The 143,364-nt window shown below is 40.2% G+C and overlaps 3 protein-coding genes and 1 long non-coding RNA gene across 4 annotated transcripts; 2 read left to right on the forward strand and 2 right to left on the reverse strand.

Annotated features, from left to right (window-relative positions):
- Window positions 1-10,554: 10,554 nt before the first annotated feature.
- On the reverse strand, window positions 10,555-13,353 carry LOC306891145. The gene is made up of 3 exons (XR_013786325.1): window positions 12,738-13,353; window positions 11,632-11,758; window positions 10,555-11,516 (listed from the first exon to the last, which is right to left on the reverse strand). It is a non-coding gene; the product is annotated as an uncharacterized lncRNA (long non-coding RNA).
- A 23,413-nt stretch (window positions 13,354-36,766) lies between these two features.
- Window positions 36,767-44,332, reverse strand: isca1 (iron-sulfur cluster assembly 1). Its single transcript, XM_079487348.1, has 4 exons — window positions 44,158-44,332; window positions 38,161-38,214; window positions 37,960-38,065; window positions 36,767-37,838 (listed from the first exon to the last, which is right to left on the reverse strand). Exons 1-4 carry the CDS (start codon window positions 44,236-44,238, stop codon window positions 37,690-37,692), a joined length of 390 nt encoding a protein of 129 aa, XP_079343474.1. The 5' UTR covers window positions 44,239-44,332; the 3' UTR covers window positions 36,767-37,689.
- A 5,115-nt stretch (window positions 44,333-49,447) lies between these two features.
- Window positions 49,448-97,706, forward strand: snapc4 (small nuclear RNA activating complex, polypeptide 4). Its single transcript, XM_079478862.1, has 25 exons — window positions 49,448-49,877; window positions 50,238-50,375; window positions 50,561-50,601; window positions 54,582-54,684; window positions 64,252-64,274; window positions 64,407-64,550; window positions 67,297-67,422; window positions 67,589-67,667; window positions 67,766-67,847; window positions 68,035-68,136; window positions 68,239-68,311; window positions 68,431-68,595; window positions 70,063-70,213; window positions 71,223-71,329; window positions 71,413-71,507; window positions 74,587-74,681; window positions 85,988-86,070; window positions 86,149-86,619; window positions 86,707-86,793; window positions 89,248-89,395; window positions 90,551-90,621; window positions 90,736-90,801; window positions 90,927-90,957; window positions 91,082-92,730; window positions 97,347-97,706. The coding sequence occupies exons 2-25, from the start codon at window positions 50,255-50,257 to the stop codon at window positions 97,431-97,433; spliced, it is 4,200 nt and encodes a 1,399-aa protein (XP_079334988.1). The 5' UTR covers window positions 49,448-49,877; window positions 50,238-50,254; the 3' UTR covers window positions 97,434-97,706.
- Window positions 97,707-98,136: 430 nt separating this feature from the next.
- On the forward strand, window positions 98,137-116,037 carry card9 (caspase recruitment domain family, member 9). Its single transcript, XM_079478872.1, has 12 exons — window positions 98,137-98,438; window positions 98,674-98,811; window positions 98,921-99,246; window positions 105,873-106,052; window positions 106,139-106,282; window positions 106,391-106,516; window positions 107,165-107,353; window positions 107,466-107,501; window positions 107,618-107,699; window positions 114,294-114,334; window positions 114,446-114,534; window positions 114,714-116,037. The coding sequence occupies exons 1-12, from the start codon at window positions 98,237-98,239 to the stop codon at window positions 114,805-114,807; spliced, it is 1,647 nt and encodes a 548-aa protein (XP_079334998.1). The 5' UTR covers window positions 98,137-98,236; the 3' UTR covers window positions 114,808-116,037.
- Window positions 116,038-143,364: the final 27,327 nt, after the last annotated feature.

Here is a 143,364-nt window from a genome sequence, read left to right on the forward strand (position 1 = left end):
CACAAGATCAGCCCTTGTGATCCCAAAGAGTCAGCCCAAAGAGTCATCTTTTATAACATATGGTCATGCAATTGAAAGAAACTCAACACCTGAGTGTGCTTCCTAGATGGGAATCAGCTGTGATTTATATATTTGCATAACTTCAATAAGCTTTTTCTCATTAGCAATGGAATAAAATACAGGGAATATATTTGTGTTTCAATTCACAATATGAACAGCTGTTCACTTTGACTTTAGCCTATATAAGTTATGTTTAGAACATGATGTTATCTGTTCTGACATACAGTGTGAAAGCATTTGTAAATTTGGCTGTAAAATTACATTGTTTTGTTATTGGTTGAGCTTGTGTGTAAAAGAAGTTCAAGCATTTTAAATTTGTGTTAACTGTATGCATTTTGTGTCATGGCAACAAGAAATGTGTTAAATCTATAGCCTACAAAGACGGATGTTGTGCTAACCGTGTTAAGAGTTTAGGAAACTTGTTAAATGTAATGAAAAAACTGTCATAGCGATTGTAAAAAACTGTAAAAGTAAATCGCTAGTTAATACCACAAGGCTCAAAATAGCCTCACACTACCACGGTAGCATAATGAGGGTCCTTACATGCAAACCGAAGCATTAAGAGCTTTGTAAGTGAACAACAGTTTAATAAGAAGATACTTTATAAAGACAGTACATTACACGTATACAGACAGCAGACATCTTGAAAACTCGACAAGTCGAGACTAATTTTTACAATAATCGTCTGACAAGATTAACGTTATATAAAACTTAAGACAATTGTTTTCAACAGAGATGCCATTTGCTAATAACAGATGGTGGTGCAAGTCTGTCAACTAAATTAATAGGTTCATTTATTACAGTTTTTTCCAATTGCTAACACACTAAAATGACATGCACAGCACAATTATTTAAACTGACACACAGAGAGCAAAAATTCTTCTCAAGTCTCCAAAACACATTTTCTGCTTTACACACATATTGCATTTCAAAAAGGCACTATTTCAATGCACTGAACACAGTTCTCTGCATAACACACAACAATCTGACATAAAGTCACATGTTTGCCATTTCAAAACACTGCCATTCAAAATTACACTACATAAGCTAATTGGCCAATTACATGTGCCACCTGGCCAAACACCTCAATGGTTAATTGTTAACACTTCAATCAGGATGTAAGCACTATTAAAAGACCACAGATGAGAACCTTTTTTTACAACAACAATGGAAGACATTGCATAGAGATGAAGAGGGAGGTTGAGAATAAGAGGGGGAGGAAGAGTGAGAGGTAGGGGTAGAGCAGATAGAGGAGTTCATGGCCAAAGAAGACAAACACTTTCAAAATAAATCAGAGAAACCTTAGTAGATCATGTCATCAACCATGGGCTGACAATGCGTGAGGCTGGACAGAGAGTGCAGCCAAACTTGAGCCGTTCTACTGTCGCCTCTGTCATCCGGACCTTTAGACTGGAGAACAGGTATGTCACCAAAATTGTATGTAGTACACATGTAGTATACCCCATGTCATAGTGTTTATCAGTTGGGGGACACTTGTTTACTTGGTGTATGACATCAGCCATTCATGAACTGTACAAGTTTCCTGTACAATGTACTCTACTGTGGGGGAAAAAAATTAGGCTGCATTGTCCAAGCCCTATATATATTTTATTTTATATTTTCTGAAGGACTGAGAGATGACACCATGGTGGAGGAAGGGGCCAAATGTTCACCGGGGTACAGGAAGCTGCCATTGTAAACTTGGTTTTGGAAAATAATGAAATCAGATTACGAGAAATGCAAAGCCACATCATCCAAGACAACACCTTATTTAACAATATTCAACGAGTCAGGCAGCCCTTTGTGCGCATGCCTCTTGTGCAGGCCATGGCAGAGGCATGTGATGAGATTGATGTGGGTGCAATTCATGGATAGATAAGGCACTCAAGACGCTTCTTCCCTCGATGTCTGGCAAGGGAAGATATTGCCTGTGATGTTGACGAGGCGTTGTGGCCAGACCCGGCTGTGCGGCAAGATGCTGCCTAATTACAGTTTTTTTGAGTCACTAACAAGCGTTTGTCTAACCAGTTGTCACATTTTCAAAACTCTAAACACAATTAGCACAGCATCGGTCTTTTGTGGCCATACCACTCACACATTTCATGTCGTTTTCACACAATATGCAGTCAGTGAACAAACTTTCACAATGCTTACATTTTCTTAACAGACAAGTTATACCTCCCAACAAAATTATGGATTGTTTTTTAGTATTTACGAATGCTAACACACAACATCCCACAATAGCAAAAAAAAATTTCCAAACCTTAGAAACAAGATAAAAACCGTCTCGGTTACGTCTGTAACCTCGGTTCCCTGATGGAGGGAACGAGACGTTGTGAGAGACTGACTGGGGTTTGATCTTGAGAACCTACCTTCTCCGAGATAATTAATTAATAAAACGCCAATGGGCTTGGCGAATGGCACGCGCACGCCAGTCTCCGCCCCGTGCATACGGGTATAAAGGAAGATGGCGGCGGTCATTCACTCACCCTTTGTACTGAGGAACCTGAGAGGGCACTCCCGTTCACTGCAGTGATTCGGTGCAGCGTTGTGGCATGAAGTCACAACGTCTCGTTCCCTCCATCAGGGAACCGAGGTTACAGACGTAACCGAGACGTTCCCCTTCAGTCGGTCTCTCGACGTTGTGAGAGACTGACTGGGGATCAATCTTAAACGCCACAGCGCTTGCACCGATATCACGACCTCTAGCGGAGCGACCCTGACTGGGCTAGCGAGTCCCAGAGTGCTACCGCGAGACGTAATCTTCCAGTCATATAGTATTGGTCATACCGAGAAGCCTCTACTGACGGCCTCACGGACAGTGGCGTACGCCTCTAGTAGCGAGGAGCTGTCCGGAGCCGAACACTGGGGAAACACTGCTCTCCTCTTAGAAGAGTGTGCTACGGAGGCCACATCCTACCCGGAGGGGAGGTACATGTGGAGACATGACATGGTCTCCCCGGCGGGGAGAACAACATGCGGAACGGTGTTAGCCCAAATAGGGGGACAATCCAGGTGGGATTACCACCGGCGGGGAGGTCACAGATTCACCAATCGGGAAATCCTGAGTGAGGAATTCAACACACGGGACGACCCAAAGGGGAGTCACTACGTATGGGGCACTAGTCCTAATACAGGGGTCTGCCTGAGCAGGGATGACTCTACCTGTAACGGACCTGGTTCTAACAGACGGCTCCGCCCAGTCTGTTACCAAGTGCAATGCTTAGTGATGGATGGAATGCCTATACTTCGCCCGAGAGGGGAAAGTAGGTAGGCTACAATAGCGCACTAGTCTCACCTGGTGAGGGGAGAAGGCGCTTTCGCAGGCGTACGCCCAAACCAGGAGCCCACCCTAAACGTTGGCGGCGTTTAAGGGATGTGCTGCAACTGGTTCCACGTGGAGATTGTAAAATCTCGTGAAGGTACTGGGCGTAGCCCAACCCGCAGTTCTACAAATGTCTGCCAGAGAGGCGCCCTGTGCCAGTGCCCACGAGTGGAGTGGGCTCTCACTGCCAGCGGGCACGGCGATCCTGGGATTGGTACCCAGTGCGCCACTTCTGTTTGGAGACAGCCCCCCCCGGGTGCCGTCTCCCAGAACAGACAAAGAGCTGCTCAGAGCTTCTGAGGCTCTGTGTGCGGTCCAGACCGAGGCGCAGCGCGCGTACTGGACACAACACATAGAAAGGTTGGGTCTTCCTCTCCGGAGGGGAGCGCCTGCAGGTTCACCACCTGGTCCCGGAAGGGAGTAGTGGGAAGCTTGGGCACGTCGTCGGGATAGGATCTCAGGACCACGTGAGAATTACCGATCCCGAGTTCCAGGCACCTTTGGGACACAGAGAATGCCTGTAGGTCCCCCACCCTCTTGATGGAGGTGAGCGCCACAAAGAGTGCATCTTTCATCCGACTGAGGAAGATTGGCAATACTTAGGGGCTCACCAGGGCCGTACCAAGGCCCTGTAGGACCACATTAGGGTCCCAAGAGGGTACGGAGCACGGCCAGGGTGGACACACCCCTCTCGCGCTCCTGAGGAACCTGGTGACCAGGTTGTGCTGACGGGGATACTTACCTGCGGGTCAGCACTGATCCGATCAGGCAACTCCGCGGGTTCTCCTCCCGGGGAGAACACCAGGACAATTGGCGCCACTTATAAGCGTATGACCGCCTAGAGGCGGGGCTCTAGCCTGTAAGACAGTCTCCCGGACCGCTAACGGGCAAGCCCTCGTCCCGTCCAGGGGCCAGGCATGGAGGTTCCAGAGGCCTGCGTTGGGGTGCCACAACGTGCCCTTCCCCTGCAACGGAAGGTCCTTCGTCAGGGGAATGGGCCAGGGGGGGCTGTCGTCAGATCTACCAGATCCGAGAGCCAGGTCTGGTTGGGCCAGTATGGCACCACTCACCAGAACCTGATGCCCCTTTCTCTGACCTTGCACAGGACCTGTGCAAGGAGGCTCACTGGGGGGAAGGCGTACTTCCGCTTGTCCCGCGGCCAGCTGTGTGCTAGGGCATCCGTGCCGAGGGGACCCTCGGTCTGGGAATACCATAGCGGGTAATGGGTGGAGTCCGGGGAGGCAACAGGTCCACCTGTGCCTGCCGAACCGCTTCCCACATGAGCCGGGCTGCACGGGGATGGAGTCGCCACTCTCCGTGGGGAGTACACTGTCGAGAGAGCGCATCGGCTGTCTGGTTCAGGTTGCCCAGAAGAAACGTGGCCCGCAGGGATTCACCTGCTGACTCCCAAGGAGGAGGCGTCGGGCAAGTTGTGATAACTGCGGTGAGCGTATGCCGCCTTGCGATTGATGTACGCTACGGCAGTCGTGCTGTCCAACCGGACTAGCACGTGTTTGTCCTGCACGAGGGGCTGGAGCCTCCTCAGTGCCAGAAGGACTGCCAACAACTCTAGGCAGTTGATATGCCAACGCAGTCGGGGACCTGTCCACCGACCCGATACTGCGTGCCCACTTGCACACCGCACCCCACCCTTGCAGGGAGGCGTCTGTCGTTCCCACGACACGCCTCGAAACCTGTCCGAGCGGGACCCCCGCTCGGAGAAAGGTCAAGTCTGACCAGGGTAAGACAGTGCGAAGGCACTGAGGCGTTACCGTAATCCGCCTGGTGCCGGCGTGCCACGCCGTCCAGGGAACCCGACTCTGTAGCCAGTGCTGAAGCGGCCGCATGTGCATCAACCCGAGAGGGTTTACCCCCGTCGAGGACGGCATGTGCCCCAGGAGCCTCTGAAAATTCTTCAGCGGCGTCGAGGGATTCTGACTGATCAACCTCAGACAACGCAGCACTGACTGTGCACGCTCGTTGGTGAGACGTGCTGACATACGGACAGAGTCTAGTTCCATACCGAGGTAAGAGGTGCTCTGCGCGGGGGAGAGCTTGCTCTTCTCCTGGTTGACCCGGAGGCCTAGACGGTCTAGGTGCCGAAGCACAAGGTCCCTGTGCGTGCACAACACATCTCGCGAGTGTGCCAAGATAAGCCAGTCGTCAAGATAGTTTAGCACTCGCACGCCTTGCTCCCTGACAGGAGCTAAGGCAGCCTCCACTTGTTTGAAAAAACACGTGGAGACAGGGCCAGACCGAATGGCAGGACCCTGTACTGATACGCCCTTCCCTCGAACGCGAACCGTAGAAACGGCCGGTGTCGGGGGAGAATAGAGACGTGAAAGTACCCGTCCTTCAGGTCGATCGCCACGAACCAATCCTGGTGACGTACCGAGACCAGGATGCGCCTCTGCGTCAGCACTCTGAACGGCAGCTTGTGCAGGTGCTTGTTCAGGTGCCGCAGATCCAAAAATGGGCCGCAGCCCCCCGCCCTTTTTTGGGCACGATGAAGTATGTAAAACTCGTACGACATCTCGGTTATAGGGACGGGTTCGACCGCACCCTTCGCCAGAAGGGCGGCGACCTCCTGCCGAAGTACGGAAGCATTCTCTCCTCGCCCCGAGGTGTACAGAATGCCACGAAACTTGGGGGGGGCGCCTGGCGAATTGGATCGAGTAACCGAGACGGACCGTCCTCTCTATCCAGTGTGACGGGCTGGTGCGCTACCAAGCGCCCAAGAACCGTGACAACGGGACCAGAAGGACAATCTGCCTCACCGTGCCGGGGGAGGCTGGTTCGGTGGCTGACAGTACGGTCACCTCGCACAGGGGGGACCCCCAGGGAGGTTGACGGCTCTGTATGTTTACCTGCTTCAGGCGGCCCAACGCAATGTCCGGAGGAGATTGCGGTCGGCGGCCCGATCCATCCCATACACCGTCTGGACGAGAGTGTTGTGGAGGAAAACCCAGGGGAGATTTGTCTCTTTGAGAGTATGTGGGCGCCGGACCCTGAAAAGGGCCCAGACTCGATGGAACGCGGCAGGCAGCGTCCTTTTCCGATCCGGCATTGGAAAGGCCGGGATTGGGGCCCAGTAAAATCTCCCCCTGGTTCGTCCCGTCAGGGCCGCTTAAAGAACCTCTTGGCGGGCTGCTGACGGGGAACAGATGCCCTCTTCCGCGGGGGTCCACCTCTGGTGGGTCGTCCTCTGGGAGGTTCCTTAACCGGAGGGCCGCCGCGGGAGGGCAGGGCTGCTGGGAACCAGACTGTGCCCGAGACCATGCCGACCTGTTGGCGGGCACGTTGGCGCGTGGCAGGATCTGTTCGATCGCCTCAGTCTGCCAGACCGCGGAGAACTGCCGTCCTCCACGGTATCACCAAGCAGCCCTGCTTGCGAGATGGGCGCATCCAGAACCGACGTTCTGGGCGCCGCTCACCTGCGCAAGACTAAGCCACAGATGCCTCTCTTGGACCACCATTGTGGACATCGACCGACCCAGTGCACGTGCCGTGGCCTTCGTCGCTCGTAGCGCGCGGTCTGTGGCAGTACGTAGCTCTCATACGAGTTGGGTCGAACTTCCCGCCGTCCAAATCCTTCAGGACTTACCTGAAAAACCCGGAGGACCGCCATGGCGTGGAGAGCGGAGGCGGTTCGTCCAGCAGCACTGCAAGTCCTCGACGAGTGTCGAAGAGCTTACGTGCTCTGGACGGGAGTCTAGGTCGAGCCCCCCCAAGTGGCAGCTGTCTGCGGGCACAAGTGGCCCGCGACTGCACGCTCCACGCGGGGAACGTCAACATAGACTCTAGCCGCCCCACCAACCAGGGAAGTCACAGCCACAGAGCCCTCCGGCCTGAAACGCGCCAAAAGGAGCGCATTCCAGGACTTGGCGAGCTCGTCATGCAACTCCGGGAAAAATGGTAACGGAGCGGGGCGTGGCTTTTGACCATGCCCCCGAAACCGCGCATCTAGCCGCGAGCGTTCCGGCGAGGATGTTGTTACACCCTGCAACCCGATGCACGCGGCTGCCCGGGAAAGCATGGCCGACATCTTAGCCTGAGTCTCCTCCGGAGCTCTCTTCCGCATCCGATGCCAGCAGGCAGCTGTCCGACGCAGCGACAGAGATAGCGTCATCATCCGTGTGCGAAGTCTTACCACTATGAGACGGCCGTCTGCCGCTCGTAGGGGACGAACCAGGTGAGCGTGAAGGGGTATAGATGGTCCGCGAGCGTGAAGCTGACGGAGCGACATCTATCGCGTCCCTAAATCACCCCCGCCGCTCGCCAAAGCGGTCAACCTCGCCGAAACGGCAGCTGAACACGCCTGGGAAACAGACGGGGTGGTGGCAGCGCTCGAAAGAACGTAGCCAACCGTGACCGCAACACCCTGATTGCTATGTCCGCACACACGGGACATTGCATCAGTGAAAACCTGCCTCAGCATGCTTGAGCCCCAAGCAAGTGACACAGGAATCATGGCCGTCAGACTCCGGGATGAGTCTGTCGCACCCAAGGATACAGCTACGAAACATGCTCGTAGCCGGAGGGACTTACCTCTTAAGGTCTGTAGCCTTCTGCCGAAACGCCCAGGGGAAGTCCACCGAAAGGAGAAGTCCGCTGCTCCGCGTCATAAATCCAGCAGGTTTTTCTCGAAGTCGAGTATCGCGTGTAGCATCAGCAAACACACAGGTTCCGAAGAACAAAGGATGAGTGAATGACCGCCGCCATCTTCCTTTATACCCGTATGCACGGGGCGGAGACTGGCGTGCGCGTGCCATTCGCCAAGCCCATTGGCGTTTTATTAATTAATTATCTCGGAGAAGGTAGGTTCTCAAGATCAAACCCCAGTCAGTCTCTCACAACGTCGAGAGACCGACTGAAGGGGAACTCTGCTTCTGCAATGATATCAGTTCAAAAACAATCTATCTCAGCTGATAATAAACAAACAATCGAATAATTGACACACAGGTGATTTTTGTTGGGTCGATAGCATCAGCCTCACAACCATTACGCGGACATTGTCCAAACACAGAGTGCGGATGAAGCAGCTCTACGCTGTTCCCTTTGAGAGGAACCGTGTGAGAGTCAAGGAGCTACGTTGACAATATGTCCAGGTATAGTGTATAATCAATTCAACATCCATTTCTATAAGCTTTTCACTTTGCAAGTAGGTAACCTACACAGTAATAGTTACAGAACAGTATGGTTTACAATAATGACTTGATTTACATAAACTTTGTTTCAGAGAGTTATGGAATTGGAGGCCAACCAGGCCCCTCATGAATTCGTATACATAGATGAGGCAGGATTCAATCTGGCCAAAAGGCGTCGAAGTGGACGAAATGTAATTGGAAAAAGGGCCACAGTTGTTGTGCCAGGACAGAGAGGGGCAAACATTACCATGTGTGCAGCAATTGCAAATGCAGGATTACTCCTTCACAGATGTCAGGTTGGACCCTATAATACCGAGCGCCTCCTTGCCTTTCTCAATGATCTCCACCAGCGCCTGGTTCCACAGCAGGATCAGGAGGGTGAAAACATGAGGACATTTGTAATTACCTGGGACAATGTGGCTTTCCATCATTCGCAAGCGATAACAACATGGTTTGAAGTCCACCCAAGACTGGTAAGTGTCTTCCTTCCACCCTATTCACCGTTCCTCAACCCCATAGAGGAGTTCTTTTCTGCATGGAGGTGGAAGGTTTATGACCATCAGCCACATGACCAGATGTCCCTCCTTGAAACCATGGATGCTGGCTGCAGGGACATCACAATTCATGATTGCCAAGGGTGGATCCGAAATACCAAGCGGTTTTATCCCAGATGCATTGCCTTGGATAATATAAGATGTGATGTTGATGAAAACATGTGGCCTAACCCTGAAGATCGCAGAGATTAGATACAGTAATTTTTTGTTTTTTTTACTTCCCGCCCATTTATCTGGGCTTTTTGCTGTTGTTTTTTTGTTCAGAATGTTCTTGTGTGTTTCATGAATATTTTGTTCTGTAAGCAATACTGTAAAACTTTTTCTTTTCTATCATACCATGTTTCTACTGTACCTCCTGTAGTAAACAGTAAATGAAAAAAACATGACTTTCTTTTTACTGGAATGCTTTTGAATGTGAACATTACTGTACATGTGGACCAACAGTTCCCAACCAAGAAATTGGTGGATTGCATGGTTTGCATGCAAATACCTGTAAAACTGAAACATTAAAGTCTATGCAGTTTATGTAATGTCAACAATAGCCAGTATTTTGAAACCTGGTTTACTTTGATTGACTCCATGTACCTTGTGAAGTGAAAACAAGTGTTATTCTTTGACAGAATAATTTCATCTTGAGTCAGATTTCAAGTGTTTTGGTAAAGTTCGTGTGTGCAGAGAAATATGTGCTCCATTTTGAAATGAAGAGTTAGTATATATTTAACCAAATGTGTTTTTGAGAAAAAAATTATCCATTTGGCCAATTGTGTTTTGTAGGTGTGAGTCTGTGTTAAGAGTTTAGAAAAAGTATCTGAAGTATGGGTAAGTGCTTGTTAGCGATTGAAAAAAACTGTAAATTTATTGCCTCTTTTTTTACTGTAATATATTTTTTCTGAAATTCTTTTTCAGTTTACTGTTTTTTTGTAAGAATATTTTGTTCAGTCCCATGTAAATATATCTGCTGTGCATATGTTGCACTGACTTGTTTACTGTAGTGGAAAAAATAAAAAATAAAATGTTGCAATAGCATGTGTGTGTATCTGCAAATATTTCTGAGCATGTGAACAATCTGATACATATTTTAGTATTATGGCAAAGCATACTAAAGATGGGGGTGCTTTTTATTATGCCCAACAGTGTGTAGTTGGTTAGGCAAAAATCTGGTAATATGAATGAAGTGTGTGCCATTTCATGCAAAAGTTTGATTTTGATAATGCTATGTGTAGTTTCGGTTGCAGTGCTTCATTTTGCAGGATATATGAGGTATTTTGCAGATTAGGTGTGTGGTTTCGTGAATTGTGTTAAGTATTTTGATAAAACCAAATGAAGCACCGAATGGGTGGAGTTTGTTATTTTGGACTATTATAATTTCAACACCGACTACGCCACCCTGGGAATTTCACCCAGGGAAATAATGGTCCAATAAGTACACAGGTTCGTTCCCACAAAGATACGACAGAGACGAGAATATAGAGAAATATAACAATAATTCTTTTATTATTATAAATAGAATAAAAACACACACAATTCAGGAGACAAGGGATTCATGTAGATTCGAGACTAAACAAATGCAAACAAAAACAATCAGACAATTGGAGGGGACATGTCAGTTGACAGGGAGAAATGGCAACCTACCTAATTCTACTTCACTACAACTTTAACCGTACACTCATGTACGCACCTCACCACGAGCACGCGTGCATTCAGATGACAGAACTTAAGCAGAATCAAATCACTCAGTGAACCAGGGTACCCAGTAATGTGGACCTAGAGGAGTCAGCAATACCTCATAGTTAGTCCGACAAAGTCCCAGTCGTTACTCAATTGTCACGTATCAAAATCAATAAACCAAATAGAAAAAGAATATAAAGTTAAATAAAAAATAAAGCAACAACAGAATAACATACAATCACATTACACAGTTCAACAACACAATACCACAAGATTCACTCCATAAGATCAAACTCACATCAACGCTTATTGCTCTCATGGACACACACGCGCTCTCACACACACACACACACACACACACACCTTTAACAGCAACCAAACACACCCAGACACACACATCCACTTAGAAATTCATTCACTCGCGATAATACCATACGAATCCCACAAACACAGTCTTCCAGTTGAAACGGTGCGGAGGTGACCAAACGCCACACGGATTTATGCTCTGGTGTCACAATCTCCCGATGTATGCGGGCTGGTCCAAACGGCCCGACAACATTAATACTCGGATCTCACAATCGCCCGAGGTCAAGTGCACGTAATACAGACTGGTCCAGAAACGCAGAATGAAGAATGAGGTGAGGCGAGGCAGGGCGGGACGCCGCGGCAACGCACAACCAGGTGTCCAAGGCGACAAAGGGACCAAAAGGGAAAATAGCGCAAGAGGAAGAGGAAGCCCAGGTCCCGGTCTCAATCAGTTCACTGTAAGCACACGAACATATTAACAGCTCGCGATCACTTCGGCTATAACAGAGGGGAACATGATATAAACAACAAGTCCTTTTACGGATACTCATTAAATCAATTGTACACCCACCTGATCATTAATGAATCAGCTTTTCAACATCAAATCACGATGGGTGAATTAGCTTTCCAAACATCGAACCACGATGGGTAAACAGCCCGGGAAGTGCACCAAATGCTGTGCAGCTCCGCTCACAGATCTGTGCGGTTTAGATAAAAAAAAAACCCATACGGGAGCAACTTCAGAGAACAGCCTCCAAGTTTGCAACAATCAACGCGCTTCTCAATGAACGCAGGAACATTCCTTATACGCACTCACGCACCCATAGCGCACCTGGATCTAATTAGGTGATCACCATTCAGTGCATACTCAGGTTGTCACTACAATTAACTAGGCAGCTATGCCGGCTACACAGACTAGTAAAATTGTGTGTTAACAATTGGAAAAAAACTGTAAAGATTCAACTCATGTTATTCATGTGTTTAACAAAACAAAACTAAGATTATGTTTTAACTGTCAGGACTCTGGTCTAATCCTTGCTCGGTCTTTCGTTTTACTCTCTTCTACGTGCGCTCACGCACAGCTGCTACCACTCTATCATTTCGCTCTCTTGCACACCTGTTCTCTCTTTGCTTGCTAATTTCTGACTGTTATAGTTGCTTCCGTCTTTCTGTTCCTTGCCAGTGTGTTTTGCAATTGTAGCGCCTCTCTAGCGTATTTCACTATAATGAGAGGTAGCTATCCTGTGTTCTTTAAACTTATTTTTACACAAATATGTGAGTTTCACTAATAAATTATCTGTATTCAACCTGTGTGTGTGTGTACTTACTAACTCTTAGAATGAAATACTTTCCCCCTCTTAATCACTATTTAAACAGTATTATTTACCTCATCAACGAAATGTCAATGTCTTTCAAATACTTAAAATATAAAACACTTTCAAAGTTAACCTAAGAAATTACACTTTTCTCTTAATCAATTTAAAATAATCTACAGAGACAGTAACCACAACAGTTTTATAAAAAATATACCAGATTTAGTAGAAAAAGTGTGTCAAAAGTAAACAGGTATTGAAAAACTCACTTTTCATATAACACAGGCATTTAACTTCACATACAAAACAATAGGGCCCAAGAAAATAAAATAGCCGGCAAAACTCTATTTTAAATTAGAAATACCCTTCAAATGTTCCAATGCTGCAGGCCTGAATGTAGCTTGTGAACGTTGTAGCCTTAAACCAAATGGCTGCTTCACCACACGGGCCAAACTAAAAATGGTACCTTATTTACTGATGTAGATGCAACCTCACGCGGACAGGATTCAAAGCATCCGCCAGAGGAAAACCGGACGAAACGAATTCACAGGAAGATGGTTGACGAGGGAAGTCACATGGTCGACGATGCGGGCAAAGTCCACCACTCCGTAACACTATCCGGCTGCGTCCGGGTCTTTGCTCGTCGTCCCTCAGTTGCTCGTTACACACAGGCTTAACCCACAAGATCGCTGGCCGCTAGCTTGTTAGCAATGTCCGTGTAAACGCTTAGCACTTATTTTAGTCTTTATGTGCGGGGTATGCCACTCGCACCGACAGAAATAACACCACTCAAGCGAATATAAGAGTCCTTGTCGAACACTCTCACTACAAAAAGCACATTTTCTCTATTAAACTTTACCACGTATTTCTTATCAGACCAAAACCCTCGCGTCTCTCGATCCTCCTCCCCCTCTCCTTTGACCTCCACCGTGATTGGCTCATTACAAAACTTTCAGAAAATAAAATAAATTCACAAAACACTTCTGTACCTCTCTTCCTATTCTTACAGGCATTAAATAAGCATCTTCACACATATTAACCAAAACATATTTAACCTTTTAAATGCAAAACATGAACATAAATTAATATTGTGCTTTCTTATACATCAAAAGCATAACTTGTAAATGATTATTAACTTTTCTTTTTAACCTTAAACTATTTATTAAACCATGAAATTAGTTATTCAAACTGGTATAACCTACTAATGATTAACATTCAACCGGGTTACACAATTTATGCTGATCGCCTTGCCTTTGTACCGTGGTACGTCTTGTCATTTTGAATCTATTGTGTACTAACCTTGTCTTCTGTCCAGTGTGTGCTCATCCGAGTTGGTGATCGCTGGTTAGATCTTCTTGGACTGTCCCCTCGTATTTACGAGTTGCTTCACCCCTCGGCTGACGATTGCCTGTCCCTCTTCTGAACTGTCATTGCCCCACTGGACTCTGTTCGCGGATCGACCGACCCCAGCCTTCTTGACTACCTCCGTATTTATTATTTCCGAGCTCGGCTCGAGTGTGACTCATTTGACTTTGTCCTTAATAAACTTATGTTCCACCTGCATTTGGATCTCTCTCAGATCGTGACATTAACGTTATCCAAAAAGCTGTCAACATTGTTAACATGAACACTGCTAGCATCCGTAACTCAATAAAAAAAGAAAAGGTAACTTGGGCACAAACCACTGGGACTGCAGATAGCTTACAGTTTCTCAATTGCTAAAACACAATTTCTGAAACCTTGCTCCATTTTCTGAAAACTTTGAACACAAAACCTCATCTTCAAGCACTATTTACAAAACCTCTGACTCTTGCAAATTGAAACTTTCGACTAAACTGTTTTACCTGTGTTCAAAATCAAACACTGCTCTCAAATCATAAACAAAGTGATCAAAATGAAATACACTATCAAGCAGTCAGTAAACAATACACCATTATATAGAAAATACATTGTACTTCTGTTATGGTTGTGGACAGAACCCAAGCGCAGGCAGACATGTGTCGAACAACAAGACTTTATTTCAAAACAAAGACCCTCGATGGGGAAAACATGAACACAAACAAGACTGAAAACTAAAACTTCCCACAAGGGGGACAAAACAAGGTCTTAAGAATAACAAACTAAGTCCACAAACTTGAGTCCAGGGAACAGGAACACGGGTAATCCAGACATACGAAGGGTAAATGTGCAAAGTGTGCAAAATGCACCGACAAGAGACAGAGGGAAACTGGGGCTTGATAAAGGGAAATACTAACAAGGACTGATGACACAGGGAGAGTGGCGGCAGGTGACATGGATGAAACACTAAGGGAAAGCTAACAGGAGGATTGCACGAGGCAGGTGAGGGGACTGAAACACTAAGGGAAAGATGGATCAGGGCTGGAGACAAGACTAACACTAATGGACTGCTAACCGGGGAAACAAGGGGGCGGGACTAAAGGACGCGACACTGGAGAGAGAGCATGGCTTCTTAAACCAAAGCAATGCTCTTTCTCCACACAAAACACATGGGACTGACCTGGGACCCGTTTCAATAAGGAGGTTCAAGCAACCCTGAGTTAAAATATGAACTCTGAGTTGATTTACTCAGATAATCGCTACTCTGAGTTTTCTGTTTCAGAACAGCTGGTTTCAATCAGTTCAATCCACTCTGAGTAAGTTTACTCGAGGTTACGCGTGTTCACCGCGGCTTTATAAAGCCATCATCAATTGAGCGAAGATAACATGATTCACCATGGCAACGCCACGTGACAAAAAGCGTTCCGTTTACTTCTTGCAGACGAATTGGAGGCACTATATAAAAATGTGTCTATATATACACATTTACATGTAAGATATACATACATATATATATATATATATATATATATATATATATATATATATATATATATATATATATATATATATATAAACACATATATAGCTTCGGTTTTTGTCATGTAGGTGCAATCCTTCTGCAATAAAAAGAACATGGCAGCAGCTGAAAATAAAATATAAAAACATCATTCAGTCCGGTGAGTTTAAATGCTCTTGCTTGTAGGATGCCTGACTGGGAAATGCTTGATATATTTAATAAACTGGCTTTGAAAGTTATGAGGATATGAGAACCGAGCACTGTGGCTATAGAAGACAAAAAACTGGCCATGCTCGCCCCTGCTCCAGCTATGTGTAACGGAGTGAAGAGCTGTGCAGTGTGTAAGCGGCACTCCCAGACCAACAGAGACGCTCTACGGCTCATCGTTAGAGCGCCCGTCTCCCATTCGGGCCAACGTCGGTACGAAGACCGCGCGAGTGGGACCGGCTACATGTGCACCCAATCACAATGGGAAATCCTTAAGGGTATTTGAATTATCAGCTACTTCCAGAGGTGGCAGCAAGACCACATTTATTTGATCAGCTTATTCAGAAAGGCGTTCACCATTCACCTGCAATCATATGAAACTCCTCTTTGATGGCTCTCACAGGAAGCTTAACACAAATGTATAAAAAGTGCTTGAGAGCGATTCACACTTTTCTTACTGCTCTGCCTACAGTTGCCTTGCTAACGTGTTCTGCATCGGTGTTATAAAGAAAGCTTCCGTTAGCAAAGAAACGTGACCATAAAAATAATCTGCTCAGATGTAAGAGCGAATTCACGAGAGAGGTTTGTGATGTAAGGATGAAGCAGATTGTGAATATATTTAATGGACTGTAAAGAAAAACTGTATCGCTCAAATAAAAAATCCTCCGGATATGATAAAACATCCAAACGGGGCTTCACCATATATTCTCTACCGACGTAAATTTAACTCTCTCTGAATGAATGCAGCTTCCTCATCTACGGGTACTGAATAAACGGACATGCCATTTTAATGTCTGTGTTATAAACTTGTGCGCGATTAAGGAAAACGATTGAAAAAACAAACGGCGTAGGCAAGTTCAACACCGCTCGCGCTTCTAAAAGGGGCGGAGATTGAAACAAACCTCGGGTTAGTGGAATAAAACCTGCTCCAGACCAGGTTAGGTTCACAGAGTAGGTTACTATGGTTACTCACTCTAAGTATAATATACCTTGATTTCTGAAACAGGCTTGACTTACCCCGCGGTCACGGGTTTGATATACCTCGCGTTCTGAAACTGAAAACTCAGAGTATCCCGTTTTCTGGGGTTAACTTACTCTGAGTTTGCACTTACCCTGCTTTCTGAAACGGGTCCCAGAGCACTTCATGGACGTCACAAGAAATATTGTCCTTTCTGAGGCAATGGTGGAAGAAGCCTCTTGTGTGCCGTATCCAGTCCTGACATGATTCCTCACCTATATCACCACAGGCTAAATCCATGGCTTGCAGCAGATTTACTCTTGTTTAGGGTTGTCTATCATAAACTTTCCATCTTCAAGAGGAGAAAAACACCAGAAAGGCGAGTATGGAGGGAGGTACAGGTTCGTAAACTTCCCATTGATGTTACTGTAAACCATTCCCTTACCTGAGCAGCTCGGTGAAAACTGACATTGTCCCACACTATCACATAGGTGGGTATGGGATTCTCAATTAGCTCTTGACCCTGCTGCCCCTGAACCTGCTGCTCAAAGAAAATATCTCTTCGAATTGCAATAAATCTTAGAAGAATCTTGTATCGGTTGTGTCACATCATTTGAAACAGGTTAAATCAATTTTGAGTGGTTGTGTTCAATCAATGAGAACAGTGGCGGTTCTACATTGAATTGCACCCTGGGCGAGACCACCTTTGAGCGCCCCCCCCCCCGAAAAATTTATAAATAAAAATAAAACACACACACAAAAAGATGACAAACCTTCATATTTTTTATAACAACATAAGTGAAGGAGAAAATTATATTTCTCAATTGCACAATTCAGTTTTTTTGTGCACCTGGGACCCGTTTCAGAAAGCAGGGTAAGTGCAAACTCAGAGTAAGTTAACTCCAGAAAACGGGATACTCTGGGTTTTCAATTTCAGAACGCGAGTTTTATATCAAACCCGTGACCGCGGGGTAAGTCAAGCCTGTTTCAGAAATCAAGGTATATTATACTTAGAGTGAGTAACCATAGTAACCTACTCTGTGAACCTAACCTGGTCAGGAGCAGGTTTTATTCCACTAACCCGAGGTTTGTTTCAATCTCCGCCCCCTTTTAGAAGCGCGAGTGGTGTTGAAATTGCCTTCGCCGTTTGTTTTTTCATTCGTTTTCCTTAATCGCGCACAAGTTCGTAACACAGACATTAAATGTCCGTTTATTCAGTACCCGTAGATGAGGAAGCTGCATTCATTCAGAGAGAGTTACATTTACGTCGGGAGAGTATATATGGTGAAGCCACGTTTGGATGTTTTATCATATCCGGAGGATTCTTTATTTGAGCGGCACAGTTTTTCTTTACAGTCCATTAAATATATTCATAATCTGCTTCATCCTTACATCACAAACCTCACTCGTCGTGGCTGCGCTCTTACATCTGAGCAGATTCTCTGTATGGCTTTACGTTTCTTTACTAATGGAAGCTTTCTTTATAACACCGGGGATGCAGAACACGTTAGCAAGGCAACTGTATGCAGAGCAGTAAGAAAAGTGTGAATCGCTCTCAAGCACTTTATATACATGTGTGTTAAGTTTCCTGTGAGAACCATCAAAGAGGAGTTTCATAAGATTGCAGGTGAATGGTGAACGTCTTTCTGAATAAGCTGATCAAATAAATGTGCTCTTGCTGCCAACTCTAATAATTCAAATACCCTTTAGGATTTCCCAATGTGATTGGGTGCACATTTAAAAGGTCCCACTCGCCCCGTTCTGTTCTGGCTTCGAACTGCCGTCGGTCAGAACGAGAGACGGGCGCTCTAACCACGAGCCTAACGACCGCAGTCCCTCTTGCGTCTGTCGCTAGAGGATCTCTGGCTGGCCTCCATTAGACATAGCTGGAGCAGGGGCAAGCATGGCCAGTTTTTTGTCTTCTACAGCCACAGTGCTCGGTTCTCATATACTCAAAACTTTCAAGGCCAGTTTATTAAATATATCAAACATTTCCCAATCAGGCATCCTACTACCAAGAGCATTTAAACTCATCGGACTGAATGATGTTTTTATATTTTATTCTCAGCTGCTGCCATGTTCTTTTTATTGCAGAAGGATTGCACCTACATGACAAAAAATCGTAGGTATATATGTTTATATATATACATATATATATACAGTGCCTCCAATTCGACTGGCGAGAAATAAACGGAGCGCTTTTTGTCACGTGGCGTTGCCATGGTGAATCGTGTTATCTTCGCTCAATTGATGATGGCTTTTTAAAGCCGCGGTGAACACGAGTAACCTCGAGTAAACTTACTCAGAGTGGATTGAACTGATTGAAACCAGCTGTTCTGAAACAGAAAACTCAGAGTAGCGATTATCTGAGTAAATCAACTCAGAGTTCATATTTTAACTCAGTGTTGCTTGAACCTCCTTATTGAAACGGGTCCCTGATGTCTTTGACCTTTTCCTGTCCATCTCTGTTTATTTGGCACTCGACAATCAACAGATTTCCCCCCCGCCCCCAAACACTATTACTCAGGAAACCAGTCACGCCCATAATCGTTTTGTATTATTTTTATTAGCCATTTCACACAATTCAGAAAAACAAAAATGTGCAGGGACTATAGGCCTGTATTCATTGCATTATGGATACAATGTGTGTTATTTGGAAGAAAGTCGAGGTGGTGCGTGACTGACTTTGGCCCACAATTTGAATTCGCGTCATGGGAATAATAATTTCTTCCAAATAACGCACATTTCGGCGAATACCTGACAAAAACGTAAAAAACTTACACTAACACTCTTCTCTCAACAGGTAGTGGTCTAGCTTTTGTTGAAACTAACTTTTTATAAGCATCTATTGTACTATTGCTCTTTGTATGACATAGGCTATCGCTTATTGCTCCTCGAACTCTATAAATCGCTTTGGATAAAAGCGCGTCTGCTAAATGACTAAATGTAAATGTAAATAATCACAGCTCTACTAGAGAAAGCTCCTGATTGGCAGCGCGAATTTGTGCCAAAGTTTAGATTTTTCAACTCGAACGCTCAATCGCCTCATTCGCGCGAATCGCAAGTAGGTCATCGCATCTTTGCATTGACTTAACATGTAAATCACTGGCGCTTAAGAGGTGAACTATCCCCTGCGTGCCCCTTTCCCCTTCACACACACGGGACCTTCTCAGCATGCAGGGGCGCCAATTTGCCGATTCCCCACACAATTACAGTTTTTCTCAATTGTTTACACACAAATATTGGTACTTGAGACACAATGACCACAACATGTAACTCATTCACCAACCCCCGGAACCAATTCTGCTAAACTACAAGCACAATTCCTGCTTTACACTCACATTGCAGTTCTAAAACACACTTTTTTCATAACACTACACACAATTCTCTGCATTTGGCACAATTTTCAGGCAGAAAATCTCTTGTTTTCACAAGGAACACACTGCCATTCAAATATGCACACTGATCAGATGTCACTCTGATGGGCTGCAATTAAGTGTTTACATGAACTCGTCCTAGCATCCTTAAAATTTGACTCCAATAAAGGTTTTTTACAAAGGGCTAAATAAATATAAGAAATTATCTTGGAATAACATGAGAGAGAGTAAATAATTTACACTGCATCTAGGCAGACTCGAACATAGATGCTTAATGACAAAATTATCAGTTAGATGAACTAACCCCTTTAATCCCAATTACTGCTGACATAGTTTCTAAATTGGAAAGTAAATGAAGAGCCTGCTTTTCTCGGCTGGCGAACTGTAAGATCTTATCCTTGACGACAGGCACCCAGTTCTTGTGAGTTTTGAAGCAGAGTCAGGATTCAGAATTCAGTAAGAAATCCTGGGATATCTACATTACAAGAAAAAGACACAGTACTGACGGACTTTTCACTTCAGTCCTGCATGTTCAAAATTTGAGGAAAGTCGAAGAGACAGTTTTTCCCAAAAAGTTTAAGTCAAATTTATTATCAGATGTAAAAGCTTCTTTCCAGCTGGGGTTGCTTCTCACATACATGAGTAAGAAAAAACAACCCCAGCCTCGTGTGTAACAGACATTTAAAACATATGTGACGTCGTTTCTCTCTTCAGGCTCCTCTGAAACCAATCACCTCGGGACACGTTAATCTGACTCCATTTCCCAGCAAACTGTTGGTTTTCTGCAAAACATGATTTAAAAACAGCCGGGCCTTGCCGGAGAATGTGATTTACGACAGGAACATTCTTTCGAACACACACTCACCTGCATTCCTCAAAGCTCTTGTTCCACACTCCTGCAAACTAGTTTTCAAGTTTAAAACACCCGCACAGCATAAACATACTCATATCATTATATTTGACAGTAAAACAACAGTAAATATAAACTTATAATGCATAGAACATCGTAAACCCATCAATCCCTCTGTTGACCTCGATAGAGGTCACAATTCTTGGTCCTCCATGTCGTTATTATAGCTAGATAACAATGGCATATTAAATGGTTGAGGGCTTTCCGGTTTCTCTATGGCCGCAATTACTAGGCGATTACAAAGAGATCTAAGGCAAGGAATGCAACAACAACCACACGTAATCAAAATTGCTACAAGTACCCCTATGGACATCACATACTATTGCTTTACTTTTTCCCAATGTTTTGTCTAGCCAATCTCCAATAGGATTATTTACTCCTGAATGTTACTTCATTTCGATATGGTGTTGTTGCTTTCCTGACCCTCAGTTTGTCATGATTCTCGAGTGGTGAGACACGGAGAGAGGACCCAGGTGCAAACAGCGGGTAAGGGGTTAACATATATTTAATAAATAATAAAACAAAGACCCACGTGGGGGTAACATAACAAAACATGGATACATGACAGGACTAAGACTAACTACACTGAACCAAAACTTAAATTAACTCTTTGACATAACTACACATGACTAAACTAACATAACACAGGAACTCACCACACAAACCACAATGAACCAGCACAAGACAGAAGACACAAGGGCATTAAATAAGGGAGCAAATCAAGAGGGAAACAGGTGTAGGCAATAATCAATAACGAGGTAACAAGAGGATGGGAACAATGACGAGACCGGAGAGAGTATGGAAGGCCATAAGAACAATAATTGTCTCTCTCCACATTTAACATGAGGTTCTGTCATGATCCTGCCACTAAACCAAGAGAAACATGACATGATGCAGCAGAATCATGACACAGTTAGGCTAAAAATGATTCCTACTATAACTCCTGAAATTATTAATAGGATCCCCAACAGCTTACAGTTTTCCCACAGCTTCATCTCGTTACCCTCTCTAGTACTTTGAAGGAACAATAAACACACTCTTGAAAATTAAAACGGTTAAACACACAGTATACTTTATGAGAATATGCGATTGAGGAAAAATATATGGTTAAAATCACACAAAATGTACTTAATTGTAAGGAATAAATGGTTATACGTTAATGAATATGACAATATAAAAATCACAAAAACAATAATGAATATGAAAAATATGAATAATGTGAATATAAAAATATGAAAAATAGTCAATATGAAGAATATGAAAAAATATGAAAAATAATAAATATGAAAAATGTGAATATTTAAAATATGAAAAATCACAATAACAACAATATATATATTGATTATAAAGAATAAATGGTAAAACGTATTTCCACATGTGGAAAATGATTCTACAGTCCTTCTCTTTGGTCACAGCACATTCACCTGGTTGTCTGTTCTGTGCAATCACCTTTTCAGTACCGTATCTTTCTTTGAACTGTTTTGCTATACCTGCACCGTATGCACAGTTGGGACTTATACAGTGGGCCAATGTTTCTGTATATGGACTTGTGAACACGTCACCCGTTTTTTTTTATTATTTTTTTTTAGCTGTTGGAGTGTTGGGTGCTGTTCTTGTTCTCAATATGGTTCGGTACCTGCTGTCTCAAAAGCTTCAGCACCTTCCCTCTCTTGGACCTGACTCCTCAGGTCCACCCGTGTTTCATCAAGATTCCTACAAGGGGGTGCACAAGTCACACAAGAGGTTAACTGAAACCAGATGCCTCCTTTTCCCTTGAGTTGAACACAATGTGAGTTACGTGCTGTCACTCGGTAGGGTTGTGACCAGAGTGGTTCATTCCATTTCCTTCGGAATGTTCTAATCCTCACCTAGTCTGCTGTGACTAGGGTGAACGGTTCAGCTTTAACATGATTGACCTGTTGGCAAAAGGTTTTAATCAGAACAGTTAGTTTGTACATTGTGAGATAATGGACGTACAGGTTCCTTCGTCAGCGCTGTCATAGGTGCTGGAAACTGACAACCCGTAAGCAATTCAAAATGAGTGAAACCTGTTATTCTATTTACAGATGAGCTGATAAACATCAGTGCGAAAGTGAGAGCTGATAGCCAATTAAGTTTTGTCTGTGCACAGATTTTAGCCAATTTTAGTTTTAAATTAAGGTTTATCTGCTTTCGCTGCCAGATCTTCAGCATCGTTACCTTCAGTCAAATGACCTTCCGTCTCAGAGTGGCCAGTGCATTTAATTACTGCCACCTCCCTAGGGATCATCAGGGCTTCTAAAAGTCTCTGGCCGCATGCGCATGCGTAATTGGTCGACCACATGATGTGATAAAGCCACATCGTTGCCATAAGGGCATTTCAACATTTACAGCTGTAACAACATAATCAGAATCAGTATAGATGTTTACACGGTGTCCACCAGCATGTCGCAAGGCTTTGATCACTGCTACCATTTCTGCCCTCTGTGCTGACTGCTTCCCATCTAACCTTGCTGCATCCCTCGTAATCATCTCATGTCCTACCTGCTCTACCACTGCATAAGCCGCTTTCAAACTTCCGTCTTAAGCCCTGAAACAGCACCCGTCAGTGAACAAAGTCATGACTGGCTCAAGGCCAGTCAATGGTTTTGCAAACAAACCTGGTCTGACCACTGACGCCCTCTCTGTGATCGGTGCACAGTCGTGTGGTTCTCCCTCCTCCACCATATCTGCCACTTTAATGCCCTCATGTGTGTATATGATATGGTCGGCGAGCAAAATTGCTGCAATGCGTCGCTGTCGCAAAGGGGAAAATGTGAATGATTCAGAATTAACAAAAGATGCGATTGAATGCGTGGTTATAACAATTAGGTGGTGGCCCATGACAATGTGAGACGTTTTCTTCACTATCTTTGCCAGTCCTGCGACAAATCTGCTGCATGGTGGCTGTCTTTGTTCTACACTGTCCAACAACATGCTAACATACATCAACACTTTTCTGCCCCCCTGGTCTTTTTGATAAAGTACCCCATGTGCACTTGACCCTGTCTCAGAAAGGTCCAAGTGAAATTGTGATCTGTAATCGGCACTGCTGAGATTAGCTGCATGTGCCATTTGTTGTTTCAGGTTAATGAATGTCCGTTCAGCTTCCTCTGTCCACTCAATATCTGCTCTCAAATTCTTCATACCCTGTTGCTTTACAAGATCTCTCAAAGGGGCTGTTAATGAAACATACAATGGAATCATCTCCTTAACAACATATCCTTAACCGCGTTTGGCTTTGGATGACTCAGAATTCCTCGTCTATGGGCTACAGTTAGCGTGGAGCCTTCTGGGGAGATCATGCGACCTAGAAATGTAACACAAGGTCTGCAAAATTGCAGCTTTTCCTTGCTTACCTTGAAGCCACTTTTGTGTAATTGTCTTAACACAGCTTCGCTCCCCTCCAGGCATCCTTGCTCTGTTTTGGCTACCAAAAGTAGGTCATCAACATACATGATCAGCACACAGTCTCCAGGCAAACTACAGTCCTTTAATTGTTGTTTTAATGCATGGTTAAAAATTCCTGGTGACAAAACAAACCCCTGGGGTAATCTGTTGTAAGAATATTGACAACCTCTGTACGTGAAAGCCACACACGCCTTGCATTCCTCTGCTAAAGAAAAATGCGTTAGCCAAATCAATACATGTAAACCAATTATGCTCAGGTGTTATCACAGAGAGTGCAGTATACGGATTAGGCACTGTTAACGATGGTGTAGCCACAACAGCATTGATTGGTCTCAAATCATGTACCAACCTGTACTTATTCGTGCCTGGTTTCGGCACCGGAAAAATAGGTGTGTTCCACCTAGATTTGTATGGTGTAATAACACCCCTCTCTAGGAGTCCTTTTACTGTTACGGCCACACCCTCGTCCGCCTCAGGTTTGTTACGGTATTGTGGAATCCAGATGGGGTCGGGTGTGTTTAACTGAAAGTAAACTAGAGACATGTTACAAAAACCTACATCTGTTGGGCCCTGAGACCAAAGATCCTCAGGTTTTTTATGACATCTGGTGCTCCCACACTATCTGACAGCTCCCTGCCATGGAATCTAGAAACCTGCACATGCTCAAGAGCTCCAGTGTCTCGTGTGGCACCTTCTATCCAATAGGCTTTGTGTTTAGGTGAATATTTAACAACCCAATCCTGGGTGGCCAACAGTGTTTTTGTAATCTTACCTAGCTCCCTGGCTTCATGGCTTGGGTGTAAGGCTAACGATATGTGAGGTGCTGCTGTGTCTGCCATCTCATACCACTTCAACTGCTCTTCTGTCAGCTTCACTTGAGCCATCACTCCTTTTTTTACTTACAAAAATTCCGGCTCCCTCCAACACCCATCTGTCCCCCTCCACTTCCTGAAACATTTCTTCATAAGTGGTTATGTCATTCCTGTCATAAAACAATGTACAATGCAATGGGTCTATGGGGGGTAAATAGATATCTAAATTTGAAATCCATGAACCGTATTTATTATGCAGTTCCACTGCTGTGCCCCACTGTGTGTCATCATCTAATTTTACCCAGTAAAGATCAGCTGCCTCCTCCTCACCACACGAGGTCAGCATCCACTGGCTGTCTGTCGTATTACCTGATAGGGAACAGTTAATGGTTGTACCATCTGGAAATGTAACTATAACCCCTTCTGCTGAGCACAGAATGCTAGCCCCTAATTTTATTAATAAATCTCTCCCCAAAAGAGGAATGGGAGCATTGCTGGAGAAAAGGAACGAGTGTGATAAGCATTGATTTGCCACTTCTACTTTAAATGGTTTTGTCTTAGGCGAGCTTTCTACCTCCCCAGAGAATCCGACGACACCCACCATTTTGTCACTCAAATCAGATTGTTTTATGCCGCCTGTGACAGTGGAATAGGTGGCTCCGGTGTCCACCAGAGCTTTAACTGGTTTATTGTTTACCAGTAATGTCAAGAGAGGTTCAGCCCTTTCCCCCATGTCAGTTCTCTGTAGGCCCCTTCAACAATTTTGTATCTGATTATAAATTATTTTATATCCATTTTATTTATATAGCGCTTTTCACAATTTGCATTGTTCCAAAGCAGCTTTACAGGGGAGAATTAGGTATTATCAAAAGTCCTGAGTTTTGAGATCTTAGAGAGCGTGATGGGTTGTAGTGTGATTGAAGCTCTGTTAGGTAGGTAGGGGCTAAACCCTTTAAGGCTTTATAAGTGATTGAAAGAACTTTAAAGTCAATACTATAAACTATTCATAAAATGTATATTAATGCCAATAATATTATATTTATTTTATATTTCTTATATTTACAATGCATTTAACTAAACTCAGAGCATTTCCGAAGATGATCTAGAACATCTGCAGTGCTCACTTATAAGAAATACAAACGAATTTCAGACAAAACTCACTTGTGTCACGTGTGTGTTGTGAAAAGCTTTTTGTGAAAAAGGACGACCCTTTTCAGAATGATAAAACTGGCTGCTTGAGAATCAGCCAATCAGGAGCGTCAATGTGCCCAGCACCAGCGTGCGGAAGGAGACAGTTAAGTTTCGGTTTTCGGGAAAGTTTGAAAGAGAGCGTTGGTGTTGAGAGACTGTGAAGTTTATATTTGTTCTAATACTGACGAAACACACACACCTTCATAGACAAATCTTTATTCCAATAAACAGCTCAACGAACATCTTATCTGCATTCTAATCGATGCTCCCTGGCGGCCATAAACTTTAAAGACCATTCAAATTATACAGTCCTTTCCAACAACAAAACATTTGGTCCTTCGAGCCGGATACAGCGTGGCCACCGTGGGATTGTTTAGAGATGTTTTTGGATCAGAATACACGTCCAGGAGATGCCCGACCCCGCAGAGATCCGACGACCAGCCTGGATGGAAGACTATAACATCTCCCTCCAAACATTGCCGCCGCCCTCTCGTTTGCCTCATCAACCGATTACCCTGTTAGAGCAACAGCGGCCCTACAACAGCATGGTGAGATTCCCAGAGAGACACGCCAGGATGACACCTCTAACACCACCACTGCTGCATGCGGCCAGGAGTGTTATGCGGGGAGCAGATGCTGCCTATCCACGGCAGTTTGAGTATACAGAACCCCTTTTTCAGAGTACGACAGCCTCTGCCCAATCAAGACCTGCCCCAGAAACAGCGCCGGAGGTCCTTGAAGTTCTTTATAAGCTGAGGGAAGATAATCAAAGGCTGCAGCAACAGGTAATGGACATGCACAGGTGACTTGACGGTCGTACGCCCCTTCCAGACCTATCAGCACGCCGACAGCCAGCCCCCTCTTCTTTCCCCACATCTGCCTACCACCAGCATGATATAGAGCAGGATGGCGGAGCATACCAAGCCATGTCAATTCCGCCACCATTGCACATTGGTGCAGACACCAGAGTACTGTGTACCCTACACCCCACGAAGATGTGAGTCGCTGCCCGAAGAGCTGCGACCCTCACACCACCATGAGACAGCGTACCTAAACCCACAATCCCTGCATTCACTAAAGGGGATCCGAGACCTGCTGCCTGTGCACACTACAGAGCGCTTTAAATACCAGATCTTGGTGGACCACCTGGTGTATGAAGAGGCTCTTCTAATAGCGGACTCAGACACTAACTCACTACAGCCCTATACTGACACTATGAAAAGTCTAATAGAGCATTATGGACAGCCTCACCAGCTAGCTCTCAGCAAAATAGCTGATCTAATGGAGGCCCCTAATCTTGCACGTGGTGACTCCAGTGGGTTTAAGCGATTCTCCTTGACAGTAAGAGCACTCGTGGCAATGTTAGACCAGCTTGGGGAAAATGGAAAGACTGAGCTTCACTGTGGTTCACATGTGACACGGCTGCTGTCCAAACTGCACCATGATATACGGGCGGAATTTAAGAGGTTCCTGTACCCACAGCGTCTTACAATACCAAGCCTATTGCACTTTGCTGACTGGCTTGACTACGAGCTGAAGATGCAAGAGACAGTGTGTGAGCCTCTAATCGGTGAAAACAAGAGCAGAGTAGGACCCAGGATAGAGCGCCGCAACTCTAAGAGTGGCAAGAACACCAACATCCTGCATACCACAGACCAACCTGAGAGCACACCGACAGTTAAGAAGGCCTTATCAAGCGCCAAGCAGTCAGAGAGGACAGCATACTGCCCTTCAATATCTACAGAGCATTCACTCCTGAGCAACTGGGTATGGCAGAGCACAATTACTCAATGACGGCACTTCAGAGGAAGTACAAACATTTAAGAGGCCTCCCTCTTCAGACGATTAACAGAGTGCAACCTCTGTTGCTAATCGGGTCAGATTATACCCACTTAATCACTCCAGTGGAGCCTGTGCGTTTGGGACCTCGCGGAGGACCAGCTGCCGTGAAGACAAAGTTGGGTTGGACACTTCAAGGGCCCACCAGGTACAGCAAGCAGCAGGCAGCATCACAACAGTGCCTGCACATCTCCATCCTCTCACCCACTAACAAGCTTCTACAGAGTGTAGAGAGATTGTGGCAGCTGGATGTTTAGCCATACAGGAGCGAAAAACTTGTCACACGCTCCAGGTAGGATCAGGAAGCTGTCCGCCTGCTGGAGACGAAGACCACAAGAGTAGATGTTGACGGGATTCAGCGTTACGCTACTCCCCTCCTCAGGGTAAAGAACATGCCACAGCTTCAGGCACCTAAGGAGGCTGTGCTAGCTAATTTCCGAAGTACAGAGAGGCGCCTGCTGCGGGACCCTCAAAGAGCAGCTGCATACTGTACAGAGATTTGAAAGCTGGAAAAGGTGGGCTATGCAGTTAAAGTGTCAGAAGAGGAGCTGAGCAAAGCAGCCGAGTCCTGGTTCATCCCACATCACATGGTTAGCCATAACGGTAAGAACAGGATCGTGTTCAACTGTTCCTTCAAGTACAAGGGAGAAACCCTTAATGAGCTGATGTTGCCTGGGCCCACTCTAAGTTCCAGTCTACTCTGTTTACTGCTGCGCTTCAGAGAGCATGCAATTGCTGTCAGCAGTGATATTAAGGGCATGTTTCATCAGGTGAGGGTGCTCCCAGAGGACAAGCCATTGCTACGCTTCCTGTGGCGAGATCTGAAGACAGAGGAACCACCCAGCATCTACTCATGGCAAGTCCTTCCATTTGGCACCACATGTAGTCCCTGTTGTGCAACCTTTGCGCTGCAGAAACATGTGCTTGATCACAGTCAGCCAGGTGAAGACGTTCGAGTGTCCATAGAACGATCCTTTTATGTGGACAATTGTCTGCAAAGCCTCCCATCGGTTTAAGAAGCTCGTCACCTAGTCGACAAACTAACCTCACTGTTTCTACAGGTGGATTTGAGTTACGCCAGTGGGCCAGTAACACCCCTGAGGTCAACAGCCACTTGCCCAAAGAAGCAAGATCTGAGAGCAGCGAGTTGTGGCTCAACGAATCAGGCACTGACCCACAGGAGCTCGCCCTGGGACTCCGCTGGCTCTGCAATTCGGACACCTTAAGGTATAAATACCGTATGATGGACCAACCCACACCCACCATGCGAAATATATACTGAGTCCTGGCACACCTGTTCGACCAACTGGGATTTATAGTCCCCTTCACAACGCGGGCCAAGGTCCTGGTGCAACACTTGTGGGACAAACAGAGAGACTGGGATGACCCGTCACTACCTGAGGATGTGCTGCAGTCATGGCTGACGTGGGAGGAAGAATTACAGCATCTCTCACAGATTATACTGCCTTGCTGCTATGTGAGCCCTGAGATGAGCACTTCAAACCTCCAAAGAGATCTACACATCTTTGCTAATGCGTCAGAGAAGGCATATGGTTCAGTGGCCTATCTACGGACGGAGAGTTCACACGGCCGTGTGGAAGTGTCTTTCCTGACTGCTAGATCCAGAGTAGCCCCGAAGAAGCAGCAATCAATACCCAGACTAGAACTGTGTGCTGCCCTGACAGCTGCACAACTAGCTGCACTACTTCAAAGAGAGCTGACGGTGAAGCTCCGCAATGTTACCTGCTGGACAGACTCCACAACAGTACTCACATGGCTGCAGTCAGAATCATGTCGGTATAAGGTATTCGTGGGAACCCGAGTAGCTGAAATACAGGAGCTGACTGATGTCCGGGCCTGGAGATATATGGATTCTGACAACAACCCAGCTGATGACATAACCCGGGGAAAAACACTGCTGGAACTGGCTGGTAAGAACAGATGGAGGCAGGGCCCTGCCTTCCTACAACAGTCGCCTGAAGCCTGGCCTACACAGCCAGCCACCGAGGTGACCGAGAATACTGCTGAGTTGCGAAAACCCACTATCTGCTGTCTCACTACAAGTATACAGATTTCTCCGCTACCAAATGCTGATCAGTTCTCTTCGTTCAGAGCGTTGATAGAGGCAGTTGCAAAATCCAGCTCTGTGTCAGCAGGGAGCCCAGTCAGTCTTTCTGCTGATGATTACCGAGAAGCAGAGAGAGAAGTATTGAGACGAGCCCAGCAGGACAGTTTTGCTGAGGAGCTCATTCTTTTGAGTACCGGTAAGCCAGTAGCTGCCAACAGTAGGCTGATCTCCCTAGCACCAGAGTATGACGAAACCTTGAGACTCATCCGGGTAGGAGGAAGGCTCCGCCGCCAACTTGCTCCTCATGGGGCGGCTCGACCCTTCTTTACCACAAGCTGTGTATGCGGAGTCTGAGCTCCTGAGTCGCCGCCGCTGGAGACATAGTCAGGTGCTGGCGGACCAGTTTTGGTCCCACTTTATACGACACTATCTCCCGACTCTTAAGACTCGTTCCAAGTGGCACAAGGACCCTGCACAGCTGCAAACTGGAACCATAGTGATGGTGGTGGACCCACAGCTTCCAAGAGCGCAGTGGCCTTTAGGTCATGTCACCGAGGTTATTCCAGGAACTGATGGGAAAGTCAGGACTGCAGTAGTCGAGGTCAAGGACAAAATTTACACGAGGCCTGTCGCTCGACTTGTCGCTCTACCTGCCATACCAGACACTGATACGGTCAGTCCTTCTGAGTGGCAAATTTAGTGTAACAAATTTGGGGGCGGCTGTGAAAAAGGACGACCCTCTTCAGAACGATAAAACTGGCTGCTTGAGAATCAGCCAATCAGGAGCGTCAATGTGCCCAGCACCAGCGTGCGGAAGGAGAAGTTTCGGTTTTCGGGAAAGTTCGGAAGAGAGCGTTGGTGTTGAGAGACTGTGAAGGTTATATTTGTTTTAATACTGACAAAACACACACACCTTCATTCCAATAAACACCTCAACGAACATCTTGTCTGCATTCTAATCGATGCTCCCTGGCGGCCATAAACTTTAAAGACCATTCAAATTATACAGTCCTTTCCAACAACAAAACACGTTTACTTGCAAACATACAGTGAACAGTGAACCACAAGCCAATCAACAACCTTTCTTCCTTCTGTACTTCAAATGTGTAATTCTGCAGGGAGCGTGCATATGGTTGGCATTTATCATTGCTGGCAAACAATATGACGCGGATTTTGGTTTGCAGATTTGGTTTGATAGATATAGATTAATATCCCCTTCATCAAAGCGCTTTGTGTTCTGCGTGTTTCCAGCAAACACGAAACATTTTTATAACATTTAACAACGTTGCATTTTGGTTACAAAAGTTAAAAACCACACCCAATATTTAAAAAAACATATGCAACCAAAATAAAACGTTTTTAAAACGAAAAATAAATACCAACGTGGTATGTTTTCTTAAAGTAGCTTAAAAAAGTAAATATCACGTGTGTTTACAATGAAAACAAAACCAGACCAAACAGTAACTTTTATGACACGTTTTGTTAAAATAACTTAATCTCCTCGTTCCAATAAGACATTTAAAAAACTTTGTGATATTACCAAAAAGTCGCCAACCATCAAGCTCTGCTCCTGAAAGTGAGCACGTTAAATAAATCTTAATTTAAATGAAACACAGAAGAAAACTAACTGACCAGTACTCTGCAGCTTTATAAGAATACTCATATGGTCCCGTTTCATTTTTACAGTACTGGTATTTGGGGTCAGTATGACTCCAACAATTGTTGAAGTAATTGTAAAAAAAATATATAATACAAATAATATAATTTTTTTGTTTACTTCTCATCTATGCATTAATGCTGTGTTTTGGGAGATGAAGCACTTGTGTAACTGTTTACCACTAAATTCCTCAAATATAAATATAAACATTTATAATAATTTAAATATCAAATCTTTTTTTCACTTCTCATCTATGCATTGATGCTGTGTTTTGGGAGATATGAAGTACTTGTGTACCTATTTACCACAAAATTAGCTTGAATGAGAAATTCCAAGATTTCCCTAATGGGGTAAAGATGATCATGAGAAAGGTATTAACGGTGATTGGTCTCATCAGCAACAACGATGAGACTGAATACAGGGAGGAGGTCCGGCACCTGGCCACATGGTGCTCAGACAACAACCTGCTCCTTAACACCTCCAAGACAAAGGAGATCATCGTGGACTTCAGGAAGGCGAAAGGAGACACACACGACCCCATCCACATTAATGGCATGGCTGTTGAACGTGTTTCCAGTTTTAAGTTCCTGGGGACTCATATTTCGGAGGACCTGTCCTTGACCACCAACACCTGATGCCTGGTCAAGAAGGCTCACCAGCGTCTCTTCTTTCTGAGGACACTGAAGAAGAACCAACTGTCTTCAACTATCCTGGTGAACTTCTATCGCTGCACGATAGAGAGCATCCTGACCAACTGTGTCACAGTCTGGTACGGGATCTGTTCTGTTGCTGAGCGCAAGGCACTGCAGCGGGTGGTGAAAACAGCCCAGCGCATCACAGGGACTACACTTTCTCCCATTGAGGACATCCAGAAGAAACGCTGTCTGCGTCGAGCTTGCAGCATTCTCAAGGACTCCTCTCACCCCGCTCATAGTCTGTTTACTCTCCTGCCTTCCGGTAGGCGCTTCCGGTGCCTCCGGACAAGAACCAGCAGACTAAGAAACAGCTTTTTTCCCAGAGCTGTTTCATTATTGAACTCTGCCCCCCTCTGTTTCCACTACCTCTCTTACATTGAACACTACCTCTCTTACCTTGAACTCCAAGCTGCTATAACATTGTTTACATTGCACTACAGTGCTGCATGCATGACTGAACTGTATACACCAGTACTTCATGTTATCTGATCTACTGGACTGTATACACACGCACAGCATCATTTGCACTCTATACTGCTCACTTGCACATCTGAAATATTTAACTGAATGCTCATTTGCACTAATGGACCACTTTCATAACTGCACTAATTTATCTACTGCACTGTAACTCTATTAACTGCATCTACTCATCTATTGCACTGTAACCTCAATAACTGCATTAACTCATCTACTGCACTGTAACCTAATTAACTGCATTAACTCATCTTCTGGACTGTAACCTATCATTAACTCGTATACTGCACCGTAACTTTAATAACCGCATTAACTCATCCACTGCATTGTTACTTCAACAACTGCATTAACTCACCTATTGCATTGCAACTTTAACAGCTTATGTCAATAATCTATGCACATTTAAATCACTTGCACTATTGTTTAGTCTAAATTATTATCTGCTCATATCCACCTGTACATTAATGTTCATAGTGTTAATGTTCATAGTATATAGTCATCTGTATATTTTGTTCATAGTACATACCTACTGTCATATTTCCATAGAGCATACCTACTGTAAAATATTTTCATAACTGTATAATATTTTCTCAATATTGTATTCTGTATTTATTCTAACTGTATATCCTGCACTTGCTAATTGCACTTCTGGTTAGACCTAAACTACATTTCGTTACACTGTACTTGTATATGTGTAATGACAATAAAGTTGAATCTAATCTAATCTATTATAAAAGGAGTTGAGGAAGCAATTGGGGCGATTTTAGCTTCTGCTCGGGCCATAGGGAACGATGTAACTCATGTAAAATCTGATTGAACGAGGAGGTCCCCCCAGCAACCGGCCTTCAAATGACATTGGTTCCAAAAACAGGTATTGTGCATCCTTCCTAACCCCTGATGGCAGGTGCTGGGTAGAGGGGGAACTAAAAAAACTTGTCCCATGTTCCAGAAATAGTTCATGGTAACAACTACTAATGACATTCATTGCTAAAAGACAGGGACCTGTTCTCTCCTTACTTTAGTGGCAGGGTCTACTGAATCTTTCACCACTAGAATGCCCATCTGGGACATCCCCTAACCCGGTAATGGACACCGGAAGTAAGGGATGCTGTCAAGCTGAAGAAGGAGTCCTATCAGGCCTGGTTGGCTTGTGGGACTCCTGTGGCAGCTGACGTGCACCAGCAGGCCAAGCGGACTGCTGCACGGGTGGTTGTGGGGTCAAAAACTCGGGGCTGGGAGGAGTTTGGTGAGGCCATGTAGAAGGACTATCGACTGGCCTCGAAGAGGTTCTGGCAAACCGTCCGGTGCCTCAGGAGAGGGAAACAGTGCCCTACCAATGCTGTTTACAGTGGAGGTGGGCAGCTGTTGACCTCAACTGGGGATGTCGTCAGACGGTGGAAGGAGTACTTCGAGGATCTTCTCAATCCCACCCGTCATGTCTTCCATTGAGAAAGCAGAGGCTGAGGAATCAGGGGTGGACTCGTCCATCACCCAAGCGGCATGCACTGGGACGGTTTGCAGCCGAGTGTTAAGCACCTCCAAATCCGAGGCCATGTTCCTCAGTCGGAAAAGGGTGGCTTGCCCACTTCAGGTTGGTGGAGAGTTCTTGTCATAAGTGGAGGAGTTTAAGTCCCTTGGGGTCTTGTTCACAAGTAGGGGAAGGATGGAACGGGAGATTAACAGACGGATCAGTGCAGCTTCTGCAGTAATGCGGTCGATGTACCGGTCTGTCGTGGTGAAGGAGCTGAGCCGCAAGGCGAAGCTCTCGATTTACCGGTCAATATAGGTTGCTACTCTCACCTATGGTCATGAGCTTTGGGTCATAACCGAAAGGACAAGATCCCGGATACAGGCGGCCGAAATGAGCTTACTCCACAGGGTGGCTGGGCGATCACTTGGAGATTAGGTGAGAAGCTCGGTCACCCGGGAGGAGCTCAGAGTAGAGCCGCTGCTCCTCCACATCGAGAGGGGTCAGCTGAGGTGGCTTGGCATCTGTTACGGATGCCTCATGGACGCCTTCCGGGAGGAGACACCGGGGAAGACCTAGGACACGCTGAAGGGACTTTGTCTCCCGGCTGGCCTGGGAACGCCTTGGTGTCCCCCCGGAAGAGCTAGAGGAAGTTTCTAGGGATGTCTGGGCATCTCTGCTTAGACTGCTGCCCCCTCGACCCCGCGGTGGATAAGTGGAAGAAGATGTATGGATGGTAACGTCTCTGAATCACAATCACTTTGTCTTTTCTTGCCTCCTCCACTAAAGAATCCATCGAGCAATGTTTGTTTGGCACACATTTAAATTCTACTTGAACATAGAGGGCCGGTTTCCCGAACAAGGATTAGTTTAAACCAGGACTAGGCCTTAGTTAAATTAGGATACTTTACAAAAAACATCACTGGTGTGCATCTTGAGACAAAACAATCGCACTGATATATTTTAAGATATGCCAGTGTAAATTATTTTCGTTAAAGACACCTCTAACATTTCAGTTAGTCTGGGACTAGCCTTAAGCCCTGTCCGGGAAACTGCCCCAGAAAGTCTCATCAGGTTTTTTGGTCTAGTTAACATAAAAACAAACTATTAGAATTACCCAATTCTTAATGGCAATTTTGGAAATGTCAGTTCAAATTCAAATATCAATATTCAATATCAAATTAGTTTAACAGTCACCTAAACAACACTAGGTTGAAACAAAAATAGGTTGATGTTTTGTGCAAATATCTTATGCATGTTGAACAGGGCCGCTGCTAGCCATTTTGGTGCCCTAAGCATAATTCCATTATGATGCCCCCCCCCCCTCTTAAAGGTGCAAACTTTTCTTCAGTAAACAGAATAGCAAAACAAAAAACTATCAATGTTTAACAGTAAAATCTCAATTCAGATTGCAAGCTGCACCGAAATTAAAGTTACTCGCCCCGGGCTTCGAAACGACGCCGGTCCGAATGGGAGACGTGCGGTCTAACGAGGAGGCTAAAGCGTCTATGTTGGTTGGGTAGTGAGGTTTACACACTGCATAGCTCTTCACTAGCTGGCCTCCGTTACACAAGTTCGACGCGCATTACGATCAATAGCAGCACATCATGCACATTTCCCGAATTTAATTTGATTAAACATGGACTTACCTGCAAGTGATGCATGGGCATCATCTCGCAGTTTCTTCTTTTTTTTCTCTGATCCTGACTCCTGCTGTCTTTTCGGGGCCATTTCCAAATAAGTTGCCTAGGCTACCGTCTGTCAAACTGCGTCAGGCGCACGCGCGATCAACCGGCACTGCCGCGCGTACTGTACATGGGTGGGTGGTGGTGTGGATGGGGTGATATGGGATTGTTCGACCGGTTTTTTTTACATATACATGGCTAAAATATGCCTGCCTAATTATTTTTCTATAGCCTAATGAAATAATATTAGATTAAAAATGTTTTTTTCATCAGGCTATTTTTGGTGCCCCCTCAGCACTTGGTGCCCTACGCACAGTGCGTGATTCGCGTGGTGGGAGCGGCGGCGCTGATGTTGAAGACGGTTGGCTGTTCACTGCAAACATCTGCCCTGTATTCATTGTTTTGGTGTCAATTTGTGTTGAGAAAGTTGGTGGCCAGCATCATGAAACAAAATTACTCAAATAACTTGGGTTAACTCTAAAATTTGCTCCACAACTCTGAATTTGTTCATCTTGCTTTATGCGATAGACCACACAACTTTAAGATTATTATTTATTACTGAAATTAATGGACACTGGCATAAAACAAAAATAAGTCGTCTTTTGGTTGTCATCCGTCCATGTTTTTTGTCACTTATTTCTAATCTATAACTTATAGCACTGTTTACCATAGGTTTATAGATGATTTGATACTGAATGAAGATTTTAAACACCTGTTACAAAGATGGCAGCTTTCTGCATTTTGCTTTAAAAAAAATAAATGGGATAACAGTAAATGGATATTTACCTTTAATTAAGAACTCTACACATTTATGCATGAATTTTATTTATTTGTTAAGACAAAAGATTTAAAATGATTTGCATTATGTACACAGTCAAACAACAACAACAACTTACATGTTACACAGCAGCTAATAACTTACATGTTACACAGCAGCCTATCTGACAGGTAGATCAACTGACCAGAAATTCAAATATTTCTTACATTTCAATCTACATTTAACTTAGATTATTACTAAACAACACTGTTTCACAATTCATAAAATGTGCGCAAATGTTGCTTTGCATTATACGGCCACACATCTAAAACATCCAGCAGCCATTCAGGAAAAGCCTCATTATCTGGTTTATATGTCAACTCCTATGTGCCATAAGCAAATATGACATAGCAGTTTATTTGGAAAAAATATTTCAAAGCTGTATCTCAGGGGACACTTCTAGTGAACAACAGCTTAAAATGTTGACTGTTAAAAGGACAGAACACCCCAAATCTTCATTTAGTCAGCCTCACGTCATTCCAAACCTGTATGACCTTTCCTCTGTGAAAGACAAAAGATACTTCGAAAATGTAACCAAACAACATCGGCCTTCATTGTTTTCCCTGTATGGCTACTGTAGGACTCAACCACTAAGACTTTTCTCAAAAGTCTTTTTTGTTCAAAAGTCTTCTCTTTTGTGTTTACAAGAGGAGAGAAAGTCATACAGGTTTTTAAATGAAATAAAAGTGAGTACATGAAGAATTTGGTTTATTCAGAAAAACTCAGAAAATATTCATAGTTTTAGATATAGAATATCTAAGCAATGCTGATTTAGCTGGAGGTAATGCCAAAATGTTCCACTAAACATTAGCCGCTTTCTTTAAATCACTTAACCCACAAATTCACAGGATCTCTTATTTCAGGGCAGATGTTTATATGTTAAAGCTTTCACCACAACCACATGTTCCTTTAATGTTGGGATTGTTGAAGACAAACTCGCTGGAAAGTTTAGTTTCAACAAAATCCATCTCTGTGCCCAGCAAGGTCAACTGTGCCTTCTTCTCAATAAAAACTCTTACACCTACAAAAAAGCAGCAATATAAAAACAAATTGAATGTTTACATGGCAATCTAGCAATTTTTTTTTTATTAATTGTTAATTATACACTGAAAATATCAGTTCATTTTTATAATGTTACTCACCATCTTGCAATACCACCTCATCTGATTTGTCTTTCTCTTTGGTGTAGTCAAGAGTGTAGGTGAGGCCATTGCATCCTCTGGTTCGAACACCAACCTTGAGGCCAATCTGTTTTAAGTAATGTTGACAAGCAATGCACAATAAAATATATGAATAAAAATATATATAAAGTTGAATGTAAATTGAATGTAGAAGAGTCTCACATATTCTGGTTTATCCTGTAAAAGTTGTTTGACTTTACTCACAGCTGATTGCGTCTGAGAAAGAAGGAGAAAATAAATGAAATGAGCATCACATGATAAGCATAATATATATGATAAATAAGAAATGCTCTAAAGCAGGGCGAGTCAAGCGGTGGCCCACGGGCCAAATGCAGCCTGCCAATCCCGCCTTAACATTTCAAGCAAGTAGAGAGACTTTAAGAATGGTGTGCTTTAAGAAATGCAGATGTTCCACATGAAACATGGATTCTGTCTTCCTGACAGTTTAGAAACCGATGTGAACAACTTCATTAAGCGATGCGTTGGTCCGAATATTGCATCAATGTTTCATGAGAACATTTTAAAAGCCTATGGAGCACCAAATGATGTCAAACAGTTGGAGACAGAGGAAGTGCACAAACTCTTTGCTCGCCCTTTCCTGCACTGATCACAAGTCCGTCTTTCATCCTTCATTTTACGCACTCGCACCAATGCGACCATGTGAAATTTGACCTTGCACGTTATACGTCTTCTCCGGCACCGGAAAATGTGTCGGTGAGTGCAGCCCAAAATCAGCATCATTATAATTTTTTCTCGCCATTGACAGGGTTGCCGCACACTCGGTAAAATCAAATTTTGAGTGGCTTTTTGTTGTGGCCACTGAGGCGCATTTACGTGGCTGAAAATGCCCGCTACAGGCAAAGTGTTCTGCCCAAAGTTGAGCCTTTTTTCAACTCTGGACGCCGGGTCGAATGTTGGCGCTGATCGTGGGGAAAATGCATAGCAACTGCACAGAGCGCTTTAAAAAAAAGCTATGCCTCAGTGGACACAGCCCTTAACGGCCGGGCCACACATACTCCGTGTGCGAGCCTGCGTCCGTCTGCCCAAGGGGGAGGACCAGGGGACCGGAGGCCCGCTTCAGTCTCCCTACCAGAGGAGCCACCACCGGCCTCCAGGGGGCGCGAGGTCTAGCGCTCAGGGCACAAGCAGTGTGTTATCCATTGTGATGCCGTCTTGTACTTTCTGGACCACCTGCTTGTCACTATCTGCATAGAAGCACCTTCCTCACGAAATATAATAACTGTAGAATATTTGTACTACACAACATTTTAATCGGATTTATTGCTAAATTAAACAAATAACGAATAAAAATGTTAGTAACCTTACTTTATATCCATTTATGGTGAAATTACTGCATTGCTTTGTCAATTCCTGTTCATTTTGAGCATAATAGGTTGGTTATCACTTTAAAACACTCCATGCTGTACAGCAGAAATAGACTCGATGCGTAAACTATCGCTGTACTGACGCACCGCATCTGTTTTTTGTCTCTTCCTCCTGTTTCTTGTTTTGGCATTTTGAAGCAGTACTTACAACCTGGTTACAATCAACGAGAGAAATGTGAATAATTGTAATGTTTCTACAGGTCTTAAGATTTTGTTCAGGAGTGTATGAATCAGGTTCACATAGCTATTGTGTCAAAAGTATTCAAGTGTCACCTCATTCCGAAGAAGCTACTATTTTTAACCTTTCAAAATGTAAGTTTTTTCCGGGGGGAAAAGACAACGAAGAGTCCCGGAGGGTGGACTGTTGAATTTAATGTTAGACCAAATTTGTGCATGGATATGTGACAAAATATGTATCAAGTGACCCAATTCCAATTTTTTCCTCCAATGTGGCCCAGATCGGATGTTACCCCTCGGATACAGATACGTTAGCAGGAATAAAAACATATGTGTTCCGATATTTTCAGATCCGTTCAGGCCTCAATCATATGTGGAAATAAATCTGATACGTGCAGTTGCATCTGCCATGTAAGCAGACAGATCAGATATTCACTCGTCAATGTGAGTTGCAGGCTACATCATTAACTCCATTCACACAGAGGAGTGATCCATGAAAATTGCCATAAAATTGCCAGGAAACAGGAGTTAAGCGAGATTGTCAACTATTCGAAAACATCAACAAAAACTCTTCATATTTAGATAAATCATGCGTGAATGCATTTACGTCCTAATTAGAAAACTGAAACTATTTAAAATTTAGATTCATCACAATATTAAAATTATCAAGACAAAAATATGAATCTTAAACTGATCGAGCTTAATCCTTCTCTCAGAACCTTTCATTATTTTCGTCATTGTTCTGCCTTTTCCAATAAATACAGTATATAAATAAAAGGCATTTAAGTAAAATAAAAAACAATAATATATGCTACATAATAATAACCTAACAATATAGCTTTAGCTCTATTTGGAAGGAAAGAGGTAAAAAAAAGCAAACCATGCTATTGAGAAACCTAAAAGCAAAGCAAGGGAAATTCTATCACCTGGACAGCCCTACATTCATGTTTAAAAAACATGCACATGACATTGCACATTACATTACAGTACATTCATCATCAGATGATCACATGTAAATCATTATGCATGCATTTTCCGAGATCTCTGGGTGAAAGGGCTATTAAATAGGCTGCTCAATGTAGGCCGGGCCATTCCAAGGATATAAAGAAATAAAAATAAAAACATGTTGTTGCTCATTTGTCATAGTTGTGATTTCTGTGCGCTAACCACAGCGCTCATCTATGTCAAAACAAGGTTGGCCAATCAAACAGGGTTTAAACATTCGACTAAACATGCCTAAAAGCATAACCGGCAGCATACCGTTTATATCAGCGATTCTTAATCATGGTCTTTGCGACCCCCCCCCCCCTCTCTGCATACCATTCAAGCCATAAAATAAGAAAGAATAAGATTGAATGTACAGTTTTATAATGCTTATTGAAGCTACTTTACTTTAGTTAAGTTATTAAGAGAAACGTGAATGTTTCTCTCCTCTTTTCTCGGTTTATAATTCTAAATGCTCACTTTTGTATAGACTTATATTTAATTTAATAAAACACGAGTTTTTAGCAAAGTCTAGTCACACCTTTTTGCCAGCATTTAAGTAAATTATCTTCAATTATCAAAATATTCATAATTAGGAAGTCATCACCCTTAGACTTGAACAGGATAAAAGTTGAATCTTTGAATCAGGTGCGTTACATGTCGTGGTCAGTAAAGTGTTCTTTCCAAACTGTTAAAAAACATTACCCTACATATCACTGGCATGTTAAGGCAGGCTTTAATGCAATTCCGATGTTTGTTTGTTGCTCAGACTGCACTGGCCTTAACTGTTTAATGTTTGTTGTTTTGTTGGCTTTGTAAAAGGTCCTTATTTTCTAAATTCTGGTGTTTTAGAACTTTTTGTGCATCAATAAGCTGGTATTTAATGTTGATTTTAATTTAATGTTGACAGTCTGTTGTTGTGGGTTGCTCCTGGTAAAGAAGTCCATGGCCACTTTTTAGTCTCAGTCCGCCCCTGCCAAAGAGTATACAGGGTTTTTACTGACTCAAAATGAGGCGGAGGTGGTGCCATCCTTATCTTTTACAAACACGCACATGTAGGCTTAACCAAACACTTACCGTAGAAATCAATTTATGAAAATGACTATTATGGAGTTGTATAAAACAAACATTTTATTCAACCAAACAGAAATGTTTTTTTAAAACCATTTTTAAACTGAACAGCCCTGAAACACAGCTAATACAGTTCCTATTAGCTCTTGTCCTGCAACTCTTCCGTCTCACTGGGCTGAAAACGAAACAGCGTTACCTGCGGCGTAATGCTGCAACTGCAGTTACAATTGACAGGCAGTACATCCCTATAAAATCTAAAGTCAAGTACTTAGGAATGCTTATTTCAAAAGATTCTGGTGAAATAGAAGACATGAATGTGTGGAAAGTTTTAGATAAATGTCAAATTAAACTTAACTCTTGGTTGCTGCATGATATAAACTTATTATGTATAGTTTTGTTGACGAAGTTGGAAGGCATTTCAAGGTTAATCTATCCTGCATACACAATAGCTATTTCGAATAGAACCATTAAAAAAATCAATCAGATATTACAACTTTTAAACATTACATTAGAAGGGTTGAGATAACAAAAGATTATAAAGACGGAGGGTTGCAAGCTATAAATGGGATGCTGAAAATGAATTGGTTGAAATCCTTTTTGAACCACAATAATTGTTGGTTTCACATTCCCAGAGAATTGTTTAAGAAATTAGGAGGAATATAATTTTTACTAAATTGTGATTTCACCGTTCAACATATTCCAATAAAATTATCCAAAAAAACAGGTTTTGTTATATTGAAAAATTTTATATAATCATAATTTTACACCACACAATTCAAAATAATGGAACAATAGATCTATTGCGGACAGAAACAAATCACTGTTTGACAAGAACTGGATGGAGAAAGGTATTTGGTCAGTGTCCCATTTAATTGATAATAATAGTGGAATTATATCATAAGAAAATTTCTGTGATAAAATTTTATATCTCGTTTGCAATCGGGCCAAATTTGAATCTATTATTAAAGCCATCCCAAATTCTATTTTATGTCTAATTAAAGAAACTCTCTCTTATTCTGACGCAATAATCCCACATCTCCCAGCAATTTCAGTTGAAGGCCGTGATTTTAAAGGATGCCAACTTTCAAACAAAACGGTTAGAAATAAATTTAACATTTACATTTATTCATTTGGCAGACGCTTTTATCCAAAGCGACTTACAAGTAGTTTTATACAGTGGCACATTACTGCAGAGCAATCAGGGGTAAGGTGCCTTGCTCAAGGGCCCTTCAGTCATGACCTGCTGGCACTGAGATTAGAACCAGCAACCTTCTGATCACAAGCCCAACACTCTAACCTTTAGGCCACAGCTGACAACATTTAAACATTACAAAATATTTAAAATTTCCTTTGCCCCCCCAAAGTTAAAGAAGTTAATTTTAAAATTCTAAATGGGATATATCCATCGAGTGAATTTTTACTAATTAGATTTGGTTTTAACTCAAATAAATGTTTATTTTGTGACGATATTGAAACCTCAGAGCATTTGTTTTTTCATTGTATGTATGTAGAGGTCTTATGGTCTGATATTTATGACTGGCTTCATCCAAAGATACCTCACCTCGAAGACTTCACAGCAAAGGACATTATATATGGACTTTTAATGGGAAATAACAAAGACAACTTCCTGGTTAACAATATCCTCATGCTTGCGAAATTTTTTGTATATAAATCAAAATACCTAAAGGTGATACCAAGGTTCTATGCATTTCATGGTGAATTTGTTTCATTTACAAAAGCCCTTACAGTGATTAGGAAGAAAAATGCAATTAGTCTTTTGTCTACCGTAGAAGAATATGATTTAAAAGAAAACCCCAACATTTACATTTGGCAGACGCTTTGAAGCGATTTACATTGCATTATCCTATACATTTTACATAGGTATCTTCAATCCCCTGGGATTGAACCAGCAACATTGAGTTGTTAACGCAATGCTCTTACCACTGAGCTACAGGAAAGCCCCTTACATATTTTTATTTTCCATTAGATTTATGTGTGTATTTTATGTACCCGTTTTGTACGTTTTAATGGTAATAACTGTTAATAATGCCATATTGTTTGTACAAGAATATTTGTTCAATAAATAAAAAATAAATAAAATAATTATATGTCAGTGTCCTAAATCGTTCACTCATTTTCATTCACTTCTTCCCCATACAGTGGATTAGTTAAGAGCACCCTAGTGAGTGAAGGAATTTAACCTTCGCTGCGACGTAAATTTTGTCATCAGATTACGTTGACGTTGCGTAACAGCTACGTATTTTGGCTATATCTGAGCAGTTCTGTGTTTGAGCCCCCTGAACTAGACGCCTTTCTTAAAGATATTTAATACACACGTTAACCAATCGATTCGCAATCTTAAAGCATGTGATAACGGTTAACTCGTCAAAATCGCCGTGTAAGCGAAGTCAATTCGACTGCACGGGTGAATGTCTGAGAGAGTGACAATGTGTATTATTAGCCAGTTACTGAGCAGATGATAGCTAATGAACTCATCCGCTCGTCAACTAGGAAAACCGATGTATCTATGTCGCTTACTCACCAGCGTTAAAGCGGCTCTTGTTGGCAAAATAGTCCGTTTGCTAACCGCCCTTACTGTCGCTCGTGCTATGGAGGCTGACATGTTGAGATTACTTCCACATCTCTTGGTGGTTGAGAATAACACCAAACAACAAACGGTGGACGTCTTATTCTCCTTGTTTTTGTTTAACGGCTGTTGCATCCAGTGTCTTAGTGTAATACTGCCACCGTCTGCTCCGGAGTACGGTCTTGTGGACCTCCACAGTGCATTTTTGAAGCAGTTGGAGGCTTATCTTTTCTATTACGTTGTAATTTTTTTGCCTGGGAAATTACCAGTTAAATTATCAAATTTTCACCAGCAAGTCTTATTGGCTTGGAAGATTTGTTTTCAACATAATTTTCCCCCACACAAAGCGCTTTTATGGAATAACTGTCTTATAACCTCTAGAAATAAATCTTTATTTTTTCCCAATTGGGTTGACAAAAACACACACTTTGTTATGGATTTATTTGATGGAAATGGAGAAATCTTATTTTATGAAGACTTTCTTTATACTTTCAACTTTCCTGTTCCCTTTAAAGAATTTCAGAAGGTTGTGAAAGCCGTTCCAAAGGGATTAATACAGCTAATGAAAAGTCACCTTACTTTTGCGAATAATTATCAACATTTTCCTGAATTGTCCATAGATGGTATCAATCTTTTTTCCTCTTCAGTTAATAATAAAAAATTAGATTATTTCTTCAATCCAAATGTAAAATTTCCCCTAGAGGAAAACCTTTTTGGAATGCTCAGATCCAAGATATTGATTGGAAACTTGCTTGGTTGTTCCCATATAAATTCTGTATAAATAACAAAGTTAGAGAAGTGCATTTTAAAATTCTACACAAAATTTACCCTTGCAATTTATCTTTATCTAAATTTATGGACATTGGTGATACGTGTTCTTTTTGTAATATGCAGGAGGAAAACTTGGCCCATTTATTTTATAACTGTCTGTCCTGTAACCCTTAAATTGTGGTCTGACGTAAGCTCCTTTTTATTTGCCCATATAAATATTGTTTATATGTTATCTCTTAAAGATATTATATGTTCATATACCAATGAATGTAAAATGTTTGATTACGTGGTTTTTTTTCAATTTAATATCCCGGTTTTTTTTTTGTGGATTTAGAATGTGACCATAGGAAAGAGGAGAATACTTGCTGTTATTTTCTGTATTTATTTCTTTGTTTAATTTCTTTATTATTTATTATTTATCAATCTTTTTTTTTCCTCTTTGTGTGATATGTATAATATTGCTTCTTTCAAAGATTTCTTTGAATAAAAAATAAAAATAAACTATGCACGAGTCCACAAGGGTATGTCAGGGTACATGGGAGTGCATTTTGGAACAGACACCGGAAAGAGAAAGCGGTGCTTTCTAATCACTCTCGCGGTACTTTGTTGTTATTTTATGATCAGTCTGCGCAGCGCCGCGTGAAGTCGACCACAAATGTTTTCCCATTGTAGTTATTTGGGACTGGAGCTGCAGGTTCTTCTGTATTTCATATGTTGATATGCCACCCGAGCATTATGCAATATATACTTAAGTTTATTTGTAAAACTTCTTGATATGTATATACATGTTATTTCATATTTCTTTATAATACAGAAGCTGTGTAGTTCTGCTTTACAGAGACAACTATATATAAATCTACAATAATACATGGCTTACCTTAAGTATGAAAATGCACTGCATTAAAAGGTTTTATTCTTGAATAGCTGGCTTAATGGATAATAATTAAGCAATGATGAAGTAACTCAGGGACGTGCACAGGGGGGTTGCTCAGGTTGCCCGGGCAACTGCCCATATGCCCTTCTCGACTCACGTTGCCCTCCCGAGGTGGAAAATAAATAAAACAATGGATGCAGAATTTCACATACGTCTATATAAAAAACACGAAAAGACTCATTCACTTCCATATTCGGGCAACTAAAGTGAAAGCCTACCTAAATGGTTACATGACTCAGTGGGACACCTGGCACTCCTTGGTTTCCACAATCTTTGTTAAGTCTGGCTTGTATTCAGTTGTGGCTACTTTTATGTGCGTGTCAGTCCGGACAGAGCGATGCTTTGATTTCACTTGTTTCAGTGTGGAGAAAAGTGATTCACACACGTAAGTTGACCCAAACATTGACAATAGTTTGACTGCAGCCTGTTTGACATTTGGGATTTTTCTCATTCGGCACAATCTTCCAAAACTCCATGGTTCCTTCCCTCAGAACACTTTTCAGTCTGTCATCCTCAGAAAGTTCAATCATTTCAAGCTGAGATTGTCACGGTTGTGTGGACAGAACCCAAGCGCAGGCAGCGGAGTTAAATAACAAAACTTTATTTAAACAAAGACCCTCGATGGGGAAAACATTAACTAAAACAAGACAAGAATGTAAACTAAAACTTTCCACAAGGGGAACAAAACAACAGGGTAATAAGAATAATAAATAAACTAGAAGTCCACAAACTTAGAACAGGCACAAGATAATCCATGAACAGGTACAATCCAACAAGGTGACTTCAACAGGGATGACGATAACATATAATGACAATGAACCGACAAGGGACAGAGGGAAAACTGGGGCTTGATAAAGGGAAACACTAACAAGGACTGATGACACAGGGAGAGTGGCCACAGGTGACAAGGATGAACACTAAGGGAAAGCTAACAGGAGGATTGCACGAGGCAGGTGAGGGGACTGAAACACTAAGGGAAAGATGGATCAGGGCTGGAGACAAGACTAACACTAATGGACCGCTAACCGGGGAAACAAGGGGGCGGGACTAAAGGACACGACACTGGAGAGAGAGCATGGCTTCTTAAACCAAAACAATGCTCTTTCTCCACACAAAACACATGGGACTGACATGATCCTGCCACAAGACTCGAAAACCAAGACAAGGAGAGGCAGGATCATGACAGAGATGCTGCTTCATCTTCCACTAAAGGGGCTTTTAAACAGTCTGATTCAGCAGTGAATGGGTTGATAAGAAATGAAATTTGTGGTCTTCTTTGGCGTAGGCCGGAGAATCTGTCCTCAAAACTCTGTTCGAGATTTTCAAGCAGTGTTGCATACCGTGCAGTACTCACATTTACAACTTCTACTGCATGTCCACTTACCTTCAACAAGGATGGAAAATGTGTTAACTGCCTCTTTTGTAGATGAGTCTTGAACAGCTTGAGTTTGTTGACAAATGTGAAAATACTCTGCACCAGGTCAGACACCATCTTTGACTTTCCTTGCAGATCCACATTGAGGCCATTCAGATAATGCAGCATGTCGACCAAAAAAGCCAAGTCCGAAATCCACTGGGGATCACGTAGCTCATGATAGTCCTTTTGTTTCTCTGCGAGGAACAGCTTCACTGGATTTAAAAGCTCAAAAAAACGAGAAAGCACATTACCTCTTGAAAGCCATCTTACAGAACAGTGAAGAAGCAGATCAGATGGAAGATCTTCATCAAGCTCAGCAATGAGATTTTTGAACTGCCTGTGATTGAGAGCATGTGTGCGTATAAAATTGACAATTTCCAGCACAGGTTTCATGATGTGATCCAAGTTCAGCTTTTTAGACACCAAGTGCTCTTGGTGGATAATACAGTGAAATGTCCAAAATTCAGGAAAACGGTCATCAGCTTTACACAGCCCTACAAGGCCTTTCCCAGATCCCAACATGGCTGGTGCTCCATCAGTGGCTACTGCTGTTAGCTTTGATAGCTGCAGATCTGCTTTCTCAACAACAGACATCAGTGTCTCTTTCAGGTCGATGCCACGGGTTCTGTCTTTTAGTGGCACAATGTCAAGCAGCTCTTCCTTAATTGTGCAGTCTTCTGACACAAATCGTACAAATATTGCCAATTGTGGCTTATCTTGAACATCGCAAGACTCATCCAAAGCAATGCTGAAATACCGGCACTTCTGAAGATCTGAATATAAATGTGTTTCAACTGAGTCATTAATGTCCGATATTCTCTCTTCAACTGTGTGCCGTGACAGCTGAAGGTCCTTTACTGAACGTTTAACATTTTCATTTTCGGGACAAAGAATAGCAACAACATCATTAAGGCACTTTTTAAGAAACTCTGTTTATTTATATTTACATGCAAACGAAACAAAAACAAAACACGCCTAGTGAAGTTAAGAATTAGGACATGCATATTTTATATTTCTCTTCAATAGAATTCTTCCTTGTTGTAATTTTCACTTTATTCTATTGTATGTTTGTGTGAATTAATAAATGAATCCATTAAAAATATACATGCACACATACATATCTAAATGGACTGTTTAGACATTATGCCTCATCTTTGTGTGGTTTCATCTGAGAAGTGTCTGGGTCTTAAAACAAGGGAAGAAATTCTGAAGAGTGTTTGCTACAATGCAGCTTTGACTTGCATGGTATGGAAAAATACTACGGATGTGAAATGGTGGCAGAAACCTGCTTGTTATTAAATTTGACAAACATTTGTTGACCTCTGTCTCTCAATTTGTAATGACCTCTGTCTCTCAAAAGCAACTTGCTATTTACTTAATTTACCATTTGTTTACTAGTTGTCTCTGGACTCTATATATCTGAACAACACAGCTTCTGTATAACCAATTGCATTACAAACGTAAGTATATGTTGCACAATGCTCGGGTGGCATGATATACAACTATGAAATACAGAACTATAAAAACCAGCAGCTCCTGTCCCAGAGAACAACAGTGTGGTCGACTTCACGCGGCGCAGACTGATCAGAGTATTACATCATAGTAACGCGAGCGTGATTAGAATGCACTGCTTGCTCTTTCCTGCGTGATCACCTCAAGTCTGTCCCAAAATGCACTGCCATGTACACTTGCCCTGGCGCCCCTTAGGTCTGCACTTGCTGACGTCAACAAGTGTGGATTCGGACGAGGTCCACAAGAGCGGAGCGCGTCAGTTGGGACAGGGCCAGTATAGTGGGCGATTTCGGGCACTGTCATCGTGACTTTAATCATTTCAGCTTTCCCAATATAATGGCATATTTTTTCTTCCAGATAAGTTGAAATTTATTTTATTGATCAGTTTATTCATAATATTAAAAATTCTTGTGAAAAAGCAGGTTAAATAGCTCTTGATCAACTCTCTGTCTTGAACAATAAAATCATGCCAAATATAGTGATGTCCCTTTGAAGCCATGAATTCAATATTATTTTATATGTATCAAAATTTCTATGGATATTTCACTTTCTATTATTCCGAGTAATCGTAAAAATGAATTTACATAAAGACGTATTCATGCGTAAGGGTGGATACTGACTGATGGAACTTTTATTTTGAAGCATCAATGTGAATGACGTACTATTGATGCGCGAGTCATAGTAGCGCATTCATTACGTTCTGCCAATTTAGAGAAGTTTTAAAACAAACCAATATTGATATTCAGGGCAGATATGTTTTAAGCAATTTAAAATACTTATTTACCAGGATTGATGTGTCCATTTAGCTCTCAAAGTATAACTCCGGTTAGATTTTTTTTGTAATATAATATGTGTAAATATAGTCTGAACTTTGTGTAATATGCTAAATATGATGCTACACGTAACGTTAATTATAACGCTGCATGCGTAAGTTACTGGTGTTGCAAAATAGATTTTTCTTCGCCTGAGAGAACGGCTGTCGTATCAAATGTAACGCAGGACAATGCATTGTATAAACGTCTACATGCCCACAATTTAAAGGTAAAGCTTACCGTTACTTTTATCGACAAAAACTTATCGACAGTTTTATCACTAAAAGGAATGTCGTTTTTTGGTGTACTTTGCATGTTTAATGTAAAAGACGGCTTTTATAGAAAGCTATTTGTTAGCTGTAGGATCATATGAAGAGTTTGGTTCCAAAATGAGTTAACCCAGTTATTTTTGTGCAGTCCCATTAATATCAATCAAACTGCAGTTGCTTTGTTTTGATTTGAGCCATAATAACTAAAAAGATACCGTTTACTAACACAATAAAACACAATAAAAACAAAGATCAAAAGTTACTTCATTTACTATATTAAGGTTCATGTTTTAATTCAGAGTTTTGGAAACCCTTTTTAGGTTCCACCTTGGCTATCATGGCGTCGAATAGGATACTGGCCGAGAGAGATAAAATCCAGAAGGAGATCTTGGCTCTTGAGAGCACACTGCGTTCAGATAATAACATCACAGACGTACTGTCATCGGACAGCGGTAGTGGTAAGAATAGATGTGACTTAATGTAAAAACAAACGTAGTGACTTGCCTACTTGGGCATTTCAACTTGCATATTATGTCCAGAAATGCTTATTGGGTAGGCATCACACTAGTTTTTGAGACACAACTTGTTTTTAGAACAGTTTCTTTACTTTATTGTTTACTGTGTTTAAACTTTTTCACCACAGATGATGAATCTGATGGCAGTGGACCTGCAGTTGTTGGAGTGGTAAGAATCTTTTCAAATGGATTTGCTGCATATTCTTGCATTTTGGGTTGCACCAGCTCTGCGTAAGTGACACGTTAGCCTAGTTCCCTTTTAGAGAGGTCTCTCAACATTGCGTGAAATGCTAGGGGAATCCCCTTCTCTAAACCTTACTGAAACCTTATTGAATAATGCCAGTAGAAGTGAAAATGTAACTAGCCAATGTGGTCCAAGACGGCGATTTGGGCGCCTTCACATGCTGTTGAGGATACACCCAGGAGAAGAGGAAGAACTAGGATATTCTACTTGTGTGTTCCAGCATGCCCGTGTGTGCGTTATGTTCCGGGCCCATCGACCCACAGGACAAGCATGCTCACTGCGTACTCTGCCGGGGTCTGGCCCATGCAGAGGCGGCACTCTGTGATTCTACTGCAAGTACCTTCCCACTGTCGGGACTGCCGCCCCTTCCCACTGGGGAAATGGAATGCCAGACCGCCATCAGCGCCTGTCTGCGTTGCCGATTAGAGTCCTGTTTGGTGCGTCCAGGGACGTGCTCAGCTTCTGACAGGGATCTGTCTGAGACAGAGAGGCAGGGAGCAAGCGGAGTGTGATGCCCCCATGCGCTTCATGTAGAATTCTATTTTATGTCCTCACCTAGGCTGTGCGAGACCTCGGCCTTGAGGGACTCCCGCAAGGAGTAAGCTGACCAACTGGTTGCTGCAGCTGCCACGGCGCCCTAAAGAAAATACACACCCTTTTCCTGATGTTCACAAGGAGGTTGTGACGCAGTTCAGGATCGGCCATCTTCACCTTGGTGGGTGGGGCGGAAGCCCGCGGCTATATGCGCATTCCTCCCGTCGAGCAGGCGATCGCAGCGCACCTGTGCCTGTCCTCGTATTCTCTGCGTTCCGAGACTGGGGTGACTGCCCACATAGTGGAGAAGGCTTATTCCGCCTCTGGAAAGCCTGCCTCAGCTCTACACTAATTCAGCAGTTCTCTCACAATGAGCAAACCCTCCCTTAGGTTTTTGTCTTGTGTATATGCTGTGTAATTCAGCCTTTTTTCACACAGGGAGCAAACTCTCCCTTAGGTTTTGCCTTGTTTATATATGCTGTCAGTACACGATCCGTTCCACCTGCACGATCCGTTCTGAGCATGCGCGTAATTACGTATTAGAAAATGTCATGGTTTTCCTACACTATTGATACCACGCACGCAGACGATGAAACATTTGACGCAGGCGGCACAACTGGCGGCATATTTTTTGTTTTGTAGGTCTGTTTTTATGTTTTTAAATGTTGCTTACGTTACCATGTTTACGATGTGTTTATGTGGTTGCCAATCCAAAATAATAGAGTTGTTACATGAACATAGATGATTCCATACATGTGGAATAAAGTATTTTTATCGACTGCAAATCTTCAGTTTCCTCCAAACTCCATTTTGCGATTCATTGCTGTATCATGTCTATTTTCCTTACCGTGTTTCGATCTGAGGTCAGTAGTATTGTCAAAGATGTTTTGTGGCGTTTTTTTAATTAAAATCTGATAATACTAGTTAACTTTAAATGTAGTAATTTATTAGTATGGGTCTATATAGGCTAATATATCTATCCATTTAATCTAAATTAGTAAAATAATCCCTTCAATGGCATTTACAGAATCCAATAAGGAATAATAACACGTACGTCTAACTAGACTATATTAATTTACATGAAGAAGGAACTACAAACTACAAAGTCAGGGGAAACATTACAGTATTTCAAACTGACTTGACAGAACGCTCAGTGAAATTAAAACCAGGTGGAAAGCAGCAAAGTAAATTGAGTATATAAAAAATATATAAACAAAGCTGCGCAAGCGTGGAACAGAATCATAATTTGCGCATGAACGGTTTCTACAACGTTGTTGTGCGCATGCACAAACGGATCTTGCAGGTGGAACGGATCGTGTACTGACATATGCCGTGAAGTTCAGATGCTTAATTTTCACACGTGAGTGGGACCCTAATGAAATGGCGGCATGCCGTGTCAGCACATGTTGTGATTATTTTTTCACAGGGGCGCCATTCAAAATGGCGACGAGCGTTTTCACACATGTGCTAGAGGCATTTGTGAGACGTCTCCTGTAGGACGTGGTTAGAGCCGCTCTCCTCTACGTGGCTGATGCAGGTTCGATTCCCGGCCTTAACCATCACTTCCCATGTCCAGAGCCGCTTTCTTCTACGTGGGAGATCCGGATTTGATTCCCGTCTTAATCATCACTTCCCATGTCCAAAGTACACCGTAATATGTTTTACCCGTGCGCTATATTTTATTCAATACTTTTGGCTTAAAAGGTGCAGGCTTTTCACCCAGTGGCTTGCAATAGTTCCATGGAAGCAACGCTGCCCATGTGACTGTATGGGTGTGCGTGCACTTTTGAACAGATCTCCAACCCGGAGCTCATTGTTACTTATGCCCGATGCTATATCTCTCGTGTCCCAGCCTCATATCAGACCCCAGGAGATGGCGCTGAGCAGTGTGTGACCTGAGGGTGGTGCCCGTTTGGTGCTGTTCAGCTTTAAATGTGCAGCCTCACTACCTAATGTTCTTTGCCTCCAGCTCTATGCTGATACACGTTAGGTTTTCAGTGCTCCTGTATACGCAGCGCTAAGCCCCTATATCCAGCAATAGATGAATGGCAGCTGGTAAAACTGTGTTATTATGAGTTCACAATGCCCTGGTAGCTCAATGCTGTTCCCTGTCATACTTCTGTTTGAATGGCCGATAGATTTGCCTTCTACTACGAAATGTGACTGACTACCTTGCACTATGCGCTGTTATGCAAAACAGTTTTATAGCGATCTCGGTTGCAGTTGGCAGAAATCGCCGGTGCTGGGAGTGGGCATTCACGAGAGCCGGACATGGCTCCGCCTACAGACCGATCCAACTTTGATGTAATGTCCTTAAAACAAAAAAAATCGGGCTCAGTAGTGTGTGTTTCCTCCACGTGCCTGTATGACCTCCCTACAACGCCTGGGCATGCTCCTGATGAGGTGGTGGATGGTCTCATGAGGGATCTCCTCCCAGACCTGGACTAAAGCATCCGCCAACTCCTGGACAGTCTGTGGTGCAACGTGGCGTTGGTGGATGGAGTGAGACATGATGTCCTAGATGTGCTCAATTGGATTCAGGTCTGAAGAGCACAGGGCGCCAGTGGCGAATTTGCCAATCTTGGTGTTCTCTGGGAAATGCCAAATGTCCTGCCCGGTGTTGGGCTGTAAGCGCAACCCTACCTGTGGATGTCGGGCCATCATACTACCCCCATGGAGTCTGTTTCTGACTGTTGGAGCAGACACATGCACATTTGTGGCCTGCTGGAGGTTATTTTTCAGGGCTCTGGCAGTGCTCCTCCTGTTCCTCCTTGCACAAAGGCGGAGGTAGTGGTCCTGCTGCTGGGTTGTTGCCCTTCTACGGCCTCCTCCATGTCTCCTGATGTACTGGCCTGTCTCCTTGTAGCGCCTCCATGCTCTGGACACTACACTGACAGACACAGCAAACCTTCTTGCCACAGCTCGCATTGATGTGCCATCCTGGATGAGCTGCACTACCTGAGCCACTTGTGTGGGTTGTAGACTCAGTCTCATGCTACCACAAGAGTGAAAGCAGGCATTCAAAAGTGACCAATACTTCTGCCAGAAAGCATAGGAACAGAGAAGTGGTTTGTGGTCACCACCTGCAGAACCACTCCTTAATTGGGGGTATCTTGCTTGCTAAGTGCCTATAATTTCCACCTGTTGTCTATACCATTTGCACAACAGCATGTGACATTGATTGTCAATCAGTGTTGCTTGCTAAGTGGGCAGTTTGATTTCACAGAAGTGTGATTGACATGGAGTTACATTGTGTTGTTTAAGTGTTCCCTTTATTTTTTCGAGCAGTGTATATGTATATGTATAATACACATTAATTGCAAAATTGTTTCTTTTCAAATGTTTCACTTCTAAATGTTTTAAACTTCAAGGAACTTGATGACCTAGTGGCTGCGCGCCATCGGATTCAGAGGGAGATAGAGGAAATAGAGAATACACTTGGTGTGAACGCAGAACTTGGTGACATCTTATCAGGTAAATACTTTTGTTATTACTTTGCTTGTTTCTAACTTTAGGATCCTTGAGAAATATAGAGGGCCAATGCACACAAGACGTATTACTGTTTTCAGCATTATTAATGTATACATTTGCATAAGTATGGAATGAGTATTTTTTTTCTTATTTTACCTTGGTTGACAGTTTGGAATTCTGCAAAGGGCTTTTCACACTTGAAATAGTTAACCTTGAGTTATTCTTAATCCTGGCGTAAATTAAAATTGTTCATAATTTACCAGGAGTTGAGGGCAAACCCTGGGTATTCATAGTCTGAGGTATCACAGTGTACATACATACATAGGCAGTTGTGTTAAAAATAATTGCAGTGTGTTTAAAAAAACGTATGTATAGCTCAAAATCCTTATAATAACATTTATTCTAAAACACAAATGCATTGGGAAAACTGCACATTTTTAATCAAAACAAGAATAAAGTATCAAATATGTTATTACTCTACAGAATGTTAAGAAAAAGGAATGTTAGGCTGTTAAAAAATAGCAGTGTCTGCATATTTCTTTACAAAGTCAAACATTTACTGTATAAAATGAAAAATGCTTATAGATTTAGCGTTCTTGTCAATCAATTAACTAATATTTAGTTGTATAGCCACGGTTTATGAGAACTGCTTCACATCTGTGTTGTATGGAGTCGACCAACTTCTGGCACCTGTGAACAGGTTTTCCAGCCCAGGACCATTGCGCTACAGACCGCAATTTGAAATTTGAAACTAAAAGTCCAAGTTGAAAATGAATTTGGTATATAGGATTAGGCAATTGGTATAAAGAATTGGTTATTTTGTATGTAGGATTGGGCATTTAATCATTTAGTTTTGGGGATTTAGGATTGGGCATTCGAGGATTGTATGCAAATTAGGAGGCGTGGCCCAAATACTGGAGGATGGGTTTGAAATGGCTGGTGCGCAAAGGCACCTTATGGACAGCAGCTCCCAGTGCTAAGGTGCACACTGTAATGAAACCAGAGCGAGTGAGTGGCTGGAGCGAGGATATGAGGCGCCGTATAGGTTTTAAATCAAACTGCGCTTATGAATACATATATAAAAGCGTGCATACACAAATATACATTGCTCACATATACATGTATAGTATTGGATGTTCAAGCAAACACATATGAAAAACATGTGCGCACTAATGTGAAATCCATACTAATACATATTATGTTAGTAATGCATGCATGTACACTTTTTCACGCATACATATAAACTCAATGCAGGCAAAACACATCTATAAAACACTCGCACATACATATAAACTCTGCACGCACATCTGTAAAATTCTCGCACATACATATACACTCGATGCGCGCAAAACACATCTATGAAACACGAGAGCTATAGCATTGACGTTCATTAGTCCTTTACTTGCTTGTGCAAGTTACAATGAAGATATAGCCGATTTCTTTAATAGCGTTTTACACTGCCTTACACGTATACAGCAGAATCCCAGGGAGACACTATATAGAGATTTAGAACAACTGCCAGAACAATTGACAGTCTTTTGTCCGTGGTTCGTTGTCAAAATGTCGAAACCAGAGAACTCGTTGTTGTTCTCGAGGCGTTGTATGCTGCGCCAAGTTTGATGGTGGGAGAGCTGCTGGACAACTACCAGTCCCACCACCGACATCTAGAATAGGCCATAGAGGCCTTCCACGTTATGACATCTCGTATGAGTAAATGTGCCAGTTAAACAGAAGCCGGAGACAATGGCACATTTCCCCCAATCCCTGGGATCCTGCTGTATACGTGTAAGGCAGTGTAAAACGCTATTAAATAAATCGGCTATATCATCTTCATTGCAACTAGCACAAGCAAGTAAAGGACTAATGAACTTCAATGCTATTGTCGCTCTCAGTGTTAGATGTGTTTTGCTCGCATCGAGTTTATATGTATGCGTGAAAAAGTGTACATGAATGCATTACTAACATATGTATTAGTATGGATTTCACATAAGTGCGCACATGTTTTTCATGTGTTTGCTTGAACATCCAATACTATACATGTATATGTGAGCAATGTATATGTGTGTATGCACGCTTTTATATATGTATTCATAATCGCAGTTTGATTTAAACCCTATACGGCGCCTCATATCCTCGCTCCAGCCACTCACTCGCTCTGCGCACCAGCCATTTCAAACCCATCCTCCAGTATTTGGGCCACACCTCCTAATTTGCATACACTCCTCAATCCTCAAATGCACAGTCCTAAATCCTCAATTCTAAATGGCTAAATTATTAAATGCCCAATCCTATATACCAAATGCCCAATCCTATATACCAATTGCCAAATCCTATATACCAAATGCCCAATCCTATATACCAATTGCCCAATCCTATATACCAAATTCATTTTCAACTTGGACTTTTAGTTTCAAATTTAGACTTTTAGTTTTGGTTTAAAACTTTCAGTTTTAGACTTTTAGTTTATATTGTGACTGAAAAATCCCTCCATATGGGCTGGCCACTTCATAACGTTGATCTTGTTGACCTGGAACCTAGATGCTGCTCGCTTACTGGTGTGTTTGGGGTCGTTGTCTTGTTGAAACACCCATTTCAAGGGCATTTCCTCTTTGGCATAAGGCAACATGACCTCCTTTAAATATTTTAAATATTTACTCACATATACTCAAACTGATCCATGATCCCCGGAATCCGATAACTGGGCCCAACACTGTACTATGAGAAACATCCCCATATCAGGATGCTTGCGCCACCATGCTTCACTGTCTTCACAGTGTACTGTGGCTTGAATTCAGTGTTTGGAGGTCGTCTGACAGACTTGTTTTCATCAGTCCCCAAAATATTGCACCATTTCTCTAGTAAATGTGTTCTTTGGCAAATTGTAACCTCTTTAGCACATGTTGTTTTTTCAACAATGGGACTTTGCCGGCCTTCTTACCGATAGCTTGGCTTCACATAGGCATCTTCTAATTGTTACAGTTCTTGCAGGTAACATCAGACTTTTTTTGATCACCCTGGAGCTGATCATTGGCTGAGTCTAAGCTTAGGCTTATGGCTATTCTTTGATCCATTCGAATGGAAGTTTTCTGTTTTCTTCCATGTCTATCATTTTTGCTATGCAGCCTATCATTTTCTGCACTTCTTTATATGTTTTTCCCTCTCTAATACATTTTTAATCAAAGTACGCTGTTCTTCTGAACAATGTCAACCCCTTTTACTCAGATTTTCAGAGAGAAATTCACAGTACAACATTTGCTGCCTTCTTCCTTAAATAAGGGCCACTTGTTTTTTCACAGAATTATGAAACTGTCTAATTGAACTCCACACTGCTATTACTTTGAACACGTCCTTTCAAATAATGATTCAACTGCACAGAATTAGCAACATGCATGTCATGATTGTTGGGTCTGTTGCTTTTCTACTCTACTACACCTACTAGTAAAATATTTGCCATATAGAAATATAATTTCTACCAAAAACAGTGACTGATCTGGTTACTGATCTTAGACTGCTATTATTTTGAATATATACAGTGGGTACGGAAAGTATTCAGACCCCCTTAAATTTTTCATTCGTTATATTGCAGCCATTTGCTGAAATCGTTAAGTTCATTTTTTTTCTCATTAATGTACACAGCACCCCATATTGACAGAAAAACACAGAATTGTTGAAATTTTTGCAGATTTATTAAAAAAGAAAAACTGAAATACCACATGGTCCTAAGTATTTAGCTTTGCTCAGTATTTAGTAGAAGCACCCTTTTGATCTAATACAGCCATGAGTCTTTTTGGGAAAGATGCAACAAGTTTGTCACACCTGGATTTGGGGATCCTCTGCCATTCCTCCTTGCAGATCCTCTCCAGTTCTCTCAGGTTGGATGGTAAACGTTGGTGGTTAGCCATTTTCAGGTCTCTGCAGAGATGCTCAATTGGGTTTAAATCAGGGCTCTGGCTGGGCCATTCAAGAACAATCACAGAGTTGTTGTGAAGCCACTCCTTCGTTATTTTAGCTGTGTGCTTAGGGTCATTGTCTTGTTGGAAGGTGAACCTTCGGCCCAGTCTGAGGTCTTGAGCACTCTGGAGAAGGTTTTCGTCCAGGATATTGGTCCCTGTACTTGGCAACATTCATCTTTCCCTCGATTGCAACCAGTCGTCCTGTCCCTGCAGCTGAAAAACACCCCACAGCATGATGCTGCCATCATGATTTTCTCCTCCACAACAATGTCCGGTGGCTTAGTAAAGGCAAGGTACTGGAGCGCTTTTGGAAATTACAGAAAGAGTTGGAAACCTTTCTGTTGGATCAGAAGAGTGCAAAAGCAAAATAAATTTGTGGAATTCATGCAAAATGAAGAAAACATTTAAATTGTTGCATTTCCCTCTGACATTACTGCCCATCTCAATGATCTGAACATGAAGCTTCAGGGAAAAAATAAGACTGTGTCTAACCTCACATCAGCTGTATGTGCCTTTCAGAAGAAACTGGAGCTGTTTTGCTATGCATGGAAAATCCATTCCTTGTCAAACAATCGCAGAATTTTCAAGTCAAGCCCTGAAAATCTGCCCATGGGCTATTGCTGCTTCTCTTCAATCAGAGCTAATTGAGCTTCATGCAAACCTTGCACTGCAGAAGTCTCTCTGTGACCCTACCACCTTCTGGACTAAGATGGTCTCTGCAGCAGGTGTCCCTTTCTTGCAGAAGATGGCCCTTCAAATTCTCACCATGTTTCCCTCAACATACTGTTGTGAGTCTGCCTTTTCAACCATGAATATGGTGAAAAACAAATACAGGAACAACCTCAGTAATGAACACTTACATCAGTGCCTCCACCTGGCCCTCACACCTTTTATTAAGTTTAATGAACTGGTGGCACAAAAAAAGGTGTCACTTTTCACACTAATAATGCCAGACCACATCACCTTTTGTACCCCTGCCCTATATACTTATCTCTACATTCTTTAAAGGCACAGAATGTTTGTTCCACCACTAGATGGCGCACAATCAAAACGATACTGTATGTTCAAAACTACAACAATGGTGTAGCTTGATGACACTCTGAAGAAGCGTTTGAATGACGGGAACTGTAGTTTTCAGCTCAACCTCTAATGATAAACAATCAGACGTGAGTGAGGTCATATAACAGCCTCTAGTCTCCTTTCCTGCATGCCGCTGAAGTTTGCAGGCTTTCCATCTAGTGTCTTTTGTAACGTGGATATGACGCCATTGACAGGCGACTCCTAGACACGGCTGTGTCCTTGGTTAAAATCCCAATTTTCTCACGATTTACAAATAATTGGAAACATTTGGGATATTGTAAGTACTCAACTGAACAAAATATATAACATTGGCCTAGTGGAATATTCTTGGATATTTTACTGCTAACAAATTACATACTGTGTGCCGTTTAATGGCGTTTTTTAGACAAAGCAGCCATATCACCCTGTAGCCCAGGACTGGTTGCCTACCAAAAGTAAAGCAGGCCTGAGCGTGGTGTTCAAGCCCTAAACCCAGCCCGACAACGTCTGCAATTTTTCAGCCCGGATCCGACCCGAGAGACCAACATCATTCACTCTGACGCACACGCTCTCACAAACACACACACAGTCACACGTTACTAAGAGGTAAACTTTTATACGTTTCTCCACCAACAATCACGGCCACAAATAACAATACAGACTGTCCATTACAGAAAAGCGTAACGGCATGCAGTAGAGCATATAGTCAAGCTACGTGATCCAGGAGCAAATAAGTAAATAAAGCCTTCCTTTGATGTTAAGTAACTGAAGATCAATGTTTCAAAGACCTTTTCGCCAACTGGTTAGCTTTGAATAATAATAAAATAATTAAAGCTGCAAGCAGCATTTAGCGGGTTCGAGCACTTTTAAGGCATCTAAAGCAGCTTTGCCTTCATCAAGTAGGCCGAGGACTCTCATACTAAAACACCCAAGTGGACGATACTCCCAACGCCTGAAAAATCATAGATACGGTCAGCAACGGTTCATAGACACTACGCATGATTACACACATATGCACATAGAGTACACTTGAGGGGAATCAGCTTTTCAGGTTCATTTGGTCACATCCATTTAAGAAATGACCCCGTCTAAATGCCTAAATGCATTGAGTTGCTGCCATGTGACTGCTGAGTAGCTATTTGGGTTTACATGCAATTAAACTGGTGTACATAATAAAGGTGTGTGTTAAGTTTGGCAAAACAGGATCTTACAACCACCCAGACATGTTCTATATTTATAGACGTGTGAATATGGAGTAACGTTTAATGTGTAGTGCTTTATATGTCTAACACCTTGTTCCTGTGAGACAGGAAACGTATCTCTTGTCCAATAACCATCATATTTTGCATGCTTGTTTAGTCTAATAAGATGTATGATTGTACTTAATGGCAAGTCAATTGGATTATTTGTTAAGGAGAAGCGAGCTTTCAGGTACACCGTTCACTTGAATATAATAAAGGACCCTGTAGTGGTCATGCAAATGAAAAAGTTGAACTTGTTTTTGATAGTTATTTATCTAGAGAGTCCAGAGAATTGTACGGTGGTGGAAATTTTAAAATCGCTTGAAAAACCTAGGACAAGTTCGCAAAAGTAGGTTCTTAACATCATCACAGATAACTCACAAACAGTTTGATCGACATCAATGGTTCAAGAGCCAAATTTGTTTGGAATTATGAGAACTTTCATATGATATCGATAGTTTGTGTAAATGTCAAATGTCACGTGTTACACAATTGTTAAGGCAACCAAAGATGTGTCAATTTTGCCATTTTTACTGTTATAGCGCCACCTAGTGTCCAAACGCCGCGATATTTTGTAAGTCATCTCGGAGTGACAGTCTTCACAAATGTTCCAAGCCCTATGATGATATCTCTAATAGTGCTCGAGTTATGGGCATTTTAATGTAATAGGCTCCGCCGATTTAAAATGTTAACGCCCCTAAGCGACCGTGAAAGGAAATTTCAACTTTTTTTTGATAATTATTTACATTCACACTCCAGAGAAGTCATTTGCATTGGTTTGGATTCGATCGGTCGAAAAACCTAGGACAAGTTCGCGAAAGTAGGTTTTTGACATAATCAGCGATAACTCACGAACCGTTTGATCGACAGAAGCGTGTCCAGAGGCAAAGTTGTTCAGAATGAGAAGAGCTATCATATGATGTAAATAGTTTGAGTATAAGTCAAATGTCACGTGATATACAATTGTTTATGCACTCCAAAAACGTTACTTCGCCCCCCGGTGGCCGAATGAGTTCATATTTCTTACAGACCTTCTGGACCATGAGTCGAACAAGCCCAGCGAGTGTCGTTTCGATCGGCCTCCGTTAACCCGGTCTAATGAGTGCTCAAACTTCATTGGCCAATGACCGCCATGTTTCATTAGATACGCCACTGTCCTTTTATACAATCACCGTGCATGACACAAAGACACACCATACCAAATAATAAGTCGATCGGGCAAACGGTTGGGTAGTTATAGCCCTTTTCGAGTTCATGTATATTATAGCGCCACCTAGTGGCCAAGCGCCAACTCCTTTTTACTGTGACCCCGGACTGAGAGTCTACACATAGGGTACAAGCCCCATGAAGATTGCTCAAACGGTTCATAAGTTATGGCCATTTTAGTCAACCATGGCACTTCCGGTTCAGACGTTTTGGCGCCCCCTAGCAATGGTGAATCGAAATTTCAACGTTTTTTTGATAATTATTCACATTCACTCTCCACAGAATTCATCAGCGTTGGTTTGGTTCCGATCGGGCAAAAATCCAGGGACTAGTTCATTTTATTTTTTTTGCATAAAATGCAAATTAGCGGAAAAATTTGCATACCGGAAATGAAATCGGAGATATACGTTTTTTAAGTTTTGAGCCAATGATTACAATGATATAAAACACTTGGGTGTGCGACAAACGGTTTAGGAGTAAAGAGTGCAAACGCGCTTTTCATCGCTGTAGCGCCACCTATGGGCCGATTTGGCTGGGTCCATGTATCTGAGTAGCGACAAGGACTACTACCATCTGACCAAGTCTCAGCTCTGTCGGCCTTACGGTTTAGGCTGCCCATTCAGTTTTAGGGAAGAATAATAAGAAAAAGAATAAAACCAACAAATACAATAGGTTTCTAGCCCTACGGGCTCGAACCCTAATTAATAAATCCGTTGAATTATAAGCATGTATGGAGACAATGTTTTAAATAACTTTTCGCCTACTGGCTAGCGTTTAATAGTAGCCTAGCCTAATACCAAAATAAATAAATCCGTTGGACTGTAGGCATGTACGGTGGTCATCTTTCAGTGTTTATTTGTGCACGTTGTGAAGAAAAATAATAGCATTCACTGTTGAAGGCTGCTAATGCGTGCGTGGCCATGTGTGTATTGCGTATGTATTGTGTAGGTGATTCTATATATATCTATATAGGTATAATATTTATAATATAATCAATATAACATATTTCATACAGTAGCCTATGTGTGATCACTGCTCTGCAAGTATATGGGCATAATAAATGGAGAGAAGCTAAATGAGCCCGAGCCCGACCTGATCCCTATCTGAAAGGAAAAAAAATGTTTCAAGCCCGACCTCTACTTCTCATAAAAGAATAGGGGTGTAACCCTGGCTGAAACTACTTATGTTTCAGTCCGTCATTCTGTTACATTACAGCCAATATTTTTAGTCATTTTCTATGTAAAGACTGCCTAAAATAACTGCATTATAACTGATATATATTTGATTTCTGTGAACATATAGCTGCTGTAGTGCAACATTCAAAATAAACACACAAAGGATGAAATGCAACACCTTGAACACCTTTATTATTACTGGGGTTTATTAAAGAAACAGGCTCTTAAGAGAAATAGACCAAAACATGTGTCAATCCTCAATCGTTACGGCATTTAAGAATGTACTTTTAGAAGCTTTAAGAATGTACTTTTAGAAACTTTAACAAAATAGCTGCGTCTTCAAAGGCCACATGCGTCCTCCGTAGAACACATTTGTCGGCCTCGGCCTCATATAACATATATTCAGGTTTTATTTCAGAAAGCAACTGTTACATTGGGTAAGTGACACAATGTCCTCTGGAGAGAAATAAATGTAAATGTTATGTTTTTTTTACTGAAATGAGCCTATATCAAAGGAGAGACCCCCTCATATGTTTGTAAAGCGCTTTGGGTGTATAGCAATTCACAATAAAGGGCTATATAAATGCTTCTTTATTTTTATCTTTCTTAGCATTTTCGTTCTTTGTTGTTTGATGAACAAAACTTAGACGTTTATTATGCTGCCCCCCCTTTAAGAGATGCACAGATCTAATATAATGTAACACACGTGTTTTGTTTCCAAATTCGTTTTGTTCCCGTAAGACACAATTGATTATTTATTACAAGGATACTTTTATGTCAAGCCCTGCGTAGAAAATACCCAGTGTGAAAAGCCCTGTTGTGTTTATTCTTATTATATGGAGCTCTTTTATGTCAGTAAATCATAGAATATGTGATTTCTTATAGTTGCCCTTTTAAAATATTAATTATTTGTTTGTTTGTTTATTTGTGAACCAGAGAGTGAACAGGACGGTGATTCTGTGAGTTACATCTTCCTTTTGATTCAAAATTTGTAATTTAATAAATATTTGGGCTGTTGTTTCGGACATGTTTTTTTATCTTTTGTAAATATAAAAAATGCTATAATTGTAATCTTTTTCCGCCCTCCTCAGAGTAATGAGGACAGCGATAATGTTGAGTTGGATCTTCCTCAAAATGTTGAGACTTGTCTACAAATGAATTTAGTCTATCAGGAGGTGCTTAAAGAAAAACTAGATGAGCTGGAGAAGCTCCTGAGTGAAAATCGGCAGCAACAGGTGAAGAACAAGCATCCATGCTGCAGATCTGCAGAGATCTAATGCCACTGGTTGTAACTGTTTATTGCTTAAAGAAATGCTGAATTAAAGTATTAGTTAACCAAAAAAGAAAATATGGTGAATAAGTACTCGCCCTTAGGCCTTCCAAGATGTAGGTGACACATGATGTAGGTTTCTTCAGCAGAACAAAAAAAGGTTTTATGTGTGTCATGTCTGAAAAGCAGTTGCAGGAAACACAAAAGTAATCTCTCTGGCAACTGACAATATATTGACATCTTATTAAACACATAAATTAAACAAATCTGAATGACCCCCCCCAGAGTGAGTTTTTCAAAGCCTTTCAAGACACCCAAGGACACCTTACAAAACAGACTTAAAAACCGTACATGAACTCATAGAGTATACTAAAGAATCAATTATCGAATTAATCAAATTAATTACAGTCCGAAAATTTTTTTAAATCTTTTTTTTTAATAAAAACCTTGCAAAACAGACTTAAAAGGAAAACAGGATTTAAGTTAATACCAAGCATTAAAGACATGAAAATTAGCATTATGTAAAATATGCCACTCTAAAAAGATACGTTTTAAATTGAGATTAAAATTGTCAAAGAGAGTCGAGTTGGCGGGTATGTAATGGGAGAGTATTCCACAGACGTGGGGCACAGCGGCTAAAGGCTCTGGCTCCAAATGTGCTAAGGTTAAATGTAGGTACAGTTAAAAGTGCGGCGGAGGAACAAAGTGATCGGGGAGGGGTATAAAATGGCATGAGGGAGCTAGGTTGTGCAGGGCTTTAAAGGTAAACAGAGTGGTTCTCAAACTTTTTTGGTCATTCCCCACTTTAGACAAGGGGGAATTTTCAAGCCCCACCTGCCCCCATCGCCCCAACACAATGTTAATGAAATGCGCAACAAGCTTAACATGTTCCAATTTATTGAACTAAAAAGTAGTATCAGAATAACAAGTTGTATCTAAAATACAAATATACATCAAATAACAGAAAGTTCTAAAATAAAGAAAATAAAAGTGCAGCTGTGCACTACTAATTTCAAAAATAGAAAAGATATAAAAGTCCCATTTAGAAATCTGCAAAAAAACATTTAAATATGGCCGCGAAAGTTTGTTCTGTTACAATTAATATGCCGATGTCATGTTATTTTGGCACTTCGGTTCCAGGTTATATTTTTCTTGGGGTCTCATATCTAATGTTCTTTTAATATAGACTCCATGTAGACTAGTAATGATTACCCCTTAATATTTCCATGGCGACGCGTCATATTTGTCACGTGACCTTATGACACACCTTATGACAGATCGCCTTAATTTCCTTTTTTATTTCAAAATATTCACAAACTTGCTTACGACGTCATCAACTATCTGATATTCCGATTCTCAAAAATCTGTAATTGTGTGTGTTTGGTCATTTATAAATAATCTTGATCTATACGTGAGACGGGTGCCACCATTTGTCTGTCATCAGTTTCTCGCGAAATAGGTGAGCAATCAACTATAATAGTAAACGGCGATGGTCGGCGAACGGTGGTCTTTGAACCAATAAGGAGAACCTTACTTCTATTTCTATTAAGCTTGAGAAGATTAATTGACATCCAATTGTTGATAGCTTGTAGACAGGCAGTAAAAGCAATGAAAGGAAGAGAGATATTTGGTTTTGTAGAGAGGTAAAGTTGTGTGTCATGATAATGAATTCCAAACTGACGCTAAATGTTACCAAGTAGGTAGTAAATAAATAATAAATCATGTGACACACCGCAGAGCCACAGCAGCTGTAGGACTAATGTATTTCTTTTTTATTCAAAATATTCACAAACTTGTTTACTATGTCATGAAAAATTAGATATTGCGATGGTTTAAACAACAAAACCAATACACATTTGACAATTTTATGATGATCGCATTTGTTGATGGAGCTTTATACTGGATAAATGGCGCCATGTTTGTTTGTGCTACGGTTCAGAGAATAAAATCTTGTTCGATTTACAGCATGTCAATTCATCCACTTCTCTCAAAATACACAAATGTAAGTGGCTGGTGAACTAGGAGAAACATACGGAGCTTTACAGTTGCTTACACTATTGTGTATCTGATATGAATAAAGAACATGTCAAATTAAAAGTTTTTTATAGACATTGGGTATTTTACAAACAATGTTTTTGCTTGTACGAACATGTATTTAAATGTCTAAAGCCTAAATAAAAAAGGATGTGGTTGAAAGTACAGCATAGCTGTGATGTGTGACAGGATTGAGTATGTCTGTCTCTGGCTTATTGCCAGCCAAAACACAAAATGTTCTAATCAAACCGGTGTGATCGCACGCTGCAGGGAGTGGTACCAGCCTAGAATGATCATACTCGAAGGGTTAAACACGTGCAAAGCTTTTTAAAGCTGCTAAAAACGCCAGGCACTGACTGAGAACGGCGGCTGAGGGTGCTTGGCTGACGTTTTCTTTCCATGAGGTGCATTGGTAACTATGATATGCAGAGCGTGGAAAGCCAGTTTGTGAAGCAAACGGCAGCTGCTGGCACTTTCAAAAAACACGGTGCTTCCATTGGAAGCTATTGAAAAAACACTCCGGCCACTGGCAGAAATACCTCGGTGGATACAGCCCCTTATACAGCTAAGCAGCTTTACTGTTCTACTGAAGAAACAATGTCACCTACATATTAGATGGCCCGAGTAGACTAAGTGCAAATTTATGCTGAACTAACCTATTAGCTTCAACCCCATAGAAAGAGATTGAGGCTCAGTTCTCTGGTCCATCTACATCTTGCTCCTCCTCACCAGGACTCCCTTCTCAGAAGCTTTTTCTTGGATACTTCATGAAGCCTTATTTCAAAGACAAACTCACTGGTCTGGTAGGAATTATAAATGTTACATAATTTATAAGTTTGATAAACACACATAAAATGGGATATCTGGATTGTGACTGTCAGTGAAGATATTTAATCTGAGGAGAATTGCTTTGTTACTGACTTTTTAGCCTTATTGTTTTGCTTTTTAAATGTTTAACTTTGTTTCAAGGGTCCTCCAGCAAATGAAGAGACCAAAGAGAGGATAAGTCATGGCACCAGGCCCATTGATGAGCTTAAAATAAAAAGATGTATGTTTTGGGAGAACATGTTTGCTTTACAATACTTATATCTATGGAATTTTATTTTTGATGCAAATAAAGCTTGTGTTTGTGGATTTGTCTTTCAGGGGAGGTTTGGCAGAAGGCTTTACTGACCAATGCAGTAGCCACAGATACTATAAAACGGATGCTGCAGCCCAAACTTTCCAAGTTAGTTGGTGAAAGAAAACAGAAAAATATATCCTCAAAATGTTTTTATACGAATAAAATTGACTTGCTTTTAAAAGTATTAAATGCATTGCAATCTAACCATAGAAATGAATTTTGTTTTGTTTTTCCACAAAATTGTAGATTTATTTGATAACATTTTTAAACGTTGTTTTTTGTGTTTTCATAGGCTGGATTATCTGAATAGCAAGATGACTAAAGCTGAAGATGAGGAAAAGGAGGAGCTGAAAAAACAAATGGATTTGATAGAGAAAGATATAGCAGTTATTAGGTAAGGCCATTTATCCACGTCGTGTCAGAGGAACGTTTTGCTCAAAGTGGAATGTGAGTTCAAAATCAATAATTCAATTTTCATTGCCCAATTTACCCTTAGTGCAATGAGAGAAGAACAGCTGGCAGGTGGTCGCAACGATGACCACGACTGGGAGAAAATATCGAACATTGATGTAAGTTCCGCAGTTAACTTACTACTTCAATGGATTTGCACCTCAGCATGCTCATTACTGTTATATCTACTGACATGTTGATTTTTGAATTGTAAAAGCACCTGTTTTATGGTTAATAGTTTGAAGGTTTGCGGCATGCTGAAGATTTGAAAAGATTCTGGCAAAACTATTTGCACCCCTGCATTAACAAGACAGTATGGAAACAGGAGGAAATTGATAAACTGAAAAAAATTGTACAAGAGCACAACTGTTGTCATTGGAACAAAATAGCTGAAGCTCTTGGGGTAAGGACAAGCTAAGTTTTTCATAATGGCTGCTGTTAACTTTAGGGCTTCAGACTATATTTTTTACTAGGAGCGCCGTAGTCCCTTACTTAAAACCTTTACATTATTTCCCACTGATGTGTCATGCTTGCAGTACAGTACTTTACAATCAAGTCACATCGCAATGAGAAGTCAAGTCAACTTTATTTATATAGCGCTTTTTAAAACCGAGTCATCTTCTGTGGCAGTGGCGCGTGACTTGTGGGGCTTGCGCAGTGTGGAGAAAATGGTTCCTCTGTTATTTGCCGATATTTTTGTTTCAGGATATCAGGTACTGTGCAGAATTAGCAAAACTAAAGTTGTAAATAAAGTACTAAAATAGAATGTTTTAGAAAGAGGATTAAACCAGTCGGTTGAGTAACAACCATTTAAAGTAACAACAAAGATTATAGAGGTTTAAGTTTTACAGAGTGAACCACACATTTATATCCAGTTTCTTTTTCAAAATAGTTCCTACTAGTATGATACAATCTGTTTAAATGTCTGTTTGTTGGGATTATTTTCCTAAAAATTTGTACATCAGTATTTGTTTTATTTACCTGTACTGTTGAGAATATATACATTTTAAGTTAATTTAATTCAGTAATGCAAAGATATTACTGCTATTTAATTTGATAACATTAAAAAGAATATACATTCTTATATGCAGTGTTAATTAAATAAAACTTTAATATTCTAGCAGCCCCCCGGCCAGGCAAACAGTGAAAAACTGTAGCAAGAACCCAAAAATATGAACCTTATTCACACCTTATATGCTGAAAACAGGATATATCAGGATATATTCACTTTGTGTGTGTATCAGAAGTTATTTGTGTGTGGATTGCCCAATGCAAAATCGTAAAACAAAAGTCTCACAATCCAAATGTACAGAACATGATGAATGAGTGTCGCCTTATCCACAAATGCATGTTTTCTATTAGACATGCACAATTTTTTTATACAAAAGAGAACATTGGCAAATATATATCCGTTTGTACAAAGTGATTCGCATGCATTCAGTTCCAAATTTCACAGATACGAAATAAGAGGCATTTATTAAAGACAAATAAGGCGTAGATGTCAGCGTATTTATTGATACTTGTTTGTATGTGGGTCGTGTAATACTGAAAACAGCAAAACAAAAGTATCTAAATTTGAATGCACAGAACGGAATGAATGCACGTGCCTGATGCACAAATGCACAACTTGTCTTCGGTGTGCACAAAATGGTTATATATTAACACAAAATAAAAATAATTATTCAAAAATCTGTCTCTATTTGTACAAATCGTGTCAAAAAAATTAATGCTCAAAGTCTGGAGCCCTGAAGTTGCTAGGCAAAACCTTTTTAAACTGAAATATTGAACAACTGAAATATTGAACAAATGAAATCCACGTCATTATGATAACATTTCATTATTTGTTTGTTGTTGTTTTTTTGTTACCCAGACCAACAGAACAGCTTTCATGTGCTTCCAGACTTATCAGCGCTACATTTCAAAGACCTTCAGAAGGAAAGGGTGGACTAAGGAAGAAGACCACATACTTATAGATCTTGTTGAAAAAATGAGAATTGGCAACTTTATCCCCTACATGCAGAGTGCGATAACAATGCCATTTAGTGTTTTTGTATCTGATGTTTTATATTTAGCTATTTTCATAAATCTGATCCTTTGATCAGTGGTAATGCTGGAGTGAAATTATGCACCTGGGGCGTATTACAGGAAGATTGTAACTTGAAAATCTTACGGTAACTGCTTGGTTACCATGGTCATTTCAGTTAGGACCACATTTAGGGCAAAGCTATGGACTCGGTGCACAAGCATTCAATTACGGTTTAATTTCAAAAACGACACAATATACCAGTCGTTGTTTAGGTCGTAAAGCCTTTCCTTATAATGGACTCATGGGAGGAAATGCTTAACGTGAGATTATTTACTTTATCCGTGGAATTTGTTTATTTTAATTCATTATAAAAATTATTATAATTATCTTTATTACAAGTACATTTTGACCGAAATTAGATTTTACCCAGTCGTTGTTTAGGCATGTTAAGTAGTTTTAGAAATTAGAAAATGTATAACAAAAGCGTCCAAAAAACCCTAAAAACAGTCTAAACTTCAGGATAACACCATAGCTGTGCTAATTTAAATTTTTTATGAAAGCTAATGGTAACACTTACAATGGGTACAAAAGCCCTGTCGCATTGAAATAGGAAAGACAAAACGTTTGTGATTAAATAGAATTTTTCATCACAGTAGCAGTTTGCACTTTGTCGTTTGCTTGGAAACAGCCTGAGAGTCGGTTATCAAACTCGATGGAGCGATTTAAGATTTCCTAACTATAAATAAAATAAGAATCAACATTATATTTGCTTCCGTAATGGCAATTTGCGAGAAACCCCAACTAAATATATGAACTCTTAAGTGAACACCTAAGAAACTTTCTGTAATACTCCCCCAGGTCTGCATATCTGCTATATGTCTACTTTCATTAAGCTAATAAATGTAGTTTTTTGGATTAAATGTTTATTGTGCTTATTGTTAGTCATAGTTTCACTGCTTAAAAACCAATCTAATAAAACAAATGTATTATTTTGACCTCCATAGTGTCATTTTTCATGGCGGGACGTGATGCATCACAGCTGCAATATCGCTGGACATCTGTTCTTGATCCCTCTATAAAGAAAGGCCCTTGGTCCAAGGAGGAAGACCAGGTATGGCACACCCTAGTTTTTTAAACTACTAATTAAATGACAAAATGAATTATTACAACTTTAACAAACATCTTTTATTTCAGTTGTTACGAAATGCTGTTGCTAAGTATGGCATTAAAGAATGGGGAAAAATCAGAATTGAAGTGCCAGGCAGGACAGATGGCGCTTGTCGTGACAGGTATGGTTCATTTCAGCCTAAAATTTGCGATTGTTTTTGTTGCCATATATTCCCTGAAGCTTGTTTAAAGAACTAGTGCAAAAGACATGTCAAAAAAGCACTTAGGCCATTTGGTACTTGGTGTGTAATTAACCTGCACACTAGATGCTTTTTTGCTAAATTTGCCGTTTTGAATCAAAATATGTCATTCTTGTGAATTGTGTAGATCAGATCTCAAACTGTGGTACACGTACCACTAGTGGTGGTACATGACACGACAGAAAACTCTAAATGTAAATTGACATTTGAATACAACATTTCAAATGTTTCGTTCGTGATTGATAAATGCGGAATACATCTCAGCCTATGTGCAATTTAAAAACAATTGTTTTAATCTTTTATTTATCATTGGTTGATGTAACTCAGGCATGTGACGGGCAGCTCAAACACAGAAAGGTTCTTTCTGGTTGCCTGAGTGCTACGGTGCACATATGTCAGAGCACTGCCCACAGGGCCGTTGTCTCCGACTAAAATAATAGTTGTTTGCTAGATATATAACAGTAAACACGTTTTTTCTTAAGTTGTATTTAAAAGTAGTGAAATAATAAATGGACGTTTAATATCTGCATATGAGCTTCACTTTGCTCATACGTCATGTGTTTAGCTGCTGCTACATTAGGTGTCTTGTGGTGCACTAGAAAAACTTACATTTTGACCAGTAAATTGTGGCTGGTGTGACAATTTGCATAACCTTGTTCACCTCTTCTGAGTTTGTAGGTCTGAATTAAAAGGAAACATTATGCAAGATGCAATATACAGTGTGTGAATACTTTCCGGATGCACTGTAAATCTCGGTTATACACAGAGCCGTGCTGCCCTATACATTTACTACGCATGTTGTATAAAGCACCACAGATTACGCAAGCCCGCCTTGTGTAGAAGAGCATGTCTGTGTTTTCATGTTCTATGAGAATATGAAGCATATAAAATGGTTAGCTGTGCATGCCGGCAAACATGGATGCACATCTGTTAGTAAATAAAGGTGTTTCCTCCAACATTTTGTGGAACTGTTGCGCCGGACACGGAACTACGCCTTTTTTATGAGGGGTAGTTGTGTAAAGCTGTGTTTCAGCCGGTGCTAACCAATGGTCACAAAGAGACATTTACGTATGTAACATATATGTCGCACATGCTTCAGAAAAATCGGTCTGTGCTACGAATACATTTAACAGTGTAGCATGCATGCGATTCAGTTTGGCAAGTGCGTTAGACAGAGACAGAGCCGCAGCTTGTGTGAAGTGTGTTTGTCATTGTGCTTGTTTGTGTGTGAGGTTAACTAATGGCGCACTGCTATTTATTTTAGTTTTTATTTAGTTTTTGTAATTAAAACTTGTTTTCTGGCTGCATCGAGTCCATTGAGCTCTATGATCTTTGCGATGTGGAAAAACATGGAAGGAATCTCGTAAGTGGGATTCTACTATTTAAATATGTCCTCTGCGTGTCTATGAGTGAATGAGTTGCACTCTTTAACATGTTACAGGCATGACAGTCATGGCTTTGTCTGTATCTTTACGAGGACATGAACACATGAACTTCATCCATAGATTTGTTTTAAGTCATTTTTCGAGCATTTCACTGTTTGAGTGAAGTTACTGTCAAACACACTGTAACTCAAACGTCTTCGCGACCATCTGCTAAAATAAAAGTCAGCTTAATTTGAACCAGATGTTAAAATAATGAACTTTTAGTCAATTTATAAACTGAAGTAAACATTATAGTTTACTTTAATATTTACTATAGGAAGGTTCAAATATAGTACACAAGAATTTTACTGCAATTTACTGTATCGTCTAAATTTCTATGCTTCGATAGGAGGATCCTGATTCGACTATCTCACAGTCGAATCTTCACATAGGTGTAATTTAATAGGGATCATGCCATTTTGGTTAAAAGGGCAGTGGCGTGGCAGACCGGCATGCACTGCGCCGCTAAAAATATAATTTATGATGTAAATAAATGGGACATTTTTAGGGTTGGTTACCAAAACCCCCTGGCACATATGAGCGGGAGGTCTGGCTCTGACCCAGCGAAGGATTGCATCTCTCCACGTCTTCTGTTCTGTGAGAAGCAGCTGAGCTTGATTCCAGTTATCTGAAAAGTTGTGAGAAATAAAAAAATCTGAGTGTTTATTTTACCATATCAATTGCAACAATTGTGTTTGTCTTAGGTCTTGCTAAAAGAGTGTATGGTACTCTGTTTGTTTGTGGATGATTAACAGCTGCCAATGATACTGCAGAGGCTGCTTGCCAGTCAAGTCAAGTTTTCATTGTTACAAAGCAGCTGTAAAAGAAAACATATTGACTGTAAGCAAAACATATATGGTTATGCAAGTCAAAACACAGATCAAATATCAGACTACTATAAATTCATATAGTTTTATGTAACTAACGCTGCATATATGTAATACGGTTCATAGATGTAGGGAAGAAAGGAGACAGGGTCGGCGTAGGCTGGGAAGCACCTCACAGTTTATTTCTAGATTTCCAAGTTGGCCCCACTGCGCTCTTACAGAACAATAACACAAACAATATGCAATGATTCGTCGTCTCTGGTTACACCGTGTGACGTCGTCTTCGCAGGAGAAGTTTAGCGGGCTCTCCGCTCATGCTCGTACTCGGGCTTCCCAGCTGATCTCTCTCAACCTCTTGGTCTGTGCCTCTGGCTTTTAACCGTCTCCCCACCAATTACTGTAACGAGACAGTGTTTGCTAGGGCATGGCAAGGACGCGGTGAAGGTGATTTGTGGTAGAGTTTCCTGTCATTATCCCTGGAGATGATGCTGTCCACCTTCGCGACCACTGCAAAAGAATATAGACATTACATGTTGACATTACATGCTTTAAACAACATAAGTCATATAATGTCTGTTTTTTTCACACGGCTTTTGTGCTAACTTGCTAATGCCTAACCTAATTGTGTTGAAATGGTGAACCAGAAGTTCTTCCCTGGGTAACTTTAAGCATTATGAAAAGGTGTATAGGGTGAGTGTGTGCAGCAATGTTCAAACTTGTCCAAATTAATTCTGCTCATTTTTTTCTCAGATATCTAGATTGTCTTCAAGAGAATGTGAAAAAGGGTCCTTGGAGCGCAGAGGAGGTGGAACTGCTAAAACAAAAAGTTGAGAAATATGGTGTTGGTAAGTCATATTTTTAAATTCATAGGTGGCCCTACTCGCCTTGACATGTTTTGATGGGTTCTGGAAGAAGCTGGATATTTTTGTAAACTGCATTTTTCTATTGCATAAGTTTGTGGTTATAAACATTCTGAGGTGACATACAGGTTTGACATCTTAATTACACATGCCCTATTTTTCTGAGTTTTTCGGAGAAGAAATTCTGTAGTATTCAAGGCTTTTAATACGGTTTATACTGATGCTCCGATAAGGATTTTCGCAGCCAATACAGATTGCCGATTTCATGTCACTGTGAATGGCCGATACCGATTCCAATGCTTCACACTTTATATAACTGATATGCAAGTTCTCTGGTCAGATAAGGAAAAAGTGATGTGATCTTCAGATAAAGTGATGACGTGATGCCGGATTTTTCTGGGTCAAAAATATTCTTTGAATGAGCATGTTCGTCAGTCACCAACACAATTAAAAGGATGTTATTGGAAACTTCGATCCCAATACTGACAATAAATCCAAAATAAATGCAAGAAACATTTATTTTCTTATTTAATTTAGTTATTTAGTTTTACAACCTCTTCCAAATAACAGTATGCGTATATTAGCTATGAAATTATCTGACAGATATTACTTGTCATTCTCACTATCCTTCTTTCTTGCCCCCTTTGCAAATGTTTCCACTGTCCTTTTGATTTTCCAGACCTGATCATTATTTTGATATAATCATATCAGGGCATTTATAAGTAAACTTCCCTTTTTAAAAGTAAACCATCCTTTTTCAATAACTGCAGGTCTTATTTTGATAACATAAAATTCAATTACTAACAACAATTTGTGCTTTTTGTCTACTTGCATGCATAATTATTAGGTACATTGATTTTATGGGCACATTTTACCAAGTAGCTATCTGCACACATGTCCATACGAAGCTGTGTTGTCTTACTGTAAAGGAGGTGAAAAAATTATTGATGATATTTATTTTTAAGGCAAAATATAATTTTTACAGTCTTACAGAATGTTCATGGCTGTGCTTTTATAAAACCTATTCATTGCAATCAAACTAAAATGACCACACCTGCTGTATTGGAGCTCACTAGGCTTAGGGACATGGTTACAACAATGTATTCAGCGTTCAGTCAACAGCATAATAATCTATAAACAGTGTGAATGAACACTGCAGCTTAAGCAGAACTTGCAAAACACTGCATTAATGTCACTGATAATACTTTTGGTCACGTCTGTAAAGTGGATGTTTTCTGTTGAGATGCTGCATCATGGATGACTCGGTGTTGTGATATGCTAGCTCAATCTTGCAATGGTCACACGCCGTGGTGTTCTCTTTACTTTTACATTTGAAATTGAAGGATGTTAGGGATGTAGCTGATCAGATTTAATTGTGAAGATTGTTCCAACAGCCAGAGATAGCAAACGAGAATGAGCGTAGGGACTACTAGGGGTGTAAAGATACACACAGCTCACGATTCGGTATATATCTCGATGCTGGGTTCACGATAGGATACACACGTCGATGTTTTGATCAAAATTTTAAAATGAAACTGAAATTCAAATAACATTTATTTTCAAAATATTAACAATTTATTAACTTTTTTGTTGGACATACAATTTACAGAATTTTAACATTTTAAGTCTTAACTGAAATTGGAATTAAGATCAATGTAAATTTTCACTGCAAAATTTGATTTAGTTTTAGTCATCCCCATTTATCATAGTTTTAGTCTACGAAATCTACATTACATTAATCAATTTATTTAATTGGTGTAATTAAATGTTTCATATTAAATTAAATTAAAACAGGTGATAAACTTTATTTTTCAGAATAATTCAGCAACTACTGGATATGCATTGTTGCAACAGACAATCTTAGACCTTGAACAACATGTACCAGTTCCATCAGTCTCACTTTGACCCAATTTGTTCATTCAGTAAAGGGCGTATTAATTCAGTACATTCAACCAATGAAACGCTCTGACAGAGCTCACACTCAAACGCTGACTCGGGTATCTTTGTTTGAGACAGTAATGAATGAGAAATATCTAATCTTTCAAAAAGACAAATGACATAAACGCTAGTACATTTCTTCAATCATGCAAATCACATACTCGTTTTTTAGATTCATTCAATCTTTTAATATACAGTACGACTCGCTTCTCTGATTGGAACAGCGCTGGTATCTTTTGTCTTACTTTGTTGCATATCAGTTTATGCAGCAGCTCATGATAGTGGATAAATTGACATAGGCAAGCACAAACGTTTTTATATGCCTTTTTAATGAGTTTCGGAGTGACTCGCCTGCAGTCAGGCTTCAAGTTTACTGTGTTTTACCGGGGATTGTGAAGGAAAGGAAGACGCTTTGTAAACCATGTGGAGACACAAGTTGTGTCTTGTGCTTCCCCTTCTCCCAGAGACTCGTGCTGGCGTAGATTATGTAGCGTCTTGACAGCTCAACGAATAGAATTGAACATCATATCGGGACATAAAATGTCCCCATCTTTCTACCATGCAAATTGTAACATTTTTCATCGCGAAATATCGTAACACGAATTATCGTTACACCCCTACTAGGGGCTGCTCATTTGCTGATCGCATGGTTCTGGTTGGGTAGTATGTTTGAAGGAGGGAGTGAAAGTATGCAGGTGAGGAGTCGGTAATGGTTTTAAAAGCCAGCATTAGTGACTTAAATTTAAAGGCTTGACATTAAGCATTGTCATGTGGTTGTCCTTTGGACAAACCAAATTTGTCATTCACTTGTCTTGTCCGAAGATAAAAAAAGGGTCAATATAATTGTTTCGGATCCTAATTGGTCAAGTTTGCTTATAAGTGTTTTACCTAGTGTCCGCAGATACAGTAACTTGACAGTTAACATAAATTACAGGATTCTGCGTCCGCATCTAATTATACAGTATGGACTCAAAGACCTTATTTTTCCCCCCTTACTTTAAAATCAATGTGCTTTAAATGCCCTAAATATAAATAAACAATCTGATTAATAAACTTTTGATCGTCAGTGTTACAGCTTTACATTTCCCTTTCCTTCAACAAAAAGTCTTATTAACATTATTATAAGATGAATAACATGATCTACTCGCGTAGTAACACAAATAAACAAAATACCTTATTTTTTCCCCCTTACTTTAAAATCAATGTGTTTGTGGTTCATTATAATTTAATGAAAACAACAACAAATTTGTAGACAGATGAGATTTATTTACATTTATTAAGTCAAGTCAAGTCAGCTTTATTTATATAGCGCTTTTTACAATTTTCATTGTTACAAAGCAGCTGTACAAGAAAACATTGACTATAAGTAAAACATAAAAGGTTATGGAAGTCAAAACACAGGTCAAATATCAGACACACAATAAATTCCTATATGCAGTGTTAATTAAATAAGACTATCAAATTCTAGCAGCCCCCCCCCGGCCACGCAAACAGTGCAAAACAGTATGCAAACGGTGGCGAGGAACCCAAAACTCCATTGGAGGAGAAAAAAACCTCAGAGGGAGACCAGGCCTCACCAGGGGATTCCAGTTCCCCTCTGGCAAAAACTGCTGCCTCTGCACAAGCTCGACAGTGCCTGCACAACAAGGCAAAATAAAAAACAAAGTTAGATTTAAAATTATCATTAATAATCTTAATAGCGACTGAAGTTTTGTAGAGTCGTCACGTCCTTCGTCCAGCATTTGTCAGGTCTGGGAATGGATTGCGCCCTGCCTGCTCCGGTAACCTTGGAACAATGAGACAAGACTGGCTGAGAGTAGAGTACTGTTCTGCACTCTTTGATGCAACAACTGCATCAGTTGTTATTGGAAGTGTCCCTGGTTCCGGTTGATCTAACTAGTGCAGCCTAGATCTTTGAAATATATATATATTATGATAGTGTAGTGTATGCAAGATTAAAAAGATGCGTCTTTAGTCTAGATTTAAACTGACAGTGTGTCTGCCTCCCGGAGAGTGCAGGGAAGACTGTTCCAAAGTTTAGGTGCTAGATAGGAAAAGGATCTGCCGCCTGCACTTGATTTTGAAATTCTAGGTATTACCAACTGACCTGACACCTGAGAGCGTAGTGCACGTGATGGACTATAATACGTTAGAAGTTCTCTCAAGTAGTGAGGAGCTAAACCATGCAAAGCTTTATAGGTAATAAGCAAGATTTTAAAGTTAAGTTAATACGATGCTTTACAGGTAACCAGTGCAAGGTTGACAGAACCGGGCTAATATGCTCATACTTTTTTGTACGCATAAGAACTCGAGCTGCCGCATTTTGGACCAGTTGGAGTTTTTGTAATAGGCCTGCAGGGCAACCACCTAATAGTGCATTACAGTAATCTAGTCTTGATGTCATAAAGGCATGTATAAGCTTCTCTGCATCTGATGGTGACAGCATATGACGTAGTTTAGATATATTTTTAAGATGGAAAAAAGCAATTTTACAGGTGTTGGCGACCTGGTTCTCAGTATTCAGCAGTATTCTTGGTTGTTACGTAGGGCGGTTTTCGGTCCGATAAGTAACACTTCAGTTTTGTCCGAGTTCAGTAATAAAAAATTGCTACTCATCCACTTTTTTATATCGACTATGCATTCCACTATTCGATTGAATTGCTGTGTTTCATGAGGCTTCGAGGAAATATAAAGTTGCGTATCATCAGCATAACAGTGAAAGCTTATTCCGTGTCGCTTTATTATATCTCCTAGAGGTAGCATGTATAATGCGAAGAGCATAGGCCCTAAGACTGAGCCCTGTGGTACACCGTACTGGACTTTCGATTTGCGTGATACCTCATTGTTTATTTTTACATATTGAAAACGTTCGCATAAATAAGATCTAAGCCATTTCAAAGCTATTTCCTTAATACCGACATCATTTTCGAGTCTATGTAGGAGCATGCTGTGGTCAATGGTGTCGAATGCAGCACTAAGATCTAGCAGCACCAATAAGGAGATACAACCTCGGTCGGACGCCATAAGCAGATCGTTTGTAACTCTAATCAGAGCAGTCTCTGTACTGTGATGTGCTCTAAATCCAGACTGGACATCTTCATTAATCTCATTCCTTTGGAGGAAGGAGCAAATTTGAATTGAGACTACTTTTTCCAGAACTTTAGATAAGAAAGGTAGATTCGAAATAGGTCTGTAGTTAACTAGTTCCCCAGGGTCCAGATGGGTTTTTTTGACAAGGGGCCTTATAACAGCCACCTTATATGCTTTAGGCATATGTCCTAATGTCAGAGATGAGTTAATAATGCTAAGTAGAGGATCTATAATTTCTGGGAGCATCTCTTTCAGTAGATTTGTAGGTATAGGGTCTAACATGCATTAAGTTGATTTAGATGATCTAATGATTTTAGAGCGTTCATCGTGATCTATAGTAGAAAATAAATGTAATTTCTCCTTAGAGGCGCTGTAGTTAGCCGTTTGTTCAGCGGGATTCACTTCTGGTTGCATAGTTATAATTTTTTCTCTAATATCTTGGATTTTATTTGTGAAAGTTCATAAAATCATCACTGCTATGCTGGTATACAGAATCAGAAGTCGCTGACAATTTATTTTTGGTTAATTTAGCCACTGTATCAAATAAAAACCTAGGGTTATGCTGGTTTTCTTCTATTAGTGATGAAAGGTAGGCAGATCTAGACGTTTTTAGGGCTTTCCTGTATTTTTTAATACTATCCTTCCAGGCAATACGAAATACCTCTAATTTAGTTTTCTTAAAGTTGCGCTCCATTTTTCGTGTCGCTTTCTTTAGAGCCTGAGTGAGTTCATTTTTCCACGGTGTCGGTCTGTCATTTTTAATCTTCTTTAAGCGCAGAGGAGCAACTATGTCTAGCGTTTCCGAGAAGGTGGCATTAATATTTTCAATGGTAAAGTCAAGATCTTCAACGTTATTACTCATGCTAGAGATTTGAGACAATTCAGGCAAATTATCAAGAAACGCATCTATTGTAGTCGAAGTTATTGTTCTACAATATTTGTAAGTTGGAGTTTGATTTGCCACCATTGGGTATTGAAGCAAGCATGATACCAGATAATGATCTGAGATCTCTTCGCTCTGCTGAAGGATTTTTACATCGCCCACGTTTATACCGTAAGACATATTAAATCTAAAGTATGATTACGAAGGTGAGTAGGTCCCGACACATGTTGACTAACGCCCATGGAGTTAAGAGTGTCTTTAAAAGCCATTCCTAAAGCATCTGTATTGTTATCTACATGAATGTTAAAGTCACCAACAACAAGGACTCTGTCTGCAGCCAGTACTAGTTCTGATAAGAACCCACCAAATTCTTTAATAAAATCTGTGTGGTGCCCTGGAGGCCTATATACAATAGCCAGAATACATTTTAAAGACGTTTTGTCCTTAGTATTAGGTATTGATGCATCAAGTACCATGACTTCAAAAGAATTGTATTTAGGATTAGACTTCTGAGAAATGCTAAAAGAGTTACGGTAAAGTGCAGCAACACCTCCCCCTCTGCCTTTTAGGCGAGGCTCGTGTTTATAATAATAATCTTGGGGGACAGACTCATTTAAAGCAATATAATCATCTGGCTTTAGCCATGTTTCTGTTAGACAGAGCATGTCTATTTTATGATCTGTTATCATATCGTTAACAAAAAGTGCTTTATTAGAGAGATATCTTATATTTAGCAATCCGAGTCGAAACAGTTGATTATCTGTATTATGTTCATGTTTAGTTAGTTTAACGTTAATTATTAATTTGGCAGACGCATGCACGGAGAGACGCATTCACAAAGGGATGCATCTGACTAAAACTGCAGCTCGTGCTGCACGGAGATGCATGCTCGGAGAGACACATGCACGGAAAGACATGTCTTACTTTAAAACTGTGCAGCTCGCACTGCATGGAGAGATGCATAAACGGGGGAGATTAAACAGAGAGGTGCATGCATGGAGAGACACGTCTGACTTTAAAACTGCCTTGTACAAAAGGCGCCTTGTAATGCCACAATAAGGGCACTAAATCCCTTTCTCGCTCATTCTCCTTCACAACTCCTTCCTGGTGGAACATTCTTTCCAATGCGGTCCGGTCAACCACATCTCTCACAACCTTCAAAAAACTACTTAAAACACACCTCTTCGGCGAATACTTGACAGACAAATGAAAAAAAAATGTCTTCAATTTAGTATTTAGACAAATGAAAAAAAAATGTCTTCTCTCAACAGGTAGTGGTCTAGCTTTTGTTGAAACTAGTAACTTTGTATTAGCACCTATTGTACTATTGCTCTTTGTATGACATATCGCTTATTTGCTCCACGAAGCTGCTAAATGACTACATGTAAATAATGTCAGAAAACACATACTAATACAGTATATATATCCAAGACTTACGAGTGCAGGACCTTGTAGGTTGGAGAGTTTGCCACAAAAACATGTGAAAACCATTCTGATCACTCATTCAGATGAAACAATATAGTGATTTTACTTTTGCAAGACACTTTTTTTTATTTGTGGAAAGACCATATGCGAGTGAGTGTCAATGGTCATGAATATTAATGCTTTTCACACCTGAGGAGATAAAGACCCAACCCAAATGGACTATCAAGATGGAATGTTCTGAAGCAGCTAGAACAAAGCATGTGAAAGATCATATGCCTGGCATGTGTCCTGTATTCTACCATGCAAAGCAAACAGATTCAGTGATGTAGCTACATTCCTAAAATATATTTGCACATATTTGTGCACAGTGTTAATTAATAATATAAATAAACATGAATTCTAAAATTGGCCATGCGTAACAAAAACAATATGTTTAGTTCATTTGTAACACTATAGTAACCAGAATGTTCTAACCGCAACACTGCCTTAAAACAAGTTACATATTTACAGAAAAGAAACAATACGCCACATGTAGTCGCTCTTCACAATGGAAACGTTTATTATCTGAGTTTCTTTTTCCAAACTGAAAATAAGCTCTATCTCTTTGTGTAGGACCGTCTGGAGATCGTGATATTGGCCAAACACACAATAAAATTGTCATATTTGATAAGGAATCTAGACACGGAATCTAGACACTTATCCCACAAGACGAGACTGGGTTCACGAGAACGAGACGAGACTTTGAAACAAATTAAATGTTTTTCATTTTAATAAATTATATTATGCACTGTGCAGTGCAGTAATAATAAACTGTAAACAATGCAGTAACACTTCTAAATATTATGTCACTTAATCACAGGCACGTACATGCACAAAAATAAACACAAACAGTATAAATTTAAATAAACACAAATAACCTTGCACAAATATCAGTAACCATATCGGTTACAAAAAATTAGACGTCAATAATGCGGCAGCCATTGAAATCCGGTGAAAGAATACAGTTACGCGTCTCACCCGCCCGAGCAAACGAGCGACACCGAGGCCAGCCCGGGTAGCAAGGTTAATTGTGTGAGCAAAGCATTTTATGTGCGGCTCAAATCCTGCCTCGTGAACAGCCACATCCATGTTACGCGCTTTATCTGTCACAATAGCGATGCCGTGGTTTGGCTTCGTAAGACCCCAGTCAGTGACAGCTGCTTGTAAAACTTCAGCGATGTTTACACCTGTGTGGGACTCGAAATGTGGGCGTGTCTGCAGTACAAAATGTACCATTTCCCAGCTATTGTTAATTGTGTGGGCTGTTATTGTAATATAGTTCTGCGTACACCTAGACGTCCAACCGTCAGTAGTTAATGCAATGGTTTCTGCATCTTTTAGAGTCTGCACAACTTTTACCTTGCACTCTTTGTAGAGGGTCGGGACCACTGTGCGAGTGAAATGTGTGCGTGACGGGATCGCGTACTTTGGTTCAAGTGTATGGATGAGTCGCCGAAGTCCACCACAGAAAATGGCCTCATATCAGCAGCAATAAAAACGCCTATGTCTCTCGTTATTGCCGTGGCTCTTGCACTTGACGTTGGAAGTTTCGCTGCAAAGGCATTTGTTATCGTTGTTTGTCCTTTCATGCGACCAGAATTGCTCTCCGTTTTCGCAGCTTTTAGAGAGCTGTGGTTATTTTCTAGGTGTTATTCCAAAATGGATTCTATTAATTTTTTCCTCAAAATTCCACAAACAATACCCCATAAGGACAATGCAGAGATTTCGTCTTTGCAAGATCTCTCAAGCTCCATCAGGTTGGAATGGGGAGCGTCGGTGCACAGCCATTTTCAGATCTCTCCAGAGATGTTCAATCGGGTTCAAGTCTGGGCTCTGGCTGGGCCACTCAAGGACATTCACGGAGTTGTCCTGTTGCCCCTGTTATCTTGTCTGTGTGCTTAGGGTCATTGTCCTGTTGGAAGATGAACCTTCGCCCGAGTCTGAGGTCCAGAGCACGCTGGAGCTGGTTTTCTTCGAGGATGTCTCTGCCTTCATCTTTTCCTCAATCCTGACTAGTCTCCCAGTTTCTTCCATTGAAAAACATCCCCAACCACCATGCTTCACTGTAAGGATGGTATTGACCAGGTGATGAGCGGTACCTGGTTTCCTCCAGACATGGCGCTTGCCATTCAGGCCAAAGAGTTCAATCTTTGTTTCATCAGAGCAGAGAATTTTGTTTCTCATGGTCTGAGAGTTCTTTAGGTGCCTTTTGGCAAACTCCAGGCAGGATGTCATGTGCCTTTTACTGAGGAGTGGCTTCCGTCTGGCCACTCTGCCATACAGGCCTGATTGGTGGAGTGCTGCAGAGATGGTTGTTCTTCTGGAAGGTTCTCGTCTCTCCACAGAGACATGCTGTAGCTCTGTCAGAGTGACTATCAGGTTCTTGGTCACTTCCCTGACTAAGGCCCTTCTCCACCGATGGCTCAGTTTGGCCAGGCGGCCAGCTCTAGGAAGAGTCCTGATGGTTCCAAACTTCCTTTTACGGATGATGGAGGCCACGGTGCTCATTTGGATCTTCAATGCTGCAGATTTTTTTCTGTTCCCTTCCCCAGATCTGTGCCTCGATACAATCCTGTCTCGGAGGTCTACAGACTTCATGGCTTGGTTTGTGATCTGACATGCACTGTTAACTGTGGAAGCTTATATAGACAGCTGTGTGCCTTTCCAAATCATGTCCAATCAACTGAATTTACCACAGGTGGACTCCAATCAAGTTGTACAAACATCATAAAAAAAAAGAAGATCAGTGGAAACAGGATGGACCTGAGCTCAATTTTGAGTGTCATGGCAAAGGCTGTGAATACTTATCTACATGTGATTTTTTTCGTTTTTAATTTTTAATAAATCTGCAAAGATTTCAAACAAACTTCTTTCATATTGTCATTAGGGGTATTGTTTGTAGAATTTTGAGGTAAATTAAGTTTTTTTCTAAGTGAATAAATGTTAAAATTGATAGCTCTCAATTATACATTAATGTTGAATGGCTTTAATTAATGTTAAAATTAAGACAAAATACTTGTATAGATAGATCAGTACTAGTGCTGATATCAGTGATGTAGGTTTTCATTCATAATAATTCACATTAAAGAAATGTGTTTTTGTTTCTACACTGTGTCAATAGGGGATTGTTGCACAAGTATTATTGTTGCAATTGTTTTATTAAAAGACCAATTGTCTAAGGGACAATCCCATTTCTACCCCTTAACCCTACACTTTTCCTCTGTTTAGCGCGTTCACTCGAAGGGCTAGGGCGAACTTTTTTCCTTTTCACGGCATTGTCTCAAGAAGTATCTGCGTACACACAAAACCGGTAAACCGCCTCAAAACAATGTAGTATACACCTCAAATGTTGGTGTTGTACTTTAAGGGCGGATATACGCATATTGACGGAAAACATAGAATACTGCTTAATGTGATAAATGCTTAATATAACGCTTAACATGTTTCCCTATTACCCGGCTCCTCTCCATCACAGATTCAGGTTTACAAGACACTGTTTCCTCTATATTCCATTCAATACTCCCATTTTCCCCCTTCATGAAAACAACAATTGCTACACAAAAAACGGCTTGTGGTTTCATGGCTTGATGGATTTGAACAACCATAAGCAATGCAAAACCTTGGTATTTTGAGTTTGAGATAATGAATTCCTCTGGAGAAAATCACTTGCTGCCCTCCATTTGTACTTCGTGCATCATCAGTACCACTTCATTGCAAACAACCTTTTGGGATTAGTCTTAAAACTCCTGTAGATGAAATTGTCATTCTACCTACCTACATGGGCAGTATTAAACAGTCCAAAGCCTTACTTTAAGCACAAAAAAACATTTGATAACCTTAAATTATAATTGTTTCACAGAATATAGTTTCCTTTAATTTACTCCAGATTTCTTTCTCTATTCTGTATTTTCCCTAGGCAAATGGACAAAAATTGCTTCTGAGGTCCCAAACCGTGTTGACTGCCAGTGCCTTAACAAGTGGAAGCAACTAACACAAGCTGTAGGCTAATTTTGGTAGTTTGTCTGTAACCTTTGAAATGACACAGTTTAATAAATAACCTTTACACAATGTATTTAGGGTCAAGGCAAAAAGAGAGAAAGAAAACAAACAACAGTTCATCAAAAAGCAAAGCGACGAAAGGTAATCCAGCATAAAATTAAACCGAAGATTGAAAGCACTTCAAGCTCAGAGGATGAAACGCAAAGAAAAATTGAATATATGGAAAGTGATGTTGAGCCGGAGGTGCCTTCAGATGAAGACATTACACAGGAAACACCTAACAAGGGCTATATACAGCCAGACATTAAGGAATGGATTCCTGTAAATGCAACACCACTGGTTTGTCCTTCAGGAACGGTCAGAACTATGTGGGTCAATTTATTCATCAATGAAGATGATCCAAAGGGATCTAACAGTGGCCACAATTCATCTGAGAACAACATCTGTTCTCAAACGACGTCAAGTCTAGTCCGTAACACCATCCTAGACTGTTTTGGAAACCTTAAGAGGATATATGTGGGTCTAGATGCTACCGTCTCGCTGAACCAGGTATGTATTTTTTATTCCTTTTTTAAATTGTATCAGTTTCAAGTATATGTCAGTATTCTAACACTGACTCTTATTTCATGCATGCAGGCTGGCAATGAAAATGCCATGATAAAGGTGCCTGTGAGTGATGTTAAACACTTAATTCAATGGAAGGGAGCCTCTGTAATGAAAAAGGTACTGTATATTTATGCCTATTTATCAATGATGAAATGGGATGAGAAAACCTCTTTGCCTACCGTTTCCATGGAAGTTTTTTATTTGGATTATTTGCTAAAATATAGAGCACAAGCGATACTCTGTCACTGGCTTTCGTTTTAAAGGCGAGATTTTTTTTCTACTTTTACAGAAATGTAATATAAATCATAGGGGTCCACAGAAGGTTACTGTGAAATTTCAGCTCAAAATACATCACAGATCTTTTATTATACCATGCTCTAGATGCCCAGTTTTGCATGCAATGAGAAGTGTACTGTTTTGGTGTGTGTCTCTTTAAGTGCAAATGAGCTGCTAGTCTCCGACCCCCTTTTCAGCAGAAAACACAGCCAGGGCAATGACAACCAAGAAGGGTCACATTAAGCGAATGAAAAACGCTGTGTTTCTTCTTTAAACACCAAACACTTTGTTTTCTATAAGCCAACAGACTCCCAACAAAGGTGTTACGTTTTCTATATGCAAAAGCACACATGACAAACCAATCGCGTATTTAAGACCTCCCAGCATATTCGGAACACAAATAAAGATATTTTTTAATAACGTCCGAGATATTTCCAGGACTCTTCATAGCTTCTGTCAAGGTCCAGAAAAGTAGTAAAGACATTGTTAAATTGGTCCATCTTGGATCATAGTGGTTCAATTGAAATTTTATGAAGCGACGAAAGTACATTATGTGGGAAAAAGATACCAAAATAATGTGTTTAATCAACATGTTTTTCTCTCCCCTGTGAGTCACTGACACGTTCACAAGACCACCACAACACATCCGCATCCAGGTTGTGCCCCAACTCATGCGCCATGCAGCATTCGAGCACGCAACCCGGATCCTCTCATGGATGCACTCCGTACACTGATAGGGAGAAGAAGAAACTCCTTATATTGTAATATTGGGAATGTGTATGTTTACTTTACCTGTTGCATCAGTTTCTGTGGTGCGAGCGACCGTTAGAGATGTGGAAGATGGTCTGTCAGCAATCTCTCTGGTTCCAAAATAAAATAAAATAAAAAAGTTTTTTTTTAGCCCTTTTCCGACTGGGAGAAAGCTAAAAAAACTCTTAATTTTCCTTTAAGTGCACTAGATATGGATTAAAGCCCCCCTATCCAGAAGATTTTAATCTTTAAATCTTGTTTGAACATATCTGTGTGTCAGGAGTGTGTACAGAACCACCCTAGAATGATACAAATCCACCCATTCCTTTTCTTAAATCCCCAATAAACCTCAACAGTCCTCTCAAACGAGCTGTTGGCATTCTCTCAGTAACCCAACTTCACATCGATTAAGCCCTTTCTATGACTGCTAATGGACTGCTGTCTCCGCACTCATCAAATTGTACACTGTCCACCATTGTTTTCACTCGACTACTTACAGTGAGCTTCAAAAATGTAAAGGGGGTGGAGACCAGCAGCTCATTTACATTTAAAGAGACACACACCAAAACAGACAATTTTCCTCACAGACAAAAATGGACACGTAGAGCACATTATAATAAAAGATCTGTGCTGTATTTTATTTTCTGTTGACTCCTAAGATTTATATTACATTTAGTAAAAGTGCTCAATTTGGGAGCCTTTCAAAGAAGTTGGAAAAACTTCCATGTTATTTTCAGTGATGATGAGCCATCCATCTGTTACTCCATGTCAGTGAACGAACAGGAGGGGATGGGTGGACTTGACTCACTGACTTAAAAATGTGAGCATTTTAAAGCGGAGATAACACATTATTTCTTCTCTCACTCTCCTGGTTGACATATGGGCATGCTTTTCCAGGAGAATTGCCCAATAAGGGACTAGTAAAAGTTGTTAAGTAACAGATATTATTTTATTACTTCCCGAAACCTTTATGAACTTTGGGGAAGTGTATCGACCACAGAAATACTACGTCATATGTCCAATTCATGTTTTCTCACAAGTTGACCATGTTAGCCACGAGAGGCCAGCACGTTTAACATTGTAAAGAAGTCAGAATGCATGAAACACTCTTGAACTACCCCTTTAAGGAAACAATAATATTCTACCCAGTATAATATTCTGCCTCAAGTAAAATAATTACTTTAAAAGACTCAATGTATGCTTAAAATGAAATAGATTGATGCATTTATTATATTATCTTTTAGTTATTCAGTAAGTTATGAAAGCTATAAAGCATTATAACAGAGAACTGTAAACTATGCAAATGTAATTTCTCGGGAATTAATATTTAAGAAATTAGAAAACATTAAGCAAGCTCAAATTTCTTTGAAATATTTTGTGATCAGCCATAGACAAAAGATTAAATGGATATTTTTAATTAAAAAAAAAAAGTTCTAACTAACTCATTCCATTTAGTAATTTTCATATATTCTATATATGTAGTTATTTTTTTGTGTGTGTTTTTTATATTGGTGACATAAACATTTTCAAACCTTTTCACAAAAGGACAAATTGAAATCTCCAGAAGAGAAAAGAAAAAGAAGGCAGGTACGGGACTGCTCCAGCCTTAACTATGAACTCCTTAATGCAGTCACCCCATGGATCGGTAACGTGATAATGCCTGTGCCAGCAAATAAAAAGATCATACATGAAGGTACATACCTCGTTTCATATGTTATGGCCCACATACTTGAACATGTTTTTTTTATTATTAGCAGGCCTGCAAAAAATCTGAACTTAGTGTTTTTGTTAAAGCGTAATGTTTTTAATGTTTGCTATGATCGTTTTAATTGTTGCATGTTTGATGCACAAGCTATGTAAAACTCTTCTTATGCACAACATCTGTGGTGCAACGATCTAAAGTGAACCATATTCATTTAACATGGCCGGGTGTTTTTGTTTCATCAATACAATACATTTGTGATCAAACAATAATGAAGACAACATTTAGTAACCATAGTAATTTAGAGCAGAGGTTCTCAATCGTAGTTCTCGTGACACTCCGCTCTGCATATTTTGTCTCTCTCTCTTATTTAACACACCTGGTTTAAGTCACCAGCTTGTTAGAATAGAGCTCAATGAATGAAATGTGTTCTGATTGACGTGCTCTGTGTTCACTGCTCTCAGAAATCAGCTGAGGTTTACACTGACAACACTTACAACGGAAGTTGGAAGGGTTATTTAACTATAATATTGAGATTTGCAGTGTCACAATTTGTGCCCTTTGAATGGAATTTCACGCACAATTTACATGTGGTATGGAGCAGGTGAACATTTTTATTACGTTAAAATGACTTTTATTTATTTAAATTTATTTATTTATACAAAAACAAATTCTGCTTGTGTTTCATGAATGAGACCAAAAATCGAAATTGTTTTTACTCACAAAAGTATTGTTTTGATTTATTAGACAAGTATTTACCCCGTGGAGTTGATTACTTTTATGATGTAGGGATGAATGGATGCACTTTTTAATTTTTATTTAAATGGAGATCTATCCGATACCATTACAATGCTAGGAAGAGCCAGGATATTATTGAAAATAATCATATTGTATATCTAGAAGTAAATGTATACCTAGGATGGCATTAGGGTGAGAAAATGATTGCTTAAATATCATTTTTGGATGAGGAATGGTTAAAAATAAAAAACACCACATAAATGACTTGTCCTCATTCCATCCTAGTTGTATGACTGAATTTATCCAGCCAATTTAAATGAAAAGATTTGCTGGATGTTCCTCCACTTAGCTCATATTTTCATATTGAAGTTTGTTTCACCGCATCAGTATTTTTTTGTCATTTTACAGCTGATACCATTGCAATTAAAGGGTCAAAAATCTCTCTCCTGAAGACACCAGTGTTTTCATTCTCTATCAAAGTAAATCATTTAATATTTCTTTGACATTTGTTTGTTGCTGTTTTGTAAAATTGTTCCTTTTGATTTTATTTTAATTGTGATGTTGGGTCACACATGGTTGCGTTTTTCAAACAGGCTCTTCACATTGATGCAGAGGGTTGCAAGAATGTCATTAAAGCACGTGAAAAGAGAAGACCCAGGGTATTTATTTATTTAACATCTAAAATTATATCCAGAGCATAGTATAAAGAGTATACTTAAATCTTGAGTGTTAATCGGTAAATTTTCATCTTTAATTAAGTTTCACTTTTTGTCTTTTTTTCCAGATATCAAGTGCTGAATTTAAACCAAAATTAGGTGTTTGGCCATTTTATACATTTATATCCATTAATACCTATATATTAATTTATTTGTCATTGTCTGCCAAAAGATAAAATATGTCATTTCTTCTTTATTAATGAAATATTCTATGGTTGTTTAGTTCTTCCTAACACAGTGTTAGCGGCACTTCATGAAAGGAAAGGTTTGAAAAGTGGGATTAAGGAACCTGCAGAACTTCTTCAACAACCATTACCTTTGCAGCCTGTTCACCCTCAGGGAATGATTACACCTGCTTTGATTCATCCCAACTCTTTTGTTATCATGCAGACAAACATACAAGGGCCAGTGCAGCCTTTTCTGCTTAACGGACAAAACATATCTCTACCACCACAAGCTATTCCTCTTCCACTAATACAGTTGACAGCACCGGTGCAACCAGTCACAACCTCAACATCAAGCTCCAAATCACTAAGCACAGAGAGCTCAAAAAAATTCAGAGTGGCTCAGCGTAGCCGTAAACCTACGAAGAAAGCACAAGCCCTATTAGAAGGAGCAAAAGCTAAGGTTACCAAAAAACTGACAGAAGAACAATACTGGGTCAAACAGAGTTCTGGGGGTCCTACTGTCACATTAGAAACACAGCCAATAAATTGGATTCGTACCCCTAGTGGGTTGATACAGGTGACTGGAGTGCTCTCTGCTAATATTCCTGGTAACCAGATGATGAAAGTGCCAGGTGACTCCCCTGCAATTATCAGCACACTTCAAGGAACCTCAACCAATCCAAGTCAAAACCCATTATATACACCCTTTGTCACTGCTTCCTCTGTCTCTAGTTCAACAGATCACCTAATGCCGTCTTCCTCTATAAACAGTACCCCTGTATACAGGGGGGTGGATATCCAGACACCTCTTTCTATTATCTTAGCAGATAACAAAAGTATGTCACCCCAAGGATCTATCATTGTGCAGCAGAAAGATTCAGTTGTACACACTGAAGTCTCCAGACCAACTTCCTCTACAAAGACCTTCTCAGATGCTGCTGAATCTCTGCCTTTTTCATCCTCTTCTATGGAAACAGTTTTATGGCAACAACTGTCTTGCTCTTCAAGACATTCCAGTGTTTCTCCTGCTACCAAAAGCATTGGTGATGTGCCATTATCCTCTGTCTCAAGTGTACCAACTTCGCTGAGTGGGCTACCAGACAAGGTTTTTCTGGAAAAACCTCAAGATCAAGTTTTTTCTCAGAATATAGGTGTCCCTGTTACAGCTATTCAATCAACTGTCATCCAAAAGAAGCCATCTGCTAACAGACCTCTTCACCATGTAGCTCAATCTGACCTTCCCTCTGACAGTTTGAGCTTTGATAGTAGGTTATTATTTTCTGACCATCAATCTAAAGTTGATGTCTGGATTAATGGGAAAGATGGGGTTTCACTGCCACATCTAGATATCCCGTTGCCTTACCTCCCACCATCTGCCTTTAGTATCAAACAGCTAACTTCTTTGCTCAAGGCTAAACAGTCTCTGGTTACATCCGCAGCTAAAATCCTAACCAATGAGTTGCAAAATGGCAGAGGAGAAAAAGAACAAGTAGATGCCACCCGCAAACTGGTTGCCGAAAGGTTTGCCACAAATCCAGCATACCTACGTTTAAAAGCTCGTTTCTTGTCGTGCTTTACCTTTCCTGCCCTTTTAGCCACCATTAATCCATCCGAGGATTGTGAGATGCCTGGCTTACCTTTGTGTAACAACAAAGATGAAGTTGCGGATAAAAATCCAGGAAGAAATGATCAGCCGCCAGCTGCTGTAAGTTCATTTTACATCTTTCATTTTAGTCACCCTTGTGTCATTCAAACCCCTCATGGATTTTTTTCTTCAGAACCAAAACAGAGATATTTTTAAATGCTGTTGTGTGTTAAGATTAGCCCTTATAGACAGTAATTGCAAAAGTGCTGTGAAGTTGCAAACAATAGTCAAATATATTTTTACACAAATACATTGAATGACACAAACAGTACTTGTTTACTAGTGATTCTTTAAATGATTTGTTCTTTTTCAGTTTGTTCACCAAAATGATTAAGATTTTTCCACCGATTCGTTCAGTGACCATTTTTTCATGTAGCATACATATGCCAGTCTGTTTTATGCATTATATAGTTGCGAACCGTTACGTTTGAGCCTTGGCCCTCTGCGCACGTGCAGCCCTTTTAACCTTACTGTGCTTTCCTATAGATATTATAGATATTGTACCATCATACTTACCACATTATACATTTACAAGACTACTCTAGACTTGAAATGCAACAAGCCGAACAACAGCACAGCAAAATAATTATCACCAAAATAACACGCAATACAAATACACATCATTATCACACATATGCACTATGATTGGCATGCCGCGTGTAGGTGCTCTTCAATGGAATAATGGCCCAGGTTGCACACACAACTGACACTGCCTTACATTTGATCATAAAACCAACACAGACGAACATACACAATACCAGTTTAAAAAGCGACACCTTGTGAGAGCACTCGCAGCAAAGAAAACCAATGACTACACTAGCAGACAGTAAACAGAGATTCACCAACGGATAAACTATGATTATAATATATCTTTATATTAAACTGGTACAGTGAGCTAAACGTATGGAACTGACTGTAGTAAATTGACCATTTATATGAACGCAGAATAACAGCAAATATGCACAATATGTTAAGTTTAAGACTGACCACAGTCAAAAGCACTCGTCTCAAATAAGGCTAACTTTAAGCAACATAAACAACGGTGCACATCAGCAACCAGAATGAATTGAGGCCCTGCGGCCTTATAAATCATAAATATCTTGCAATTTGACAATCAAATTATTTGAACAACGTTTATCAGCTTTTCTCTTTTTTCATGAGACTTGATAACAAAGTTCCTCCACATGCTGTTTTCAATTACATTTTACGTTTGAAGTTTTATGGCGTTGTGCGAACCGACTTCTGCTAATGTATTATGTACAAGTCGATTTAAAAGCTCAAATAAATGTAGCTTGCATTAGCATATTAAGGTGCCTGTTGTAATAAATTACTGTGGTAAACTATTAACATATATTATTGTCAAATAACTTCAACCAGTCCATAATTAATATCCAAATGTTAAGATGTCCATGCATGTATTAGAAACGTAAAAAAGTCTCAAACTTGATTTAGTCAGCCACCAATTGTGCAAGTTCTCCCACTTAAAAAGATGAGAGAGGCGTGTAATTTTCATCATAGGTACACTTCAACTATGTCACATTGTCTGATTTTTAAAGAATTTATCTGCAAATTATGGTGAAAAATAAGTATTTTTTCACCTACAAAAAAGCAAGATTTCTGGCTCTCACAGACCTGTTACTTCTTCTTTAAGAGTCTCCCCTGTCCTCCACTCGTTACCTGTATTAATGGCACCTTTTTTAACTCGTTATCAGTATAAAAGACACCTGTCCACAACCTCAAACAGTCAGACTCCAAACTCCACTATGGCCTGTACCAAAGAGCTGTCAAAGGATGCCAGAAACAAAATTGTAGACCTGCACCAGGCTGAGAAGACTGATTCTGCAATGGGTAAGCAGCTTAGTGTGAAGAAATGGAAAATGGAAGACATACAAGACCACTGATAATCTCCCTCGATCTGGGATGATGTGATCCACGCAAGATCTCACCCGTGGGGTCACAATGATCACAAGAACAGTAAGCAAAAATCCCAGAACCACACGGGGGAGTTAGTGAATGACCTGCAGAGAGCTGGGACCAAAGTAACAAAGGCTACCATCAGTAACACACTACGCCGCCAGGGACTCAAATCCTGCAGTGCCAGACGTGTTACCCTGCTTAAGCCAGTATATGTCCGGGCCCGTCTGAAGTTTGCTAGAGAATTGGGAGAATGTCATATGGTCAAATGAAACCAAAATATAACCTTTTGGTAAAAACTCAACTTGTCGTGTTTGGAGGAGAAAGAATGCCTAGTTGCAAAGAACCAAAGAACACCATACCTACTGTGAAGCATGGGGGTGGAAACATGCTTTGGGGCTGTTTTTCTGCAAACGGACCAGGACGACGGATCTGTGTAAAGGAAAGAATGAATGGGGCCATGTACCGTGAGATTTTGAGGAAAAACCTCCTTTCAGCAAACACACCACCCGGGCAACGAAGGAGTGGCTTCGTAAGAAGCATTTCAAGGTAGAAAATCTATGGAGGGAGTTGAAAATCCGTGTTGCCCAGCGACAGCCCCAAAACGTCACTGCTCTACATGGAGCAATGGGCCAATCTACAAGCAACAGTGTGTAAAAACCTTGTGGAGACTTAAAGAAAACATTTAACTTCTGTCATTGCCAACAAAGGGTATATAACAAAGTATTGAGATTAACTTTTGTTATTGACCAAATACTTATTTTCCAACATAATTTGCAAATAAATTCTTTAAAAATCAATGTGATTTTCTTGATATTTTTTTTCTCATTCCGTCTCTCATAGTTGAAGTGTACCTATGATGAAAATGACAGGCCTCTCATCTTTTTAAGTGGGAGAACTTGCATAATTGGTGGCTGACTAAATACTTTTTTGCCCCACTGTAATTGATGTAACAATTTGCACTCACGGTATTAGGGTATATTCTATCCAAAATAAAGATAGTAAAGAGTATCTAAAGTATAAGCTATAACACAAGAAATGTATAAGGTCTGCCTAATACATTATAATACAAATTTTTTCATAAACTTGAGTAATATTATCCCATTGACAGGAGCCAATCTTAAATATGCTTTTTTGTGTTGCGAGGTCCCATCACATCTGGTTCGGACACATTGTAACACCGAACGTAGGACATTGACAGAATTAAATTGTAATATTCATATTTCAGCTCTTTCTCTGCCCTGTCATTTTTAGCACTGTCACTCTCAGCGCTGTCAGGCCGAGGCACTGACAAGATAAAACAGGAGCGCGCCTTTCAGAAATCTTTTGCTAGGTATTACTGTTAAATGAGTTAACATTTGCATTTATAATGATATATTTTACTGTTCATTATAAATGCTAACAAAAAGGTAGAATGTACTATTTTTATCTCAATTTTACTAAAACCTGTAAGGTTGTTTTTATCACCCTCTGGAATCATTGCCGTTAGTACTCTAAACCAGGGATCTCTAACCCTGCTCCTCGAGAGCCACAGTACTGCAGCTCCAACCTGTTACAACACACCTGTTGGTAATTATCAAGCCCTCAATACTTTGATTAGCTGCCTTATCTGTGTTTGATCGGGGTTAGAGCTGAAATCTTAAACTGTAGCTTTCCAGGAGCAGGGAAGGGAGAACCCTGCTCTAAACAAATAGGCAGTGTGGGTAAAATTGACCTATTCTTATTTATTAACTATTCCACACTGACTGAATTTATCATTTTTTCAACCTTGCCTTATACACAAAGGCAGTGTCATGTTGGAATAGAAAAGGGCCGTTCCCAATCTGTTGCTAAAAAATGAAAAGCACACAATTCCATAGAACGATGGTTCTAAACTCTGGCCAATGAAATCCATTTTCCTGCCGACTTTTGCCCCAACCTTGATCACACGCCGTCAGGAATAGGCCCGTTCAGTTTAATGACCGTTTTCAACTGACAACGTTTTGGCTGTCCGTTTACAGGGAAACAGCGTTTTAGGGCACTGAAAACACACATTTTTGAAAACGGGTCTCAAAGTGCAACTTTTTAAAAACGCTGCAGTTTTCATTTACCTGTAAACTGCAAGACAGAACTTTCTAATAACGATGAAGTCACACACATACGCATTACGCTCTCAGTCACGTGAGTATTGCCAAAACAATGTGGCGGCTTCCCGCACTGTGAACTCTCGCTACTCCACTATGTATTAATGTTTTCCACCAGTAAGACCAGCGGAGACACACTATTTACATTAGCCAGACCAACGGTATTGAAATGCACTTTTGGCTTATAACTGTGGATGTCAATGGGCACATTCTGTTTCTTTACACTACAACATCGCCATCCACTGGCCTGGCATGCATACTACACCGTTTTTATCAGTTTTCATCCATTTTCCTGGATGCTCTAGTCTTCATCCCTCTCAGCCTCGTTTTGAAAACCACATAGCGGCAGGCTGAATAAGATCTATTTGAATAGTTAAAATTAAGGACTTTGAACTAGCCATTTATAAGCCTTCGGAACACTTGCACTGAACGGTACAAGTCAGGGTTTCTTGTGTTCTTTCGAATCTTGAGAAAAGGCTGTCACAATCCACTCATATAGCAAACAAATTGTTTAATCTGTTTTAGCTCTGAAGATCAAAGAAGGGGGGGTCAAACAACTCAAGTGAAAAGAATGACTTTTTTTTTTATTACTAAAGGTTGGTTATCTGTTTTTAATGGGTTTTTCTATTTCTCTTTCAGAGGCCTGAGCTTAACACCAGTGATAAAGCCTTAGCAATGCAGTTCTCAGAATTCCACACCAAAAAAAGGCTTCGTGCAGTTACATAAGATGCATCACTTATTCAGTTTTCTTGTATTTCACTTATTCGAGTATTTGTTACAGTTAATGTACGATTGTGCAATACATTTGTTTATAGAAATCAGAGAAACTGTTGAGCAATTTTTTATTCCATGTTTTGATGAGGAAATTCAAAATATGTTCAAGCTATCCTGAAGCTCATAACCACTGTTAAATTATTCCTAATTCATTGTGTATATGAGTTTTTGTTCCTGTTATAATAAGTGGTAGCAGTTTTTTGAATAAATAATTTCTACAGTCATTTTATTTTGAATGATTAATTCAATTTAATTTATAAGGCTTTACACAATTTTTAATGTTGGAAATCAGCTTTACATACATCATAATGAGAAATAATACTAGGGGGAAATGAAAGAGAATATACGGCATTAAGATTTAAGTTTTTCTCTGTGGGTTGTGACTGTAGTTGTCATCAGTTGAACTGCCCATCATCATGAGCATCAGGCTGGACTTGTATGATAAAATAATCATTGTTAAGGAAAATAGTCTATATATTCAGTGCACTGGGTTTACTGATTATTACCAGAGATTCAAAGATAATGAAAATTGTATTATATTTGCACAGCCTTACATATGCACTCTTACACTTGTAATTGTTGCAACTGTTTATTGTGAAACAGAGGAACATTTAACAACTGGAAAGGGAACCTCTGAAACCACCGTGTATAGTGAACTTCCTTTTTAGGTTTCCTGGCCAGCTGGTTCAGACAGTGTCTATAAATCCTTAAACGTACCATAAAACAACACATCAAGTCAAAAGGCAGTACTAGTCATGTCTGATGGCCCTGGCGTTTTTGATTTGGAGGGTGATGATGAGTGCTGGGCACGGCTGGAAGACTACAGAATGCTCCTTATTAAGACCATTGAGCCATCAAGGATAACACCTTATTTGAGACAGTGTAAAGTGCTGAGCGGAGAGGACGAGGAACAGATCTACAATGACCCCAGTCTGGTAATAAGACGTCGAAAAGTTGGTAAGACATGTTACTGCCTGTTCTGGTTCTGGTAAACTGTAAGAGTTTCACAAAACACAGATGTTACTGCCTGAAGTTCTGGTAAAAATTTGACAGTTCCAAAGAATATAGGAGATGTTACTGCCTGAAGTTCTGGTACTTGAAGTATCATATTTTAATATGCGCAAGTGATTAGATTGGTGTTTTTATATGGGGTACTTCAGGAATTACAGTTTGGACTGTTATTTTGTCACAGGGGTATTGCTGGACATTTTACAAAGAACTGGTCTCAAAGGATACGAGGCATTTTTAGAAAGCTTGGAGCTAGACTATCCAGACATTTATCGCAAAATCACCGGCAAAGAGCCCGCTCGGGTTTTTTCTGTGCTTATTGGTGAGTTGTAATACAATACAAACGAAATCATAAGTTTTTAAAACCTTTGCTAATAATCTTAATGTAATGATAGACTCATATACACATACCTATACTCTGCCCCATTCAGACACTGCAGGCGAATGTGGCCTCACGCAGTTCCTCATGAACGAAGTGTCTCGCCTACAGAAGCTCGTACAGGACGAGCGAAGGGCGAGACTTGAGGTGTCTGTGCAGGCAACTGAGCAGCTTGAAACCATTCGCCAGCTGCAACTTTGCGAGAGTGAGCTTCGCAAACAGCAGGAGCGGGTTCATCGCATCCGAGAGGAGCGTGAGCGTGTGTGCGAGGAGGCGCGTCAGTTGCGAGACGAGAATTACAGTTTGATGCACGATCTGACTCGACTGAGCGAGGAGAAAAACTGCGTGCACATGCGTAACCGAGACCTCCAGCTGGAGGTGATGTATATACTGACTTCCCAGTTAACACAATTGCGACCAGTTACAGGCATGTTGGAGGCTTTAATCCAGATCACTACTAAATCTTAGACTAGTCCTCCTAAACGCTAGAATGAGGAGGTTTTAGTAACAGTTGTGTAGTGATCTGACTACAAAAAAACATAAATAAACCATGGTTACTTTGCACTTGACAGGTTTTAATATAGTAATGTTTCCCTATTATTTTGGTGTTAGTATTATTTGTTCTACTATTATCATTTTTAATAAGACCGTGGTTGTTTTTCATAAGGGAAGTGAGCATGGCCAGTGTCATAATGTGTTCCGCCCCCACAGCCCACAACAGGTATTTCAACACTGTAGGCATATTATATACGGGACATAAAGCTGGAGTGTATAGACAGATGATTATCCACAGTTTATAAGCTACAGTTATTTAAATCTTTATTTTTGTAAATATAAATACCTAATTTAATACTGAAAAAAAGTTTATCTTTGACATAACCTTAAGGCCGATTTATACTTCTGCGTCGGACCTACGCCGTAGCCTCTACGCCATCGTCTACAAGCCGGTTCTAATTTATACTTATGCGTCGTTGTCCTCGTCGACGTGCCATTACACATGCAGAGCTCTAGGATTCAGTGTCCACGGGTGCATGAGGAAATGCGGCACTATCCCAGATTTTTTTTATCCGATAGGCTTGGGTTTGTAGACGCAAAATGTTACTGGCCCCCTATGTTTTTAAAGTCTACATTTCACTGTCTCTGTTAAATTTAGACAAGACATAGTCCGGCTAGGAGTTACCCACTACTAAACTAAATAGCCTTGAATTTGGTAACATGTCGTCTTTGCCTTGTATTATGTATGATATTCCATCATATAAACAAAATCAACAGTGATTAAAAGACGTTTTGTTTAATTTCTTTGACTTTTTGTGCTAAGCCACGATTTAGCTCCTATTCAGAACGGCTATTTGTAGCCCACTTATATGGCTATTTGTAGCCCACTTATATGGCTATTTGTAGCCCATTTAGTCAACACTGGTTCATTGTCATTTTTGGCAAGTCAGTGCAGTGATTGTTGATGTACACTCACCTAAAGGATTATTAGGAACACCATACTGATACTGTGTTTGACCCCCTTTCGCCTTCAGAACTGCCTTAATTCTACGTTGCATTGATTCAACAAGGTGCATTAAAGCATTCTTTAGAAATGTTGGCCCATATTGATAGGATAGCATCTTGCAGTTGATGGAGATTTGTGGGATCCACATCCAGGGCACAAAGCTCCCGTTCCACCACATCCCAAAGATGCTCTATTGGGTTGAGATCTGGTGACTGTGGGGGCCATTTTAGTACAGTGAAATCATTGTCATGTTCAAGAAACCGATTTGAAATGATTCGAGCTTTGTGACATGGTGCATTATCGTGCTGAAAGTAACCATCAGAGGATGGGTACATGGTGGTCATAAAGGGATGGACATGGTCAGAGACAATACTCAGGTAGGCCGTGGAATTTAAACGATGCCCAATTGGCACTAAGGGGCCTAACGTGTGCCAAGAAAACATCCCACACACCATTACACCACCACCAGCCTGCAGAGTGGTAACAAGGCATGATGGATCCATGTTCTCATTCTGGATTTATGCCAAATTCTGACTCTACCATCTGAATTTCTCAACAGAAATCGGGACTCATCAGACCAGGCAAAATTTTTCCAGTCTTCAACTGTCCAATTTTAGTGAGCTTGTGCAAATTGTAGCCTCTTTTTCCTATTTGTAGTGGAGATGAGTGGTACCCGGTGGGGTCTTCTGCTGTTGTAGCCCATCCGCCTCAAGGTTGTGTGTGTTGTGGCTCCACAAATGCTTTGCTGCATACCCCGGTTATAACGAGTGGATATTTCAGTCAAAGTTGCTCTTCTATCAGCTTGAATCAGCCCATTCTCCTCTGACCTCTAGCATCAACAAGGCATTTTCGCCCACAGGACTGCAGCATACTGGATGTTTTTCCCTTTTCATACCATTCTTTGTAAACCCTAGAAATGGTTGTGCGTGAAAATCCCAGTAACAGAGCAGATTGTGAAATACTCAGACCGGCTTGTCTGGCACCAACAACCATGCCATGCTCGAAATTGCTGAAATCACCTTTCTTTCCCATTGTAACATTCAGTTTGGAGTTCAGAAAATTGTCTTGACCTGGACCACACCCCTAAATGCATGGAAGCAACTGCAATGTGATTGGTTGATTAGATAATTGCATTAATGAGAAATTGAACAGGTGTTCCTAATAATTATTTAGGTGAGTGTATTTCATCAAGTTCAATATATTATCAATACCAGCAAGATGTAGCCTAAGTGTCATTTCATGAAATGTTCGATCTGTAGTCACAATTTAGCTCTGAATTGGATGAGCTATGTGCAGTCTGCTTTTAGTCCACTCGGCGAAATCTAGGCGATTTATAGTCAAATTTTAACAGTTTAGCTTTAGCCATGATTCAGACCTGTGATATGAGTAACCAAAAATAATTAAAATAGTTTATGACATCATCAAATGCAAGTTAACATTTAAAACATTGGATAATACATCATTTGTATTATTTGCTGTCATATAAAATTCCTGCACATAATAAATTAAATAAAAGTGCATTTACAATTCTTAACTGCTAGATGGCAACTGTAGCCCTACTGAGACTTCTGGCAACGCGATACTTGAAAGTTAGTGCCCAGCAAGCGAGAGGGTCTAGCTGCAGCCCATGGGGCGAGTGGAGCTCCACTCTCGAACAGGAAATACATCACCTCCACTCAATTAAAGAAGGTGCAAAATGGCGTCTCTGAGCACTCCGAAGTTCGAACTTTAACACGGGTAATTTTATCTCAGCATCCCTAAACTACTTGCAGACTGATGCTGTCTTAATGCAATGCAAGCACAACATATCAATATTGATGTCTCGCCAATGTCAGCTGATGTTGCATGAATTTCTTTAAAATACAGGTTTAGAAAATCTATTTTTTTATATAATCCACTGAAGTACTGAAAACCCTGATGTTAAGCACCCCGGTACCATAGGTGGTGATTTATACCTTATCATGTTGGTTGCAACCCGCCATTAAAAGGAAAGAAGAAAAAAGAGAAGAACGTTCGTTGATCGTTACTTGCAGTTGATGTGTTTTGTAAATATAGTTTGTGTTTTTTACTAAAAAAAACCTGGAAATTATTCTACAATTTACTGTGGGGGTTTTTGGTTTGTTATTTTGCTTTAAATATAAAATACCTAAATTATTTGTGTTCACATTTGTCATTTTCATAATTTATTGATGTTTAATTTATTGTTCAATGCTAGATATTATAATGTTTACTTTCAAAATACAAACCTGGAAGCAATGTCTGTATTTTAGTCAAAAAAATAACATTCAAACGATAATTTTGCAGCATTAAAACATTACAAGTTTTTGAGGTCAGAATTGGGTGACCAGGGTTCCCGCGGATCCTTAAAATGTCTTAAATAATTTTTTTTAAATTTAAGGTAATATAAAGTCTTAAATAGTCTTATAGGCTGCGAAATAGTTCGCAAACTATAAGTATATTTTCATTGTAAGACTTTGTTACGGACTAACTCAAGTTGAGTTTGATGATGTTGTTTCTTTGTGTGATCTGCAAATGCAGACGCATGCAACGTGGAAAAAGGCAACATAAGTCTTATTAATCAGTAATTATTTTCCAACTAGAGGCAACAAATGTCGTGTTTATAATGTGGTTTATTGTCTTTGTTATTGTCACAGAATTTATGATGTTACCATTCCCTGCTGTAATGCGAGCTTGTTTCTATCTCACACAAACTCTGTTTGATGTATATGGTTGTTTGTTTATAGTCGATTACTCTTGACCAATCCTTTACATCCTACTTGAGTCACGCTGGCAAAGTTGTATCGGCTTCTTCATTTTCCGGATCAGATTCGGGCTTGAATTATTAAGGAAGGATCGATGCCATTTTATCACCTGTCAGTAGTTTTGCAACCTGATATAATATCTTATTGATATGTTTTATCCAAGCCATTTCCGTGTAGTGCAAATTATATAAAGTTTTTAAAAAATATACAGTAAATTGTTTTTAATTTAAATATTTATTGTTAAATGCAGAGCAGGTGCTAGAAGAATGCAAAGTATATCCTAGGCGAGTTTTCTCTTTTATAAGAATGATTGAGGCCAACCAGATTGCCAAGCACGTTTAAATCATTTATAGCCTATTCATTGGTGGAGCCAGGCTTTTTTCACAGGGGTGGCTGGGTAGGGGCCAGCAGTTACTTTGGGGTGACACAGAAAATATAAACATGCACGCATTGTTAGGTTGGATGAGCGCCCAACATGACACTCATCCAACCTTAAAACACTTTAAAAGTACTCTCTAGGGGCCCAAATCATAATGATGTATCATGTGCGATTGCTACAAAATAAACATTTTAATTAGACATTATAGTCACCCAAAACTATTTGATCAAATAAAACTTATGACACACAAAATTCATAGCTCACATTTCTGAGGGGAAAAAGAAAAACCATGTTAGTTACGTACATTGAATTTGACTTCAAAGGGCAAACAATAAAACCTCCAAAAATCATGACAGTAGTAACAGATAACAGATAAAAAGATAACTTACTGAATATCTCAAAACTCACAGATAACATGACTAGAGCCCTATTCGCACAGGATTATTATCTGGGGACCTCATGTGATTTAGAAATGACCTCCCCACATCTGTATTTCATGTGGCGTGTATTTAAGGGAAGCCTGTGACTTTGCTCAAAACTTAAAGAAAAAAACATTTGCGGGGGAATGTTTACTTTACAATTTACAGATTGGCCGATTCGCACAGGATTAAGATCACAGACAACCTTTGTCTTTATTATTTAAAAAATGACTAACGTTAGAGGTCCCCAGGTAATACTAATCCTGTACGAATAGGGCTTAGTTCTAACTCATCAATTGTAAAGCTGTTTCCGACTTCTGTTACACAGGATATTGATACAACTGTGCTGAATTTACACTTATCTTTAAAAGTACTGAAAGGAATCAAAGTTATTATTTTTTCTGATTTGAATTAACCAGACGAAAAGATGTGTTTCTGTGCATACTGCTCAATCACTCGTAGTTGAGCCACGCACCGAGCCGAGGTTGCCCTTCACCCTGTCTCTCTCCCCATTGATTTTGAATGCTGGAAACACACTGTAGAAAATCTTGCGATGCCAATCAGTGATTTCCGGATAGGGTTGCGTGACGAGTTTCACTGTCGGAATATTACCATAAAGACAGGATCACAGTTCTCCTACCTACACCAACAGCTTATCGATAGTTTTTGCGATTTAAAAATGCTCATATGCTCGTGTTTATATGTATTTTCACACGAGTTGCACATCACATAGCTGATACTGCTGTTGTTGTCTCCTGCTGCAACTATTTCTGAGAACCGATCCCAAACTTTAACTTTAGCAGCTTGGCTTTCTTTTAAAGATGTTAACTCCTGATCTTAATTCCTCCTGCACCTCGTCTTCCATCCACTTTTTTATTTCTCCGTTTGTTTTGTTTTTGTGGCTGGTGGCGGGAGCAGCTTGGTGCTTTCGTGACGTGAGGCCAAAGGTTTGGGGACATCATGCAAGTTACGTTGCCACGTAGGCCTACCAATATTTAATATATGCTATAGGGTTATGGGGTATATAGGGTACGTTTTTTAAAATGTATTTAGTTCTAAATGACCCGCCCCGCAAACCCTTACAAAAATGAGCCATGTGTTTCTTTTTTTGTGTAAAAGGGTAGTAACCATATAGTCTAAATCTATTACTTTGGTACATTGCACAGACAATGAACAAGGCGATGTTCCCCTACACAATGGCCTATGCAGTATTAATAAGCTGTGTAATACATTTTGCCTTTAGTTACTGTCTTCGTGAATTAATGCATGCTATGCATGTTTTACATAAAGCAGAGCAGGTGCAAGAATAACGCAAGGTATAGCCTAGGCGACCTTTCTCTTTAAGAAGAACGATTAAGCCCAACCAGCTTGCCAAGCACGATTGAATGATTGTACAGACAATGAACAAGGCCATTGGGATTCTTCCCATACATAATAGCCTATGCAGTAGTATTATTAATATATGTAATTAATTAAGCCTTTTAAAAGTTACTGTCTTCATGCATTAATACACGTTGTGCATGTTTTACATCAAACTTTTAAAAAATATCCCCTCCCATCTGCATATTGACATGTGCCTATTAATTTCTAAACCTACATCTCTTGGACAGTATCTACATTTCATTTAAACTGGTGCAATCTAAAAGCCTTTTTATGCATAACAGGCACTTTCACAGTATCTCTTGAGCGAGCCAAAAGTTTCTAGTGAGCGTGCAAAACTTCAGATGTTTTATTTTTGCCAAATATAAAAAATCTTTAGTTTCGCGGCTCCGTAGTGAATAGTTCATATGATGAAACAACATTTATATTTTTACCTAAACACATACCTATAAATAGTACATTTTAAGATCGGAAAAACTGATTTTGAAATGGTCTCTTAATTTTTTTCCCTGGCCGTATACATATAAACAATTCCCTCTCATTTTGTTTGTCCTTTCCCTAAGATTGAGAGACTCAAGCACAGCTTAATGAATGCAGAGAGTGATTCAAAGATCCAGCGGAAAAAGACAATAACCTTGAAAAATGCCATGGAGCAGAGGCCAAGTCAAGAGATGATTTGGCAGCTGCAGAGAGAAAATGATCTCCTTACAGCACGAATTCAAGAGCTTGAAAGTGCTTCCAAAGTAAATCAGTGTCACTAATTCACAGACTATTGGGGGTAAGATCCTTGTATACCAGTGAAACATATATAAAACATATTTTTCCCCAGGCACAAACTCTAGAGTGTGAAAAGCTTGATCAAGAGTCAATGGAAGATGTCAAGCAACAATGTCATGCACAATACCAAGAGCTGGTGAATGATCTCTACAGTATACGCAAAGATCTGCACGATACACAAGAGCTGTGTGATAAAGTATCTATACTTTCATAATTTCAAATATATTTCATAGTATTTATCTTTTTCAGTACAGTTAATGTATAAAGTATGATTTTTTTCTGTTAATTTTGATTGAAATTTTAGTATCAAGAGGAGAAGGATGAGTTAGCTTTGATGTGCACCATGCTTAAAAAAGACTCCACAATGTATCGAGACCGAATGGAAGACATCTTGAAGCAGTTGGAAGATGTCATTAAAGAAAGAGACAAGGTATCAAACTACTTTATGCATGACAAAAACAAACAAACAAAAAACATTTGAGGAGTTCAGATGCAAACCTTCCATGTTTTCATGTAAACAAGCATTTTTATGCAAAAAAAAACGCAATTTCTGAGAAAATCCACTTCTTTGGACTAGACAAACCACTTAAGATGCAATTAAAAACATTGCAAATTGATATGCACCGAAAAGTTTCGGAGGAAAATTGTATTATCGGTTTTGGCCGAAAGAACAAAATAGTCCGAAATAAAAGCCGGGATGGAGGGCTGCTTTAGAATTAGAAGTTGTACCTAATTATTATAGCATAAAATAATTTATAGTCTGTTTAATATTTGTTTAATATCTGTTTAATGTTTCTCTCATTTCTCATATGTTTAGCTAATTTTAAGACTTTTCACATGAACAGACTCACTGCCTTCTGCTATTAGCAAGAGCTGCTGAGTTTGACTATAACTTGATTACGGTTATGCATATAATAATTCTACAGTCATTTTAGAACTACAATGTTTAGATGATTGGTAAAACATTTATATTTGGTTGTGTTGCATGACTAAGGAAGAATAATATATTTATTATTGTTTTCAAAAATGTTTGGGATTGGCCCTAACTGCTACAACTATATGAAATGTCTTTTAAAAGGCTATTGCTACAAGAGAGGAGTACCATTTGGAGAGCTTAAAAAATCTCCAAGACAAGGACCAATACCGCAAACAGATCAGAGAGATGGGAGAACGTTATGATGAACTTCAAGTTCAGTTGTTCCGTACTCAGGGAGAAGTTCTTTCTCTTCAAGCAAAACTCCGCAAACAGAACAATGCAGTTCAGTTGGTATGTGCTATACATCATTTAAACATCATTTAAAGCCATACAATATTTGGCCAGGTTGCATATTTATACATAATGTGTATGTTTTATTAAATTAATTGTTTTTATTTTTTAGAACTCTGAAGAAAGCTCATTAGTGAGTTCATTTGAGGTAATTGTATCTATAAAATATTTAAATGACTAATGTCTACAAATATAGATACGATTTTGTGTATGTTATTGTTGATCTTGAAGAGTCATTATCCTGCTGGCTTGTATTATTTTTAGTCCTCAACAGGGTTGCTTCCAATATTTCCAGAGATGAAAAGTCAAACAAGTGAGGAAAAGCCTAAAGGGAGGTGTAAAAGGGGTAACATTCACTTTTCCGTTCCTTTTTTTAAAACTATGGTCTAAAACTATCAAGATTGTTTATAAGTGCAAAGCGTGTTAGATGTTAAACTAAGGAAGTGTTTACATTAGCCTGTTGTCGTACAAAAACGGTGTTTTAACGTACGTGTGTTTTATACATAAGTTGGTGGTTGATGACAGTTGGTTTACTAGCCACAGACTGACCAGTACAAAATTAACATGATGGCGAGAAAAAGCAAAGACCTCTTCATGTGGATAATGTTAGCTGAGGTAATCCATGTTATTAAGCTTGGTGCCACGCAGACCGTTCGACGGATGAAATGGCAGTACTCATACCGCTTTTCCGCTGGAAAGCTTTCTTGCTCTATTGTCGTTGCTGTACAATGGCGCAAGTAAGCTCCGCCTACTGATGTCGTAGGTTCCCTAGTTCGAGACTGGGCAAGGTTTGGGGCCAGTTCGGAACCAGGATCTTGGCACTGGCTCAGGATATTATTGAGTGGCCTTGATCCCAGGGGTGCTCTGGCACCAGCCCCAGTGAAAAAGCGGTATGAGTGAGCTATTTAAAAGCATACCGTTATCGATTCTCTCTCGTGTTGCTCTAATGTCACTGTGTCGATTCGTGTACGCAGAGCAACTTGAAGTTAAACAAGACTGTTGTTTTACACGTTCCTTGCGAAGCTGGTCATTGTCGCCTTCAGATAGCATAATGGCTCATATCACAGAGTCTTAACGAATCAGGACGCAAACATAATGATAGAGACGACCCAATCAATAAGCGAATGTGGGCAACCACGTCTGCATATTTTAAAGTCTCCGTTTTTGTCTGTTTATACAGAAACACAACCCTGGAGTTTTCAAACTTAAACAGGGTCTGCAGTTTTTCCAAGTCTTAGTTTTCGGGGATCGTGATGTCAATGCCAGGTGTAACCGTAGCAAGAATTATATGTTTTTAAAGGGAAACGCAGTAGTATAAACACTGCCCAAGCTTTGCAGCAATTACCATTGAAAATACTGTTACTATTACAAATATGTGCATTCAAATAATTTCAATAGTAAATCTTCTACTGGCTGATTTTCAAAAATGTTAATATTATTTGGCAAATTGTTTGTATTAAGTTGAATTGCATAAATATTTACTTTTGATTCAACTCTCCCTCAAAATTGGCTGACCACTTTATTTGATCCTGTGCTTTAGATCATGGGTCTTCAACCTGGGTTCCTGACCCCTTGGGGGTCCACAGCGGTACTGCAGGGGGTCTGCCAATTAATGTGCGATTCTTTTTTTTCATTAAAGATGTATCTACTTAAACATCACAATGTCAAACTAGGATTTTTAAAGGAATATCTGATTTTAAAAATGGTTATTACATCAGCAGCTTTAATAAATCCCATGCACACAGCTGTTATCAGTGTGTCACACTTCCTCATCAGTGCTTCTTCATTAGGGCAATAGGGCAACACACCACCAAGGTGCAAAAATTTGGGATTTTTTTCTGTCACATTCAATCACAGTGTTACAGTAGCTGTACCCATTGTAGACTGTGCATGTCTCGTTACATCTGGCAAATTTATTTTACAGCATTTCATAAAAAGAACATCAAACCAACAGTCAAACATGGTGGTGGTAATGTGACGGTCTGGGGCTGGTTTGCAGCTTCAGGACCTGGACAACTTGCCATAATTGTGGAACCATGAATTATGCGCTCTACCAAAAAAATCCCGAAGGATAATATCTAGCCATCAGTTTTTGACCTCAAGCACACTTGACTAATGTAGCAGAACAATTATCTGTAACATATCCGCAAGTCTAACTCTGAATGGCTCAAAAACTAAATAAAGGTTTTGGAGTGGCTTCGTTAAAGTCAGGACCTAAATCCGATTAGGATGCTGTGTAATGACCCTAAACAGGTTGTTCCTGCTTAAGACCTGGCTGAAAAATAACCCGCCACCTTGAGCTAAAAATTTGAAACAGCCAATGCTATCGCCACAGATTGGCCAGAACACAGGCCCTCAATACCGGTATAATTGTGTAAGCGATCAAAAAGTATATTATGGTCTACAGTATCGAACTCAGCACTAAAAAAGTGGATGAGTAGCAATTTTTTATTACTGAACTCGGACAAAACTGAAGTGCTACTTATCGGACCGAAAACCGCCCTATGTAACAACCAAGAATACTGCTTAACTATTGATGGATGTTCCATAAAACCCTCATCTTCAGCTAAGAATCTTGGCTTTATATTCGATAGTACTCTGTCATTTGAGAACCAGGTCGCCAACACCTGTAAGATTGCATTTTTCCATCTTAAAAATATATCTAAATTACGTCATATGCTGTCACCATCAGATGCGGAGAAGCTTATACATGCCTTTATGACATCAAGACTAGATTACTGTAATGCACTATTAGGTGGTTGCCCTGCAGGCCTATTACAAAAACTCCAACTGGTCCAAAATGCGGCAGCTCGAGTTCTTACACGTACAAAAAAGTATGAGCATATTAGCCCGGTTCTGTCAACCTTGCATTGGTTACCTGTAAAGCATCGCATTAACTTTAAAATCTTGCTTATTACCTATAAAGCCTTGCATGGTTTAGCTCCTCACTACTTGAGAGAACTTCTAACGTATTATAGTCCATCACGTGCACTACGCTCTCAGGCGTCAGGTCAGTTGGTAATACCTAGAATTTCAAAATCAAGTGCAGGCGGCAGATCCTTTTCCTATCTAGCGCCTAAACTTTGGAACAGTCTTCCCTGCACTGTCCGGGAGGCAGACACACTGTCAGTTTAAATCTAGACTAAAGACGCATCTTTTTAATCTTGTATACAGTACATTATCATAATATATGTATTTCAAAGATCTAGGCTGCACTAGTTAGATCAACCGGAACCAGGGACACTTCCAATAACAACTGATGCATTTGTTGCATCAAAGAGTGCAGAACAGTACTCTACTCTCAGCCAGTCTTGTCTCATTGTTCCAAGGTTACTAGAGCGGGCAGGATGCAGTCCAAGGTTACCGGAGCGGGCAGGGCGCAATCCATACCCAGACCTGACAAATGCTGGACGAAGGAAGTGACGTCCCTACAAAACTTCAGCCACTATTAGATTATTAATTATAATTTTAAATCTAACTTTTTTATTTTGCCTTGTTGAGCTTGTGCAGAGGCAGCAGTTTTTGCCAGAGGGGAACTGGAATCCCCTGGTTAGGCCTGGTTTCCCTCCGAGTTTTTTTTTCTCCTCCAATGGAGTTTTGGGTTCCTCGCCACCGTTTGCATACTGTTTTGCACTGTTTGCCTGGCCGGGGGGGCTGCTAGAATTTGGTAGTCTTATTTAATTAACACTGCATATAGGAATTTATTGTGTGTCTGATATTTGACCTGTGTTTTGAATTCCATAACCTTTTATGTTTTACTTATAGTCATTTTTTCTTGTACAGCTGCTTTGTAACAATGAAAATTGTAAAAAGCGCTATATAAATAAAGCTGACTTGACTGACTAAGGTCAAGCAGGACTACGAGTGAGAGATACATTTATCAGATGCTATGAGCAGGTCGTTTGTCAGTTACAAAGCAGCTGTACAAGAAAATTATCAGACAGACACACACACACACACACACACACACACACACACACACACACAGGGCAGTCGTGGTGTGTTAGAGAGTCGGACTCGTGACCAGAAAGTTGCCAGTTGGATCCTCAGGGCCGGCAGGTAACGACTGCTGTGCCCTTGAGCAAGGCACCTTATCCCTACTTGCTACCCAGGCGCTGCAGTGCTAGCTACCCACTGCTCCGGGTGTACGTTTTTTCACGACTTGCTGTGCGTGTGTTCACTACTCTCTAGATGGGTTAAATGCAGAGATTTTAGGTATGGTTCACCATAACTGACAAATAGGTCACTTTCACATACAAAAAACTCCACACACACATTATGCACACGTACTAACACACATAGACACACACACAAATGTGTTCCGGACGCGCACACACACAGACACGCACACACATGCACAGTGGTTATCACTGAGAATCACACATTTAAGATAAAGGAAAGAGAAACACAGGTCAAATATTAAACAGACTATAAATTCCTATATGCAATATTAATTAAGTAAATCTTAAAAAATTTAATTATTAATATTAATAGTGAATAATCGGATAAAAAATGTATCAGTGCGTTTTAGGACGATTTTGGCATGGGATACACTTATGAATAAGTTTTATCCTACACCGTGATTGGCCAACTTATGCGCAACTTCGTCCATATACATCTTGTGTTTCATTTGGTCACAAAACTGTGTCACTGTAGCCAAAAAATCTTCAGCACTGCCGTTCTGAGATTGATTACTATGGCTGAGTAAACATGACACTCTGTTTCTGTGCAGTCAATAGAGGAATGTGGTGTCTGCTATTGTTACTGATTCATGTTTGTGTTTTCTTTAGAGGTACATTTATACGGCCTCTGAATGAGCCAGGTGAAATAGACTTAAGGAAGCAAAGGCAAGGCTGTAGCTTAAACGCAGAATACAGTATAATTAAAAAAATATACTGTTGTTAGTTCTATTATTTCTCCAATAGAAGGGATTTGACTGACACGCTCTGCTCTACATAGACACTAAAAGTGGGTGGGTCCAACATCATTGGTCTTCAAAAGGGTTCCAACGCCCAAGTGTCTGTGACATGTAAACACATAATGTGCTTTAAAGGACTGTTTGAGAAGCTGTATATGACCATCCAGCAGCATGTCTCTCTGATAATAAGCATACTATACATACACCAGCATGTGTTAGAACCATCTTGGTATAGTGTCGTTGCTAGTAATTAATGAATACATTTTCTTTAGAGGTAATTGCTTAAGGGATTTCTTAAGCATTGTAGACATGAATAAACACATAATATGCTTAAAAACCTTTTTTCTTGTACAAAAAGCTGCATGCACAAGGTAAAGAGCTGTTATACAGCAGTCTTTCGGCAGCAGCTGTCATTCAGATAAGTGGGCAGTTACATCGAAGGCAATCGAGGGCTCTTTAAGGGAAACACACTTCTAACTTTTTTCTGAAAGGATTTAAAAACAGGGTGGAAAAAACGTCATGAATCACTTAATTTTGTAACAAGATCCATAAAAGGGAAGGAAGGAGACGGGAATCAGCGAGCATAAAATAACTTTTGATTAAATAAACAAACAATGAAACACAACATAAAGTTCAGGCCTGGTCCTCTCTCAGCGACGGTCCGGTAGCTCGTCCTCTTATGCTCCACAATCTCCTCCGTGGTACGAGACCGGTGCGCGTACAGCTGACGCTCATTAACACTCACACTTACACTTGCATTAACACTTACATTACACCTCAGAGACCAAAATAAAATAAACAAATTGATGTCATGACCCCTTTAACACTTACATTAGGCCCTGCATTATTTGTCATTTTTAAGTTGTTTTGCATTTGCATTTTCTCACCAACCACCACTGGTGCAAATCCAGATGTGAAAGTTAATAGTCCAGCATCAAATGCACCTCTTGTCAAACATAAACTAGATAAGTCACAACGGATGTAAAAACATATATAAAATGCAAAAACTAAAACAAATTTAAAATAACCTCTTTATGAAAGATCACAAAAAAGGTAGATTGGTCTAATTAAAATCTAAAAAGTAAGTCTTATTAGTCCTGACTTATTGCTAGTCAGTGAGACTAGTTGTTAAGACACAGTCTTTGTGGCTATGTTCATGCAACTGGCCCCAGGTAACTATTAGGCTTGCTCAGGGTAAAACAACACCTATACAGTTGCCGAAGATTTGATACTGCCTGCAACAATTGTGTACAAAGTGTACAAAACACTTTTCGGAAACAAGGACTTTTGATATAAACTGAAATCAATTCCTTTGTCTGATACAACCGTTGCTCGGCAGATTGATGCAAAAGTGATGGAGAAACTGAAGTTGACCGAGGCATTTGCATTACAGCTGGATGAGACTACAGACGTCTCAAAGGGCTTTTGTCGTTTTGCTGACAAATATGAAATGCAAGAAGACTTGTTGTTTTGTAAACAGCTACCTGAATGCACTACATGCTTGGAAATTGTAACAATATTATGATGTAGCAGCTATCCACCCAAAGACAAATGATGCAGTACAACAAAAACGTGTATAGTGACAGTGTACTGTTTTTAACATGAAATAACTCAATCTAGCTGCAAAGCTAATATTCAGCTCTGTTTTTTAATTAAAAGTTGTTTCTTTATCACTATGGGGTCCTTGCCCTGAAAAATACTGAAAATACCATTTGAAATAAGGAGTTTTAATTATAGATTTAAAACTCTTGTAGATTTCTTCTAGCAAAAAGACAACTTAGCTAAAAGTCAAGTCAAGTCAGCTTTATTTATATAGCGCTTTTTACAATTTTCATTGTTACAAAGCAGCTGTACAAGAAAAAATGACTATAAGTAAAACATAAAAGGTTATGGAATTCAAAACTCAGGTCAAATATCAGACACACAATAAATTCCTATATGCAGTGTTAATTAAATAAGACTACCAAATTCTAGCAAAAGAGATCTCTCTTCTACATTCTTTTGCTTGTTTATCTTATTCAGATACAAGTGAGGAGTCAGAGAGTCAACCTGGAGAGTACAATGTAGGTGTCTTTAAATAACTTCTTTCTTGTTTTGATTTCTTAAGTATATCAATAAAACTTTTTCGACATTGATGATTGTGCCTTTCTTTTTATATTTCTTTAATCCGTCAGCCATCTATCTATTCAAGGAGGGTTTTCTCTGCTGAGGACCTTCCAAAAAACTGCAGAATTAAAGGACATTACAACATCTATAACGGGAGGTGGGATTGTTTTAATTTACATCCATACAGAATGTAGCTATAACAATAAGAGCACAGATCACTGAATTAGATAATCATGTATATTTATGCATTTTATTTTATCCTAATTATAGACACATTTTAAAAATGATTAAATACAAAAAAATGTTTAAAGCAATGCTTTCACTGTGGTCTGACAGGAAGCGTGCTGTAAGAACAAAGATGTTCACAGTTAAAGAGAATATACAGTGCATCCTGGACAACACTACTGGGAGTGATACAGATGGGATTTGACACAACAGCAACCCAGGGATTTGTAGATTTCAGCCATTATATAATAGTTGAACGTGACAAAATGAATACAAGACTGTATCTTGGTAAATTATGCGTATTAAAATGAAACTTGGTCATCGCAATCTTGACATGGGTTATTACTTTTTGATTACTTGCAACTTTTTAGCTTTCAACATTTTTTTTAACTTTCTAAAATCATGAGGGTTGTCTCGTTGGACCCCTTGGGGCATATCAAATTGATAAATACCCTAGTCAGCCATTTTGAATTTTGTCATAAATGCGGTAGGGTACAAACACAGTTGTACATTACTATACATGAAACATAGTATCACATTGATAACTTAAGGGTGCATGCACACTTTCGTCACAGCATCACCTGCTGGTGCATAATTGCTATTTTGCAAACTAAAACTGGCAACACTGGTTATGGGCAATGCCCATTGTTGATTATTTTTAAAAATAATATTTAACCCGCAAAAATGGCTAGTGGGAGTGGCTGTCCTACCTGCCACAGCTGAAATCTGGTGTTAATGTAAAGACATGATTGTCACTGTTCACATTAGTTAATGCACACTACGAAACTACAACCTCCATGAGTGGTCCCTGCACGCAGTTGTTGGTCACTACAGACACACAAGTCCTATTGAACAAGGGAAATGAACCACCAGCATGTTGTTTATAATTGTTCATATTAGAATGTTTTTCATTGAAATGAGACAACCTCGATGACATATGCGGTCAACAAATGGAGCTCTGGAATATACAGCCATTATTGGGAAAAAGGTTGACCCTTCACGGACTACGTGTGGCTGTACGAGTAAGTACATTACTGTGGTATGTAACCAGCTGATATATTTGGGTGATCAGTATGCATTTGAAAGGGTTTTAAATCTAGCTAAATCAAGTAAAATGACCTTAAATCAAGTAATTTCGCTCTAATCAAGTAAATCAATGTCAACTTTAATCATAAAAAGTTAATGTCAAACCCTGGTAACAATGTTTGATTTAAAAAATGTATTCGTAAATGCTAAAATGAACATGAACTAAGATTAATAAATGCTGTAGAAGTATTGTTCACTGTTAGTTTGTGTATAATACATTTAACTAACTGTTATGGTTAAAGCGGTCATAACTCAGACAGTTTCTGCATATGTCATGTTAATCTTGAGTACTTACAATAAGTATCGTACCCTTCAAATTGGGAGGAAATAAATTCAGAACAAGTTATGTGACCCTGGATGTTGGGTGTCGTGATTTATCTACCAGTGTTGATTCATCTTAAAATGTTATGAAAGTGTAAGACTGTGAGGGTTCTTCCAAAGAATTTTCAAGAGGCATTCATATAAACTTCAACATTGGCTCTTTATTGATTGCCAACTAATGCACTAGTCACAAGTGCATACTAAAACAGGAAAAAACAACAAAATAAAAGTGAAAAGACAAACTGTAACAGACGACCCATCCGCACATTGAGTTCTGGGTCTCAGATGTTTCTCCAAGGAGCCCTCACCAGAACTAACCCCGCCATAGACATTTCAACACATTTTATCCAAATGGACTAAATCATTTGCTGATTAAAGGGGTCTTAGTTCAATGAATGAAACCTTCAAGAAATATATAATATATACAAATATGTTATACCTCCACAAACATAAAATTACATGCAATAAAACAATAATAAAGATAAACACAAGAATGGACTTTACAAAGAGATTTAAATGAACAATCCAAACCCATAGGGTACCCCAAACTACATGTCCCATAATTCCTAACACAGGATTCAGGTTTTCACGAAATGCCGCTCCCTTTTAATAGCTGGCCTTTGTTCCTTGCTGCAGTCACAAATCCTGGTGGGACCACGGGTAAGACAATTATTCAAACACTAGCGTGAACTCTAGTAATTAAAATGTTGTCCTGCTAGTAGATCTTTAGCGCATAAGGACAACATGCACCTCCAACACAATACTTTTGGGAAAATTGTTAAGGAAATAAAAAATTATAAACAAACAGAAACCAATTAATAGAAACGAAATCAAAATTTTGAGCTGAACTCAAAGTTATACACAGGTGTGCCTTAGGATGGCCACAATAAAAGGCCATGTGACAAAATAACGCATAGACAAAAGACACCAAATAAGGATATCCAAAAAAAGTCGACCCGACAAGGAAAATTACAAACCATTATTACAAGCTTTCTGTGGTGAGACCAGCAAGGAGAGTGAACCCAGTTTTAAACACTGTTCTTTCATGTACTTGCTCAATATTTGGCTTAAGTTTTCTCAAATATGAATGTGGCAGTCTGTAAGTTTGTTTATTTTGATGAAAATGCACTGCGTTGCAACTAGTGTGTTGGAGTTGTCAAGTATGCATTGTGTTTTGCTTTTTAATTATAAGGGGAGTAAATGTTATGTATGTTATTGAAACTTGAAACTTATTCCACACTTATTAGTTGTTGTGTTCTTGCAAATAAAATCAGAGTAAGTGAATAATGTTGAGTGTGTTGTGCTTGATCTCAAAGTGTTGATGCATCTTGAGATTTTTTTACACAAGTGAAATGTAAATCTTAGGGGTCCACAGAATGTGTCTGAAGTTTCAGCTCAAAATACACCACATATCTTTTATTATATCATGGCCTATATGCCCAGTTTTGCATGTGAGAAGAAACACGCTGTTTTGGTGTATCTCTTTAAGTGCAAATGAGCTACTATTCTCTGTGTGCTTCCAACGACAAAACAAGACAAGATTGGTCACATAAAGCAAATGAGAAACACTGTGTCTTGTCTTTTGACACCTAAAAAACACATCAGGTTTTCTGTCAACCTTGCACTGGTTACCTATAAAGCATCGCATAAACTTTCAAATCTTGCCTATTACCTATAAAGCCTTGCATGGTTTAGCTCCTCACTACTTGAGAGAACTTCTAACGTATTATAGTCCATCACGTGCACTACGCTCTCAGGTGTCAGGTCAGTTGGTAATACCTAGAATTTTAAAATCAAGTGCAGGCGGCAGATCCTTTTCCTATCTAGCGCCTAAACTTTGGAACAGTCTTCCCTGCACTGTCCGGGAGGCGGACACACTCTGTCAATTTAAATCTAGACTAAAGACGCATCTTTTTAATCTTGCATTCACTACGCTATCATAATATATGTATTTCAAAGATCTAGGCTGCACTAGTTAGATCAACCGGAACCAGGGACACTTCCAATAACAACTGATGCATTTGTTGCATCAAAGAGTGCAGAACAGTACTCTACTCTCAGCCAGTCTTGTCTCATTGTTCCAAGGTTACTAGAGCGGAGCGGGCAGGACGCAGTACAAGGTTACCGGAGCGGGCAGGGCGCAATCCATTCCCAGACCTGACAAATGCTGGACGAAGGACGTGGTGGCTCTACAAAACTTCAGTCGCTATTACATTATTAATGATAATTTTAAATCTAACTTTTTATTTTGCCTTGTTGTGCAGGCACTGTCAAGCTTGTGCAGAGGCAGCAGTTTTTGCCAGAGGGGAACTGGAATCCCCTGGTTAGGCCTGGTTTCCCTCTGAGGTTTTTTTCTCCTCCAATGGAGTTTTGGGTTCCTCGCCACCGTTTGCATACTGTTTTGCACTGTTTGCCTGGCCGGGGGGGCTGCTAGAATTTGATAGTCTTATTTAATTAACACTGCATATAGGAATTTATTGTGTGTCTGATATTTGACCTGTGTTTCGACTTGCATAACCTTTTATGTTTTACTTATAGTCAATGTTTTCTTGTACAGCTGCTTTGTAACAACGAAAATTTTAAAAAGCGCTATATAAATAAAGCTGACTTGACTTGACTTGACTATATGCGTAAGTAAAAGTGACAAACTGGTTGTGTATTTACAAAACCATATACTTTGCTTTCTATAAATGAAAGGAATCAAGACAAATGCATCACGTTTTCTATAAGTGCAAGTAATGTGTTTAAAAACCATACTGTACAGATTGCTTTCTATGGGTTATCGGACAAACGTGTCACAGTGACAGTTTACCTACTTTTACACAAGTTGACACAGGACCTTAGGTCTTAAAAATACTGGTATTTTTGGAAAAGGAAATTGCACGTTTAAAATTAGATTTATTTTTGTAATAGCTTTGTCCAGCAGGTAGACATAAACCAGTGTAGGTCATTGGGGTGGAAGAGTGGGCCAAGAGGGTCAAGAGCAAAACTCAAGCAAACACTGAGCACCATGAAGGTGACTTTTGTTATCTGGGAACGTTCATTAAACCCGGACACTTCTAATGTTTTTAAATACTTTCAAATGCATGAAACACCTCTAATAAACATTCTTATAACAAACTTTTGTTAGTTAGGTAAGGACACACAGACCCCAGAACACAAGAAACTTTAACAGAAAATTTACAGAATAAGGAGAGTTCATCAGAGTCCCAGGATACTTGTGGACTTCTATCGCTGTACCATTGAGAACATACATGCAAACTGCATCTCAGTGGTACAACAATTTCTCTGCATCAGGTCGAAAAGCACTCCAGTGGGTGGTGAAAATTGTGCCAACGTATTATTTATTTCATTCATTAATTTATTCATTTGGCAGACACTTTTATCCAAAGTAGGATAGCGTATAACATTTTGTCGACACGCTAAACAGTACCGATAGTACCATTATTAGGAGGATTGCAGCTGATGTAAGCAAGTGAGAGAACTAACAACATGAAAGTTTTTTTTTCCACCAGTACCTATTAACTACCATTGAGAAAATGAATACAAGCACTGCCTGGGTAAGGCAGAACATCATCAATGACGGCAAACACCCTAATCAGGGACTTTTTACCCTCCTTGCATCCGACAGGAGACAACGCTCTTACAATTGTAGGCTCAGGAAGTTCTCTCTGAATTGTTGCTCAATGGTCCCTTTACAAACATGTATTTGCACTATTCATTTTTTACACAGACACTGTTTAAACTATTACACTATACTCTGTCTACTGTCCAAGTAAACGATTTCCATTAAAATGTTATTGCACTACTAATATTTCACACTGTACATTGTTCAACAATGCTACTTTACATACAACCATGTGTATAATTACCACAGTTCTAACATTGCTGCAGACCTTAGTGTACGTATAACCCTACATTGCACTACTATTTATATACTGTACATAATTTCTTTATATTGTGTATTGAAACTCCACTGTATATAAGTTATAGCTTTTTTAAGTGATATCTTCTCTTACTTATCTACATAACACTTTGCGCTTTTGATTAGATTCTAACTGCACTCGTACTTGTACTCTGCATAATGACAATGTCCAGTTTCCTATGAATAGTATGCATAGGGGTTGATTATAAATGGTAGTTTAGTGACCCCCTCTGTTCAAAGTTGGGTATTTTGTGCTATTTGTCTAAGTCCCTCGTTTATATGAGCCTAGGGTCAGAAGCAGTCTAGGATGCTGTGCGCTCATCACTATCATTTCTCCTCGATTTAAGTTTTCCGAGGCACTTTCGGTATGTAATACTGCTGCATTATATTACCCACGAAAGTATATTTTAGTTATTATGTCTTTAGATACCAGAAAGGTATTTATGTATTTGGGAAACTGTTCTAAATAACGCTATTATAGCAGATACTGACGCAAATGTACTACGCAAATAGCCTTTATTTCTCCTGTGTGAGCATGTTCTTATTGTATTCTTAGAATTCTCTATTTGTATTTTTACAGTTTTACATTATCCCATGACAGGTAAGCATTCAAAATGATTCTTTCGAGTCTGTTGTCATTGGGAGGCGTTATCTGACTGTCGAGTCGAGCAAGGCGTTTGACACACAGGGCAGAACAGACAATAAAGTTGAATCTAATCTTATATGTAAAAAAGTATTGATAAAGAAATATATATAAATATCTTTAGAACTATGGTTTGATGTATGGATTTGTTTCTATACAAGTTCCTGATCATACACAATCCCTCGCATATAACTTTGAAGAATGCAAAAGTAGAGTTGCATATGTTTTCCAAGACATATGATCAGTTGTTTCTAAAAATGTAATGTTGAACAGTTCTTTAAAATGCTGAATATCTTACTTGGATCAGGTCCTTGTCAAATCATCAATTAGTTAACAATTAGCACTGGACACTAAAATAAAGTTTTACCTTAAAAACAATTATCATTTTTATACCATATAGTTTTTTACCTCAAGCACACCTGTTTTCCTTAGCTGTATTTTCTATGGATTAAGTTATGCTATTGTTAGTTATATATAATGTCAGATAACATTACTATTTGCACATCAGCATTGTTCTGCATTGAACATTATGCAAAAAATATATGTGGAGGACTTGACAACTATTCAACAAGTTTCATGGTGTCAATATAACAAAAAAGAAAACTCAGAGTTCAGAGATAGGGTCTGAATTGTCTACAGCTGTGTTTGGAGCTTAAACTACACAATACCGTACTGACTGATAGCGATGTAGAGCGCAACGTGGCAAAAAAGTCTGCGGACCATCTCACACCTGGGCACCATCTCTCACCTGTGGCCACCGGCGGCGCTAGGGGGGTCTCAAGACCCTTCCAAAATACATCTTGACCCCCCATTTGACCCCCCACCCCCTTCCTGATTAAAAATATTTAATATATATTCAGGATAAAGATTTGTCACGAGCCTGCAAGAGCTGCTACGCACAAAAAATTGAGAGCAGACAGAATTAAGAGTGAAAATATACCCGTTGCAGTGGAGGGCGAGCCCTGCTTGATCCTAGAATTAAAAACAGAGGAATTGGAGGATGAGGAGGTGGGACAGGAGCAACTCGCAGCCCCCGAGGCGGAGGAGACAGGTGAGCGATGGAAAGAAATGGCGCCTCATTGAGCGCTACAGCGGGCACGGATGGTGGGAATCCTGACGGCGGAGAGGATTTAACGGGGGATTTAATCCATGGCCCAGCCGAGAAACCAAGACAGCCTCAACTTAAATCATACCGCGTCGTTCTTTTGGATTGTAAATATGTTTCCTGTCATGGGTGTGGTGTGGCTATGGCAATTAAAGTTTGAGCATATTGTTTGCAAACTACAATTGATTAATTAATTAAAAACAAAGTAGTTGATATGCTGTGTTGTTTTATTTGTTTACTAGCATTAATATGCAGTTATTAGCCGTGTCCACTGTATTTTTTGTTGGTTTTCATGAGACCCCCCTTGAAATGACCAGGATCCCCCATTGCCCCCCAATCAAAATTGTCTCGAGCCGCCACTGCCTGTGGCACTGACCGATAGTGATGGAGAGTGCGACCTGGCAACAAAGTCTGCGGACCATATCTTATCTAGTCACTATCTCTCACCTGTGACACTGACCGATAGCGATGGAAAGTGCGACGTGGCAACAAAGTCTGCGGACCATATCTTATCTAGTCACTATCTCTCACCTGTGACACTGACCAATAGCGATGGAAAGTGCGACGTGGCAACAAAGTCTGCAGACCATATCTTATCTAGTCACTATCTCTCACCTGTGACACTGACCGATAGCGATGGAAAGTGCGACGTGGCAACAAAGTCTGCGGACCATATCTTATCTAGTCACTATCTCTCACCTGTGACACTGACCAATAGCGATGGAAAGTGCGACGTGGCAACAAAGTCTGCAGACCATATCTTATCTAGTCACTATCTCTCACCTGTGGCACTACCGATAGCGATGGAGATTGCGACGTGGCAACAAAGTCTGCGGACAATCTCTTATCTGGGCACCATCTCTCACCAGTGGTACTGACCGATAGCGATGGAGAGCGCGACGTGACACCAAAGTCTGTGGACCATCTCAAACCTGTGGCACTGACAGACAGCGATGGAGAACAAGCCATGGCACCAAAAGCAACATCAAAACAAGCCATACAGAAGCACCAAACAAACTATACCAAAGCAAACACACAATGTGTAAAGCTGTGTCTTCAAAAACTTCATGACCAAATTCGTGGAAGAAAAATTCCAGAAGACACACAGGTAGTGGAACGACTACATCGCTCCAGAAGCCAACACAATATTGGCAAGGTCACCATTCACAAAAGACTTTGCTAGTTTACTTGAGGCTGTCATGTCTAGATCCAGAGAAGGAAACTGAAATGTACAATAACAAATATCAATGTTAAGGGATACTGGAAATGCTGAGGCTTTTTGGAGTTCCAAAGACAGTGAAAGTATTGTAGCAGTAATTCAGTCAATTGACCAGACATTGCGCCTAACAGAGTTCAAAACCTTGAAAATGTGTTTATTATGTGTCTATATTTGTTTACCAATCGGTGATTTATACTCCAGTTAGATAAGTAAGGATTTTCAGCCACCAGAGTAAATTCTAGTATTACAAACATACATTATAGGATGTATTTTCAAATCTGTAGTGGTACAGTTTTATGTAAAAGGATGCACCATGCTATTTGTTGACTTGGAGGGTCAATGTACACACTAAGTGTGTATTTTATAATTGTGCCTTACCTGCTAATGTTCTCGTTTCTAAATGTCTGCTACCTGTAGATCGAGGTGTAGTTTGTGTCCCTGTTGTAAATCTGGTAGAGAGATCAGTGGCTTAGACCAAAAACTTTCCTTGGGACATTTGTATATGGTTAGGTTGCCATTAGTGGGAAATGAGGACGGGGTATGTGGTGCCAGGCTGAAATCTGTCCATGTTTAACCCTACCGAACACTGGCCCTCGTTGTCTACGGAACAGTCTCAGCAGGTTAGGTCCCTTTTGACAAGGTTTGGTGCAGTGTTCAGTAAGAGTACAGGCGACTTGAAAACATGAAATCCTGGTCCTGGATAATGTTCCAGGTCGGCAATGCTTACACCAGTTGCCTTCTTCCCAATATGAGCAGGTTAAAGCACACATTAACGAGCTACTGGAACAGGGAGGGGTTAGGCCTAGCAATAGCCCATATTCGTCACCTATCATGGTAGTGCAGAAGGAGGATTGTAGCATAGGTCTGTGTTGACTATCGTCAATTTAACGGAGTGGCTCATCTTGTCGTTTGCTTACAGCATTTATCCTCTCTACGAGGTGGCCTGCTCTACAGTTCATTCAATCTGACTTTCAATAGGTATAAGCATTGTATATTAATGTGTTTCATGGTCATACAGAAATTGGTTGTGTTGTATGCATGGGTATTTTAAAGAGAAAAGTTTGATATATGATATATTGAATGTTTTTTTATTTGCAGGCTCTGGATAGAGCCACAGTTTTCTTTCCCACTTTATTTTTACTGTTTTTTCAGTTAGTTTTTTTCTTTTTTATCAGTCCTGTGAGGTGGAACATAACCAATCACATTGCGGGGATTATCCAGGGTATTAATTGTTTTATTAATTGTTTTCTTTTTCCCACGTACAGACGTTTTCTTTGTTTAGGTGTTTGTGTTTCACATTTGGGTTGTATATTTTTCTGAGTGCATTTGAGTTTGTTTGGTTTTGTCGTGTTTATATAAGTTCTTCTGTACTGTAGTTATTTGATGTATTTATTCTACTCGTGGCTGCTTATAAATGTTGACTGTTGATTGAACCTCTAGTGGACTACTGTTGTGTCTCTTGTATTTTAGATTATAGGCTTTTTTCTAATCTATTTAAAATAAACTGTGAAGATTTAATGATTTGGTTTGGTGTTTTGTGAGTCTTGATTCGTTGATTTGAACTAGCTGCGTGCATAAATCGTTCAAGTCCCCCCTTCCTGTCAAATTGGGGTGGCGTAGTCTATCAGTAGCCTCACTTTTGGAGATAACACGTTATTAGCCGAAAGTAACTTTGAGTTACATAATAATAACAATTTTTTTTGACAAAATGCAAAACAGTTAGTAAAAATCATGGAGTTTCACCATAACTACTTCTTAGTCTAGTAAGCAAAGATATATTTGACAAATAATAGTTTATTTATTGTAATTAATTTTGAGAGCATGAAGAGAATTTTCTTTAATGTTTGCAGATTATTGAAGGCTACATCCAAATGCTGTTAAATTCAAAACATGGAAGAAAAATATTATTATTCAACCACTACTCCGCCGTGTTTGGTAAGAGGGCTGAAATATCTAAGCACAGTTTCCGAAAGGTTAGATTTCACAGATACTATTCGATGCAAATCGAAAAGTTCGAAAGGAGAAATCCAAGTAATGTGTAATATTTAAATTTGTTTGCAGGTCAACTTTCACAACTATACGTTGTACACCATAATCACTGGAAATTTCTGGTGTGTAAAACCATTGTCAGACCATAGTTCATGACTTCCAGACATCGAAAGCTAACAAAACTATATGTTTGTAATAGTATCTCAAAAGGACATTGCATAAAGTGTTTGTGGTAGATCCCCAAGGAACAGATGATGTGAAAGATTCTAAAATGGCTGCCCAAAGATTCAGGTATGGTATTATTTCATTTTTTAACAATCATGCAGTACATAATAATGCAGGGTTATTAACAATTAAGTTGACAGTTTAGTAATATTAACCGGTTCTAAATTCAATAATATGCAATTCTCACACGTGTAGAAGAACAAATGCGACAGATATATCATGGTAAAACAGACTGAGTGGATGGGCCATGGTTCATGGACAAATGGATTCTTGAACCACAGTCTACATGAAGATGGTTACAGCTGTGGAGAATATGTCATGCAGGTGACTATAAGCTCATTGGTAAGAGCATTGCGTTAACAATGCAAGATTGTGGGTTCGATCCCAGGGAATTGGATATACCTATGTAAAATCTATAGGATAATGCCATGTAAGTCGCTTTGGATAAAAGCGTCTGCCAAAATGCCTAAAAATGTAAATGTAGCCTCAAGTATTTCGAAAGAGGAGAGTTCAATGTTTGAGGTGAGGGTAGTGTATATCCAGGTGAGGGTAGTGTGTACCGAATTTATAGAAACCGAGAAGAAGCGTTACTTGGCTAAACTTGTCTTTCGAGCATTTTAAAATTAGGCTTTGTTCCATTTTAGACAATGTACCATACGATTTATTTGAATGCAACAAAACTACAGGACCCACTCAACAAATTGTTAATTTAATATGTGACGGCTCAGTGAGTGGTTGTGTGTTTGTCCCCGAGTTACAGGCTGATTGCTGATTGCTGCTCATTGAGGCTAACGGAGAGCTGACAGGATGTGTGGGTTACGGGAGACGGGAGACGCACAGCTGCATTGGAGTCCTCATGTGATCCATTTTCCCCTATTATGTTTTGATTTGGACCTTTAGTTGTTTATGTTTGGTTGAACTGATGTCACTTAAACTAATGACTTACATTTACATGCTGACATACATTTACTGATCACTTTACATTTCATGTTTTTTAGTCCAGTTAAATAAATCATATGATTTATGCAGTGGTTGTGTGGCATCTTATTTATTTTGTTGTAATCTAAGAATTAGATCATAACAAATGGGGGCTCGTCTTAAAAAGTAATTGGATAACAACAAATGAGAGTTTGTTTGATTATAAGTTAGATATTGTTTTAGTTCATTTGGGTTATTGGCTGCTCGGTTGGATGTATATGTGAAAAAGTAAATCCTTGGTTATTTATATTGTTTTGGAGCTGCAAGTAAAGCTTTGTTTTGATTATGTTTGGATAGGTCATGTGAGTTCAAACGTAGGTCCCGTGAGTTCAAAAGTAGTGGTCATTTGATGGTAGGTGCATTTGTTAAATAATTTTTAGGGTACAGATGATGCTTTATTCGCTTCTCCCCATTAGGTATTAGCCACGCTTAGTGTAGATTTTTGTTATTTTGCCTTTTTTACTTTTGTGCAGGCTTTTGGGTGACGCACACCGCTGTGGCTACGGATTGGGCTGTATTGCTCAGTTTCCAGCGGTATTTGGAGTTTAAAGTCGCTTTACTCTTGAAAGCTGCATGAAGATTAGGCAAAGTATATTTTAGTGGGTTGATAGGCAGGGTAGAAGGGGAGTGAGTGAATGAGTGTTTATCTGTGGCTTACTTTAAGTCAAGAGAGTAACAAGTTAAGAGTTAAAAATGACATTGGGTGTAGAATTTGTTGAAGCGCCATCGGAGGACGTGTTACATTTGTTTGTGAAGCCCCAATTGTGGGAACTTGTAGAGCATTATGAAATTGCTGTGGTGGATAAACGAATTACGAAGAATGAACTTTGTTCTGTTGTGAGAGATTGGCTAATTGAAAATGATCATTTGTTAGTCTCTGCAGAGAAGAAAAAAGGGTAAAAAAGCATTGGGCTTGTGATCACAAGGTTGCCGGTTCAAATCTCAGTGCCAGCAGGTCATGACTGAAGTGCCCTTGCTCTGCAGTAATGTGCCACTGTAAAAAACTACTTGTAAGTCGCTTTGTATAAAAGCGTCTGATGAATGAATAAATGTAAATGTAAACAGTATGTTGCAGTCTGGAGAATGCAGTCTGGAGAAGTTTAATCAGGGGAATTGGATTACAAATTCTTTCTGTTCCTTTGCACAGAATAGATCTGACTTCGGAGTTGGTCTGTGGAGTAACCCTGGGGGTGCGTCCATCATTGCCAGTGGATGGTGTCATGGTAATACTTGGGAATAATTTAGCTGGAGGTAGAGTATGGCGAGATCAAATCCCCCCACCTGAAGTTGTGCCCATTCCATTGGTCGAAAAATCTGATGTTCTAAAGCAAGAATTCCCTGAAGTATTTATAGCATGTGCTGTAACCCGTACGAAGTGTTGTGAGACCTCTTGTGAGGAAAAGGTGTCAAAGTGTGTTGTTTCTGGTTTGTCTACTCTTTTTTTTCCTATTTCTCATAAGCAGTTGGTGACTGCACAACATTATGATCTTGGGTTACAGCAATTGTTTGAAGATGTTATTCCGTCCGAGGAGGTAAGAAGTGCTGTCAGTGGATATTTGATCCAAGATGAGATTCTCTAAGGAAATATATTCCCTATAAGGAAGGTTTGATGGAGTAATCTTTCATTCAAGTAGTGGTGCCAAAGTCATTTCGAGAGGGGGGTTAATGCGAATTGCACATGGTGAAGTTGCGGGTCATTTAGGCCTAAAGAAAACTTATAACCGAGTTTTGCAACAGTTCTATTGGCCATGCTTGAAAAAAGATATTTCGGCCTTCATTAAAACGTGCCATACATGTCAGTTAACAGGCAAGCCGAATCAATCTTTGAATCTTTGCCTCTATGTCCCATAGCCGTTACAAGTAAACCCTTTTAGCATCTAATAATTGACTGCGTGGGTCCATTGCCTACATCTAAATCAGGTAATGCCTATTTGCTGACTGTGATATGTCAGGCAACGCGATACCCGGCAGCTTATCCCACCAGAAGAATCACCACTAAAGCAGTTGTGAAAGCTCTAACCCAGGGGTACTCAATAGGCGGACCGCGGTCCGGATCCGGACCCAGACGCAATACAATTTGGACCGAAGCCAAAATCAACATTATAATTTAGTCATGATCCAAGCGAGTTTTCATTGGTGCGTGATTTTACGCCTTTATTGTTTTACTTTTAGATGTGGTTTATCTATCTTCTGTGTCCAATCCAAAGATCCAATTGAGCTGTAATAACTGTAATCCAAATGACAACTCACTAACTCAACGTTGGCCGCAACCGGATCATTTTACAGACTCGGATCTTTGAATCTCGTTCAGGAAAATGAACGAATCTTTTTTCGAGTAATTTCGTTTATTTGTTCATTTCAGCAGCATAATATAAATAAAATGTCATGTTAAATAGGCCAACACATCTAGTACTCACGAAAATGTTGATTATTTTGGAAAAAATAAATTGATTAGTTGGGTCTAACTTAAGTTCAGGTTTCATATGAAAGATTCGTTCAAAATGAACGAATCGTTCATGAGCGACACATCACTGTGTATGTGATTTGCAACAACGCAGTTGCTAATCCATCTGATAACGGTACGTGTTTCCTTGCTAGCGAAGATCATGGTGTGCTCAAAACCTGAAAAAAGGAGAAAAGTCGATTCTGAAAATCACGAATTTAAATCAGAGTGGACTGACAGTTATGCATTTGTGCTGCCGGTGGGGAGCACAAAACCAATGTGTTTAATTTACAACGAGACGGTTGCAGTTGTCAAGAGTGGTAACGTGAAACGTCACTATGACTCAAAGCATGGACACTTTGACAACAATTACCCCCCTAAATCTGAGGTAAGGGCCAGAAAAATCAAACAACTGCAATCATCATATCAAGCAACATGCAGTGTAATAGTTAGATCAGCCACCCAACAAGAGCGTGCAACTGAAGCCTCATTGAGAGTGGCATGGGTCTTAGGAAAGCACAAGAAACCATTCTCTGACTCAGAGATTGTGAAGGAATGCATGAATGAAATAGCAAATGCCCTGTTTGAGGGAACTCAAAAATATGACCTCATACAAAAAATAAACCAAATATCTTTGTCTGACTCCACTGCTGTAAAGCGAACTGAAGTCCTTGCTGATGATTTGCTTGACCAAATGAAGTCTGCAATAAAAAAGGCTAAATGCATTTCATTGGCTTTGGATGAATCCACAGACAACACACAACTTCTGGTGTTTGTCAGATTTTTTGATGAAGAGAAGGGAGAATTCTGTGAAGATGTGTTAGGCCTCACAGCCCTCCATGGACACACAAGAGGGGATAATATTAATGAAGCACTAATGCAGATGTTGAGAGACAGAGAGATAGATCTTAAGAATGTTATTTCCATTGCTACTGATGGCGCTCCTTGTATGACTGGAAGAGAAAGGGGATTAGTGGCACGCTTGAGAGCTCATCACCCTGACCTCATTGCATATCATTGCATTATTCATCAGATGGTTTTGTGTGCCAGTCTTGAAGAAAATCTTCTAAATCATCTGCTCTGCAGCATCGCTTGTTGCGCTCATTCCTAATAGAGGTGAATGCAGAATTTGATGATTTGCTCCTCCACAACAATGTCCGTTGGCTTAGTAAAGGCAAGGTACTGGAGCGCTTTTGGACATTACGGAAAGAGTTGGAAACCTTTCTGTTGGATCAGAAGAGTGCAAAAGCAAAACCATTTGTGGAATTCATGCAAAATGAAGAAAAAATGGAAATTGTTGCATTTCTCTCTGACATTACCGCCCATCTCAATGATCTGGGGCCTCATTTATAAAACTGTGCGTAGGAACCTTACTAAAAGTGTACTTACGCACAAAAGCCAAAAATGGCGTACGTAAAAAAAATCATATTTATAAAACCGTGTGTACGCGCACCTGCACGCAATTTTCACTTTATAACTCACAGCCTGCCTGATAATTCCTGGACAAGCTGAATGAAAATTTCCAAATTCGATTTGGAGATTTCCCTCTGGGGAAACAGGTTTTACTATGCATGGAAAATCCATTCCTTGTCAAAAAAAATCGCAGAATTTTCAACTGAAGCCCTGAAAATCTGCCCATGGGCTAGTGCTGCTTCTCTTCAATCAGAGCTAATTGAGCTTCAGGCAAACCTTGCACTGCAGGAGTCTCTCTGTGACCCTACCACCTTCTGGACTAAGATGGTCTCTGCAGCAGGTGTCCCTTTCTTGCAGAAGATGGCCCTTCAAATTCTCACCATGTTTCCCTCAACATACTGTTGTGAGTCTGCTTTTTCAACCATGAACATGGCGAAAAACAAATACAGGAACAACCTCAGTAATGAACACTTACATCAGTACCTCCGCCTGGCCCTCACACCTTTTATGCCAAAGTTTAAAGAACTGGTGGCACAAAAAAGGTGTCACTTTTCACACACCACATCACCTTTTGTACATAGTTGAACGGATTTACCGCCTTTTTTGTTAGAGTTCTCTTTTTGGATTTTGACCATCACTGTTCAAGGAAAATTTGGTGAGTGGACCTATTAGGTTTCTAATTGAGTACCCCTGCTCTAACCCAATTTCTCTCCATTTTTGGGATACCCAAAGTTATTCAGAGCGACAAAGGGACTAATTTCACTTCGTGTATGTTTGCTGACATTTTGAGAGTACTTAAGGTGAAACGCAATCAATCGAGCGCATATCACCCTCAAAGCCAAGGTGCGCTTGAACGATTTCACCAAACATTGAAAGCATTATTACGTGCTCACTGTGTGGAGTTGGGAGGAAGGTTTACCCTGGTTATTACTTGCGGCTAGAGAGGTACAACAAGAGAGTTTGGGTTTTAGCCCAATCTAGTTTTCGGTCACAGAGTGCGTGGTCCTCTTTCTTTTTTGCGGGAGGGATAGGGTGAAGAGGATCTCTCCTCAAAATTTGTTAGAATATGTAAATGGTTTCCTCAGACGTTTACTTTTAACGGGATTGAGTGCTGTGATGGAAATTTTCATGACGTGGGTTTCTTCATGCTAATCTCTGTAAAAATTGATTGATCTTGTTGTTCTTAAATTCCTGAGAAATGTTTTGCTACGTGGCAGACCACTCAGCTCCTTTGCCCTTGAGCAAAGACCAAGAGGTTCTGGTAAAGATAAGGGATGGCGACACATTTGTGTTACCAAAGATACGTTCTTGCTCAAGGGAGGGGAGAAGAAGGGGTGTCATGTTGGGATCATATAAAAGCCCCTGTAAATGAACAGGAAGGGGCCTTCACTCTGCATATGTCTTTTGATGCAGACTGAATGTCAATAAAACTACTTTGCAAAGTACCTGATGTCTCTGTATGTTGCGTTTGTCAAAATTGACTCACCTTGATTAAGGAATAAGAAAATTCCACAACAATTTGGCGACGAGGTATGGGATCACAAGGCTGACGGAGAACGGACTAGAGTTGACTGATCATCCTGGACATAGCAAATCCAGCTCTAACCCCATACAGGGACGAGAGAACTCTACTCCGGACCCCAAGCTGACGTGATCCCAAAAGAACTCAGTGCAAGGCACAAAAAGGAAAAGTGGTGAGTCAGATAGATTTCTAAAAAGTCTGTAGAGCAGGGACTACTCTGAAATAGTAGATTTCTAAAAAGTCTGTAGAGCAGGGACTACTCTGAAATAGTAAATTTCTAAAAAATCTGTAGAGCAGGGACTACTCTGAATTAATAGATTTCTAAACAGTCTGTAGAGCAGGGATTACTCTGAAATAAAATAGAATTCTAAAAAGTCTGTAGAGCAGGGACTACTCTGAAATAGAAAGAACATTTCTAAACAGTCTGTAGAGGGGGACTACTCTGAATCGTGAAAATGGGACAAGGAAGATCCCATATGAATATGGATAAACCAACATACAGAGAAATGAGGAAAAGGTGGGGAACGGGAAGTTTACAAGGCGTACCCTATTTAATAGAAAAAGCTAACTTTCCAGAAAACGGTACATTTAGTACCACAAAATTAGGGAAAATAAGACAACACATGGGGAAAAAAGACATATTTAAAATGTCTACAAAAGAAAGGGAAAAATATGACGAAGCGTGTAAATGTTTAGAATTATGGGAAAAGGAAGCAAATAGACGTGACCATGTTTTTAAAGAAAAGGCTTTGGAAGAACTTCCACCGCCGTGTCATACACCCCCACCGCCGCATGCTCCATTGTACCCTGTTTTGCCTGAGTATATTGATTTAACCCCTCTGTCTCCTTTACCCCCATCTATGACTTGTTACAAAAACCAACCGGAGGATGATTGTGTCCCTCCTCACCGACATCTGAACCCGATCGAGGCAGCTCCAGTGCCCCCACCAGCACCAGTGCCGCACATGCCACAGCCCGTGGTGACCCCAAAACAGGATAAAGACCATCCAGCCCCGCCGGTCGCCAGAGTTCCCGTGACGAGAGGAGCGGTAAAAAGACAGACACAGACGGATACTTCACCCGCATGGCAGAATACGTCTAACGACCTTTATCGCAAAGAATCTTTCGATGAAGATGGACAGCAGTTCCCTATGGTCGAGGTGGCAGGTCCAGAGGGACCCGAACTAGTTTTTAGACCCTGGACCAAAGTCGAAATGAAAGAGGCAGCTGAACATCTCAGTTCAGCAGAGAAAGGGGGAGTATTGATGGCTGAAGAACTTTTGACATTTTGCAAGGAATTCTCACCCTCAACGAGAGAATTAGAGAGACTGCTGAAAGTCAAACTAAAACCATCTGACTTAAGAAAGCTACAGGGTAAATGGCCTGTGGAGGATAAGAGAAGGGAACGTGTCGATTGGTCGCACGCAAGCAATGCTGAGTACAGGAGGATTCTGGAAGAATTCTTAGAAGGACTAAAATCTACTTTTCCCAAAGCTCTGAATCTGGATAAGATCGCTGCTTGTGTGCAAAAGACTGATGAAAGAGTGGAGGATTTCTTGGCCAGACTGGAGGAAGTATTTAAAGAACATTCAGGACTTCAACCTGATTCAGACGGACCAGACATTGGTCCGTTCGAAGGACATCTCAGATCCACTTTTCTGCGAAACCTAAGGGGAGAGCTGAGACGAGAAGTGGAAAAATCATGCATCGAGCCAGATCGCGCGAGAATGAGCGTGTATGGCATGTATGGAGAGAAGTGTTTCAATTGTGGAAGAACGGGGCACTGGCACAAAGATTGTCCTGAGCCTCAGAGATCGCGGAGGTCAAAAGAAAAGGTAGATGGAAGTGAGAAGGTGAAGGATCATTCCGAGGGTGGTGAGTATGATTTCCCTTAGCATATGCAATGAAGAAATGCTTTTTCCTACTGTATGCAATGAAGATCTGCTTAGCTCACATTCCATGATGAATGAAAACGCTTTCTGAACTTTGCTAAAATGCACAATGCTTGTGTGCAACAAACCGCTTGAATTTTTGATAGATTCAGGGGCAACGAATAGCCTACTGTGATTCACAAGAAGTGTTTAAATTTGCCAGAGTCTAAACTAGCTGTGTTTTCCCTAAATGCTAGTGGCTCAAATGTAAAATAATTTATGTCAAAAGGGTGCAATGTGAGTTGGGGAGTGTCAAATTTCAACACAGGTTTCTCATGTCTGACTGCTGCCCGATTCATTTGCTGGGCAGAGTCATAATGTGTATGATGACAGATTGAGCATGATACCAACACGACCCGAGTGCAGCGCTCGTACAGCTGTACGATGTAGTTTTGAATTACGTAAATATGATGTAGAAAGTTTTGCCTCACAGAGCCTCATGACGTTGATTACAATGGTGTGGGGAGCTGTGGGTGTTTTGCTGACAAATATGCGCACGCCATAGAATGGGTTAAAAAGGATGACGTGCAATATTCAAATTTGTTGCATGCCCATCGTGAGAATCATGCCTGTCTGTCAGCAACAAGGGGACTTGAAGTGTTGTCACTCCCAAAATTTTTTCATTAATCTTTTTGTGTAAGGTGCCCTTTCAACTGTTGGTAACAGGAAAATATTATGTTGGGTTGATTAGGAACTGTGAGCCTGTTGTGATAACGCCCAAGGGTAATTTTCGTCCACGCAAACAGCAATTCCCCCTCAAAACAGAAGCCTCAAACCAGAAGCCCTCAATGGCATAAGGCCAATATTTAATGAGTTTAAAAAGATTAAGAAATAAAGGCATAGTTGTGCCATGCCCAAATTTACCGGTGCGCAGGCCTTTGTTTCCAGTTTAAAAGATAAGAGAAAAGAACATAAAGTAAATGTCTCCAAAGTCCAGCTGGCAAAACAAGTTGTTCGTTTTTTTGGGTCACGAAATTGAGCATGATACCAGCAGACAGCTGTCCGCAAAGCATGTCTGCAATTACAGACATTGCAAGTCCAAAAGCAAAGAAGCAATTGATATAATTTTTAGGGACCATTTCTCTGCTCAGACAGCAGAGCCCATGGCACTCACACATGCATGCGAATTAGCAAAGAATAAAAATGTAGACATTCACACAGATAGTAGATATGCATTTGGTGTAACTCATGATTTTGGCACACTCTGGAAACACAGAAACTTTTTAAAAGCTGATGGTAAAAACATTCTTAATCACACACAGGTTGCTGATATGCTATCTGCCATTCTTCTCCCATCAGCCATTGTTGTGTGTGACTATGCCACACACACTTTTGTATCTGAAACTATTTTTTGCAGGAAGCCGACAAGCTGACCTTGCAGCAAAGCAAGCAACATCGGAGCCACAGACAGATTGTCTCCAGAAATCACTAACAAAACTTTTTCTCTTGCAGAGATGCAAACATTTTGCAGAACCAGCTAAGTGTGCACTCTGGAAGGAGTGCTCATGTAAATACACAGACAATGTTGGGGGGGCCGAAATGGCTTGACCTGTTTGCCAAAACATTTTTTCCCTGCTTTTGCGATTTTGACGCATGGCCTAGACCACGCGTCAAAAGGGGGGATGTTACAAGGCAATGTGTTTTTGTGTTTTTGCTCTCAAAATATTTGTGTAGGTCAAAGGAGCAGTAGCAAATGGAGCTGACAAATCATTACACAGCTTCCAGGAAGTCGTAGGAAAGACATGCCTCCCACTGCAAAAAGGTGTCCAAGGAGTGGCAACTCCAACCGTAGGCCATCAAAATGGCATCCACAATGGCTCTTCGCAATGGTCGTGCAAGCGACAGGAGGAGCGACACTGCTGGTGCTCACAAAGGGAATCCACAGTTCGAGTCGGGACACATCGAACCCCGAGAAATTAGAGATTATAGAATTTTGTTTCTGTGCAACACTATATTTCAAGTTTGATAAAATGGTATGGGGAGGGACAGTGTTACCCTAAATCTGCTAGGTACTGGGGAACAAATATGTATTTGTGTAGAGGTACGTGTACCTCAGGTGATGTTGTGGATAAGGCAACAAAATTTGAAAATGTGGGCCATTAGGTCCCCTGGGACGGCCAAATAAAAAGTTTTAGACTAGCTCTAACTCAGAAAATTTTAATTATGAGGGAACGGGAGCAATTCCACAAATGAGAGTAAGAATATGGAAAGTGACGAAGGTTGAGCAGGTGATGAAGGTTTAAGCAGGTCAGTATTGGTGGATGTGGTGGACGAAGGGGAAAGACACAGGTCGGAAGCTTCAGATATAATTAAAGCCATGGAATTTTCAGGCCGGAGCAGGCAGGAAAAGTCACGAGAAGCAGAGCTAGAAGGTAGATACGAGAATGGCAATATATCAATGCAAAGGCAATAAGGCATGTACATTGGCACTGATAGAAAAGAAAGAGGTTGGAGTGAATGACAGTTGTTGGTGGTGTATGCGACTCGAGCAGGCATGGAAGGTCAGTCCTCTGAGATTAGAGGACCGGAAAAGGCTAAAGGGTCACCCTGCAAAGTCACAACCCTGTTGACAGTTGCAAACAGCACCAACAAGGCCGAAGAAAAAACAAAGGGCAGAGAACCAGGTGGTAAGTAAAGTACAAAATTGAACAGGTTGGAAGTAGGAAAGTAGGATTGCAGAGTAGGTTAGATTTAGAGATGCTCACCGTAGAGAAAAGCGGGGTGTGTGCAAAATGCTCGGGGTCAGTTGTTGTTTCTACATCCTGGATTATGCTGATAATGTAATAGACATCATAACGCACAGGAAGAATGCTATCAGGGAGCCGGATGATATGACTAACAGTCTGTTGAAATGGTGGAATAGCCAAGGTTGAGGGGCGTGGCTGATGCAGGTGGCATTACCCATTCTAGTGGGATTATTATTTCTTATAATTATGTTACCATGTTTAATTTACTGTTTTCAAAAGTGTTTAAATAAAATACTATTAGGGAGCATGGCTGCAATTGAACAAAGGTTCATGATGCAGACCATCGATCTCACGGAAGGGGAATTTAGGGAGTACCAAGACAATGGCCTAGGAAATCTGTAGGAGAAAGGGCAGTGCTCATCTTACAGGTTGAGGCATCATGAGTTTGGTTATCATATATGATAAAAGATGGGAATGTGATGGAAATTTTCATGACGTGGGTTTCTTCATGCTAATCTCTGTAAAAATTGATTCAAGACTGTCTATCTTGTTGTTCTTAAATTCCTGAGAAATGTTTTGCTACGTGGCAGACCACTCAGCTCCTTTGCCCTTGAGCAAAGACCAAGAGGTTCTGGTAAAGATAAGGGATGGCGACACATTTGTGTTACCAAAGATACGTTCTTGCTCAAGGGAGGGGAGAAGAAGGGGTGTCAGGTTGGGATCATATAAAAGCCCCTGTAAATGAACAGGAAGGGGCCTTCACTCTGCATATGTCTTTTGATGCAGACTGAATGTCAATAAAACTACTTTGCAAAGTACCTGATGTCTCTGTATGTTGCGTTTGTCAAAATTGACTCACCTTGATTAAGGAATAAGAAAATTCCACAACAGTGCTCAAAAAAACTTACTTAAGCCTTATCATTCTCGTAATTCTGACACTCAACTGGTTAATCCAACAGTCACTGATACTAATGTCTCTCTTGATGATTCGTTACTAATGTCTCTCTTGATGATTCAAAACTTTTTCTTTAGAAGGAGGGGAGGATGTGATTGTCCCTGAAGACTGTGTTTTGATTCCACGGTTAAGGAATTCTGAGACCCTTCAGAATTTAGATTCTTTGTTAATTCTGACCTTTGGAACTCCGATAAATGCGAAAACAGAGTTGGTGTTTGACTTTCCTAGTTTGTTTGCAGATGTACCCACCCATACACATCTGATCCAGCATGATGTGGATGTGGGAGATGCGCGGCCTATTCGCCAGCGTTTTTATAGGGTTCCTATCATAAAGCGGAATGTGCTGGAGTCAGAAGTTCAGTATATGCTTGAGAACGAGATTGCTGTTCCTTCGTGCTCCAGTTGGGCTTCACCCTGTTTGTTGGTGAAGAAACCAGATTCAATTTATAGATTTTGTACTGATTATCGTAAGTTAAACGCTATTACTAAACCTGATGCTTTTCCACTTCCTAGAATGGAGGATTGTGTGGGTTCTGCGAAGTTTGTAAGCAAATTGGACCTTTTAAAGGGATACTGGCAAGTCCCTTTAACTCCAAGAGCTCAAGAAATAACTTCATTCATTACACCATCAGGGTTATATTCATACTCCGTTATGAGTTTCGGATTGAGAAATGCACCTGCAACCTTCCAGAGGTTGATGAATAAAGTGGTATTCGTTCCTGGAGGGTTGTGCGGTGTATTTGGATGATATAGCATTTAGTAATACATGGGAACAACATCTATTACATCTTCGTGCGCTTTTGATGCGTTTGGCTGAGGCATGTCTTACCGTTAACTTAGCAAAGTGTGAGCTTGCTAAGGGTACTGTAAGATATTTGGGAAAAGAGGTTGGAAAAGGGGAGGTGCGTCCTGTTCAAGCCAAAATTGCAACTATTCAACAATTTCCTCCTCCATTAACCAAGAGAGAATTTATGCGTTTTTTGGGGATGGTTGGGTATTACCGGGGTTTTTGTCCAAACTTTTCAACTGTTGCTTCTCCGCTCACTGATCTGCTTAAGAATTCTGTCAATTTAGTTTGGAGTGTAAATTGTCAGAAGGCTTTTGAAAATGTTAAGCTGTTATTAACTACACTGTTAAACCTCGCTGTAAATTACAGGGTAAATAACTTTAAAATAGTCAGTATTTAGCAGTAACATTGGGAAACAGTATTTAACTGAAACATGAGGCCCATTTCTGTAGCTCAGATAATATAATACAGTTAATAACTATATTAACACATTACAGAGAACAGCTGTAATATTCAGCTATAAAATACTGCCTTTTTTTCTAAACTGTCACTAATTGCAGAAAACAATGTTTATGCATTAACACACACATTTGTGCACTGACTGCTTAATTCTTTACGCAAAGGTGTTGCCCCTTTAAGGGCAGCCAGGTGTGTGTGATCATTTAGGTTACGTGCGGTGTTAATTATTTTAGTGACTGGATTATCATGGTTTGAAACTTAAAATGGAATCCCCAACAATGAGTGAGTAAACATTTCAAATATTTAGAAGGTTTTTTTTATTAAATATACTGCAAACGTATATAAGTTAATCATTTCTTATTATGTGCTCTGTATCTTTTGATTCCATAAGCTACCTGTTAGCTAGCTTTTAGGATCTTACAACTTTCAGTAGCCTTTAGTGTTGAAAATGATTTTTTTATCACCCCAACGCTTGTTTCTTTATTTTCCTGTTTATTTTTTATTGTGTAGTCACATTACCCACAATGTACAGATGTGAATTGTGAGAATTGCCTTTACGCTAACTAGGCCTTTTTTATACACATGTTAAAAAAACACCAACACAGTGCTACTTTTCAGTTTGAGTTTCAGTGCCCTTGTATTTTTAAGAAATTCTCCTCATTAAGGTCACACATGCACAGAAACCACAAGCAGTCACAAACACAGGACACACATAGGCATCCACAGGCTGTATTCCACTGTCAGCTTCCAGGGTGTGAATTTGTGGCTAGTAATTTTTCAGAGCTGTGCATACAACTGCGGATTCATAGAGATGGTAGAAAAGTTGGTTGCCCCGTTGAAGGTTGTTTGAAATATTTCAGAGTGAGAACATCTTTCGCCACTCATTTATCACGAAAGCATAAGCAGTCAGGTCCAAAGCAGCAGTTTGATCTCCTCAAACAGTGTGATACAGCATCAACAGACAGACAAGTTAATACTGCAGATCAGTCGCTTAATGTTGAGGTACAATCAACATCGTCACTTGAAAGTGATTTAGATACATTACACGAAGAGCCATTTTTACATAAACTGGCTGTTTTACTTGAAGATGCAGGCAAAAATGTTGTTGCCTGTCAGTACAATTCAGTCTATTATGGAGGAATTTCAAGCAGTACATGATGAAGGAATGCAGGCCATGCTAGGTAGACTTAAAGTAAAGCTGTCATCATTAGATATACCATCATGTGAGATTGACAAAATTATTGATGAATTACTTGCACAAGATCTGTTAACTTTGTACAACGAAGGCGAGTTAAGGTCTGACAAAACCAGAAAAAGCTACTTCAAAAAGAACTTCAACTTTGTTCCCCCAAAACCGATATATCTGGGCAGTGACTGTTAAGGTAAAGTTAAAATGGAAGAAAAAGAGGAAAATATATATACTCATCATTGTTAAATTAAAAAGATTTGAGATCAAAATGAGTGAAGCCTATTGGCTGTGAGCACAGTGCTACCTGGAACAACCAAGGAAGCTGATTGGGCTTTTGGAACTGCACATGGCACAAAGTACCAGGTGTGTGTGATTGCCAGCATGCTGAAAGATCTTTGTGAGCAGTGAATGTGCTTCTCCACCAAGGAGAAAGATTGGAAATCAGCATTGGGTCAATTGAGTTTGTCCAAAGACTGCTGGGAAAAGCCACAATGTGTTCATAAACTTAGAGATGCTACTGGTAGGACAAATACTCGTTGTGTACTCTATGTTTGAGAGGTGTTTTATGCTAGTAGTTTTAGCACCTAGCATGCTATGAAGTGTACTTGATTTTACATTACTGTTAAGTTGCTGCAAATATTTTAACAATGTTTTTGTACTTAAAATATCTTTGAATACTGTGTGCAGTAACTCATATATTTATGTTTTCTGTATAGGTTATTAAGCTAATCATCTGAGATATTCATTGAAACGTATAATAAATTGATTTGATGAAGAAATCGATGCTTTGAGTTATTCCATGCACCCTCTTAAAGTTGATTGGAGCCTTTTTCAAGTTTGGGCAGACATTGAGGCAAACAAACCCTGATAACTTGACAGTGACACAGCTGGTAAAGACCGCTTTTGTCATTATGTGCCAGTTATAGAAAGCATCGGTGAGGGAGCAGTACAACCAGTCAAAAATGCTTGATCATGATGACAAGGTAATGGAGGATATAAGGATGGCACATGCATCATGCAAAATGCCATCTTTCATGAGAATCCATCATCGTTATCAATGATCTTGTATCAGGATGCATTTGAATAGCCTATTTTTTATGTATTTGTGTGTTCGTGTAATATTGTAAGTTAATATTTTAGTTTATTAGTTACATTTATTGTTGTGTCTATTTAATTTGCAAACTTGTGTTGAAAATCTGTTTAATTAATTGATAAGTGACACAATTTCTGTTGTTTATTTATATTGTAAAAGAAAATAGAATGTATTTGGTTAACATTTCGAGTGATCTTTGCCATAGATATCCCATATCTAAAATACAGTGTAATTGTTTTCTTTATTTTCCTTTTATGTTATTTATACATTGCCATACACCAGCAGTGGATGTTTTATTTCAGAATAACATTCAGTTTTGTTGAATTGTCTTATGTAATTATGAATTTTCTTGTGTTTTGTATGCTAAAGTAATAAATTATGTTTGTCAAGTCAAGGGGGGGCTGCTAGAATTTGGAAGTCTTATTTAATTAACACTGCATATAGGAATTTATTGTGTGTCTGATATTTGACCTGTGTTTTGAATTCCATAACCTTTTATGTTTTACTTATAGTCATTTTTTCTTGTACAGCTGCTTTGTAACAATGAAAATTGTAAAAAGCGCTATATAAATAAAGCTGACTTGACTTGACTTTGTTTGAACCTTTTGAATTTCTTTGTCTTTTTAGAAGATATGCCATTAAATAAAATGCAGCATATTTGATGGAGCAGAATGTAAATGTAGTATTCTACTGTGATTGTATTGCATTACAGTAAATAACTATCACTACTCTTGCCAGTAATTAGCTGTTATTCTTGATTTACAGTACAATACTGAAGAAATTGTTGCCAGTTAGTCACCGTAAAGTCTCAGTTACAGTAAAATACTAGCAAAACTGTTGCCAGCTACTTACTGTAATGTATATTCAAAAGTAACTAACTGGCCCACCGTTAAGTCTCAGTTACTGTTAAATACTGGCAACACTGTTGCCAGCTAATAACTGTTGAATCTACATTACAGTAAGTAGCTGGCAACAGTGTTGCCAGTTTTTTACTGTAGAAATGCCTTGAAAGGTCTAACAGTGTATTGCTCCTGTTTTAGCTGCCCCTAGGCTGGATAAGCTATTTAAGATACAGGTAGATGCAAGCCATATTGGTGCTGGGGCTGTTCTATTACAAACTGGTGAGAGTGGACTCGACCATCCTGTAAGTTTCTTTTCTCGTACGTTTAATACTTATCAAAGGAACTATTCGGTAATAGAGAAGGAAGCAAAACACTTGTTGGGATCTGATCTCCTATAAGAAAAATGCTATTGGAAAAAAGGAAAGTATGATTTTCTTATGAAAATCTCATGTTTTGGAGGGGTTTCGAGAATCCTAATAAGATAAAGGATCTTTTTAAGGGGGGTGTGTGACGGCTCAGTGAGTGGTTGTGAGTTTGTCCCGAGTTATAGGCTGATTGCTGGAGGGCGTGGCTGTACACCTGAACGTTATCATGGCACATTAAAAGACACCGGGTTAAACAGAGAAGAGAGAGGCTTGTACTCGCTGGTGTTGCTGCTCATTGAGGCTAACGGAGAGCTGACGGGATGTGTGGGTTACGGGAGACGCACAGCTGCATTGGAGTCCTCATGTGATCCATTTTCCCCTATTATGTTTTGATTTGGACCTTTAGTTGGTTACGTTTGGTTGAACTGATGTCACTTAAACTTTACATTTACATGCTGACATACATTTACACTGATCAATTGACATTTCATGTGTTTTACTTCAGTTAAATAAATCATATGATTTATGCAGTGGTTGTGTGGCGTCTTCCTTATTTTGTTGTGATTAAGAATTAGATCATTACAAATACAATTATTACTAATCTTTCCAACTGAGATTGCAGCTACCCTTCATTGAAGTCTGTTTACATTATAGAGCTCACAGCCCCATGGGAGAATTTAACAGAAGAGGCCTATGAGCGTAAGAAACTGCGCTACATAGAATTGGCAGCAGACGCTCAACAACGAGAATGGAAGGCTAAAGTCTATATGGTTGAAGAGGGATGCAGAGGTTTGGTGGCTTCGTCCACCATCAGCCTGCTGAAAGATCTTTGCATCCATGGACAGGCTCTGCGACAGACAATTAGATCAGTCTCTGAAGTAGCCGAAAGAAGCAGCCAGTGGATATGGATTAAGCGGTAGGACCCTTGCTGGGCTCAAAGAGCGTCAACATTACCCGCTCACTAATCCCCCCAGTAGGGGACAGTAGGGAATTTACCATACGTATCTAATGATTCTATTAGACGGTAAAATAATAATACAAATTAATCTTAACATAAATTATATAAAATAATATTAATTACATTATTAGACACTAGCCAAACACAAACCAGAAGTTAACTGAGCGTCAGGTGTGCGTGCGTCCGATGAAACAGACTATACATCTCATCCTCTCGGGTTCACATAGGGGGGTGAAATAATCAATTGAAAAGGTTAAAAAAGAATGAATGCTTCCACTCGCCAGTAACGTAAAAAGCCCAAACTATTACCCCAACCCTTATGATCGCTAGACATCTGGTTTTGCATCTGGATGTTAATGGCAGTGTGGGGGACCCCCATGACCCCTGGTGATTAGCACTACAACACCCTCACTCAACCAGCAAGCCATTTAAGAAATAGAAGGATTGCATGTCTGATGTTTATCATGCACTACATTGGTTACAAATGCGCAAAGCATAGACATAAAACCACATATTGGTAGGAGAATCTATCTATGTTTGTCTGTCTGTTAGTAATTGGAGCTGTTAAAATATGACATTGATTTCTGATTATTAATTCTAATTACATTATTCAACCCCAAGGATCAC

The sequence above is a fragment of the Barbatula barbatula genome (genome assembly GCF_947034865.1).
Source record: "Barbatula barbatula genome assembly, chromosome: 2".
Taxonomy (NCBI): Eukaryota; Metazoa; Chordata; class Actinopteri; order Cypriniformes; family Nemacheilidae; genus Barbatula; species Barbatula barbatula.

Excerpts from the sequence above, each read along its gene's own strand:
- isca1 (XM_079487348.1), bottom strand. The coding sequence starts at position 44,238 with ATGTCAGCCTCCATAGCACGAGCGACAGTAAGGGCGGTTAGCAAACGG. Across the intron at positions 38,215-44,157 it reads CAAGAGCCGCTTTAACGCTG|ACGCAATCAGCTGTGAGTAA; the intron begins GTGAGTAAGCGA and ends CTTCTTTCTCAG. Across the intron at positions 37,839-37,959 it reads TGAGGTGGTATTGCAAGATG|GTGTAAGAGTTTTTATTGAG; the intron begins GTGAGTAACATT and ends GCTTTTTTGTAG.
- snapc4 (XM_079478862.1), top strand. The coding sequence starts at position 50,255 with ATGGCGTCGAATAGGATACTGGCCGAGAGAGATAAAATCCAGAAGGAG. Across the intron at positions 50,376-50,560 it reads GTCATCGGACAGCGGTAGTG|ATGATGAATCTGATGGCAGT; the intron begins GTAAGAATAGAT and ends TTTTCACCACAG. Across the intron at positions 70,214-71,222 it reads CTTTATCCCCTACATGCAGA|TGTCATTTTTCATGGCGGGA; the intron begins GTGCGATAACAA and ends TGACCTCCATAG.
- card9 (XM_079478872.1), top strand. The coding sequence starts at position 98,237 with ATGTCTGATGGCCCTGGCGTTTTTGATTTGGAGGGTGATGATGAGTGC. Across the intron at positions 98,439-98,673 it reads AATAAGACGTCGAAAAGTTG|GGGTATTGCTGGACATTTTA; the intron begins GTAAGACATGTT and ends ATTTTGTCACAG. Across the intron at positions 107,502-107,617 it reads CATTAGTGAGTTCATTTGAG|TCCTCAACAGGGTTGCTTCC; the intron begins GTAATTGTATCT and ends TATTATTTTTAG.